Source organism: Thamnophis sirtalis, unplaced genomic scaffold, assembly GCF_051295495.1.
Source record: "Thamnophis sirtalis isolate CommonGarterSnake01/CBP01778 unplaced genomic scaffold, rThaSir2_p1.2 scaffold_1, whole genome shotgun sequence".
In the NCBI taxonomy this organism is placed as follows: domain Eukaryota; kingdom Metazoa; phylum Chordata; class Lepidosauria; order Squamata; family Natricidae; genus Thamnophis; species Thamnophis sirtalis.
Window position 1 is genome coordinate 31,998,034 of NW_028261381.1, and position 144,179 is coordinate 32,142,212.

The 144,179-nt window shown below is 40.5% G+C and overlaps 3 protein-coding genes across 7 annotated transcripts; all 3 read left to right on the forward strand.

Annotated features, from left to right (window-relative positions):
- The first annotated feature begins 13,126 nt into the window (after window positions 1-13,126).
- Window positions 13,127-69,332, forward strand: ACVR1C (activin A receptor type 1C). Of its 5 annotated transcripts, none has more exons than XM_087710309.1 (9): window positions 13,127-13,365; window positions 26,619-26,849; window positions 43,967-44,212; window positions 51,331-51,561; window positions 55,719-55,886; window positions 58,833-58,989; window positions 60,133-60,257; window positions 62,488-62,618; window positions 67,807-69,332. In XM_087710309.1, exons 1-9 carry the CDS (start codon window positions 13,290-13,292, stop codon window positions 67,867-67,869), a joined length of 1,428 nt encoding a protein of 475 aa, XP_087566435.1. In that variant the 5' UTR covers window positions 13,127-13,289; the 3' UTR covers window positions 67,870-69,332. The 5 variants fall into 5 exon arrangements, with proteins under 5 accessions (XP_087566435.1, XP_087566445.1, XP_087566431.1 ...); XM_087710319.1 differs by lacking the exon at window positions 67,807-69,332 and adding an exon at window positions 64,488-64,592; XM_087710305.1 differs by lacking the exon at window positions 67,807-69,332 and adding an exon at window positions 64,696-67,006 and having other exon boundaries at window positions 13,129-13,365.
- Window positions 69,333-88,222: 18,890 nt separating this feature from the next.
- On the forward strand, window positions 88,223-106,186 carry CYTIP (cytohesin 1 interacting protein). The gene is made up of 8 exons (XM_014072153.2): window positions 88,223-88,451; window positions 96,791-96,840; window positions 97,968-98,022; window positions 100,440-100,527; window positions 100,645-100,738; window positions 101,818-101,887; window positions 104,025-104,091; window positions 105,537-106,186. The coding sequence occupies exons 1-8, from the start codon at window positions 88,281-88,283 to the stop codon at window positions 106,010-106,012; spliced, it is 1,071 nt and encodes a 356-aa protein (XP_013927628.2). The 5' UTR covers window positions 88,223-88,280; the 3' UTR covers window positions 106,013-106,186.
- Window positions 106,187-129,485: 23,299 nt separating this feature from the next.
- ERMN (ermin) lies at window positions 129,486-141,585 on the forward strand. Its single transcript, XM_014076236.2, has 3 exons — window positions 129,486-129,910; window positions 130,453-130,533; window positions 139,351-141,585. The coding sequence occupies exons 1-3, from the start codon at window positions 129,676-129,678 to the stop codon at window positions 139,812-139,814; spliced, it is 780 nt and encodes a 259-aa protein (XP_013931711.2). The 5' UTR covers window positions 129,486-129,675; the 3' UTR covers window positions 139,815-141,585.
- The last annotated feature ends 2,594 nt before the right edge of the window (window positions 141,586-144,179 follow it).

Here is a 144,179-nt window from a genome sequence, read left to right on the forward strand (position 1 = left end):
TTGCTGCAGAAATAATGGGTTTGAATTCATATATCTGGAATGAAGATATACAATACATTTCAAATTTGAAACATTTTAAGGTAGAAATACCCACATAGTATTTTTCCAGATTTCTTTGCAGAAGGAAAACATGCTTGGGGAGAATTAAGTAGTTGCCCAAAACTTTCCAAAGCAAATAGATTGGTGTGTCTCTCACCAGGGGAAATTAATATGTCATTATTTTCAAGACTCCAAGCAAGCATGTCATTCTAGGCACCAAAGTCCAAAGTTTATTCCCTAAGCAGGCTGGAGCAGATACGTGTGGCTCTAAATCTTAGAAGAGATTCATGGAAAACTTGCAAACAATACAAATACAGCATTTTAAGAACCCTGTCTAACATATACAGAGAAGGAGTGACTTCTAGGTCTTGGGTTGATTGCCCTAGCAGAGTTATATACAGTAAGTGATGCAATGCAAGTTAATTTGAGAATTCTGGTTTCCATTTCACAATTACAGTTCTTAAAAAATTAAAAGTTATTTTTGCCACGGATATAAGTTCTGCTTAGGGCAGGAGGGTGGATTAGAAGATCTCTGAGGCCCCTTCAAGCTCTATGATTCTATTCAATTAGTTAATTAATTAATTAATTAAATTAATCAAGCAATGAAGAATGACTGGCATAACGGTGCTATACTTTTCGGGGAAATACACAAAGTTGCATTTCCCATGCAATATGGCTTGCTTTACAGCAACCTGGTGCTGTTCTGCTGCCTTGAACCACCTTTCATTTATTTATTTATTAATCAAATTTATACAGGCACCCATCTTATAGAAAGCCTATAGTGATTCTGGCTGGCATACAACAATAAATACAAAGCAATTATTACTTAAAACAATTATTTAAAAACTATAAAAACAGAACTAAAGAATAAGTTAATAATAATAGCAATAGCACTTAGGCATATACTGCTTCACAGCCTTCTTTAAGTGGTTTACAGAATCAGCCTATTGACACCCCCTCCCCCCAAAAAAATTGGCTCCTCATTTTATCCACCTCGGAAGGATGGAAGGCTGAGTCAACCCTGAGCCTGGTGAGATTTGAGCTGCCAAATTGCAGGCAGCAGAAGTAGCCTGCAGTACTGCACTCTAACCATTGCGCCACCATGGCTCATCAGTAATAGTCCCTTCACAAATTCACTCATCCCCTGGGGTCTTCAGGTCTGCTAGCATAACCAGGTCTTGGGGGAACTTCAGAAGTGATGACACTGTCCTCATCTCTGTTAGCAGAGAAGATTCTGCTATGAGCTCCATAGCAGAAAAGGCCTGCTACTTAAGGCCCACCAGATCAGATGATCTAACTTCCTCATCTAAATTTCACACCCTTTTTTTCACATTGTTGAAGAATGATGGGGTTGTAGCACAACATATTTAGAAACCCACAGAAAGGTTCATTTGATCTATGGGAGGCATCCCTGATTTATCCTGTACCAGAATTAGATGATAAGCAAAGCCATTTCTGTTTCATTGAATTTCTAGAGCAAAAGAAGTACTGTTATGCCAAGGAAAACATTTGATATTCCAAGGATCACTTTAAAATGATGATTATTAGTAGAAAAACACAAATCATGTATATCTAGTAAAGTAACAGCGGTGCATTACACAGGATGCAGTGGCTCAGTGGCTAAGGCACTGAGCTTGTCGATCAGAAAGGTCGTCAGTTTGATGGTTCAAATCTCTAGCACCGCATAACGGAGTGAGCTCCCGTTACTTGTCCCAGCTTCTACCAACCTAGCAGTTCGAAAGCATGTAAAAATGCAAGTAGAAAAAAAGGAACCACCTTTGGTGGGAAGGTAACAGCGTTCCATGCGCCTTCGGCATTTAGTCATGTTGGCCACATGACCATGGAGACGTCTTTGGACAGAGCTGGTTCTTCAGCTTTGAAACAGAGATGAGCCGAAAACAATTAGCATGCATGTGCAGGGGAACCTTTACCTTTAACACAGAGCTGGAAATTTTATTTATTAACTACTTATTTATTGGCTGTTCACAGCCTTGTCTCAGCCCTTTGCCCCACTGGAGCCAGTCTGAATTGCCATGTTCTACCCTGTGGTTTCCTTACCTGTGTATAGATTTTGCATAAGGACAATGAGATGTTTTTGTATTTCCATTTCTCCAAGGACATTCTACAACTTGTCATTGTCACAAACTCCTCCTATAATCAATGAAACACATACTGACTTTTGTTTGGTGTTATTTGGCTTGCATAATTATTGAACATGCCTTAGTGATGATGTCTCAGGTTTCTTAGCATTTTGCATACTCAGTTTCCATGTAGGGTTCTCCCACGTGTATTTTGCTGGCATGTGGAATTAAGGGTATCATACAAATTTGCACATCTATTTAAGTCTCTTTTTTTGCAATTGGTGTTTCAATCTGTTGGCCACTGTATCAGTCTTCAGATATGCTGGCATAGTTTGATTAGAACTTCTACTACATCCTTGATTTACAACTATTCATTTAGTGACAATTCAAAGTTACAACAGCACTGAAAAAAAAGCGACTTACGACTTTTTCACACCTTACTCATGTGATCAAAATTCAGATGCTTGCCACCTGACTCATGTTTATGACAGTTGCAGAGTCCCAGGGTCATGGAATCACCTTTTGTGATCTTCTGACAAGCAAAGCAATGGGGAAGCCAAATTCATTTAACAACCATGTTACTAACTTAACAACTGCAGTGATCCACTTAAAAATTGTTAAGTGAAGGAAGGTCGTAAAATGGGATAAAAGTCACTTAACAATTGTCTCACTTAGCAACAGAAATGTTGGCCTCAATTGTGGTCATAAGTCAAAGATTACCTGTATTCTTTGAAGTTTAAAGTTCCTTTGGAAGACTTTCCTTGGGTTTTTTCTGTATATTTCTGTCTTTGAAATATTTACAGATGCCACTTCTTAATATGTTGTTTCTTCCTTTTCTATTTTTCTTTAACCTTTTCCTTTTCTTCCACTTTTTGCTTTCCTTTTCTTTTCTTTCTCTTTTTTTCTTCCTTAATTTGTATTCGGTTATATTTTCTTTAGGGGATGTGGTGGCTCAGTGACTAAGATGCTGAGCCGGTCAATCAGAAAGGTCAGCAGTTTGGCGGTTTGAATCCCTAGCACCATATAATGGAGTGAGCTCCTGTTACTTGTCCCAGCTTCTGCCAACCTAGCAGTTCAAAACCATGTAAAAATGCAAGTAGAAAAATAGGGACCACTTTGGAGAGAAGGTAACAGCATTCTGTGCACCTTCACCATTTAGTCATTCTGGCGACATGACCATGGAGACGTCTTTGGACAATGCTGGCTGTTTGGCTTTGAAACAGAGATGATCACCGCCCCCTAGAGTCCGTAACCACTAGCACATATTTGCAAGAGGAACCTTTACCTCTACTTTTACCTTTTATGCTTTCTTTTTTGAAGTTTAATTTTATACATACATTGTCACATACATACATACCAACATACATACATACTCTGGTCAACATTCAAGCTCTCAACCATCTAGGTTACTACTAGCTTGCAATGGCGCCAAAGAGTTCATTCAGATATTGATTTTTCCCCACTACTTTGGTCTGCTAACTTGCTTTGAGTAATTGATGTTACAAGCCAACACAGGGACACTCAGACAGATTTAACACTTCATGAGAGCACCAACATCTTATTTCCAGTCACAAGATCAGAATTTTTAAAAGCAGGAACATATTGCTCTTCTCTGATGGAAGCTGATGAACATCCAGAGATGGATAATGGAGTTGATGAACTGTGCCGTCAAAGCTAATTCTCCAGATAGCCATTCCCACTGTCCACTTCAGTCCATAAGCAGCCACAAGGGACAGTCTTACAACAGCATGCAAAGCAAAAACAAAAAAGGGTAACGGGAAAGAGAAATGAACGGCAACACATTTTAATTGTGCTGTCCTGGCAATTCTTCATATTTTCATGGCGCACAGATAAACACGAGGATTGTTCTAAAACCCATGGTAAGGGTCAATTTCAATTTTGACATATACCCCACTCTACCCAAAAATTCACTTCTATGGTGATTTGATAGAGTTTTAAGTTTTTATCTTGCTAAGGAAAGGTCATATTGTCAGTAATTCTAGCCAAAGACCACTATTACAGCTGTCCATAAATGTCAATAGCTTAGCATCTGTGTTTACTGTGTCCTGATTGCTTGACAAGAGATGTGTAGTTTTAGAGGAAAATTTCAAGCTAAATAATAAGTTGCAACTTTTAAGTCTCGTGTAGCCTTCAGGCTTGCTTTCTTTGGCTCCAGAAATCCTGGAAATGGTATTGTCAACTTCGGTGGGGAATTACTTAAACATAAACAGATGCAGTTTGAAAATGTAAACATAGTCCTTGTTTAGTGACTGCCTCATTTAGCAACAGTTTGCAGACACAACGGAGATGAAAAAGCAAGTTTACAACCAATCTTCACATTTATAGCACAGGTAAATTACTTTCTCAATTGAGCACAAAAGTTCTGTTGCTAACAAGACATTTGTTAAGTTAAGTGAGTGAGCCCCATTTTACGATTTTTTTTTGTCGAAGTTGCAAAGTGAATCAATGCAGTTGGTAAGCGAATCATGTATCTGGCTTCCCACATTGACTTTGCTTGTTGGAACCCAGCTGGAAAGGTTAGAAATGGGGATCACATGACCCCCCCCCCCAGGATAGGGGAACTGTCATAAATGCATGCCAGTTGCCAAGCAGCCGAATGCCATGGGGATGCTGCGATGGTTGTAAGTGTGAAAAATGGTCATGAGCCACTTTTTTTCCGTGTCATAACTTTGAACGGTCACTAAACAAATGGTTGTAAGCTGAGAAGTACATGAATTCACATATCTGTTAATTAAAGGAAAGCTAAAATCAGGATTTCATTTAGAGAGTGCTTCACTTAATGACTTCGTTGCCTAGTCATAGTAGCTAAACAAGGACTAGCTGTGGTCCCATATCTTCTTAATTTAATGATATTACATAGTCCTTATCTACAAAAGGAAAGGAAAGTACAGCCTCTTGATATTGTTGCTAATGTTGCTAATCTCTGAGTTAAACGTATCTCCAACATCTAAGATGATATAATATTTCTGCCTAAAAGACCAATTGGTTATAGACAAAAGTAGACAAACTCATAATTAAGCATAATTTAAGACAGAATAATTTTGCTGCTATGAATTACAATAAACTTGCAATAAAATAATTACAATAAACTTCTTGCAATTCCAGAAACATTACTTTTTTTAAAACCTGTATAGCTATATAATTTCTTATAACAGAACTGATTAATTTTGAAGTACACTAATGCTTCCATACTTGTTAGCCTGAACATTGTTGTATTAAATGTTGGCAATCTCTCCCAAGAAAAATTATCAGATGTTATATTGAGGACTATATGGAGAGAACTGAGATCAGTAGGGAAAAATAAATCTGGTCTATCCTGATCCCTTGTCCTTTACATCTATTTCTGTCAAATGCAATTGAAAGGTAAATTCTGAATTAAAAAGTAAATTACATGCAACCATCTTAGTAACCTGGGAGACAAATACACTTACTACTAACAGCTGTAATATTAAGTAGTTCTCTCTCTATGTATATGTGTTTGTGGGCGTGAGAATGTATACATACATGGACTTAATTCTTGTTTTGAAGCTTTTAAGTGAAAGATTTTAAAATTAAGTTTACCCATATAAGCAGGATTCTTTTGATTAAAAAATGCCTACTTTTTGATAGCATGAAGGTGGCACCTGAGTCAGGAATAGCTGGTTACTATTTAATCCATCTTTTTAACATATGATGGTGTTTAGGTATGATTGTTACTTTAATACATGTCCATTTATTATTATTCCATTTTTCTACATTTCTACCTTGTGATATATTTTGTTGTCTGTTCCCCAGAAGATGAATTAAACACACAAGCAGCTTCAGTGTAAGTATTGCGTAGAGGGATTAAACCAAAATTGGGCACATGTTCAGATTCATATCTAATGATTATGTGCATTATTCTAAAGAACAGATATTTTATTACCTCACCTCCAATAAAGTTTTATGAAACATGATAATAATGAAGTACATCACATTACAATGTTTCAGATCATTATAAAAAAAGGAAGCAAAGGGAAAACTCATATGCCCTTCATCATAGCCATAATATTCCTCCCCACTCCACCCCCCCACCCCCCCAAATGTACTTTGCAAAAACGTCTCTGGAGAATTGAGAGAGTTTTGCGAAATCTAAAAGGTGACTGAGGGTTATCCTGGACAGAGGGAACATTGCCTAAAATTCAATGGAAGTGTGCCTGATTTGAAATTGTTTCCTCCATCCTATGTAACTCCTATGACTTATTTCAAATTGTTTCAAGCACACTTCATCTTATGTAGGATCTTTAATACGAAAACAGAAGGAAAGGTAGCATAAATTTACCATCAACCATTTAGCTTAGTAAAATTAGCCATTGCATATAATTGTGCATTTGTAGTCAGAACTACAACAAACTGCAACACTCACATCTTCACAGTGTGGTGGTATATTAAAGCCAAATAAACAACATTATGATATAATGCAATGTGGAATCTCAGTTACCATACTAGGACAATTTAATAGATTTGTCTATTGGAATTATTAATTAGATGCTATGAAATCATCTTAATTTATTTCAGTAGACAGTGTTTTTCATAGTTTTGAATAGCTAATAGAAAATACGCTGTGTACATTTATTGGTGACTTTAAAATTTTTATGGACTTTTCATGCTAAAATGAAAAAAAAAAAGAACTTGTGATTTATGGCTTTGATGATTAGGCAGAATAGATTATAGAAATAATATTATGATGTAACTTTAGAAAGGGAAATTAAAATATAATTACTTGTAATTCCTGTGAAGAACATCAGAAACCACTTCTTAGTATTTTTTTTCTTTCCTTTTTTCTTTTCTTATACTTTTTTCTTTTTTGTCTTAGCTTGGATTAGTTTTAATCTTTTTTTAAAAAAATTGAATAAAAATTATATGAAAAAGGAGGCATAAAAGGGTTTCCATGTGTTTTATTGGAAAGTAATGTCCTGAAGAAATTATAGTATAAATTCAAAAGCTACTCGTCAGGGCAAGCCAAAGGCATTGGACCAAAAATTGTCTTATATTCAATACATAATAATTTTAGTGAGCTGAGCATATCTCTCAAATCATTTGACTTCCTCAAAACCACTAGTGTAAAGGGCTACTGGATGTCCATCAATCTTTGAGACATTATATACAACTGGCTGGGGGAAATCTAAATACAGGCTAGTGATAATATTCCAGATACTTTGTAATTTCCTTAATTGACATCAAAAACAGTGTTGCAATGCTCTGACAGAAATATTTCGTGGTTTTAATCTTAATGTCCAAAATGTTTGTGCTTTGATACAATGACAAAAATCAAGACTATTCTGGGATTGTTATGTAGCAATTTGTGCAGAAATTGTGGGTGCTCTATCACTGAGTTTTTTAAATAGAGTTTTGGACAGCCATTTATCTGAAATGGTATAGACCCCATATAGGGTCTCCTGCTCAAGCACAGGGTTGGACTAGAAGGCCTCCAGGATCCCTCCCAATGCTGATATTCTGTATTCTGAAGTTATAGAGTGAATACAATTGTGGACACTTAGTTGTCAAACAAATGCAGAACAAATGGACAGGCATGGGGGACTAAGTAAATCAGAACTATTAGGAAATAGAGCAAGCTTGAGCTATTCAGTAAGAACATAAAACAAACTATAGTAGTAGTATTATTATAATAAGCACACAGTGAAATAAAATAGTTTTTGGCAGTGTAGTTCTTAACTATTTGAACACTGAGTTGACAACAACTGTTTACTGGGATCCTTTCACTCATGTTATATAGCTTATTCAACACTGCAAAATAATATAAGATAAACCATAAAATCAGGCTTCTTTGGGATTCAAGCCTGACATTTACTGATTTGAGTGTATTTTTTTTTAAGCATGTAGTTTAGTTTTTTTGAAGCTATAAAAGATACACCGAATTCAAATAGCATCTCTGAATTTATACGATATGCAGAATTGTTGAACAGAATTTGTTTACATTTCAAAAACTGTGAAATGTTGAGACTTGGACACAATGACTTCCAAGTCAAGGTTTAGTCCTGTTAATTCCATAGCCATATAGTTTTCTTGGCAACAGTATGGAAATAGTGTGTGTCAATCCCCACAATGGAAGAATGGATGGAAAAAGGGATGAATTGTGATGAAAGATAATGACCATTTATTCTGTTTTGTTTTCACTTAGAAACCACTTCTGGATTTCATGCTCAAAACAGAAAAAAAGAAAATTTGATTTTAGCTCTGATGACTAGATTAACTCTGTTATTTGTAACTGGCTTGATTCTATCAGAAATGTAAAGCAAAATGTGGAGGGTGTGTTTTGCATTTTACCGCACCAAAAAGAGTTGGAAGTCACTATTTTTTATTTCCTTTCACTTTTTACCGTACAATTCTTTCCGCTCTCCCCTTTAATCTTTATTTCCATTTGTATTTTATATTATGCTAACCTAATTTTTTTAAGGAAGTGGTTTGCCACAACTTTGTTGTGCCCTGCGATTTCCTGCAAATCTCCCATCCAGTTACTAACTAGAACTGGCTATGCTTAATACTTAAGATGCTGCCACCTGCTGGGAACTTGAATTAGATCAACAAGCAGCCATGCTATTTTAATTTTACCTTGAAGCCTTCCTATCCTTGAACTGGAATATGATTTTATAAAGTGCCCTCTTATACTCTCCTCTGTATGCTGTGCTTTAAAGGCATATTATAAAGTTTTTTTAGGTAAAGGTAAAGGCTCCCATGCACATGCGTGCTAGTTGCTCCCAACTCTAGAGGCAGTGCTCTTCTCCGTTTCAAAGCCGAAGAACCAGAGCTGTCCGAAGATGTCTCTGTGGACATGTGACCGGCATGACTAAATGGCGAAGGCGCACGGAACGCTGTTACCTTCCCACCAAAGGTGGTTCCTATTTTTCTACTTGCATTTTTTACATGCTTTCGAACTGCTAGGTTGGCAGAACCTGGGACAAGTAACGGGAGCTCACTCCATTACGCGGGGCTAGGGATTCAAACCACCGAACTGCCGACCTTTCTGATCGACAAGCTCAGCATCTTAGCCACTGAGCCACTGCGTACATGAGTTTTTTAGACGAATGTAATTTTTAAAGTATATCAGGTGTCTCTATATAATAGCTATTTGAAAAACTATTAATCCAACTCAGAACTCCTTGCAAAATGTATATTGACAGGAATCAATGGGCTTATTGAGCACTGTATGAATGACTGATTTTTATGTCCATGTTCAATGTTCAAGATATTTACAATCCTGAAAAGCCTTAGTCAACAAGAAAAACTAGCTTCAAATGATTATACAGAGAAGTTTAAGAAAAGTTATACTATTCTTAATCATCTTAATAGTATATTATAATAATAATTAAATATCAAACAGCTTTTTTGTGTCAATAAGTGAAATAACCTATTTTCATTATCCAATAATTGTCTTATATCCTGAAATCAGCTTTCCTGCAAAAACAGCTTGGAGCTGGTTCCCCTGTGTTATATAGAACAGGGTGGGATCTCAAATAAGTTTTTCAACGCTGCTGTAATAAAATGGAAAAGCTTTCACTAAAGCCATAGGCCTTGGAGGGCAAAAAAAAAATGCCCCTTACCATCTCAGCTAGTAAACAGGAAATGCTTGCGATATTCATATAGGGATAGTCTTCAACTTACAACAGTCCATTTAGAGACTGTTCAAAATTACGTCATGGAAAATAAGTGACTTCACATCAGTGGTGGGTTGCAGGCAGTATGCCCCGGTACGAGCATATCGGAGCCTGCCTGGAGCACCGGGTACCATTCTGGTATGGGGCTCCGGAGGGCCCACCTGCCCGCCCGCGCTCCTTACCTGTCTTTAAACCTTTCGGCGCTTCCGCGCAAGCGCATAGCGTATATAGCGCCTGCGCGATGCTCTGCCCAGCAGCTGGAATGTTGCAGAGGCTTGTGGAGGTGTCGCTCAATGGTAAGACGCATGCGAGCGCTGAGTGCATGCATGTGCTACACACGTTCAGGTGGAAGATGCCAGGCCCCGTTGCAACCGTACCAGTTGCAGTGGGATCCGGAACCCACCACTGCTTCACATGATCAAAATTCAGACAGTTAGAAATTGACTCATATTTATGACAGTTGTCCCAGTGTCCCAGAAGGCGTGATCACCTTCTGATGAACAAAGTCAATGGGGAAGCTAGATTTACTTAACAACCATGTTACTAACTTAACAACTACAGTGATTCACTTAACAACAGTGGAAAGAAAAGTCGTAAAATGCAAAACTCACTTAATAAATGTCTCGCTTAGCAACTCATGGATTTTCTATGGCGGGAGGCCACATAGGAAACTGGGACTGTTGTGGAGGCCCGAACCAATAGGGCTGTGAACGTGCATACACAAGCATATGTATAAATTGAAAAAAAAAATAGCACGTTCAGAATAAAAGCAATGTGGTTGTATTACATACATGGCATACACTTATTTACATTTGATTTGTAATTTCCAATTGACTTTACATGATCCCTGTCCCTTGGATGGATAGGGACAGCCAGAAGGCTGGCTGTGGCCTGGAGGGCTGTATAATGCCCAGGTCTCTTTTATGGCAAATATTTTTCTTACAAAAACTCTTAATTCCAAGCGCCCAAAAATGGGGTATTCTCAAAAAGATAAATAATAAGTAAAATATGAGGGGGATTCCTGCATGATCCATTCCAAAAAATTAATTTATGGGGCACATCTTACATGAAACTTTCTTAAGTCCATCACATAAATTAATTTAAGAAACAAATATGTAAGCATATAAAATAAAGTTATATTATAAACAGCCATGTATATCAGTGGTGGGATTCAATTTTTTTTTACTACCGGTTCTGTGGGTGTGGCTTGGCTTGGTGGGTGTGGCAGGGGAAGGATACTGTAAAATCTCCATTCCCACCCCACTCCAGGGAAAGAAGACTGCAAAATCCCCATTCCCTCCCGATCAGCTGGGACTTGGGAGGCAGAGAATAGATGGGGGTGGGGCCAGTCAGAGGTGGTAATTACGGTTCTCCAAACTACTCAAAATTTCCACTACTGATTCTCCATAACTGGTCATAACTGTTGAATACCTCCTTTGATGTATATCTTCCCAATATATTTCCACGTTGACTATATTTTCTTGGAAAAACTAAGGGACTAACCTAAAAAGGGGATAAATGTGAAATAAGTCGGTAAGACTTTTAAAAAATGTTTATGTTTATAACTTTGCTTTACAAAGGAAAATTCAAGAGCAAAACAATAAAAAAGAAAGGAAACTAAATTTAACGGAGAGCTGTCCTTTATAATAAGAAGTCTGCCCTTTATAATAAAAAGGTATATGTACGTATGTGTAGAGATATAGAAATAAATATAGACATAGATAGATATAATTATATAGAAATAGAAACAGATATATTAGATATAAATATAGATATATAGATATCCAGCCCCTACATGAAAGTGGGGGAAGGCAAGAAACACTGCCAAGAAACACTGTTAAATAACTATCTCACATTTAATTTCAGATACTTGGTGAAGCAGCAACACTTCGGGTTTATATGAAGTGGAGAATGACATGCAGATTTTAGAGCTAAACACCCTGGCTGGCACGAAAGCCAGTGGGCCATTCATTCATTCTTTTTCAGCCCAACCCCACCTCACGGGGCTGTTGTCGGGAAAACAGGAGGACGGAGTATTAGGTACATTCGCCAACTTGAATTATTTGTAAAAACTAACGAAGGCAGGATAGAAATAAATAAATAGAATTAGTCCCACTATTGTGGCCACCGCCATGCATACACATAGTCCTCAACTTACAACAGTTCCTTTAGTGACCATTCGAAGTTACGATGACACTGAGAAAAATGACTTACGACCATTTTTCGCACATATGACCGTTGCAGCATCCCCAGGGTCAGGCGATCAAAATTCCACTGTTCAGCAACTGACTCGCACTTATGACAGTGGCTGTGTCGCAGGGTCATGCGATCCTTCCAATAAGGAAAGTCAGTGGGGGAAGCCAGATTCACCTAACAACCTGTGTTATGGATTGAACAATTGTCAGGATTCACTTAAGTAATGTGGCAAGGAAAACCGTCAAATGGGGGGAAACCAGTGGTGGGATTCAGCCAGTTCGCACCACTTTGAAAGAACCGGTTGTTAACTTTCTGAGCCATTTGGTGAATTGGTCGTTGGAAGAAATGATTAGGGCAGAGAACCGGTTGTTAAATTATTTGAATCCCACCACTGGGCAAAACTCACTCAAAAGGCCTCATTGAGCCACGTAAACGTTGGGCTCTATTGCAGTAGTAAGCCTACCTGTATATCAGGAGTGAAATTCAGCAGATTCTGACAGGTTCCAGAGAACCGGTAGTAGAAATTTTGAGTAGTTCAGAGAACTGGCAAATACTACCTCTGGCTGGCCCGAATTTTGCAATATCCTTCCGGCAGGAGTATGGTGGGAATGGAGATTTTGCAGTATCCTTTCCCTGCCAGCCCACCAAGCCACGCCCACAGAACTGGTAGTTTAAAAAATTTGAATTTCACCACTGCTGTATATCCTTTATGCTTTTATGTAAAAAAACCAAACCAACCAGACTCCAGAATAAGAAGTGCGCTCGAGAGAGGGGGGGGGGGCAACCGAGGGATTGACAGGGCACTGATTTTGGCGCGCTCTTGCCACCTCGCTTAGAACTACCCGCCAGAAACGAAGCAGTCCAGCGGCCACTTTGCTCGCGGGGTGCAACAGGCCACCTTTCGACTCGCTGTTTCCTTCCAGGTGGCTGGAGAGCCGCTTGTGACGAGGCACGCCGCCTCGAGCTACCTGCAGCGGCGCTTCCCTCCCTCTGCGCCCCGCCTGCCTGCCTGCTGGCACAGACCCTCCAGGCGTCTTCTTCACAGGGCAAGCCCTCCGCAGGGCAAGGGGGTGTGACCGGGCAAGGCGGAGTCGGGAAGGGGGGGGGCAGACAAACTGCATGCCCGCCTCTTTCTTCCAGCAGCGCCGAGAGTCGCTGGTGGCAAAGAGCTCGGCTTCGTCGCCCGGCTGGAGGGGAGGGCGTGGGGTGCGGGAGACCAGCCTCCGGGAAGCTCGCCTCTCCGGACGGCCCTGTAAGCCCCACACCCCCCCTCCGGCTCCCTCCTTCCCATCTGCCAGAACTTCTCCCATGTGCCGTCATGAGGCGAGCGCTCCGCTCCGGACTGGGCGCTGCTGCGGCGCTTGTCCTGACAGCCTGCGCCTCTCTCTGCACAGGTAAAAGGGAGCGCCAGGAGCCTGCTTGGGCCGGCGGGTCGGAGGTTATGCTCGGCGGTGCTTGCTTCCCCCTAACCCTTCCCCTTGGGTCTTGGGAACGGCGAACGGGGCAGCGGAGTGTTCTCTCGGATTGCAATCGTCTTTTTGGCCCGGTTGAAAATTATTTGCTGTCCGTCTCAAAGCCTTACAAAGTTTATCCAAATAGTGCTTTCTGGGTCCACTCGGGCCGACGGGTTTCCTGAGCTTTTTTAGCCCCGTTTGTGCCCGAGGTAAACAAAACCTCAACGTGGGCTTAAAACGTGCTTTCCAAGTTCGAGGGACTCCGTTTGCTTATAAATAACCTGGTAAGTTAAGCTTCACGCAGTCATGCAGCGATCCCGCTTTGGGACAGTTAGATAAATAACACACACAGAGAAAGTAAGTTAAAGTGCCTCTTTTTTAAAAAAAAAAATGCTGTAGGAGACAACAGAAGAGCCGCGCTTATTTTAATCCTGGCGAATTTGTTATAATAAAATCTCAGTTGGACGGTGTGGCTGCCGAGGGCAAAGGACAGCTAAACGCCTCCCGTGTCTTTAAAGGGCAAGTCCTTCGTTTCAAAACGCGTCTCCCTTGGCAGAAGGGACGTTTATTTACCCGATCCAAGTCTCTCTTTTTTTGGCTCTCTGACATGGTTTGCAGGTATGTCAAAACAATACCCGTATAGAGACGCTGCACCTTCTTAGAGATACGGATCATCTGGTTACCTCCCGACTATTCCAAGGCTTAATCTTAAATTAAAAAAAAATATGTTTACATGTTATAGGCTACCGACTTAAATGACAGCTGTGGGTCCTCTTAATTTTATTCCAATTTGGGCAGAGGAGAGAGAATGAGGAGGGGTGTTTTATTGGAAAGGGATTAGGATTTACAAAAAGCCACACATGGAGTGGCACTCCGTAACTCGCTCACCTGTGAGAGCAAACCCAAAATAAATCTCTCGACCTGTTTCTGAGCACAAATATGCGAGCTGTAAACCCCCTATTCAATGTTGGGTTATTTAATCCAAGAGTGCAGTCCTAGAATGTCTACTCAGATACAAAATGATTTTTGGGAGGACTCCCAAATTGCAGCCAAACTGGGAGTGGGGGGGGGGCTTGTTTCTAATCATTTTAAAATAGACTTGATTCCAGTTAAATGCCCCTTTCAACCTGACTTTTTCTATTCAGTCAGCTATCTCACTAGAATGATTAGCATTCTAATTTCATCATTGTACCCATATTTTTATTGGGGTCCAGTTTTATTATTGCTTTCAAAATACTTGGGGGGGGGGGGAATTAAAGCCTAACAAAGTTGAGACATCCATTTCACTGACAAGAAAGTTAGTGCTGCGCACCAAGTGAGTAGATAGTGTAAAAAGGTAGAAGTGTTTCTTTTTGGTTAGGGCTTGATTTCAAACACTTTAGAGATGTATCATACCATTTTCGAGATCACCTGGGGCAGCGGGATGCTACATATCTAGCTTCTGAACAAAGAAACACAATGGCATAATTATATGTAAGAAATCATGCAGTTGGGATGTTGGCAGAAAATGCCTGAAAAGATGTTTCTGGGTTTTTTTCCCCACCAAGGAAGAAATAGATTTGGAATGGAATGATAAGTAGTATGTGTATTGATGTGGGGACATGGAATGTTAGATGTAATGAAATGACCAGCATTTTTGGGGGATTTTTTTTAGGATTGGAGGAGATGGTGGTGATTTTGAAACTAAGGCTATGCACTTCATAATGTTCTGGAGAGGAATTCTATAGTGTAAAGAGAAGATGCTGGAATAGGTTGAAGTTTGGGGGAAGGGAAGGGAAGAAAGACTGAGATTATTTGAGTTTGAGATATAATCCCTGTGGAAACAATCTGAATCCTTTGGAATACTGTATGCGTCAGTAGGAATCCTGCGTTGGGATCAGCCAACACATTTTCCCCAGAAAACGCAAATTAAGTCTTTAAAAAGTCTGTGATAGGAAAGGAAAGAGTTAAACTTCTGTTCCTGACAGTTCTAGGATTGCTCAGGTTGTCCCTTGGCTACTGTTTACTTAACCAAAAAACAGTTCCTAATTGCTTTGCTGCAATTCTAATCACATTTGGCCTTTAAGCTATTTTGCCAACCTAAGCAAATTATTTTGACCCTTGTTTCGCATCTTGTTCCGAGGGCTAACTATGCCCTCATCAAATGTTTTTTCTTTACAGATTGATAGCAGAAAGAATATTCAGTCCTAATTCATGGAATAAATGTAATCAAGTATTATTTTCAGAAAGTCTGCAAAAAGAATGGGTTGGTTGGTGGATGCATCCACTTCTTTTTCTAATGTCATGTTCTCCAGTAAGTTTGGGATTATTCTTAGCTTTAGTTTTTGTTAGATTTCCTGGTTCTTCTGAACCATTATAAATTCTATAGCTCTAGCCATCAATTTTTAATGAGTTTTTGAATTGGATCAGCCCAGTGTGCATGGTGTATGTACATATATTTAATAATGGTAATAACATTATAAATCAAGGCTGCATATTTTCTCCAAAATATAATTGTAATTAAAAGCTTATGGCAAGGTAACATATATTATGTGCTGGAGGAAATTGATTCCTATAGTTTATACTAGGGGTGTCAAGCTTGATTTCATTGAGGGCCTCATCAGGGTTGTATTTTAACTCGAGGGGTCGGGGTGGGTGTGGCCAGAGTGGGCATAGCCAGCTTGACGTCACACATGTCAGAGGTGCCTGTGGTGCCCTGAGGGCTCTGCCAGTGAAAATGGGCTCCCGAGCTCAGTTTTCGGCCGTGAAGGCCTCCTGCAGCCCTCTGCAAAACTGCAGAGAGCTGCAGGAGGCTGTTGTGACTGAAAATGGAGTCTGGGGGGGCTGTGCGTGGCCTCCCGAGCTCCTTTTTGTCTGGCAGAGGCACTGAGGACCAGTTATTCACTGTTTCTAGGGCGGCCCTGCGGCCCAGATCTAAGCACCCCACAAGCCAAATCCGGCCCATGGGCCTTGACTTTGACACCCCTGGTCTATACAAACAGCAAGGTAAATATAGTACTGAAACATTTTTTAGGATTGGAGGAGATGGTGAACATCTTTGATCAGATTTTGTTTGAAAGGAGACAAATGACACAGATCAGAGATTTCTTAAATGTTTGGTGTTTTGCACATCCTGAACCCTGATTAACACCATAAGGTTCTGCTTGCAAATTCTTTCCAATGTATGGGACTATAACCTTTCAGAATTCACAGCTCCCATGATTTCAGGTTTTATCATGATAATAAGTATGGGATGTAACTAATGTTCCTTTAATCAAACTTGTGAATGCATGTCACATACTGTACACAGTGAATGAGTATAAATTGATTGATTGATTGATTTGATTGATTGATTGATTGATTGCATTTCTATGCCACCCTATTCCCAGAGAGACTCAGGGCGGCTCACAAACCAAAGTAAGGGGGGGGGAATGCAAACAGGAGGAAAAACAGCGGACAAACAACTACAACAATTTAAAAAACACTCAACAACCACACAATTCGAGCGGGGGCGGGGAACTCGTCAGCCCCAGGCCTGTCGGAACAACAGGTTTTAAGGGCTTTGTGGAAAGCCTGAAGGGTGGTGAGAGTCCGAATCTCCATGGGTAGCTTATTCCAGAGGGCCGGAGCAGCCACAGAGAAGGGGTTCCACCACAAATGCGCGCACAACAAAAGCGTGCCTGACTAAACCGTGGTGTCTAAAGCGCGGTGACAAAACCGCACAACGAATGAGCGACTAATTAGCCCTAAAGCGCGCCGACAAAATCGCGCCGACAGAAGCACGCTGTAATGTAACCCTAAACCTAATCCTAAACCTAACCCTAAACCTAACCCTAAACCTAACCCTAAACCTAACCCTAAACCTAACCCTAAACCTAACTGTAAATCTTACCTTAAATTAAATCACGCTTCTGTCGGCACGCTGTTGTCGGCACGCTTTTGACATTGCGGTTTTAGCGCTGCGGTGTTGTCAGCACGCTTATGACGTTCGCGCTTTTGACGGGTCACGCAGAGAAGGCCCTCCTCCGGGTGGTAGCCAATCGGCATTGGCCAGTAGATGGAATTCGGAGGAGGCCTAATCTGTGGGATCTAATAGGTCTGTTGGAGGTAATTGGTAATTGTACACAACATCCACAGTGAGGAATCTGAGACGGACAATTCCTGACTTCTTTGGGAGGAGTATGTTTGCAGATATTTAATTTGATATGTGTTTGGGTGAGGGGTGGAAAGCTCAAAATAGACTGAGGTGTGTAAAGTCCCTGCCCTGGTAGTAAACTATCCTTTGGGGATATTACTTGGTCTCTGTTCTTAATATTAAGTTTCTATTTTTTTTTAATGACAGTAGTTATATAAAGGCTAGAAAACAAGCTTGCTTCTAAATGGGTATGACTCACAAGTCTATATTCCAGAAATATAGGACCAGAGGTTCAATAATTGGTAATTAGACAGTTCTTCTTCTAAATGTTTGTCTGTAGCTATTGTGGAAGATACAATCCACATTATTCCCATCTTATTTTTGTCAGTATTAATTGTTTTGTAATATTAACTGTTACTTATGGTTGGCATAACTTCATTGCTGTTGCCCACAGTTGTTGAGATGCTTTAGTATATTTGGTTAATATATTAAATATACTGTGAGCAACAGCAATGAAGATATACCAACTACAAGCAACAGTTAATATTAGATGGGCAATATGTATGGTATGTACATATACATAGACATAGGGAGAACTAAGTCAACTAGATTCTATAACAAATAATCTTTCAACTTCTGATATGTTTAATAAATGAACTGCTATATAAAAGTGATGCAATTTATACAAAACATGTGTCTGTTTGACTGAATTATGCAGAATACAAATAAGAATTTTTTTTTAAAATCTGGAAATTAACTATGTTTATTACCATGAAGTGTGCATGGTTAGAAATAACTTTTGTTAATAAAAAGTTGGTTTAAAGGTTAATTAATAGCTGATAAATATTGGTAATCCAATTTTTAGTATCTTGGTACACAAGAGTATTTCCAGGAACACATCTTTTGGCAATCATCCAAGCATTTACTCTTTAATTTATTCCCTAGAGGATCTGTTCTTCAACTTTCCTGCTCTTAGCCATTGCCAAGTCTTGTTGTTATCTTCTTTGCCTGCAAGTGGTTTTTTTTAATGTACTGGCCCTGTAATACTTGGCCTTGCCATATTTTTTTCCTATTCTTTATTTAGTTTTTCTTATAGATCAACTTGGTCTTTTGGGGGTTTCACTAAGTCTTCATGGTATACTACTTCCAGTGCATCCTCTTCATTGTCTTTCAGATATTCTTCCAATGCCCTTTTTTTCTATTCAACTGCTTGGTGTACTTGTAACATTTGATTTGATGCCCTCTTATACTCTTTGGTAATAGTGTCTATCGACATTGCTGGGTGGATGAAGGCATGATTCCTTGTTGCTATTTTTCTTGTCTTCCTATTCAGATCTTCTGCTTCAGCCTGAGTCCAGTCCACTTTGGTGTTGTTGACAGAGGAATCAATGCAATGAAAAGCAGTAGTGGTGACAGTAAATTTCTTTGAATGATTCATCTCTTGATATTAATTTCTCACCATTGACCAGCAACTATGTCTTCTATTGTGCCATTAATCTTTGTACAAAGCTTCTGATTCCTGTTATTTATAAACACTTGATTTTCTAGTCACGTGCCAGCAAGTTGAATGCCTTCTTGTAATCAATTCTAGCTATTTCAGTTTGAACTTTTCTCACAATTTTCCACAATAATGTTGTCAATTAGGAGCTGATCTTTTGTTCTTCTGCTGTTTGGGTGGTTTCCTTTTTATTCAGATGGAGAGAACATGCTTTCAACTAGTTCCTTTTGGATTACATCAGCTACAATGCCAGTTAGCAATTTGAAAGTTGTTGATAAGCAGATAATTGACTTGTAATTCCTGGTGCTGCCCCTTTTTTTGGATCTTTCATTATCAGGTATGTTTTCCCAGATGTTAACCAATCTTCAATTTCACCTCCATGCAGTATGTTGTGAAATTGCTTGACAGCAATAGCTAGATGAGTCAGATGTTTCAACCAAAAACCATGAAATGCACTTGATACTGACCAATTCTTGATCTTCATTACCCTTTTCTCCACCATTTATAGTTATTACAAGTACTTACAATTCAGCTTCTTTCCCCCACTCTTCTCTACTTTCTTTTCTCCAAGCTACATTCATGTTGTAATTATTGGGTTGTGCCACAGCCGTGCCCAGAATTGTACTGTTTCTTCCTTGCCAGGTATTGACTAATACATTGCGCACTCTCTCTTGATGGATTGGTTGAAATATTTCTGATTCAACAGAAATGGAGATTCTATGTGCAGTTTGAGCTTTATATCTACTAATATTCTTGGCTATGGCTGTTATTTGCTGCTTTATTATTTCTAGTTCTTCCTTAATCTTCCTTGTCTCTAGGTAATATTTCGTGATCATATATGCTTTCAACTTCTTGTTCTTCAGCTTCATTTCTTCTAGCTTGTTTGCATCTGATATTAGCATGCTGATCTTATTCTCCAACCTGGTCTTCCATTTTGGTAGTGTTTGGCTTTTTCCCCTGTTTGTTGATCAAGAAGTTGCATCAACAAGTTGTGCTGCACATCACTTGGTTCGTTTCTTGCAATGAGCTGGTGCTTACATTTGATATTACAGTACAGTAATCTTTCAATATTTCTTCCAGCTATTTCTTCAGAACAAGCTTCAATTTAGACACCCTTATTCAGTTGCGTTTGAGCTGTTCCTTATGCCATTCTTTGTTTCGATTATTCTTGTTTTTTTTGTTTTGTTTTGGGGTTATTGTTGTTGTTTGGTTAGAGAGCTTTATTCTTTCTCAGGAGAAGGCAGAGGAGAGGATGCCTGGTTTAGGAATGAAAATAATGCAACAGTTTATGCTGGCTTCCTCTACTGCTGCCTCCCCTTGGTTTTGCCCCTAAAGTCTGAGCTACTTCTGTTAAGCCTTTAATTTCTTTTCCCTAGTTTCAATTAGGTTCTATAATAAAGATGGACATTTTTGGTGATTTATCACTTTACATATTCCTAACATTGAATTCAGTTGTTAATCTGGGTTTTATGTTGATTTTTTGTAGCATGATAGGAATATGGGATGGTAGAAATACTCTACTGGGTGAAACTACAGGAGATTTTGTTCCACTTCCATTCTGTGATCAGAGGTGAATGAGGAAACTCCCAAGTAGGTCATGAGGAACATGGCCATCTCTTTCCCACACCGCTGCATAATCAGCCAACTAGCAATTCATATTCTGAACCTCTCATATCGCATATGCAAAACGTTAACTAAATAGAGTAGGAATGTACTGAACTTTTCCATCATTGTCATATAACCTTGTCATATGGCAAAACTGCTCTTTTAATTGCTAAAAGGAAAACATATTTCTAGGGCAAAAGAGCAAACTCATCTTTAGATACTACCGTATGCTAAAATAAATATTGGTTAGTAACACTTATGTCTTGTTTCACAGTTAGTTTCAGGCAGAATGAAAGTCTGTGATTTCAAAAATCCACCAAGGGGATGGGCATTATTAAATGTGGTTGTGCTAAATATTTTATATATGTTTCAAATCAGGACTTTTGTCTGTAGTTCTGTAACAATTTGTTTCTTTTCTGATAAATATTACTAAGTGTTTAATAAAAAGGAGGAAGATTCAGGTTCTTAGCCTGTATGAAACTTGGAACAGAGGTGGGTTGTTGCCAGTTCAGCCCGGTTCGTGGTAGTGGAATTCAGGCCTTGGTCACAGAACCAGCAGCAACCCAGGCCTGCCACGCCCCTGAACCAATTCCCTCTCTGCTGCTTGGCTGCCACCATTTTGGATTTCAGTGACTGTAACAGTCACTGAAACACATGCGCACAGAACAATTTACATTGAAGAGTGCATGCGTGCACAGCACACATCTGGCATACATGCACATTGCATGCGGGTTGCGAACCAGCAATAACACCAGCAGCAACTCACCCCTGACTTGGATGCTGCTGGCTGGATGACTTTTGGCCAATCCTTTGCTTTTAGCGCCAGACAGATAATTGAAAAATACTTTCTAGTAACCCACACTAAACTAGTGTAGTAGTTTATAGTCTTAAATTAAAGCAACTTCATCCTTCAGCGGATTGATTCAGGTTGAGATAGATAGACAAACAGTTAGATAGATTGATGAAAGAAGTACAGTAGGATAATTTGAAGGCTCTCTTGGCCTCACTGATAAATTTCTATGCAAAGCATATTTTTGTAAAGTCCAGCTGGGAAAGGAAATAGAAGAAAAGAGATTCAGAAAAAGACAAACAAAATGGTAGTCCTACCCCCATTCCTCATTGCTCAAACAGACCACCTGTGAGAAATATAGGCTTTAAAAGTAAACAAAGCTTAATCATCATTCATCCATTTTTTTCATCATCGCTAGAAAAGCTCAATTGAGTTGAATTGATTCCTGCATGAATATGCCATGCAATTGTCAATCAACATTACTTTAGTCTTCTTTTGAGACTTTTTTTCAACCAGTCTACAATCTTGGGATTTCTTAGTCATATCCCAAGCAAATACCAACCAACTATGACTATTCTTAGCTTTTTGAGATCGGCTAAGGTTGGCTAGGGGCCACTACTTTGGGATTACTTGGATACAAAAAAAGGAAAATAAGGAAGTAATTTTAACAGTAATTTTAACAGATAGTTGTAGGATTTGTCGAGCTTTACAACCTAGCAACTTGCAAACCAATTGTAGAAACCATATAAATTTGTAACTAGGAGAACACAGTGTTCCATTCAATTTATGATAAAGAGCATCACAATATTTTCAAGGAATGTAGAATTTGAAGTAATTTGTGGAATCATGTTTTTGTAATTCAATTGACCTTTTAGGCATAGGATAGAAATTATGCTGAAGGGATATTGAATAGCAAATGATATGGGAACAAGCATGAGTCACTTCTTCATGGAAAAAAGTTAAGTGACTATAAATGTTTTCCAAGCAGTAAAATATACTATAGAAATATTCAGTAAACAAGTACGTGCTCATAGTTGAGTTATGTTGAAATGTTGTTTCAAAGTCCATTAAGCTTATCAGCAAGCTTTCTGGGCAAAAGCAGAAAGATTTTTTTAAAATTAAGATCACTTTATAGTTTAAGAATTGCTACAATTCTGTCTGTTATGATGCATCTATATTATGTTATTTTTGGAATGGAACATAGTTCTGCTTATCTGTAAATGCTAGCACAAATTTCATTGCTGGACTGTGGCTTGTTTCAAGAAGCAAGAAATCCTAGCTTCACACATGCTAAAACGCATTTGGGAATATTTTCTCATTAGCATGTGGTCAAACCAAGTCCCTACTTCTTAGTTTAATATCAAACACAAAACAGGGAACTTTGCCTTCATGTCAACCAGGGCACCAATTCACTCTTGCAAATGAGAAAGGTCCTTGAGGTGACCAATTGTTGGCTTGCTTTCTCTCTTAGCTACTCCTGCATTCCAGTTCTGTGACCTGGTCAAAGACAGGGTCAGAGTTTACGTATCACATTAAACCTATTGGCAGAAGTGATTTCATATAATGCTTTACTATCCCAAACATATAATGGATAACTCATATTCTTTATACCACGTGGCTTAGCACAGTTGGTAAGTCTAGTTTTTTTCCCCAGTGCAAAGTACACAACAATTTCAATATTCTCTAGTCCTACTAAAGTCTTGTGATTTTATTTATGTGAGGTAGGCAGGGTGACCAAACTGTAGCTTGGGGATCACCAGTCAGTGGCTCTTAGACAATTCATGCACAGTTTCTGAGCTACGAAGCACCCACACTGTTTTGCAATCTTCTCATTCCTGAAAGATGCTAACAGATTATAACCTCAGTGGACAATGGGGAAGTGTGTAACTGGCAGGAGAGAAAAGCAGAAGTTGCTTTGTAGTTGTAATCTACTTGAGAAGGAGATAGGAGATGGCTACTCCTTAAATGACATAGACTAGAGATAGAAACAACATAGCCCCAAAGGAGTAATCACAAGACAGTAGAAGAAGACAAAAAATAAGTTAACAATGCCTGGAAAAGAGCAATAGTCATTTAACACTGCATTTTCCAGGGAATCATTGTTTTGTCAGGCTACCAAGAATTAGGCATATTGAAGAGAAGGAGCTCTGAGCTACAAAAGAGTTCAAACATTTGCATCAAATAGCATTGCACTGAGGTATTGAATTAGATATTTACATCAAGTTTGTTGCTTTCTACTACAACCGGAATGAAGATAATTACAGAATGTATTCATTAAAAAAAACATAAACACTTATGGTATTTTAAGTCAGATAGACCTTCGGTTTGTGGTGAAATAAATAACGTGCAGGATCTGAATTGTGCCCAAGCTTCTTCCTCATTAGTGCTTGGAGCAAAATTATGACTTCCATGATTACAATCCAAAGATTGTACAGGCAAAAGTTCAATTAAGATGTCTATGAAAGTTATCTCCCAACATATTATAAAGTATCAGCAAAGGACATGATACTGGCAGGAATTCTGGAAAGAATCACTTGGGCCTTGGTGCAATTTGTAGTCAATCCTATTTATGATAAATGCAATGTCTTCATGTTCTAAAGCTTTCTCTAGCTGTTTACAAGACTATAAGTAATTTTATTTATTAATCATGACTAACTGAGAAAAAATTATCTCTGTAGCACTGCATAAGTAATAGTTTCAGAGAGCTTTTGACACAAGAAATACCTAAACTTTGTGGTACTAAATAACTGCAATAAATTATATGCTTTTAGGAAAATGGGTCTGTCCATTAAAAATGGTTTTTAAATATAAACAGCACATACAGCAATAGGCAATATATTGAAAATGACTGAGCTTGAAATAGTCCAATTAAAAAAGAGAGATCAAATAATTTTGTTCTTTTTCCCAAAGCCCTTTTGAATCTGTTTGCTGACAAAATAAACACGTTTTCAGTAGGTAGAAGTAGTATCTTCAGAGGTGCATATGTAGGTATGATTGTTTTGGTAAAATTTAAGAGATGTATCCTGTATTTTAATACAACTACTACACAATGCAAAATGTAATTCTACGAATATAGCATTTGGCAGAAATACAGAGAAATGTTCACACATCACCTCTGCTTCTTTTCTCTTTTTCTTTCTTGTGCTTTTTTCTTCCTTTTCTATTTTTCTTTCCGTATTTGTAAAAAAATAATAATCTGTATAATAGACCAGGGCAAATATTAGGAAGTCTCTCAACATATATCATTCAGTAATGGAGTTTTTATCAGCTGGTTAACCAGCCACAAATATGGAATTAGATAGTGTATAAATCTTCAATGAACAAATAGATAAAACAAGTTGGGTGAGTTATTTCTAAGGCTTCAATTTAAGATGACTTGTAGTTCAGTGATGCTTGCATTTTACTGCAGTGCTTTTAATTGTATTTCATAGAATGATACTACTGGTGTGCTATATTTTGTTAAAGGGAAATCCTCAAAAATATTTCAAAAATGTATGTATCCATGGGCAGGCTGAATGCTACTTTAGCACACCAGACTGATCTTTCTGCAATTTATAGACATACTGTAGATCATTTTCTCAACAATGATTGTTGAGAGCCAGATTGGGAAATTGCAGCAGGTAGTGGGTTAAATGTCTATGGAGATTCTCAATCATCCAGAACATAGTTATCCCAAAGATGCTTTTCAAAGACAACTGGACTTTCTTGTCCCGTTTCCACCCCCCCCCCCCAAGTGTTTTGCTTAGCTTCTCATCCAGGAAGCTTCTTCAGTACTAAAGAAACATTTTCAAGGAAAAGTCCAAGAAAGTCCAGTTGCTTTTTGAAAAGCACCTTTGGGGTAAGGGATTAAAGTTCCTTCCTTTTCCCATGTTAAGACTATGGATAGGATCTTCAGTGCTGATTGGAATATGTGTATGGAGGCTTATTGCCATAATTGCCTGCTAAATTTTTATAATAATATTTATTTTGGCTTCCATCAGCTCTCTAAAGTCCTTTGTATAAGAACAAACCAGAGGATTGGGAGCAGATCCGATGCAAATGGGCCTTCAAACTCTTTGAGAGAGTTTGCTTAATTGTATATTGTCTCTTAAAATCAATGTAACTTTTATCATCGTCTACATCTTTTGGTTTAAATCAGGCATGTCCAGCCCAGGGGCCGCATATGTCTTTGGACAGCTAGTACTGTAATGAGGCCCCCAAGATTGTAAACTTTTAACATTATTGTGTGATTTATATATGCTAACTATACTACATATTTTATGTGAGGCCCAAGACAATTCCCCTCTGCTCAATGTGGCCCAGGCAAGCCAAAAGGTTGGATACCCATGGCCTAGATGAAATCTTGCTTTGGATTCATGGCAGGGGTGAAATTCAGCAGGTTCTGACCAGTTCTGGAGAACTGGTAGCAGAAATTTTGAGAGAGAATTTTGGGAGAACCGGCAAATGCAACTTCTGGCTGGCCCCAGAGTGGGGTGGGAATGGAGATTTTGCAATATCCTTCCCCCAGACGTGGGGAGGGAATGGGGATTTTGCAGTATCCTTCCCCTGCCACACCCACCAAGCCACGCCCACAGAACAGGTAGTAAAAAAAAATGATCCATGGCTTTAATTTAGGATTTTTGATGGTATGGTAAATTATATCTCCCTCAAAGGCACTGTATAAAAACATGTTATTTAAAATATAGGTAGTCCTTGACTTATGACTACAATTTCTGTTGTTAAGTGAGACATTTGTTAAGTGAGTTTTGCCCTATTTTACATCCTTTGTTGCCTTGGACGTTAAGCGAACTGGCTTCCCCATTGACTTTGGTTGTCAGAAGGTGATCATGTAACCTTGGGACACAGCAACAATCATAATTAGGAACCAGTTGCCAAGCATCTGAATTTTGATCAAGCGATCATAAGGATGCTGCACTGCAAAGGTCATAAAATGGTGTGAAAACTGATTATAAGTCACTTTTTTCAGTGCCATTATAACTTTGAATGATTACTAAACGAACTGTTGTAAGTCAAGGACTACCTGTATATTAGATCTGTTTAAAAATCTAAACAATTTCACCCTGATCTTTCTTTTTCAGACAAATCTCTCCAAGTGCCATGTAGCCTAAAGTAATATGGTCTAGGTTGGGATTATTCTGTGCATTGTTTGGCATTGTTGTCTACCAAAGACTTAATTATCATTTCAGGCTTAACATGTGTGTGCCAATTGTGTGAAAAAACAAACTTCACTTGTGAAACGGAGGGAGCATGTTGGACTTCTGTCATGCTATCGAATGGCCGGCAAGAAGTAATAAAGGCATGTGTTTCCCTACCGCAGCTGAAGGCACAGATCTTTTGCCATGGTTCTAAGAATGTAACCAGGAGAGAATGCTGCTTCACAGATTTCTGCAACAATGTCACCATTTACCTGCCTACAGGTAAGTCCTTCTTGTTGGTACAAGAAAATCTACAGTGAAGACAGTCTGAATAAAGAGTTGCATGTTAAAGCTAAAACAAGTTTTTTTTGTTTTTGTTTATTAATGAAATGATATCATTTCATTAAAATTATATATATATAAACTACGAGAAATGCCATACTTTTACTACAGATATTTCTTAAAAATATTTGAAACAAGATTTTGATTTTTTCCCCACTCTTGTATAGACATAGCTGGCTTGAGTTTTGAATTGAGATGGTGCACATATAGTGATGATCAATCAATCAATCAATCAATCAATCAATCAATCAATCAATGTTCATAAGTTACACAGATGTAGTATTTTATACCCCACTTGTCAAGATAAATCTTGTAAATCAGTCTTACAATATGAACATCATATCATTCCCCATGTTTGATATAAAGGTTTATTATTATACAGGTGTAATAATAAACTTACAACCATTTGTTTAATGACTGTCTGAAATTGAAAAGAAGCATTGAAAAAAAGTGACTTATGATCATTTTTTGCACTTAATGACCATTGTAAAACTCCTGTGGTCAGGTGATCAAAATTTGGATACTTTGCAACTGGCATGTATTTATGTCGGTTGCAGTGTCCCAGGGTCATGTGATCATGTTTCTGATAAGCAAAGTCAATGGAGAAACCAGAAACCGTGTTATTTACTTAATAACTGCAATGATTCATTAACAAGTATGGCAAGAAAAGTCATAAAATGGGGCAAAATTCACTTAACAATTGTTTTATTCAGCAATGGAAATTTTAGACTCAATTGTGGTTGTAAGTTGGGGACTACTGTAATTTAGTTCACTTCAAGTTTTCATTTAATGAATTTCTGTATAGTTCACATTTCAGTTCAATGAGAAGATTTAAATAGGAGGAACAGAGGCCTACAACTTGACTCTGCAATCAGATCTGCAGTCTGCCAGTCACAGTCTGTCCCACTTACTCCTGCCCTATAAACTTTGTTCTGAGTTCGAGGAGTCAGTTGTAAGACTTGCTTTGATCACATGTGAGCTCAGTATAGACATGGTCTTAAGAGATACCAGGAAACCATAGGCATATATTCCATCCCGTGACCCGTCAAAACCGCGCTCGACTAAATCGCACCCGATTAAACTGCGTCACTGACGTCATCAACAGGGCGACAACAGCCAGAGCGGAGAAAGAAGGGCACTTTAAATAGCGCTTTGAAAGCAAGCCGATTCAACTTAAGGTAAGGGTTAGGTTAAGGGTTAGGTTTAGGGGGGTTTGGTTTAGGTTTAGGGGTTAATTTTATGTTTAGGGTTTACAGTGTGCTTCTGTCTCCGCGCTGTTGTCGCCCTGTTGATGACGTCAGCGGCGCAGTTTAGTCGGACGCGGTTTAGTCGAGCGCGGTTTTGTGGTGGAACCATTCCATCCAATTCCTAGTTCTGAAGTATAAATAGTAAATGCTATGGTCAGTGTGTCAGGATTCCAAGTAACATACCCAATTCAATCAAAACTCTGAGGCCCGGGGTTTCCTCAAGGCACAAATTTATTAGGCATGTCATATTGGCACAGCTGGGGAAAATCCAACTCTGAAAGACCCGAGGTTTTACCCACCCAGATCAAACCCCCAAAATTCTTCCCCCCATCCTCACATCTGTCACATGGTCCAATCAAGTCACCATCCCAACTCCAGTTGGCTTCAGTCCACACCTCCCCAGCACCTGGTGGGAATGACCTTGGTTCACAGGAGAAATAATTTTATTTTGATTACAAGTCCCCAGATATCTCTATGCCCCCCTCCCTTTACCACAGCGCCAACCGGCCTCACTGGGGCAGCCCTGAAGATGCTCCAATATGGCTTCAGGGCTGACACTGTGTCTGAAGCAATAGCCATAGCATTTAGACTTACCGTGCTTCCCCAAAATTATGACATATCCTGATAATAAGACCTTGCCATATTTTTCCTGTGGGCAAAAATATATGCCCTCCCCCAATAATAAGCTCTCTGGACAACCTCCCCTCCAGCCAGGCAGAGTGCCACTCACCAACCTAGTGATATCCCAAAGGCGCAAAGCCGCAGGAGCTGGGGGGGAGGGGGCAAAGGTACTCACATTGCTTGACGCCTTTGGGATACTGCTAGGTTGGTGGGTGGCACTGTGCCCAGCTGGAGCAGGGGGTTGCTGGGCAGCTGCTCTCATGAGCAGCCACCCTGCAACACCCCTTACCAGCCGGGCAGAGCACCACTCAACTGACCCAGTAATATCCGAAAGGTGCTAAGCCACGTGGTGCTCTGCCCGGCTGGAAAGAGAAGTACCAGAGTCTTCCAACAGCCAGACCCCCACCATAGTAGTCCCAGAGCAGCCGCTGCTGGAAGACTTGGCAGCGGATCTCCAGAGTTTGGAAGCCGGTTATGCTCGGAGCATGGCGGTGGCAGCAGCGGGGTGCCGGCAGCGGGATGCCAGCACCAGCAGTGCCCTGGGCCAGCCCTGCAGGGAGATTGGTATGGTGAGGCAGGGAGGCACACGAGCTGGAGGCAGAGTAAGTGCTCGCGCAACCTCTCTTTCTAGCCGGGCAGAGCGCCATGCGGCTTAGCGCCTTTGGGATATTACTGGGTCGGTGAGTGGTGCTCTGCCTGGCTGGAAAGGGGCATTGCCAGGCAGCTGCTCATGAACATGGTCACCTCATGGCGGCTTTGTTGTGCTGCTGCAATAGCGCAACACAGCTGTTTGCCCCTGAGGCTGTGCCCGGCTCTTCGGGCAGCTGCTCGCAAGAGAGCAGCACCCGGCAACCCCAAACCAATAAGCCCTCCCGATAATAAGGCCCAAGCAAAATTTGGGGGGGTTTCAAAAGAAAATAAGACCCTGTCTTATTTTCAGGGAAACACGGTATATACTGCTTCACAGTGCTTTACAGCCTTCTCTAAGCAGTTTACAGAGTCAGCATATTGCCCCCAACAATCTGGGTCCTCATTTTACTGACCTCGGAAAGATGGAAAGCTGAGTCAGCCTTGAGCCTGGTGAGATTCTAACTGCCAAATTGCAGGCAGCCGACGGACAGCAGAAGTAGTCTGCAGTACTGCATTCTAACCACTGCACCACTTACTTACTCTTGCTTGTAATTACTTTGATTCTGATTCAGAACAAATGTTTGCCCTCTGAAAAATTATGTAACCGTGTTCCAATATTGTCAAGGTGAATTGTTAGAATTGTAGGTCATGTGTTTATATGATGTGAGAGAACATTATACTTTTTCATTATCTTTCTCCACATAACTACTGCATAGTAAGATCTTAAGAACAAAATTATGTGCACAAGATTCATCTGTGTATTTTTACTTAGGGCTAAATTCTCTTACATTAAGTGGAACTTATTCTAATGAGCATATACATTGGAGTGCAGCCAAAACCTTATCAAATATGTAAGCACCAACACTGTCCTGTTAGAGGGATTTTTGTTCAACTTTCAAAAACCTTTGCAAGGGCAGCTTTGAGGCACTGTTGTACAATAGAAGGTCTGATAAAACATTTCCTTATCCATTTTGTATTGCTTAAACATCTGAAGTTTTATTTTCATGCTGTATTTATTTTGTGGTTAATGTTTAATAATTTTTTACTTCTTGCTTTAGTTTTACATGTTGCTTGTCGACAATAGTTCTTAAAATGTTTATTTTGGTAGCTCAAGAATGTATTTCTAAAATTCAGTCTACATCAATCTTTTAAACACCAGAATGAAGCATGATATACAAGCTTATAATAATTAAAGGTTAGCTGTTTCTTAAAGGAAGTTAATGAATTGAATTTTGTTTCTGCTGTATAGCTATTACCTAATTCTGTTTAATCAGGGAGGATTAATGTTGTGCCACATTTCCATAAATTGCCTAAATATGTAAATATGGGACGCAGTGGCTCAGTGGCTAAGATGCTGAGCTTGTCGATCAGAAAGGTCGGCAGTTTGCAGTTCGAATTCCTAGCGCTGCATAACGGAGTGAGCTCCCGTTACTTGTCCCAGCTTCTGCCAACCTAGCAGTTCGAAAGCATGTAAAAAATGCAAGTAGAAAAATAGGGACCACCTTTGGTGGGAAGGTAACAGCGTTCCGTGAACCTTCAGTGTTAGTCATGCCAGCCACATGAACACGGAGACGTCTTCGGACAGTGCTGGCTCTTCGGCTTTGAAATGGAGATGAGCACTTCCCCCTACATATGTGCGAGGGTAACCTTTACCTTTACCTTACATTCATATTTGCATAGGAAAAATAGGAATATTGAAATAAACATTCCTGCTGATCCTTATATTTTGCCAGTGAAAAGATGTATACACAACCACTAAGTGATATTTTTACCTAACTTAAATACTTTTCTCCTTACTCAGTGGCAATTGAGATCAAATCTTGTAAAGGAAGACATGTTCACTCACCTGAACATTCTTTGCTGGACTGTTTTATGGTTTTAATATAGCTTACTGTTTTGAGTCCAAAATTGTAAGCATTATTTTAGGGACATGACAACTATTGGAATTAAATTGAGTTAATCTCCCCAGTTAGTTAGCCTAAATCTCTTGCATGCTGAACATAGGGTATCAAAGTTGATAAATAGCCTTGACATGGGATAACAAAAATAATATAGTAAGAAGATATGTGGTAAATGCTAGGGCCAGTGACTGTAGTTACTTTAATTTTGATTCAGAACATGTATTCTTAGCAACTATTCAAAGTTATGACAGACTCCCCAAAAGCTACTTACTGCCCAGTTTCAAAGTTATGACAGCTGAAGTAGCTCTGCAGTCATTCGCCCATATGCCCAACCAAAAGGATACTGCAGTACTCCACCCCCTCATTCCACACCCCTGGGTTCCTGAAGGAAATCCACCAAAGGGAGATCAGGAGGAGGGATATAGTATGTGCCAATCAGGCAGAGTTTAACAACCCTGGATTTGTTTAACAACTGCCTCAGGGAGAGCAGGGGGCGGAGTCATAAAGTAAGACCATTTTGCTTGTTGGCCATGATGATATGCAACCATAATAGGCACAGTCCATTACAGTGATAGCTCCAGGAATATCTATATATATTTAAAAGCTTGTATCAGAGAAATGTTTATGTCAAATAATAAAAACAGGGCATATTTGTATTTGAAATAAAGGGTTTATTTTTTGGCAATTTACATTAACAATCACATAAATTAGAGAAGCTGTATATACATTTACCATGTGATATAACGTGTAAATGGTTATTAAATTTCCTATATTGCTGTTTAAATAAAAATTACCAGATTGGAACTTCTCTACTAATAACACATGGACTGAAATGGTACAAGTAGTCTCAATTTACGACTGGTCATTTTATAACCATTCAGAGTTATAGTGACTTTCATGGTCTCTAAAACACTTCTGGCTATCGTAAAACGTACCACCCCACAGGTCACATGACAGCATTATGAGCGCTTGACAGTTGACTGACTTTTGGAACTAGTTGCAGCATTCCATGTCACATGAACATGATTTGCAATGGATTTTGCTGGTTTCCATGTAATTTAACTTAATGACCACATTATTCACTTAACAACTTTGTGATTCACTTAACAACAGTGATTCACTTAATGATCACCACAACATATTTAAGTCCCCTTAGTTTTTCCAAATGAGAGAGTGTATATTTTCCCTGTTGTTGGGATCCCTTGGGCTATATCGAACAATATTCAATATGCATTATGCACATATATTATTGCAATATGTGAACTGTATAACAGGCTATAACGTTAAAACACATTTTTGTTTTATCCCTGGATACATCCATTTTCTGAAGAAGACTATCATTGTTTTTAAAATCCTGTCACGTCTGAACCAGTGACGTGCAGTCAGGGGAGGCAGGGGAGGCAGAGCCTCACCACTGTCATCATGAAAAGAAAAAAAAACGTAAAAGGAAAAAGGCTGAGCTAGTTGCTGCCAGAGTCACAGTGGATGACTCTGCTTAGTGCTTAACTGTTTAAAAAAGCCTCTAAAAAGTGCCCTCTACAGCAGGAGGCAGGAGAACCACGTGCCTCATTTAGTCTGACTTTATGATCACTCGAGCAGAGTTAAGCAAGGGTTAAAAGCCGAAAAAATTCCTTATGTAGATGAGGCACATGGTTCTCTTGCCTCCTCCTGTAAAGGGCATTTTTTTAGAGGCTTTTTTAAACAGTTAAGCAGAGTCATCCATTGGGGACTCTGGCAGCAGCTAATCCAGCCTGACCTCAGCAGCTGTTGCCTTTTTCCTTTTACATTTTTACATTTTCACGATGGCAGGCAAGAGCAGAGTTGAAATCTGTGAAACAGCTGGAAAAGGTATGTGGGTCGGAGGGAGGGGGAGGAATTCAAAATTAATGTAATATGTAAGTAATTGTAAGTAATTTGTGTGTGTGTGTGTGTGTATGTATGTGTGTGTGTTTGTTTCTTCACTCAAACTCTCTCTCAATTTGAGAGAGAGTTTGTTTGAGAGTGAAGCGAGGGAAGGGGGTAGGAGACGCAGGGATGGCAGCCCGCCAGCTTTCTTTCTTTGTGTGCGGGCAGCCCGCCAGCAGAGGCGGGTCTTTTGCCTGCCTCTGCTGGCAGGCTGCCACTTTCTTTCTTTTGCCCAGAGGTGGGCAGCTCAGGGGGGCAGCTCTTTCACCCGCCTGTCAGAGCTCAGGTGGGCAAAAGAAAGAAAGAAAGCACTTTAGACAGTGGGTTGTCGGGGCCTGGGGGAGAGGACTGCCTCACCAGCCATAAACCTCACCGCACGTCACTGGTCTGAACAATAGTAAACCATGAATATGTACTAATATCTCCATTATTCCATAACAGTATTATAGCTTATTGTTCTGGCCCAGGCTTAACAGAATGATGAAACAGTCTCCTTGTCCCAAAAAAACCCCTTTTTATTTGGTTAATGTGAATTCCTGGCATTCACATCCAGAAAAATCCCGGCAATAAGCCTTTCAAGGGTGAATTGCAACAACACACCTTATCAGTCCTTGGATAGTTGCCAGGCTGAGAGCTTCTAGTCGCAACGCTGTAAAATGAAATACCTGGCAAGGAGTCTCTGTGAGGCATGGACTCAGATAAGCAAATCTTCACAATAATAAGCGAACTAATTGTCTCCTGCAAACACCAGTCCCCTTTTGCTCTTCTTTATTCCCTAGGAGAGGGGCCATTCAGCATCCACTTGTGCCTTTACTTCCGAGTTGACCCCAGTTCCTTAGTTGTTCCCTTCTCCTGACAGCTCTGCGCATGCGCACATCTGGAACAGGCTCCAGCTGTTCTTCTTCCCCACATCTTGGACTCTGAAGGCAGCTGATAAATGTCAGAGGTTCCTGGTCCTATCTCTGCCTCCGACACAGACCACTCATCAGAGCCTTCCCCAGACTCCAGGAATGGCCCAAGTTCCTCCCTATCCTCCTCACTATCTGGTCTGCCGCCAGCTCTGCTGGCAGCTGTCTAATCACAACAATTACTGGATGAATTGTTTTGCAGAAGTGGGGAGATAATATATAAATGAAAGCAGAGACAATCTTTATCTAAAGTTAGGTCGAGAATCCCCTTCTGATAAACTTTGGGACATAGGCCATGGCCTTTGTTCAAGCATTGTTAGCCTTCTGGGGAATAATCTCATGACAGACATTAGGAGGTAGGGCTGCATGCTTAGCATTTGTAGACAGTTTGTATTAAAATTAAATCAGACCAATGATCCACCTTGCCCAGTACTCTTTAGCCAGACTGGTAACATCTCCTGACGTGTTTCTCAGATGACTTTCAAAGATCCTAACGCAAGTTGTTTGAAACATATTGGTTGCAGCCATAGACCAAAGTTCTAGAAGTAAATACTGTAGGGGTGAACTGGGAATGGGAGAGCATATTTTCATGAAATTATAATTTGCTGGGAACTTTTAAAATCATCTCTCTCCACCTATAGTCTCATCTCTCTCCATCTATAAATTATGACCCCTACACAGCATATTTTCTTAGTATCATCTGAGACAGTTTTTTAAACTACTGTTTGCAAGATACTAAGGCTTTATTGTCAACAGTGTAAAAAGGGAAGGGAAAATAAAGCCTGTCCTTCACATTTATTGGCATCCTGGCAAAAATATTTACCATCACGTTTTAATATGTTTTTTAAAGGAAATAAATCTGAAGGTTGTTAGCGAGACTAGTATTATATAAATACTTTCTCACCCAGCAATTTGGCCAGGAGAATGCCCCAAACTACACTTTAGACCATCAGTTTCTCCAGGGGAGGAAAAATACTAAAAGGATTGTTTTGGTGAGACAATATTTTCTTGAATCTGTTTTCTTCTGCCTCTGTTGCTCGGCTTAAATTATAATTTGATTAACTTCAAGTTAACATTACTACTGATCTTTGTCCCATGGGTCCTTTCTGATGTCTGCTTTCAATTCAGAGCTAATTATATTTACACACAAGATTTACTGTATAATTTCCTGAATGGTAAAAACAAAAATAAATTGTGGGTGTTTTTTTAATGTATAGTTGCGATGAAGCTGTCTAACACAAGATAGACCAAGGATGGCAAATAGCTCCTTATGCTACACCAACCAAAGAAGAACTACTTGTGTTCTAATTATAGAAAAACGTGCATGCACCTATTGTAAGCTGCCCTGAGTCCCCTCAGGGAAAAGGGCGGCCTATAAGTGTTCAATAAAACTAAAACTAAACTAAACCTGTGTGTTTTGCTTTGTTTTATGTAACAGGGCAAATAGGAACTGCTCATGTGGGATGCAATAAGTGAAAGTAAGTGGGAATGGAAAAGAGAGGCTAGCTATTTTCTTACAACATTCAAAGAAAGTAAGAAGTAGAAAAGAACATGATTGGTTCTACCCCATGTCAGTCATCCTTGCTTCCTTGTACATGTGAAGGAAAACTATGAGAAATCCTTACACACACACACACACACACACACACACACAGAGAGAGGGAGAGGGAGAGAGAGAGAGAGAGAGAGAGAGAGAGAGAGAGAGAGAGAGAGAGAGAGAGAGAGAGAGAGAGAAACTTCTTATACAAAAGTTTCAACTGCGCAGGTCAAAGTTTTTAGGTATTATGTTTAATAACCAATCACTATTATTTTACTATTAATTCAGTGGTGGGTTTCAAAAATTGTTCGAACCTACTCTGTGGGTGTGGCCTCCTTTGTGGGAGTGGCTTGCCGCCCATGTGACCGGATGGGAGTGGCTTGCCGCCCATGTGAAGATGCCGACGACACTTGTCAGAACCACCTTAAATTACCTCACACACAGCACTGGCATGCATAAGAATATGATGTAAACTTGTTTTTTAAAATGCATCTTTGGTTTGCGTTAAAACAACTTCAACACAGGCAATGTCCTGATTGCACCACAAATGCAGTAGTCATCCTTACCTTTCACAGAGGCACTGAGTTTTATAAATATGAGCATGATAGTGTAGAATAATCATATCCAAGGACCAGTGGTGGGTTTCAAAAATTTTTGGAACCTCTTCTGTAGGTGTGGCCTGCTTTCCGGGTCTACTGGTGGAACCTCTTCTAACCGGTTTGGTAGATTTGACGAACCGGTTCTACCGAACTGGTGCGGACTGGTAGGAACCCACCTCTGTATTAATTGTGTTTATATATTGCTCTTCTGACTAAACAGCTCAGATCATTATTCATAAAATTGACCTATTAGCAGTTTTATTCACACATTGTACTCTTTGACTTGTACAGTTCCTTGGGAGAAAAATGTAAAACTTGTTTAGATGCTAACAGATGGATATCAAGTAGCTAGTGTGGATTTCTTGAGATGTATGCCAAAATAAACCCCATGTTGATCACTGATGTAATTAATATCTTCTTGCTTGACTTGAAGCAGAATGTGGAGTTGACTGGAAAAGCGTATGATGTAAAAAAAAAATTTTTTTTAAGCTTGGTGAAGAGATGGATGTTCAAAATATATTATCAAGGCTGCAAAATGAAATAATAATATGGAGCAAGCCAAACAGAATATGTAGGTTTACGTTGTTGGTTCAGTGTTATAAATCTCAGGTCTGTTTTAACATATGCTTGTTAAAAAAATAATGTCCTAAGATGTTTTTTTTTCTGCTGCTAATTAAAATTGGCTTACTGTTGCTCTGCATTGATTTTATTGAGCCTATTTTCAACTGCTTAGTAAAGTAATACTCCTCCTGTTGCCTGACAATGACTTTTATTAACCAACCACGGTCACTATTTAAAGAAGTCTTCTAAAGCCATCAAGCTGTTGTCAGATTATGTAGTAAAACTAATTGATAAACAGCTTCTGGGTTTGAATCATGAACTGATAGGTAGGATTCAAAAAGGCAAAACTTGATTCCACCCCCACCCCCCAACCCTCTACCCCCCCACTGGTATCTAGCAGTGGGTTCAGTTAATAAGTGGGAAATTAAGACCTGGATTATATTGTTGCCTTGTTGTGAGCTTGTTCTTTTCTTCTGCTCGAGCCTTTGATGGCCTGCCTCTGGCTGTCATGGTGTAGAGTTAAAAATAGATTTGGTATTTAATGGATAGAATGTACTGCTTTCCAGGAGTTCCTTGTGGTTGTTGTTTTTGTCTCCAGACACAGACATTCATCTCTTGATCAAACTCTCAGGAGATTCAAAGGCTGAAATCTCAAGCGTGCTTTCTTGGTAATAAGTTCAGTTAAAATGAATGGCAGAAGCAAGTGTGCTGAGTGAGAGGAAAAAAGCAAAAAGTGAAACATGGAGCAGCCACTAGTCCAACCTGTGAGGATAAAACAGTTATTCTACTTGTTATATTAAATCTATCATGGCACTGATGACTGAACTGGTTTGTGTTAAATGAGAAGTATAACCAGAGCCATTAATTAAAATAGTGATTAGTGACAGTTAAAATCCTGTTCAAAATATGAGTTTTTGAAGCTATCTTTAAAAAATTAAATACCGTAGGAGAATAGGCTTCTCAGTTCAACAGGCAGTACTTAGTTCTGTACCAATTGAAGTTTCTAGAACAGACACAATTGCAGCCTTATATAACTAGCCTTCGATTTACAAGTATTTGTCCAGTGACTGTTGAGTTACAACAGCACTGAAAAAAGTGCCTTATAGTCAATGGGGAAACCAGATTCATTTAACAACTGGGCTACTAACCGCACAACCGCAGTGATTCACTTAACAACTGTGGCAAACAAGGTCGAAAAATGTTGCAAAACTCACTTAACAATTGTCTCACTTGTCAACATAACTTTTGGGCTAAATTGAGGTTGTAAATTGAGGACTTGTATTACTATGCATGCATTGCCTCCCGAGTCCCAGCTGATTGGAAGAAAATGGGGATTTTGCAGTAACCTTCCTGGAGTGGGGAGGGAATGGAGATTTTGCAGTATCTTTCCCCTGCCACGCCCACCAAGCCACAGAACCGGTAGTAAAAAAAATGGAACCCCACCACTGGTTTCAATCTATGATTCTAATTTATTACCAACAGCAGGCAGGTATTGAGGAGAGTCACATCATTTCTGCAATGTACCACAGAAAAATAATTTTGGATTATTATATTGTGGTTCTATAATAACATGATTTGTGGATTAAGTTATTCTAAGTAAAAATAAGACTATCTTGCTTAGTAACTTGTTCCTACATTGGTCTAAAAATGCTACTAAAGATATAAAAATATTATTTTTGCCTCATGATTCCCTAGCAAAATTTAGTTAGGTTGCAACCATGTTTAAATATGTAGCTGACAGGTCTTAATATCTTTTGACAAATCTGTTAATGTGTTTAATTTCCTTTGAGATAATATGAATGCCCATTACTTTATCTTGTAGCAGCAAAATCTAACAATTTGTACATTATTACATCATCTTTAGCAAAATAAATAAATAAATAAACAAATTGCCTTATTGAACTTCAAAGCATTTATAGACAAAAGGTTTAAATAAAGTTTCACGGGAACGTTACACATTTTCAGTAAGATTAATGGTTCTTTGAATCATATGTTTGTACTGTGTCCTATAATTGTTCTTTCTGGGAATGACATTGCTAGACATATGAACTTTGTGACAAGATTTAACATGCTCAAATATTCTTGTGAATTATATTTCTGTCACGTCATAATTAACAACAGGACAAAAAAGAGGATTTTCCATGCCCTACTTATAACTAAAAAAAAAACCTGGTCCATGAGCTTTGGAAATATAAATATATGGTCTCAACTAGGCAGTAGACAGCAGTGGTTTCCAGTATTGCAATACTTATTACTTATACATATGTAATATGTATCTGTGAATACAACAGAATTACAGAATTGAAAGGGACCTTGGAGGTCTTCTAGTCAAAGCCGTTGCTCAAGCAGGAGACCCTATTGAGACAAATAGTTGTCCAGTCTTTCTTAAAAGCCCCAAGTGATGGAACAGTATGTTTTTGTTTCCTGTTTTTTTAGTTTTCTTGTTTTTCATTTTTTTCCATAGCCCCATATATTACTTATTTTTCTTCTCTTTGTTTTTTTTATTAATAAAAGCAAAATAAGCAAGTAAACAAAACATTTTGATTGTCAACTCCAGAATAAAGGAAAAAGAAGAGAGGGAATAAAAGGAAAATAAGAATTTGTTGTTTGTTTGGATGTAGATGTGCCCCGATCAGAGGTGGGTTGCTCCCAGTTCAGCCCGGTTCACAACTGGCAGTGACCCAGACCTGCCACACTCCCGAACTGCCGCCCTGGGCTGCCGCCATTTTGGTTTTTAGTGACTGTGCATGTGCAGTTCACTGTAAATTGTTCTGTGTATGTGCAAAGAACAATTTACATTGACAGTGCACAAGAGCAAAGTGCGTGCGGTGGAGATTGTGTGTGGGTTGCGAACCAGTAGTAAAACTGGCAGCAACCCACCCATGGCCCAGATGTATATGTATCATAATGTATGCTATGTAGGAGAATATTATTATCTTAATGATATACAGTATATATAAATTAAGTAATTAAAATAGAGAGTTCACCCATTGAGATCGTGCATGCCCAGAAAGCTAGTCTCCAAGGATGAAAAATACTCCCTGGATTAGACTTTGATTTCTGGGATGCTAAATAATCATTGCTCGTATAGTTTGTGAGGCATTCTGAAGATCTTATCTATATTTACATATGTACTTTCAACATCACATAGATGAAAATTAAATACATATATACCACATTTATATTTACACCAATAGTGAATATCACATCTAATTACTGCTGTTTGCTAATGGATATTTTCTGCCATCTGAATGTTTTATTCATTTAATTTACATTAGACTGTTATGCATTAACTCCTGCAGTAATGTGTGTTAATGAATTAGCTGCAGTACTTTCCATTATACATGAAAAATAATGCCTAACCTTATAATGTACTTGTATTTAATATGGAGTAACTGCCATTCAAATATAGACAGAGCAAATAATTATCAGAATATGTGGTTTAAATAAAAGCATATAATAATACAATACAATACAATAGCAGAGTTGGAAGGGACCCTGGAGGTCTTTTAGCCCAACCCCCTGCCTAGGCAGGAAATCCTATACCATTTCAGACAAATGGCTACCCAACATCTTCTTAAAGACTTCCAGTGTTGGGGCATTTACAACTTCTGGAGGCAAGCTGTTCCACTGATTAATTGTTCTGTCAGGAAATTTCTCCTCAGTTCTAAGTTGCTTCTCTCCTTGATTAGTTTCTACCCATTCATTCTTGTCCTATCCTCAGGTGCCTTGGAGAATAGTTTGACTCCCTCTTCTTTGTGGCAACCCCTGAGATATTGGAACACTGCTATCAGGTCTCTCCTAGTCCTTCTTTTCATTAAACTAGACATACCCAGTTCCTGCAACCGTTCTTCATATGTTTTAGCGTCCAGTCCGGTAATCATCTTTGTTGCTCTTCTCTGCATTTTTCTAGAGTCTCCACATCTTTTCTACATCGTGGTGACCAAAACTGAATGCGGTATTCCAAGTGTGGCCTTACCAAGGCCTTATAAAGTGGTATTAATACTTTACATGATCTTGATTCTATCCCTCTGTTTATGTAGCCTAGAACTGTGTTGGCTTTTTTGGCAGCTGCTGCACACTGCTGGCTCATATTTAAATGGTTGTCCACTAGAACTCCAAGATCCCTCTCACAGTTACTACTATTAAGCAAGGTACCACCTATACCGTACCTGTGCATTTCGTTTTTCTTGCCTAAATGTAGAACCTTACTCTTTTCACCATTGAATTTCATTTTATTAGATAGTGCCCAATGTTCGAGTTTGTCAAGATCCTTCTGTACCTTAAGCCTGTCTTCTGGAGGTTGGCTATTCCTGCTAGCTTGGTGTCATCTGCAAATTTGATGAGTTCCCCATTTATTCCCTCATCCAAATCATTGATGAAGATGTTGAAGAGTACTGGGCCTAAAACAGAGTCTTGGGTACTCCACTGCATACTTCCCTCCATGTAGATGCAGTTCCATTGAGGACTACACTTTGAGTGTGGTTGGTCAGCCAGTTTCAAATCGATCTGGTGATGATGCTGTCCAACCCACATTTTTCTACTTTGTCTAATAATAGGTTATTGTCCACTTTATCAAATACCTTACTGAAGTCCAAGTAAACTATATCAATGGCATTCCTCTGGTCCACTAATTTCTCAGAATTGGGGGGGGGAGGGGGGAGATGGAGAGGACCAAAGAGCTACTTTTAATCCAACCAGCTCTGTTTATCTCATAAGGGAAACCTACATAATCTAGTCCAACTCTTCTAGAGCAGATGAGCCTATGCATACATCCTGCAAAATCTTTTTATTAGGACTTGACCACTTGATCTAGTATAACATTATGGACAGCATCTTTATTATTATAGTAACTGTTTTGTGTTACTCTGACATAACAGTAGTGCCAAAACCTGATGCTACTTGACCTGAATCTCCAAGTTATCCTGATAAGCAGAAGAGTCAAATGTTTAGGGGTTGCAAAAGGTTGAACCAATCTGGCTTATGAAACATCCCATTTCAATTACAAAGCTGGGCCTTCAGACACAAAGTTTTGAGCATTATGGAAATCTTTAAACTTGAACAGATTTGAAAAGTAAAATAGGGAATTTTTGTTTTGTTGGAGTTTTGCACACCCCAACAAAGTTAGGAAATACTCTGGCCAAAGGCCAAGTTTTAAATAACCCAGGACAGTATTTTCAGGTTAGTTAACTTGGTTTGAAAATTGTGAACCATAATAAAAAATTTAACAATTGGAACTTGCCAACCTTTATGCAAAGATACAAAATTTTGAAATTGTCAACTGTGTGCAGATGCGTTTTTGACATTTGTATTTATAAAAGATGTTCTTGGTAGATCTAAATGAAACTATGACGATGCCAAAACGAACACATCTACAGAATAACCACCATATTGCACAAAAATACTATAATAAGTACTATGGTATTTAAGCCCTGACATCTGATCAAATAATATATGTTGCTACATTTGCATCACCTTTCATTATTTGCTGCCCAATGTATGCCCCTAGAGGTTCTGTAAAAAACATCTTTTTCATATAAATATCCCATGTGGCCTTCATGTTTTAATATATCTCTTAAGTCCGTTTTGTAATTAATTTGGCATACTAACACTAACAGAAAATGAACCAATAAGTCTAATGTAGGTGGAAACGGTGGTCATAAGTGGGGCTCCACAAATTTATTGTTTGTCTTTGTGATTCCTGGTTATCTATGAAGATGTTCCGTATGTCATGCCTGAGCTTTTGTAGTTATGTTCTCTCTTTATATTGTCTCCCTTTTGTGGAAGGGCATTCTCAATGAGCTGGCAGACAGTGGTGTCTGTTTTGCATGGGCTCACTTCCTCCACAGCCACCCTCAACACTTAGGGCCTCCTTTAGTGGAATAATGTGCGAAGAGGCTTAGTATATCAGTAGCAGGTCCACAATCCTGGTTTTGGTGATAAGCTTATCTGTGATGACATTCCACCCACACAAGATTTATTTACAGAAGCGGGAGAGCTTGGCTGCATGTGACTAAGTAATTAGTTAAATTTAGGGCAGTGTTATTTACCATTGTGTATTCTACAGGGTGGCCTATGCCCTGTATTTATTCTTACTTTATTGTAAGACAAGCTCTCCTAATCTTAATTGTAATTTTATATTCTAAAAAAGGCTGTGTTCTTACATGAGGGATTATGCATTATGGAGAAAAATAAAAATGAGCATGTTTCATCAATCCGGATATTAGCGAGTTATGTACTGTTGCCCAAATATTTTACCAGTAGCCTGAACCTATTGAATCTTTCCTTCTTTCCTTCCTTGTAAGGCTGATTTTTCACTTAAAATCTACTTCACTTTATATTTTTCACTTTATATCTACTTCACACTTTTTCTTTCTTTCTTTTTTTGTGACAGTAACCTATCATCACATGGTTTCTTGTGCTCTTGAGGGGGTATTGGAGGAGCCTTGTTATGGGTCTTCTCTACCCACAATTACCCCTTTGAACTTGGAGTTAATTCAGTATATGGAAATAGACTCTACACTTTTGGAATATGTCAGGTTATACCAGCAATCAAGGAAAGAACCCGAGAAGAGGTAGATAACTATAGAACTGTAGAGCTAAAAAAGCCATTTAATGCACAGTGTCTAACCCTGTGTAGTACAGAAATCATAATTAAGCAATGCATTATCTATGGCTGTCCAGCTTTTTCTTGAACATGTCCTATGAAGGGAATCCACCTCCTCAGTGGGTAACTGTTCTTATTCTTGATGTTTTTCTTGCTCTTGCAGACATGGGTGCATATTATTGTAAAGCTGAATGAAAGCTTCAAACTCAAATAAATAAAGCTTCATTTATCCACTCCACTCTAGCTAGCATCCTTTCACATATACTTATTTGGAAGCTAAATATATCCTGTACCTAACACTAGAGGTCTACTTGGCCAACAGCCTGAGAAACAGCGAATGAATAAAATATTCCATCTCATTTTAGTTTCATTTGCTTTATCTTATAATTTTTCTGTCTTATTTAAGCTCCATTAAGTGGAGCCAAGATCAGGTTTTTTTTAACAGCAAAATATAATGTAAATCCTTCCAAAATATGCACTGAAATCTTTTCTGAAGGTTAAAAATTGCAATTCTGATTTTATTTCTGTGTGTGTTTTCAAGGTCAAGAACCTTCAAACAAATCAAAACTAGGACCTGTGGAGCTGACTGTAGTTATAACCATACCGGTGTGTGTGTTGTCCATTATTTTACTGCTGGCAGCCTACACATGCCAAGGACACCTCTGCAGACACAGAAAGAAAAGAAGGCCAAACATTGAAGAACCTCTCTCTGAGTGTAATCTAGTGAACCCAGGAAAATCTCTCAAAGATCTAATTTTTGACATGACAACATCGGGTTCTGGATCTGGTATGTTTTCTTAGGTGTATAGTTTTCTCTCTCTCTTTAAGGTGGAAATTGCTCTGATACATTTGTGATACATTTGTGCATGAGGTTACTATATAAGAGTAACTATCAAAGTCAAGGCCTTGGGCTGGATCCAGCCCTTGGGGTGTTTAGATTTGCCCCTTGGGGATACCTTGGGAACAGCAAAGGACTGGCCCACAGTACCTTTTCCAGGGAAAATTGAGCTTGGGAGGGCCACATGCTGCCTTCCCGAACTCCGTTTTCACTGGCAGAGGGTTGCAGGAGGCCATTGCAGTGGAAGTGGAGCTCGGGTGTCTGTTTTCGCTGGCAGAGTGCTTGGGCCACCACAGGCGCCCCTGACATGAGTGATGTTGAGTTGGCCACACCCACCCTGGCCACGGCCACTCTGGCTCCCTGACGTCAAACACAACCCTAATGCAGCCCACAATGAAATCAAGTTTGACACCCCTGTTATACCGTTTCCCTGAAAATAAGACCTCCCCAGATAATAAGCCCAATCGGGCTTTTGAGTATATGGGCTAAAATAAGACCTCCCCTGGAAATAAGCCCTCCCCAAAAATATTGCAACACAGCAGCAGCCATGAAGTGACCACGCTCGCCTGCCTCCTGCACCTCAAAAATAATAAGACCTCCCTGAAAATATGGCCAAGCACTTATTTCGACGGTCAAAAGAAAATAAGATTCTGTCTTATTTTCAGGGAAACACTGTATCATATTACAACCTAGGAGTTCATTCTCTTTGTGTCAGAAAGAAGTACCCCAAGATCACACATAGGTTCAAAGGATTATTGAAACGATCACATTCCACAACCTTGCGCCACATCCTAGGGAAATAGGGCAAAATAGAATGGATATCTGTTCATAGAGGATACATGTATTTCAGTATCCAGTAGATGAAAAATAACTTCATCATGGATTTACATATTCAGCTACAAAGGAGTTGGAAACAGAACGAATATTACCCACAAACAAAATTAGACTAGCATTGTTTCTCTCTCTCTCCCCCCCCCACTCCAAATCTATCAGGGGATTAATTTCCTTTTTCAAAATGTAGGTGATGGCTGAGAGATTCTACTCTAACTTTCTTTAAGAACTTTATTTTGATAGAGAAGCTGCTTCTTTTCTTTAATTCTTCCTGGACTGACCCTACAACTCTTTTAAATAAAGAGAGCCCTCAGTCATTTCATAGTTTGTTTGTTTTTTTAAATTCAATCCCCATCTACTTCTATAGGAAAGGGCAATTTTGAATAAATACTAAAATGGGGGGGGGGGACGCAGACAGGTAGTATAGAAAGCACTTCTCTGATGTACTATTATGCATAAGGATTGAAAGATCAAACTTCACACCGAACCTTTAGTGAATATTTGCCTAGTGCAAAATTATGCCTAAATTAATTGTTGAGCTCCAGAAAAAAACACAGCAAGAGGGTTCTAAAATCTTTAAGCTTTCTGCCCCTTCCAAGAAACAGTTGTATGTACCTTGCTGTATAATAGTCCAGTGAGAATGTCTCTAGAGCACAGATTCCTTCTTAAGGGCCTTTACTTTGCCAGAGCTGAGTGGGAGAATTTTCATTGCACCAGCTGCTATGGTAACTAAGAATAAGCCCTTATTTGTGATGCATCTTATAAGATGTTGCCAAAGTTGCCCTTTATGAAGAACTATGCTTTTTTTTATCTTTCAAAACTGCCCGTAAATGCCAAGTCTCGGAACTGAGGCAGTACGTTAAAATCTTACTTTTTTATTAGTAGGAAAATGCTTGTCTTGGGGTGAACTTTTGGCCCTACAGAGAGTAAGCTGCACAGATTCTCATGCATATTGCATGACTCTTGCATATGGCCTGGACTTTTGTAGTGAAGCAAATCTCTTGTTGGTTGGATGAGGCACATCTATTTCTCAAGAGGTATATGAAATGCAGGGTACAAGTATCAATATAAAATAGGCATGCACAACACAGGGAGTATGGTCTGAAGAGCACCTCTGCTGAAGGGTGGTCTTCAATATGATATAAAGGGCAAAGTGTTAAATACATATTTACTTAAACTGTATCTAGTTGCTATCACTGAATTGCACCTTAACACCATTTGTTTCAATCTGTTCTGCTGTTGTCCTGTCCCTTCCCACAGTTTTAAATTTCATGTGTTCCCTGCATTTGGGAATATACTTTAAAGTATTCTGACAGCATCTTTTCTGGATGGTGTAAATCTAAATCTATGTTAAGCAACCAACTTATTATTTATTATTATCTGCCCAGAGTGATAGGAGGTGTAGCAGCATACAAGTTTAATTTATTATTATTATTATGGTTGGTAACCCGATCAGCCTGATATTTAAACTGGATTTGGCATTTTTATTCACCAATTGAGTTTTCCAAAATCATCTTGTCAGGTAGGAATTGTTTGTTTTTTTTAAAAAAAATTCTCTATTGTTTGGGCAGTTTCTTTTTGGCTCAGGTGGAAAAAGGTTATTTTCAATGCTGCTGGACTGCATCAGACACAATGGCAATCTGAAAGTTGTTGGTAAGCGAGTAATTGGCCTGATGTTGCCTGATGCTGTCCCAGATAGGTTTTGCCAGATGTTAGCCTATCTTCAATTTAACCTCTTTGCAGTATGATGTTAAACTGCTTGGCAATGAGTGGATGTAGACCAGTCAGATATTTCCGCCAAAACCTATGTCAATCAGAGGTGGTATTCAACAGGTTCTGACCAGTTCTGGGGAACTGGTAGCGGAAAATTTGAGTTGTTTGTAGAACCGGTAAATACCACCTTTGACTGGCCCCACCCCCATCTATTCTCTGCCTCCCAAGTCCCAGCTGATTGGGAGGAAATGGGGATTTTGCAGTAACATTCTCCTGGAGTGGGGAGGGAACTGAGATTTTACAGCATCCTTCCCATGCCACACCCATCAAGCCATGTCCACCAAGCCACACCACACCCACCAAGCCACGTCCACCAAGCCATGTCACGTCCACCAAGCCACATCCACAGAACCAGTGGTAAAATGTTTTGAATCCCACCACTGATGTCAATTCAACACCTGCTGCTGACCAATTCTTGATCTTCCTTACCCCTTTCTCCACCATGTGTGCTGGTATTACAAGATTTTTCATTTCAGCTTCTTTTCCCCGTTATCTACTTCCTTTGTCCAAGTTGCATTCTTGTTGTATTTCTTTGGGTTGTCCCATAGCTGCACCCAGAACTTCACTGTTTTTCTTGGTCAGATGTTGGCTGCTTCCTTGCACTCTTCCATTGAAGGATTTGTAAAACATGTTTCTGATTTGGCTGAAATTGGAGAGCCTGCCCATAGTGCAATTCCAGCTTCAAACCCACTGAGCTACTTGGATATGGCTGTTACTTGCTACTTTGTTACTTCCAGTGCTTCTTTGATCTTCCTCGTTTCTAAATTAATATTTCTTGATCAAGTATTTTTTTTGGTTTTCTTGTTTGTCAGCTTTTATTTGTTCTGGCTTGCTTGGGTTTAATTTTAGCATGCTAATCTGATCTTTCCAATCTGATCTCCCATTTTGGTGGTACACTGACCTTTTTCCTTGTTTGCTGATTTTGCTTCCAAGATCTTCAGTTATGACTGCAGCTATTTTGTACATCGGTTTTGTGAGCTGGTGTTTATATTTGAGATTACAGTATTGGCATGCTTTAATACTTGTGCTAACTGTTTTTTGGAACAAATTTCAACAGACAACTTTATGTTTGTGTGTTGTTCTAGATACTCAGCTATTTTTTTCTTTTATTTCAGCTATTTTTGTTTTTGGTTAGAGGGCTTTGTTTTTTCTGAGGAGAAGGCAGAGGAGAGGGTGCCTGATGTGCGAATGAAAACTATTCAACAGCCTATGCTGGCTTCCTCTACTGTCTTCCCCCCACTTCTCCAGCTGAGTTACTTTGATTTTTTTTTTTTTTTGCCCTGGGTAGACTTTTGCAGTTCTTTGAGTTCTGCTTCTGTTAATATTTTCTTTTGTATTATAATTGACACTGATCTGCTAGCTTTGTTCATTTAACTCTGATTTTGGATGTTGTACTTTCTAAAACTGGTGCATTCTTTCTGATCTGCTCTTCTCATTGGATTTGATTTGTAGTAGCAGGCCATTTTATTTGTTTTCAATCTTCACACATTATTATTGCGGAACAATAGAAATTTTCCGTGGTAAAATTTCTGACAGTGCCCCAATTTCTGTCTGTCCTATCATCCTGCCTGTCTATCCTGTTATCTGTCACAGGGGTCCCCAACCCCCACCCGTGGCCTGTTAGGAACTGGGCCTCACAAGTGAGCAAAGCATCATCTGTTCATGCACAAGATCTAGATAGCATGCTAAACCACGCACCCTGGTCCATGGAAAACATTTTTTTCACGCAGCCAGTCCCTGGTGCCCAAAAGTTGGGGGCTGCTGATCTATCATACCTGTCTCTGTCCTATCATCTAGCAAAGCCACTAGTTGGATTAGAAATTTTAGCTGCCTTCTGAATATTCTGCATATACAGTATCTGTAGAAAGAAGAGAAATTTGCCAGGGGGAAATCATTTTTGACATTCCAAGTAACATCTGACCATGAGCCAAGTGTGGAATGGGTTCTTCATTATCAATCTACAATAATGGATATTTCTGCAGTGCTTCCAGACATGTTTTGGCCTCAAAAGTCAGACACATGATGACAGTTCCTGGATATTTTGTGCCAGTAACTTTTGTTCTGAAATAAGTATAGATTTAGATGGAGCTCTTGCTTAAAACTGTGCTTTATGTGAATTGACGTCAGTGACTGAACTCTCATTTCTTCTAAGCGGCATCATCTAAGCACTGCCTTGAAAAACAGCTACTCTATTGAAGATAGCTTAATGAAGGTTGTGCCACTCTTAGTTGGTATCATTAGGCAGCACACGGAACATGCTTCAGACAGTCATTGGCTATAATACCTTTGAGGTGAGGGCATCACCTTTGACCCCTAACAGCCTATTTTGATCACTGGGACAAAGGGCCAGAGTTGGATTAGGTACTTCTCATGCTATCCCTGTATCTAAATCTCATTTGGCCTATTGTTAGTCAAACAAACCTTTATGTTACCTGTCTATCTTTCTGTCTGCCTCTGCCATGTTTCCATTTCTGAAAGATGCAGTTTAGGTAAAAATGAGACCTTCCTTTGTTCATGTACCGTGTTTCCCTGAAAATAAGTCAGGGTCTTATTTTCTTTTGACCCCCGAAATAAGCGCTTGGCTTTATTTTGGGGGAGATATCACCTCATGGCTGCTGCTGTGTTGCAATATTTTTGGTGATTTTGGGGGGAGGGCTTGTTTTAGCGCATGCACTCAAAAGCCCGATTGGGCTTATTATCCAGGGAGGTCTTATTTTCAGGGAACCAGGGTATCTGTTAGCATTCACTGATAGCTGGGCTAAATGCTCTGGATAGCAAGATGAGCAGCATACAAGAACTGGTTCGCTCTTCAGTACAAAAGGTTTTACAGATGGCATCTGTCACCATCAAGGTTAGCTAAAATTTCAACAAATACCTCCCCAAAATGCTGGAAATGTGAATCAATACTACCATTTATGGTACTATATATTACCTACATATTACCATTTATGGGGGACTTGTGAGGAGGCAAAAACATTTTGGAAAAGGATCAAAAATTGGCTGGAGGCAATAACAGGGGTTAGAATGGAAACCTGAAGTTTTTTTATTAGGAATTATGTTGGTGAAATACAAAAAAGAAATCCAGTATTTAATACTACATATACTTACAGCAGCAAGGATTGCCTTTGCCCAGAAATGGAAAAACAAATTAATCCCAAATGAAGAAGAAATAATAAGAAAGATTATGGACTGTGCCGAAATGGATAAACTAACTAAAGAAATACAGGGAAAGGAAGAATCAGAATTCTACCAGATATGGGATAAATGGTATAGGTGGATGGAGGAAAGAAACAAAAATCAATGAAAGAATATAACAACACTCAAAAATAATAGTTATGAGTAAAATAAGAGGGTTAAGAATGGTGAAATCTAAATGAAATACAATAGAAGGGGAAATAATATAAGGTGAGTGATATCGATTGATGATTGCTAATATAAAAAACAGGAAGTTCCTGTTCACACTGTATTGTATAAATGTGGTGTACGTCTAATTTTTGTGTGTGTGTATTTTACATGTTTGTTAATATATATCTTTTTAAAAAAAGAACTGGTTCGCTCTCGGCTTGCAGTCAGAGCTACCGGTTTTGCCGAATGGTCTGAAGCAGTAGGAGCCATAGTGAAATTAAATTTTTTTACTACCAGTTCTGTGGGCATGGCTTCATGGGCGTGGTGTGGCTTGGTGGGAGTGGCAGGGGAAGGATACTGCAAAATCTCCATTTCTACCCCATTCCCAGTCAGAGGTGGCATTTGCCGGTTCTCTGAACTACTCAAAATTTCCGCTCCTGGTTCTCCAGAACCTGTCAGAACCTACTGGATTTCACCCATGGTAGGAACCCACCACTGCTGCACTGTCCAGTATGCTTCTATCCCAAATGGAAAACAAAGGTTTAAAAAGCCATCTCCTGATTCCATTTTCCAGTCTGATGAGCAGTTAGTTTATCCCTGTGCTGACTGTAGTTGCTGAGCATTGTAACTCAGCAACAACTATAGGATCACAGATTTCCACGGCTGCTGTAGAAAGCCAAAATAGATTTGTTGCTGGGCAAGACACAACAGCAGCCGACTATGTCATTATTAGGTATGAAATGAGGGGGGGGGGGTTGGAAAATATTTAATGTGGGTTGTTCTTCAGGAATACAGAGGAGTCCTATTTGGACATTGAGATTTACTTACGTTGCAGTGATGGTGAGTTCATATAGCGGCATGATTACAATGTATGGGAAAAAGCACCCCTCCTGAGAGTCACACTCTGGGTATGTAATTGCACCTTGAATTGTCCATGCTGGAAAAGCCTCCTGCTTTTGAGTTTGTTTAAGGGCTTGTGATAGAAAAACACTCAGTCTTGTTGCTGATTTGAATGAGATGAGATTGTGTTAGAATAATATTAAGGCTTTTAAAGAAGAATGGTTTGTGTTTTAAAAAAAAAATAATTAAAAATTTTAATTGTATATTTTTCTCATTAGGTTTACCACTCCTTGTCCAAAGGACAATTGCAAGGACTATTGTTCTTCAACAAATCGTTGGAAAAGGACGATTTGGCGAAGTCTGGCGTGGAAAATGGTGCGGAGAGGATGTTGCTGTAAAGATCTTTTCCTCCAGAGATGAAAGGTCTTGGTTTCGTGAAGCAGAAATCTACCAGACAATCATGCTGAGACATGAAAATGTCTTGGGTTTTATCGCTGCTGATAACAAGGGTATCGTACTTCCAAATAATTTTACAATATTTGTCTTGCGTTGGATTAGACTAGTGGAATTCTTTTTCTATTCTTTTTTTAAAAAAAGGTTTGTGGAAAGAGGGGAAAAACAGAGTCTTCTGTTTTGAAAAGCTTAGCGGTGGCAAACTTTAGAGAATTCTCGTCTGTTGTCTCTGTAGCCTCTGAAAACTGTGAAAACATGTCCCATTCTTGTGCAATCTTTTCTGGAGGCTGCACAAAAGCACACACCCCAGCCTTCTGCAAATCACACAAGAATGAGGCTTGCTATCGGGAATAGTTGTTGGGTGCTGGTGAACACTGGCGTGTCACCCAAAGTGCTGGGTCATGTCACCTTTGATATGTGGGTCTTGGGTTCACCATCACTGGCTTAGTTTATCATGCTTTGGATCTGGAAAATAGAGGAAAGATATATTCTGTAGCTGTGCTGTGAGTAAGCACTACTCCCATATCCACTCCCCATGGACAGCAAAGATGATCAGTGGCCTTTGGGAAGCACATGCACATATATATGAAATATATACAGTATATACTGTGTGTATACCAGTGTGTGTATGTGCATATGATGTTTGTGTGTGTTTGTGTTACAGCCTCTGAGTATCCTATTCCTTTTCATTCCCTTAGATTTCTAAGGAGTTAATGAAACAGGTAGGACAACCTCTGAAACTGATTAAACAAAGATTAAGACCTGTCTGAAGTTTAACTCACAACAGTAGAGACAACAAATAATTGCTCTAATGCTGTTGTGTCCACATAGAAGTGGTCACTGCTTTTTTTCTCATGCTGTGAGACATTTCCTTTGTCAAGATGACAGAGAAGGAGAGTTAGAATAGTCAGTGGCTAGCTAGGAGTACTTTGAATAAATATTTGCAGATAAAATCATTTGTATCGTGACCTGGACTTTAGTTTTGGGGAAGGCCATAAGAATGACATTTAATTGGGCCTCTTATTTTGAACTCTTCCAGCTTGTAGATATTAAAGGATAAGGACAATATAAATATTAAGTTAGAACAATTAATCAATGGAACAACTTGCTTCCAGAAGTTGTCAATGCTCCAACACTGGAAGTTTTAAAGAAGATGTTGGATAACCATTTGTCTGAAATGTTGTAGGGTTTCCTGCCTAGGCAGGGGGTTGGACTAGAAGATCTCCAAGGTCCCTTCCAACTCTGTTATTCTATTGTATTCTAAGTACTTCCCTGGTAGCAGGATGGATTTCACTCTGCCTAAAAGGGAAACTTTGGCTTCTGTTGAAGAAGCTCTCTTCCCCCATCTCTCTGGACAGTTATAACAAATCACAAACATTCTATTTCTGAAAAACAAACTGAGAAACCATGATACTTATGACCTGGACCTATTTCAATTACATTTCTGGCCATTGATGAATGGCATACTAGAACCTGGCTGCAAGAAATGGGTAGGTACTGTATTACAGCTTTCCTCTTTCTCCTCAATGATATTTTCTCTGAATTCTTTGCCAAGGTTGGACCTTAGGGGGCGCTGTTTCACAATAGTTGTAGTCCTTCTGTCAGGTTTTGTCCAAAAGTGGTGCTAGGAAACTACTGTTTGCCATTGATCTTCAATATCTACCAGTTTTTCATTTTGATTTATGTGCTGTTCAATTCCCCCATCAATCCTAATGAAATTGATGGGGGAAATCATTCTGAGTTTTAGAGTAAGGCGTCATTATTAAGCTGATGATATCAAGCTCTGTTGTTCCTGATCATGCAGCTTCAGGGAAGCTGTTGCTAGAAATCTTTGACTGTTGTATAAGCTTGGTGATAGATTGAAGCGAGGTGAGGGAGCTGAAATTAAATTTAGGCAAGGCAAAGATGCAATTATAAAACTGAATCCCAGTTTTTGTACAGGGTTACACCCCAGTGGTGGGTTCCTAACAGGGTTGGTACCGGTTCGCTTCAAGCATGCTTCACTGGTACTGGTTTGCTGCGCACATGTGCAGTTCACTGCGCATGCACAAAGAATGTGAAAAACTACTAAAAAACATGCCAACAATGGCAGCAGCGACCAGGGAACCAGTTCGGGGCCGTGGCCAGCCTGGGTCGCTGCCAGTTCTGAGACCAAGGCCAAATTACCACTACAAACCGATGCGGTTCACCCAAACCGATGCAAACTGGTAGAAACCCACCTTTATTACACTCTCTTTCAAAGGCTAGATTCACAAACTGAAATTATTCCTCAGCTGGAATGTCCCAAGGTTTGTAAGTGGCAGTCACGACAAGAAATACGTTGGCTGGTTTCAGCAACTCTTCTTGAATTGGTTGGATTTGGTGACAGTTATCCATGTCTTGGTTGCAGCCTGATGCAATGATTGGGGTGGAAGGGTATTATATTATTTTATTATATTTTATTATGTGATTATTCTCTTTTATTAGTTTTATTGTTTTATATATGAGGTATTTATATTCCTGCAAGCTGCCATGCGTCGCCATGTGCAAATAGGTGGCAATATAAATTTCATAAAATAAAATAAGATAGCTGGGCTGCTGACTAATGCAAGGTGTCATATGGTACACATACATAGTTTGCTGTCAAGTTCTCTGCTCTTTGGTTGAAGGTACTAATATTTGGGTGTTCATCTCCCAAAGCTAGGGAGAACCCAACAGCAAGCTTTGTACTACAATCTGGCCTATCCCTCCCCCCCAAGGAAATTCCTATGATGCACATACCAGAATAATTTGTCTTTCATCATGCTTTTAATTCTTAATTAACAGCAGGATTAATTTTTATTTATCTTTGTACCATCTGTACTCTGGTGTTTCATTTTATTAGCTATCTCCATATCTATGTCAACAGAAAAAACAAAAAGGAAAGATAAAGTATGATTCCTGCCAGAAAGGAGGGGTATATATATTAAATGAATCAAATAAAAAAATATATAAATTGTATTTGATGCCAATAATAACAGAAAATAATATACAATTTTAATAAATGAACATACAAACAAATATGGGGATATAGCCTAGCATAGCTTTGGCTTCTATAGACCTAAGTTTCTGCACTCAACACGAAACGTTATAAACAAACTGAAATAAAAATGACAAGGAGAAATTGGCCGTCTGCAAGGGGGAAACCCGATCTGTGCAAAACCCAACTCAAAAGTTCCACGGCCCCAATCTCATGACAGGCAGGGGGTATTCATTCCTTTTCCAGGAATCAGAGATGCTATCAATGTAGCTTTGGGAATATTTTAAGTCCTCACTCAATAGCAGCTTTTGCATATCTTTATTTAAATTCTTTCCTGTGCTTGACATTATTCTGTTCACTTTTAATCTGCTCAAGAGAATTATTGCTACTGGGGGGGGTGGGGGGGGGGTTAAACCCATAAATCGGTTAAGAATAAAATGTGTGAAAGGGTATATGGACCTGCTGGAACAAGGATCGAAAGATAGGGAGAAGTATAATGAATAGTGTAGTAAATGGTAAACAGAGCTGTGTTTCTTTTTCTTATCGCTCACCTTTAATGTCTTCGGATGACTGCTTCTTAGTCTTTTTTCTGCATGCTGCATAGTGTTGCCTAGTCAAAGAAATAGTGTGAAGGGAATGTAGATATGTGCAGAAGTTAGTGGAGCCATAACTTATGTAGAAAATAGAAGTATGGCAAATGTTCCAGTGGGCGGATAGTGAAGGACATTGCTTATTGGTTCAGGAAAGAGGCGAAGAATTTAATCAAGGTCAAAGTACCCATTCTCAGTTAAATTTAAATAAAGTTGGACCTGGTTGCATGTCAAAGACTACTTGTTATCTTATATTTGTTTTGTGGTGTTTTTTTTTTTACACAAATGCCATAATTTGAGGACTATAAAGTGCTCTTAAGATATAGTCCTATGGTAGGATGAATTCCAGAGGTTTCTTTAAATAAATCACCTCCTGTGGTTTATTTATTTTGACCTAGGAGCAAATATCCTCTGGCCTGTGTATTTGGAAACCAGCCTCTGCATTCAGGGAGACTTACTCAGCAGCATTGAGGATTGACGCTTTAATACGTGAAACTCCATTCTAGTATGTTTTATACAGCCAAATCTTTCCTACCAAAAATCAACAGGTTTTGCAAATCTCCTGAATCTTGGAATGATTAAACCTATATGCTTTTTAAAAATTGTTTATAATCTCTCTCCGTAGACAATGGGACCTGGACTCAACTGTGGCTTGTAACTGAATATTATGAGCAAGGCTCTTTGTTTGACTACTTAAACAGCAACACTGTGACAGCTAATGAAATGATTAAGCTGACCTTTTCAATTGCCAGTGGCCTAGCACATCTGCACATGGAAATCGTTGGAACCCAAGGTATAACCCTTCTCAGTGCAGTTTTCTTTGTGTTGAAGTCATAAGATTTAGGAATAACTTGAAGAGAAGTTAGAGGGATATGTTTAATGGGGCAGCCAAGCTTAACTCAACTTAATTGACATCCACATATCAGTTGAACCAGGAATAATAATTGTCCTCCTCTCCCAGCAGTGCTGTAATACCTGGCAACTTTAGGAGAAGCAAGAACTTGCCTTCTCCATTAGATTGAGTATCATTTGCTCCTCCTCTCTCTGTCTTAAAATCTGGGATTGGCATGTGACTAATTATTAAAACTCCATGTAATCATGAGGAAGTCCTTTATCTTAAGAGCTGCATGGTATTCAGCAAGAGGTGGTATTCAGCAGGTTCTGACCAGTTCTGGAGAACCGCTAGCGGAAATTTTGAGTAGTTCGGAGAACCGGTAAATACCACCTCTGACTGGCCCCACCCTCATCTATTCTGTGCCTCCCAGGTCCCAGCTGAACGAGAGGAAATGAGGATTTTGCAATAACCTTTCCCTGGAGTGGGGAGGGAATGGAGATGTTACAATATCCTTCCCCTGCCATGCCCACCAAACCACACCCACCAAGCCATGCCAAATCCCCCAAGCCACACCCACAGAACTGATAGTAAAAAAAATTGAATCCCACCACTAGGTGGCACAGAGATTAAAATGCAGTACTGCAGGGTGCTTCTGCTGATCACGAGCTGCCAGCAGTTTGGCAGTTCGGGTCTCAACAGCTCAAGGTTGACTCAGCCTTTGGAGGTCGATAAAATGAGGACCTAGATTGTTGGGTAAAATATGCTGACTCTGTAAACGACTTAGAGAGAGCTGTAAAGCACTGTGAAGTGGTATATAAGTCTAAGTGCTATTGCTATCTTGCTTTTTCCATATCCCATTTTCCTTTTGCACTACTTGAATTAACACTTGGATATATTTATAAGTGTTGCATAAACAATTCTGAGAGTAAAGTCTCTTTCACCTTGAACTTGGTTCTTGGGGAAATCATGGATATTTCCATTGAGAGATTATCTGTTTCCAGGATAGAAGACTTTTGCTTTCCCCCTCTAAAGTCCACTGGTTTCCTGTCATCTTTTATTAAAACAGTGACTAGTCCCAACCCTACAACACTTAGCTTTCTGAGATGCCAGTGAAATCTAGATGCAGACAATAATGTGTGGCTTTTTTTCACAGAATCCCATGGAGTAGATCAGTGGTGGGTTTCAAAAATTTTTCGAACCTCTTCTGTAGGTGTGGCCTGCTTTGTGGGAGTGGCTTGCCAGCCATGTGACTGAGTGGGAGTGGCTTGGAAGTCATGTGACTGGGTGGGCGTGGCTAACTTGTAAAATGTGGTGAAACTCACTTAACAATGCTCTTGCTTAGCAACCAAAATGTTGGCTCAGAAACTATGGCATTTGAAGCACGCAAGTCTTAAAACTGTCAAGTTACAAGACCCTTGCACCCCTAACCCTTTAGAAAAAGAACCCCAGGGATGTTCAAACTTGACAGCTTTAAGGCTTTATGGTTTAGATAGGACTCTTAGAGATGGTCGGGGCGATTGGTGAGCCAGCCAATCAGTGAGCAGTGGGCAGGGCAAGCATGGTGCGGACGGGCGGAGGGAAGGAGCTGGAACCGGTTCTAAACAGCACGGTAGAACTTCTATAGAAGAGGTTAGAACTGGCAGGAACCCACCCCTGGAGTATATGTAATTGAGAGGACAGGCCTCTCCACCTGCTGTACCATTTCTGCCCAACTGCACGAAGTCTGTGCATTTTAACATCTGAGCCAGCAATTTTCCTGACATTTTGGCTGAAGCCAGAGCAGAGTTAGAATTGGTCTCCCCCACCCACCCCATTATTATTGTAATACTTGGATTTGTGGTCTGTTCACTTGCTGTATCACATCTTCCAGCATCAAACGGCATATGTTGCATCCACTGATAGCTGACCACTCACCCTATTTTGGGTAACTCGGATCCAAGGGTGGGTTCTGCCCGGCTTTACTGCTGGTTCACTTGTGCGTGCGCATGTGCAGTTCAATTAAAATTGTTCTGTGCATGTGCAGAACTAAAAAACAAGATGCCGGTGGTGATGGCGGCAACAAGGGAACTGGTTTGGGGTGTGTGGCAGGTCCCCAGCGACCCAGACCGCCATACTACTACTGGTTCGGCCCAACCATCACTGCTCAGATCCTCTTAGGAGTAAGTAATTCTGGGGTCTAGGGTCACTGCCAGACATGTTGAGCATCTGGTGGGTAAAATTGCTCAGATTCGTTCTACACTTAACTCCAACTTTGATGCAGATCCAATAGAAGTTACGGGGTCTGAGTTTTGCATGGTTATCTGGGAGGAGTTTGAACCCCTGAGGAAGTGAACAGGGTTCTTGTAACTGTTAGTTTGGCCATAGTTAGATCCATGTCCCTCCTGGCTGCTCAAGGCTGCCCAAGAGAAGATGTGTGAGTGGGTCTGCATTCATCGTTGTTCTTCTTGACCTTGATGTAGTGTGTAATCTGGGCTTCTCTTGGAATAATGACTCCTGCTCGAGAATCACTTTTAAGCAGCACTTAAAAGAAAAAACCAGCTTTTTCTGCTCTTTTCACCTCTCCTAGTTGCTCTTGTGAGCAAAATGTTGTTACTGTGCTTGAAGAATCCATTCTGGGCCTGAATATGCTAATTTCGCTGCAAGGGTCCTAACCATTTCAGGATAAGCAGCAAAGACTGCTGAGATTTCTCTCTGTTTTCACTTGAACATAAATAGAAGTAGCCACTCAGTCAGGAATCTTGCTTTCTCAAGTAGAAATAATATTTTGTTTCATTCCTCTTATTAGTGTTGACATATTGTATTTATCCTAAGACCTGAATGCTAATGTAATATGTATTTTATGTGCTATAAACCAATTGTACCTAACATTTGAACTTGTTACAATGTACATTTTGTGCTTCAAAGGAAAGCCAGCTATTTCACACAGAGACTTGAAATCTAAAAATATTCTAGTCAAAAGGAACGAAAGCTGTGCTATTGCTGACTTGGGGCTAGCTGTGAAGCATGACTCGGTATTAAACACAATTGACATACCACAGAATCCTAGAGTGGGAACCAAGAGGTAAGTCAGTCAAAAAAGTAATGTTTTTATAAAATTGTGATATGAGCACAAAACTGAAACAGTGTTGGACAAATGATCTCTTGCAAACTCTCCCCCTTCATTTTAGTGATAAATCCCCAGATTTGTGAAGTCTTGTAAATCAGTGGTCTTCAACCTTGGCAACTTTAAGACTTGTGGACTTCAACTCCCAGAATTCCTCAGTTAGATTTGCTTTGCTGGCTGAGGAACAGCTCAGAAGGCTGAGGAACAGGTGAGCCAGATTTGCTGGCTGGGGAACTCTGGGAGTTGAAGTCCACAATTCTTAAAGTTGCCAAGGTTGGAGACCCCTGTTGTAAATCATTCTCTAATTTTGCTTTTCAACTTTGTTGTTGAGTATTTTTAATTATCACATGATCTGTAGCCCTATATGTCTGGGCAAGAAAGAATCAAAATACTGATAACTTCCCCTTGTGATCCTTCAGAAACTATTTTTGTATGACTCAGCCTAATTGTTTTGCCTTGGTAAACTCTATAACCTTTTGAAATCAAATAAGGCATTTCTTTAAATAAAAGTCATGATTGTGAGGAGTTCTGTAGGGTTTATTTTTCCCCAGATCTCAGGAGCAAAAACAGAACAATAATTTATTATAGAAAGAACATTATTGTTCATTGTTGGGTATATCCTATCAAAGCAAATTGTAGCTTCAGAGAGACAAATAAGTGAATGAATCATTCTTCCTATGTCCATTTGAAAGTAATTGAACTTATTGAAACTGTTTTATGTAGACAATCAAGTAAATTGAACATGTCTCAAGTTGATCTGCACCTGTGGGAGTGCATATTTTGTTTTGCATTATGGTAAATTGATGATCAATGTTGCTTTTGGGAACTATTTGTTCCTTTCCTATGTGCGTGATTCAAATTGATTATAAGGAAACTGCTAAAGAGGGATTTGGGGGAAAATATGAATAATACTCTGAATTTTTCCTCTCAAATACGTTTGCTTACTTAAAAATATCACTTGTATTGTCCATTTGAATTATGTTTCATTTAATCATGCTGCTGTATATTGGAAATACTAATTATATTCTCATTAGCTGTGATTGCTTACAATTTCCCTTTCATCAACAAATCTCTGAATTTCACTGTCTCTGTGTTTGAAAGGTACATGGCTCCAGAAATACTTGATGACACAATGAACATAAATAACTTTGAATCTTTCAAGCGTGCAGATATTTACTCTCTTGGGCTGGTGTATTGGGAGATATCCAGAAGATGTTTTGATGGAGGTATGAACCTTGTCCCTTATTAAGGCAACTTACACTGAACCAAAGCTTTTGCTTCTTACTGAATTTTGATTCACTTTGGACTTGATGTACTACATTTAATTATACAAAAATATATTATCTGTTTTAAAGAGCTTTTAAAATAAAAAGAGTTATATACATGTTTTTAAAAATCTATCATTGATATATTAACCAAATCAAAAAGCGTAAACAGGATAAATGCCAAAATGAACATTCAATTAACTGAGATAGAAATAGAATCAAAAACTTATTTCAAGGTAAATGTTTTCAATTTTCAGAAGCACGTGGAATGAAAGCAAGGCAACTCCTATTCATAACAGTTCCAGGTGATTTCAAATAACAGAGAAGTAAATTCTGGCAACATTGATTTGAATACTAAAGGGAAATAATATTTTATATTGCTATTACTTCTCTGAATTTGGACAATAGGGTGGACACTTGAAACTTATGATCTTTTGTCTATGGAGATTCTCAATCATCCAGGCCATGGTTGTCCTAATGGTGCTTTTCCAACTGGACTTTCTTGGAGTTTTTTTTTTCTTTGAAAATGTTTTGTTTCACATTCAAGAAGCTTCTTTTTAGAACTAAAGAAACTTCTTGGATAAGAAGTGAAACCTTTTTTCAAAGGAAAAACCAAAAAGTCCAGTCGCCTTTGGGAAAAGCACCTTTAGGACATAATCTTTGAAGTAGTGGTTAAATGCAGCACTGCAGGCTACTGCTAGATCAGCAGGTCAGCGGTTCAAATCTCACCGGCTCAGGGTTGACTCAGCCTTCCATCCTTCCGAGGTGGGTAAAATGAGGACCCAGATTGTTGGGGGCAATATGCTGACTCTCTGTAAACCACATAGAGAGGCCTGAAAGGCCTATGAAGCGGTATATAAGTCTACTGCTATTGCTATTGCTATTGCTATATAGCTACATACACACAAGAATACAGTGTGTATGTAGCTATATAAATAGCTTTTCTCTGTATATTTGAACATTATCAAGCTTTTAATAAGAAATGCTTATTAAAATTGTACACTGCAAAAAAAAAACAACAACAACCCAAACCCCTAGCTGTGTTATCTTGGGCCAATCATTTTTTTCTCAGAAAAAAGTAATAACAAACCACTTCCAAAAATCTTGCTGAGAAAATTGCAGGGGCTAGTCTAGGTGATTGCAGGAATCGTTACTGACAAAAAGAAACAAAATGAACTGGATTACATTTAGAAACACCATTCTAAAATGTACATGTATAAAATTCTGGTGTGTTTTTTTTTTGTTCTTAAAATATTTCTACCATCAAAGTCAAAGTGAGAATCTTTTTCTGTCACCCAAACATTACATTATAACATTGTAGGGTTAGATATAGAGTCCTGTAAAAGATTTGCCATCTCATGTTATATAAGTATAGTCTGTTATTACTGTTGTATTTAAATGCACCACATCCTTCTTTTCTCAGCCCGTATCAAACTTTGATTAATCATCAGCTCTTTTTTTTTTTACATAAGAAGGATTGGTAGAGAAAATATCTGTTAAATTCAGGACCTTGTCAATGCTACAGATTTAAACGAAGATGGTACCCAATTATTTTTAATTTGAGCCTAATAGCTCTAAAGATTCTGTTTTATAAACGTTTGTAGTGATTCTCAGTCATCATAGGTCATCATGGGTATCCCAAAAGTGCTTTTTCAGGAGGCAACTGGACTTTCTTGTTTTTTCTTTTGAAAACGTTTCACTTTTCATCCAAGAAGCTTCTTCAGCTGTGACAGGTGGGTGGAGAATGGAAGGATTCCCCTAAAGAAGCTTCTTGGATGAGAAGCGAAACGTCTTCAAAAGAAAAAAAAACAAGAAAGTCCAGTTGCAGCCTGAAAAAGCACCTTTGGGACATTCTGTTTTATAGCTTACATCGTATTTATCTCTACAAAAAAGTTAGTATTTTGGTACTGAATAATGTTTTGAAAGAAAAACAGATGTTGATAGAGAAATCATTCTCTCCCAAGCAACTGTCTCCAGATGTGTTCAGCAATATTTCTGAATTCTCTGACGAATTCAGGAAGTTCTACTCCCACCATATTTGGACACACCAAGTTAGGACAAGTCTGCAACAGAAAGTTGTGTTAGGAAGTTGGTGACTATTACAGTTATAAAATTTCTAAAACCTGTTTCCTACAACATTTGAAGTGATACTAACATGTAAAAATCTATTTGTACCTCATTATTTTCTTAGGAATTGTGGAGGAGTACCAGTTACCTTATTACGATGCTGTATCTTCTGATCCTTCAATAGAAGAAATGAGAAAGGCAGTCTGTGAACAAAAGCTGAGACCAAATATTCCAAATCAGTGGCAAAGCTGTGAGGTAACTTCATCACCTTCATATAAAAAGATGTACATTTTCAATATTTGCTAATGGCACAAAAGAGACATAGTGTAAAGCAAGGTTTAAATTTGGGTGCCTTATTCCTAAATTTGGGGGCTCACATTTCTAAATTTCACCCTGGGATAAGAAAGTGCTAATCTATCTAGAGGAGGGCTGTCAAACTCATGGCCTGCAGGTCAGATGCGTCATGTGCTGGCCACGCCCATGTCCAGCTTAGTGAAGGAGGGAAAGTCATGATATGCCACATGATAATGCCGTGATGATGCGCATTTAACACCACTGTTCTAGAGGCACCAGGCAGCTGAACAGGCAATTGATGGACACGGACAATTGGAAAGAAGGACAAATAGAGGAGATAGGAGGACACACTATCTTTTTAACTTTCCTTAACAAAATAAAATTGAAAAACTTAAAAAAAAAAAAAAAGCACTTATGGCTACATGTATATGAATTTTTTTCCCCAACATCAGAAAGGCTGGTGTTTCAAGGAAGACAGAATGCTAGTGTGGTTAGGCAGTGTGTAACTGATTACGGTCTTGCCAATTTGAGGCAGCTGTGAAAGGAGAGTATTAATTAACCAATTAAGGTTACAATTAAGGTCAGCAGAATTTATTAACTTGTTGGTAGCACTTATTAGGGAAGTGCTGCATTGCAGAGAGAAGGTGATCCAGAAGATACATCTTGATAAGATACTCAAAAAGCTGGACAATATTTGAATTTAAGATAGATGGAGGACAGAAGGATAAAAAGAGCCAGACAGAGGACATGAGGACAAAAAGGAGGACATACCTTCCTTTTGCCAGACTGGTAACCTCATTTCTGCATTACCCATATTTCTGGGAATATTGGCTGAGGGAAACCTTCAGGCAGCCCTTTTGATGTTCTGTATGGAACGTATGCACAAATATAAGGACAGCCGTACTGGATCAGATTGAAGTCTCGATTCAGCATTTGTTCCCACACAGTTGTAGAAAATAGGGGTGAGCAATCTGTAGAACTCCAGATGTGGCTAAACAACACCTCTCAGCACTTGGGACTTCTCTAGGAGAGTGCTGCTGGCAAAGATGGAGTACCACCAATTGCCTGCAAGCAGGAGATGATGGCCATAATCCTTTTCTGTTCATGTCCTTCAGCAACTGATATTACAAAGCCAATTAGAGATATGGTTAGTACGTGCTTGAGTAAAAAAGAATTAAAAATTGTATCAACACATACACCGTAACCAGTGTTTTCCATGAATTTGTCCTTTTAAAACAGTGATTCTCAACCTTCCCTATGCTGCGACCTTTTAATACAGTTCCTCATGTTGTGGTGATCCCCAACCATAAAATTGATGTCTCGGTTGCTAAGACCATTGAAAATATGTGTTTTCTGATGGTCTTAGGTGATCCTTGTGAAAGGGTCATTTGACCCCCAAAGGGGTCCCGACCCAGAAGTTGAGAACCACTGTTTTAAAGCCAGCCAAGTAGATGACCATCACTATATCATTTAATCGTCAGCTTATCTACTTGCGAAGCTACTATTTATTTTTTAGTGTATGAATCTTGACATGGATACAAAGATATAGATGGAGGAATGAAAGTTACATTCATTTGAACAAATATTTTTTTCTTATTTTTCATTGGTTTTCTTCCTTTATCGGGAAGACTTTTTTGCATGTTGTTCTAGAGCACAGGTGTCAAACTCGTGGGCCCATGGGCTGGATGCATCAATCACGCACTGGCCATGCCCACCCCCATTTTAGTGAAGGGGGGAGTCACTATATGTCACGTGACAACAATGTGACGCTGTGAGTTTGGCTAGAGTATATCCCAGCTCTCACCAGAATAATTTTTTTTGCATACACAGGAGGTTGCTGAGGGAAGGATGAGACTAGTATGGCCATTCCATCAGCAGAATGAAAATTAGGCTTTAAGCCAGAATATGTGAATAATAAATATACATTGATCAATATTTTTGAATTGTTTTCTTGAGCCCTGGCAATATTTATAGCATACCAAAAACATTGCAGTGGGAATATGTTTCTTTTTAAATTCTTGGTTTGTCCTTTCTTAAGGCGCTCAGACTTATGGGCCGAATCATGCGTGAGTGCTGGTTCACCAATGGGGCAGCTCGACTGACAGCACTTCGTATTAAGAAGACAATTTCCCAACACTGTGGACAAAATTCCAAAGCTTAAATTTACACGCCTTGTAAAAATGGAACAGGAAAATGTATTTACTGTATGTCTTTGGTTTTTGTATTGTTTTTGATTTTGCTCTACCTCACATGATACTCAGAATAGTACTGCAAAGCCCAAATCCCAGAATACTGCAATGTAGCTTCATTGGTTCTTCACATTTCATCAGAATTAATTTTTGGTTGCTGGGTGATGTGTGTCTTGTTTTGGCTCGTAAAGGAAAATGATTTATTTATTTTATGGGCATAATAATCCATGAACATGCTCCACAGTGTTGACATAATACTTCCTGCCATGGCAGCAGAAGCTCCTGAATTACATATGAGAAGTGAACATCAGCAAAAGTTTATCACCATGGCAGAGCCCTGTTCTTGTTTGTGTTGGTGGTATACATGAATTTCATAAACTAGACCAAAAGTGGGCAACTTGTGAGCTGATTTTATCACACCTTCTGTCTCGCTTCACTCTTATATAAAAACAGCTTCCTTTTTGGTAAACACTGTCTCTTCATCCCCCTGGTTTTTTAAAAAAGGAGAAAGGTTGAAAATAGATTTCTTGATCTATTTCTGGTGGAGCCCACTGCATTCCGGAAAGTTATCTCTGAAAGGGTGCAGCTGGTAAACACAAGGTTATTTACTCTCCGAAGTAAACTCTGAGGATACTAAATGTATTGAATCTTTGTAAAAATATATTGACCGCTGGCTTATTTAAAAAAATATTTGAAATGACCGGCTTTTCAATTCATTTCAAGAACTGAGAAGTGAGCCATAAGAACTCTTTAGGGGTTGAGCCTGGACATCTCTGGAAGATATGGTTGACTACAGGGGTGGGCTTCAAAATGTTTAGCAAGGGGTTCTTTGCCTGGTTGATGAGTGGGCGTGGCTATGGTGGACGTGGCCTAGTTGGCCTCCTGCACCATGGGGGCGGGGTTTGCCCTCCCTGGGCTCTAGAGGCTTTCTTTGAGCCTCTGGGAGGGCGAAAACGGCCTCCCCAGGCTCCGGAGGCCCCCTGGAGGCCAAAAATGTGCTCGTTTCCGGCCTTCCCAAACTTCTCGTAGGCCCGTTTTTCACCCTCCTCGAGCCTCCATGTGTGCCCTGCACTTATCTACATCCAAAACAGGCTGCATGGGGACTCCTGGGAGGGGAGGGGTGGGCAGGGCCAGCCAGGGGTGGGATTTGGGGGTTCTCCAAACTGCACAGAATTTTAGCTAGACTAGAGGTTCTCCTGAACCCCTTTGAACCCCCATCAGCCCATCCCTGGTTGATTGTAGGCTTTGCTCAGAAGATTTCCACAGGCTGTGTCTTCATGTTAATTACTTTCACTTGATACTTTTTTAACTTTTTATTTTCAGCTAGCAACAGTACCTGTCTTACTTTGTAGCAACCTGGAGGAGGGGGGGACACACAGAAAATATCTGGCAGTGTTTCCATTTTTTGTTCAGGAAGCCCCTAGAGAAAAATGAGCTCCCTCCCCACTGGTGGTATTAAAAATCCCCCTTAAAGAAACCATAGTATTTTATGACCCGGGGGGGGGGGAAATGCAAGCACACACCCTTGACATTGCCGATATAAAGAATCAAAAGGAGATACTGCCAGTCAGAGTTGATATGATTGGGCTAAGCCAGCCAGAGGTTTGACTTTTCTGCATTCCTAAGGAAGTAAGCAAGTGAGAAACTGGGACCAAACTATCAAGGCATTTTTCACAGAACTTTGTAGAATAGGCGGTGCAATATGTGTGTGCGCGCACACACACATGTATATATGTGTAATGTGTATTTGTGTGTATATTATATGCACACATGCACATTGATTTTTATTAATCAAATAAGAGTAATTAAATAGAACATGCTTACTGTGAAAGTTGTTCTTCTATTATTAGTCACATTATAGATGATCATTTATTTAAAGCTTTAACCACCACATTATAGTTAAATGTTGGAAATTCTATATGTTACATGTCTTTTGTCTTTAAATTTCAGTCTATGAACGAAATGTTCTAAATCTAAAGTAGTGTAAATGTGACGGGATAAATCTGGAATGTCTGTTTTGTGGTGCCAAAACTTAGAACAAAGTCACAAGGTCCTAATGTAAAATATGTGTAATGCTTACCTGACTTTTCACAAAGTGTGAGACTGTTTGGCTAAAAAGAAATAGCATTTTACACAACTCTGTTTTGATCCATAATTTTGGGGGGAAAAAATCACTAAAAACCCTGAAGAAATGGCAAATAAACACAAGTATCAGTATTAAACTTCTGTAAATTTGAAAAAAATGAATGTATATATATATATATTTTAATATGTTATTCAGTTGTGAAGATGTAGCTTTGATGTTTATTCTACAATCAAGAGTTGAATAGACATGCCTTTTTTGTAAGCTAATTGTGTTAAGATCTTCTCATGCAACCAATGTTTCCCATGTGACCAAAGCCAACCATGTAGAAAGATAACATGGGAACCATAATTCTCATATGTACCTATAGCTCACATGAATCCAATGTGTCACAGGATCGCCAAGTTTAAGGCAGCTCTTGGACGATTATGGTTTGCAAGTGAATGGCCTCAATTATTCCACTTCATAAACTATTTGAAGAGGAAACTAGTAAGACCAAATTGTTGCTCATATCTCTGGTTGTAACTGTCTCTGTGCATGACAGAGAGGGTGAACTGTTTCTAATCAGCCACCCACAATATATTCAATCTGAAATCCCAAAAGTGAATCTCCAAATTTCTAGGGAAAAGAGCTGTAGTGTATATTCTGTATGGAAGAAGTCCCAGATTCTAGGGTGGGGCTAGAAAGAGATTTATTTATCAGGGAACAAAATGCTACCCTGAGGTTGAAAACGGTATCACTTTATTTTATTATTTCTCTGCCTTATAACAGGAATCAAGCCATCCATCTCAGGGGTGTTCATATTAATTTTGGAGTTCTTAAAATGCAAATAAGAATGTTGACTTCTATCTTTCATTTTTTTTTCTAAAATCTTTAGGCATCCCTCAGCCAAGAGTTTAACAATCATGAAAATAGGATTTCTGTTGATGCTGACCCTTAAGATGTGAATGTAACCTGTGCCAATACAATAGTAAATGGAAATTTATAAGTTGCCTATTGTCATCATCACCAGTATGACAATCATGCTTTCATCTTAAAGTAGCTTTTAGCATAATCCTAGCCAACTTGGGCTGAATTCCATAGCTAAGCAAGAGCAGCCCTGGTTAGCACTTGAACTGGAGCCAATGGCAGGCTGTACAAAATCAGAATACATCCCTCCCGAGAGAAATCAATAACAAACTAATACTATAACAATCCCAAGAAAACACTATAGATGTAGGCACTAGTAGCCACTCAGTTCAAGGGCCTTTAATTAATTAAGCATTAATGCTATTTATGCTGATATTAAAACAATTGAATATATCTAAGAAATGTGTGTCACATATTCATGCATAGTGATTAATGATGTTCCTTGTGCTTTAATTTGAATAGTCATCTAAACACCCTGTGATTGATCATCTCTAAATGGTCCATTTATATACACAAGAATCATTTGATGCTACATTTCAAAAGTGATAAACAAGCAGAGAATAGCTTGAACTGATCTTGAGTCACCAGTGATGACTTTTTGAGGCGTAGAAGTAATAATCCTAGATTTTCTGTAGTGTCACCCTTCTATTTGTCATTTTGCCGTTATGCTTACATTTTAAAATTAGAATAACATTCTAACTGCTGAAATTGATATTGTTATGTGAAAATGTGAAAATAACAAGAGTGAGAAATGACTTGCATGTGACAATTGCTGCTCATTTTCTTTGTTCTTTAGGGACTGCTGAAAAAGCCTGAAATCGATAGTGTGCAATTCTCACATGTAGTTGCTTTACACTTAACAGAATGCTGCACAAAGAGGGAGTTTGTGTTTTAAAATATTTTGTTATAGATAAGCTTGTGCTTTTCTTACTTGTATGAAGTAATTCATAAGATTCAAGCACTTTCCACTTTCTACAGACACCACAATTGTATGGCTTAGGCGGAAAATAAGTATTAAATGAATAAAATAGGTAGTAACTCTGAAATGTGATGAAAGTGCAATACATTAAATCTGAAGAAAATATGTGTAACCTAGTTGTGCAAATTTATATAGGAATAAATAAGTTCAAATGATGGTTGATGGTGGAGCAGAGCTCCATTCTAGAAGGGGATGATGTAAATTTTCAATTGCAAATGCCTATAAAGAATATGTGTTAAGAATAGATTTCTCTTAAGCTGTTTTTAAATAAAATTATGGAACTGAATGAGGATTTTTGTACTATAACTTGCTTTAACCTAAGTGTATACTATCACAATAAATATTTATTTTTTAAACAAATAGCTTTTACTATTGCTGCTACTGCCTCTAGTTGTAAATAATATGTCTGTTGTATTTTTGTATACTACTTTTTGCCTCTCAAAGCATATTTTTAAAAGGGACAATGTCAATTTTACAATTTTAATTTTTCTTTGCTGTTTTTGTGAATTTCTTATAAACAATAAAAATTGAATGTCTGAGAAATGTTATCTGGTTTGCTACTGACACACTCAAGCACAACTAATCAAAATACAAGGAGCCATTCCAGCCAAGAATTCAGACTTTCCCTCCCACTAAAACAAAAGTCATATTTTATCACTTTTTAATTAATAAAAAGAAAATACAAAAATAATGATAATATATCCATTTATCTTTCCAAAGCTACAAGAGCAGCCTTTTTCTAGTAGTAAGGACACAAAGAATCCATTTAAGTTATCAGATTGTCAAATTCCACAGACTGGGTTTAAAATAATATTGTCCTCTGAATATCATAGCTTTTGTTGCACAATCATATTTATATAATCCACTACTTTCTCCCAAAAATTCCTAAGTATAACACATTGTAGAAACATTTTAAAGAAGCGTCTCCAACAAAATGCTGGTTTTGACAGTCCTTTTCTACACAAACATAATGAAGTCCAGTGAATTCTGAATATTTTTTGTTCTCTAAGTCGTAATTGGAAGTCCATTGACATGTTTATTATAGAAATTAAGACATTGTCTAGCCAATATAGGACCCTCTAATTCTTTATTCTACTCTCGTTTCTTAACATCTGCATATCTAATAGATTTACTGATAACAAATATCTAAAAACTAAAACTTTTTTTAATTTTAAAGGATTAACAAGTTGTTTTAACATCTCAGGTGTCTCAGAAGTTGAAAATGCTGTTGGTTCAGTGCTGTTAACAAATGTAACTGTAACTATTGCCACTGGGTTACCTCTGATAGATGATATTTAACTCTTAGTGCAGAGTATGTTGAAAATTGGATGTCATCGTCTAACAGTTGGCCCAAAGTCAATATCCCTGCTTTCACCCAGTTTTTCTATATCACCATTTTTTAGTCATATCAGATTGACTTTATGGGGAAACCTAAACTTAAAAACCGAGACAAAGGAGAACATTTATTTGTTTGTCTGTTCTTGGGGTTTTGTCTCGAAGTAAAACCCATAGGAGCACTCGGGGCTGTGACTCCTAGGTTTAGGAACAACATCAGAGCTCTCTGTTCAGAAGAGGATAATGCTAGGAGTGAAGAAAATACACACCAGAGAAGGTTTCCCCCCCACAAACACAGTATATGTGCAACCATAGAAAAAAATCTCCCACAAAATACCCTCAAACCAAGCCAAAGATATCTCAGGTATCATGTCCTATGTATCTAAGATATACTCAAAATTGCATGGTCCTTTCAGATGTTCATTTGTTGGGTTAAGCCTGATGCTTTATGATGCTTGCATACTTTATGATGCCTGCATACTTTATGGCTACTTTCTATGAATTATATGAATGAACTAGCAGGATACCCGTGCTTGTGAAACTATGTGATCGGGCAATGCAGGAGAAATTTGGTTCACTCCAGTTCAATCTGTTGGCTCAGTGGCAGTTGGTGATTGAAACACATAGGGAATATCGCTCCTACCGCCTTGAGCCCGGAAGCAGTTCTATAGGTGGAAGGCATAGACATTGTGGTGAAGTACTGATATTTAGTACTGTAAGAAGCCCCAGACTGCTCCTGAGTGAAGGAGTGGAACATCTGCCAGTTTGAAGTAAGGTAACGAATGTGAGGCAACTGACAGTTGGAACAGAGTTCTTTTCAGGTGGGGAGAGGGAGTAGAACTCCTTAGCATCAGAGTGTGTTAATTACTAATGAAATACTAATGATCTGATGGTGTTTTCAAAAAATCCTTTCTTAGCAAGCACCTAGAAGCCAAGAGGAACATACATGCCAAATTTCAAGTTTGTAGGCTTTACGGTTCTGGGGATTTTGTGATGAGTGAGTGGTATTTGGCTTTTATGTATATAGGTTACATGGTGGTGGGGAGGGAAAAAAAACTTCCTCATTCCCTGAATCCATTAATGGACTATTATATTTCTCTAAAGGAATATGGGTGCATAGACCAACTCTTAAAACAATATAATAGCTGTTAAAATTAAAATATAAATAAAAGCAAAACTGTAGAAAAAAGAGCATCCATCATCAAAAACCTTTGCCTTGGCTGACAAGCAGGTTGCTTGTCTTCATATAATGGAACATTTTAAAAAAGAATGACAAGCACTTCTTGAGAACCAATCGTTAATAAGAATGAAAATTGTGAAACCTTGAGAATACGAACAGGAAGCTGGGGGTAGGTGAGATTGCTTTAATGAAATAGCAGAAGTGCTACGTTTACCATGACATCCAAAGCACTGTTTTGAAAAGGATTTCTAAGTATGCACAGCCATTATTATCCTGAAAAACACAATAGCATATTATTCAAGTAAAGTATTAGTAATACTTTCAAGTAAAGTATTAGTAATCCCTCCCTATAAGCTATTAATTCCATTCTGTTTAATTACAAATAATTCAAAAACGTATGTAGGAAATGCACACTAAGTATCATAACACTTGGAATAAGTTGCATCTTTTACTTAGTAGAGTATGAAGGTTTCTCCTTCAATGTAAACTTTCTCCTTCAAAGTAAGCCTTTTAAAGGTAATACCCCTGCATTGGACTATAACCCAGAAAGCTGTGGTAGAATATATGTGTTATTGTTTAAAGTGTCTGCCACCAGACTCAAATATGGGTCATGTGGCTCAATAAATTATGGTTTGTTTACTGTTTGCTGATTGGATTTATGAGATACGCAAAACCATAAGCTCAGCTTTTAAACAAAAAAAATATTGAGTCCAGATAACACGTTATGGCAAATTTTTAAAAAAACCATATTTTGTGGTTTGTTGAATGAAGTGTATCTGGTTTTGCTAGACCAGACCAACATAGCTATTTTTCTGGAAAAAGTGTACATTGATTCTGATCTGAACTCCGTAGTATCAACACGGAAACTCTTCTGCTGAAGGGCCATCCAAAGGCTGCTGCGTTTCTACTTTCAGCCATAAAGGAGGCAGAAGAATTGGATGATGGTCTTCCACTTTGAGCAGAACCAACTCCCTCTGTTGACGTTTCATAGAGTGGAGACTTCACGGTATTCTTCTTTGAAAATGTTCATGCTACCTTGGACTTTGGCTAAATATTGGTTGATCAAATCACAATGTGCTAAAGAAGAAACTAGCCTTCCAAGCAGAGGTAGGTTTCTACTGGTTTGGTACTTTTTGGCCGAGTAGGTAGTAACTTGGTCTGCCACACCCCTGAACTGGTTCTCTCGGCGGTGCCATAGGCAACGCCATCTTGTTTTTTGCTTCTACGCATGCTCAGAAGCATTTTTTTTCAGATTGCGCATGCGCGCACACAGCATATCCCTGAGCGAAATAGCAGTTGCAGCAGCCGGAACCCACCCCCTGCTTCTCAGGCCACATATTGAGTTGGACCAATGCTCCCTTTAGTCTTAAATGGTCTCTTCTAAGTTCAGTGATTGCCTTTATAACTGGCCAGGCCAGGTATCACAACCAGAGTTGCCTCCTGCATGTACAGGCAGAGTTATAATCCCTTCCTCAAACGAAAATGTGATCGATTTTCACATCCTTGTTTGAATGACTGACAGCTAAGCTAATGGAAGACACTTATGGTCCATGAAGTTTCTGATTAATGGATCATAAGCTTTATTAAACAAGATGTGATATTCCTCCGTGGATAAGCGAATCTAGATGAGTTGGCTGAAGGAATAGCTTTTTTCCCAATGTTCTTTGGATTATCACGCTACCATTCCCCCCAATCACTAATCACTCACACTCCGGCTGATCCATTCCTGCTCTATTTCTTCATGGCCTCCTCCCTCCCCCTCCAACAGCTTATCCTGCATTGAACTTGCACTGCCTTGTCACTCTGGCGCTGAGTCAGGAGAGTTCCAGATGTACGTCAGTTTACTGTCGCTTGTCCGTAGACTTTCAAGCGAAAAAAGCCCAAGTATTGAGAAATGGTTGCAGGCTTTGAGTCACAAGTTTTGTTTTTAAAAGACCAAGTTGAAGTAACCCCAAGGCACCAGGCTGATGCAAGATGTTTCTTTGAATAGAAATTGATCCCATGGTAAGTTTTTAGATGAGAGAGAAGACTCCTCCCGATTGAGACATTTGGTTAAAAGTAATTTTCTAAAGCATTTGTTTGTTTCTCAGAAGGAGGAAGGCATTTCACAGCCTGTCCCGAAACCATAATGTAATATATTGATATTGCATATTATACTTAATGGGTGAAAAGTAGTAAATCTGGTGTTAACACAGTGAATATCTAAACACGCTAGCTATTTTGCTGTTTGGTAGTTTTAAATGGTTGGTGCGAGGAGCCTTATGAATTCTGGATTTTATTCATTATCCTCTGCTGGTATCCTGATTGAGACCAACACAATCTACCCTCTGTAGGTTAGTTTGTGAGAAAAAATTTTTTCTCCTCCCACAGCACTGCCAAACTTCCATTTCCTTGCTTTTATTTTTTAAAAGACATCTTTAAGTTGCGATGTACAGACTTTACTATTTTGTTTCTATGAAGCTGCAAGATCAATTAGTCCTAGCCTCAAAGTTTCCACAGAGATAACAGAGGAAAGTAGGATTGAAAGACCTGTTCCTTCTTGTTTTGACAAGGAAGGAAGGAAAGAGGGAACAGGAAGGAAGGAAGGGTCTGCATTTATGTCAAAAGACATGAGGTGGGAAGGGGAGTAAATACATCCAGATGTGCAAGTATCAGAAAGCACTGGAAAGCCACTGGGACTAGTGAGGAGGAAACAGTCCCTACAGGAAAAAGGCAGGCCATAGAGTGGTCCATAAAACAGCCAGCCAGGGGAGTTCACAGTTCCTCCAGTGTGTCTGTACTAAGCACCAGCTTGGCTGCTTGCCAACTCACTGAAATCTGGTTTGGAATTTCTGAAGTTGGCTTGCGGAACAGCTTGGGATGTGAACAAAGCAAGGCTTCTGGAATTATTGTTCCTCAAAGTTAGAATCCAGGAAGAAAATTTATTTATTTGTTTCTTTGTTTGACTTATTATGACTGCCCATCTCAAATAAATGATGTTGGGTGGCTAACAATGCTAAGAGTAAATAAAAACAAATCTATTTAGGAAAAAAAAATAAAGCAGATAGCAACGAAGACAAAGAAAATGCAAACAGCTATTAGGCCAACACACATCAGGGGATGAGATTTGAGCACAAAACTAGGTCTTTAAGGGGATATGAAAGGCCAGCAGGGTTGAGGCCAACATTATCCAAAGGGATAATGTTCCAGAGAGTGGGTGTCATAGCAGAAAAGGCTCTCCTCTTTGGCCCTGCCAGCCAACATTTTTTCTTAGCCAATGATATTTGGAGCATGCCTCTTCTACTGAATTTCTTAGGATGTGTAGACATACCTGGGAAAGATAATTCCATTAGTAATCCAGCCCCAAGCCGTGAAGGGCATTAAAGGTGATTACTAGCTCCTGGAAATATACTGGAACCCAATGAGCACTTATAGCACCACTGGAAGAGAATTGTTAGGCATCTTTTCTTTTGGTCTTTGGCCTGCCATACTTTCTATTCTTCTACTATGCATTTTCTACTGTAGGAAAATGGGAAGGGATTGTAAGGAGTTAGATGCTATGTAGCCATAACAAAATTCTTTCTAGAAAGCCAAGGTCATCCTTTGTCTTTGCACCTCTGCACCTGACTGGAACTGGATGTGTGGAACTGCCAGCATGACAATGGAAGATTGGACCATGTGATGTACTTGTGGGTGTGGGGGCAAGATCTTGAACTTTCAACTGGGTGGGGAAAACCGGGAAGCTTTCAGATTCGGGTTTCCCCAGATGTGCCAACATGGCTCTCTTAATAAATTGGAATTTTGAGGAATGCTTTGCCTTGGACTCTGATTTAATTTTAGATGCTATTTGGAACCCTGACAATAATATTTAGAACACAGAGGATAGAGTTTACAGTTCAAGGTTGAACTATGGGTTCCTTGGTTCTCTCCGAACTTGACTGTTTTCTTGCAGATATTTCATTACCCAACTAGGGTACTCATGATGTTATCTAGTTGGATAATGAAGCATCTTCAAGAAAACAATCAAACTTGGAGAATGCCAAGGACCGCAAAATTCTGCTAGCATGTGATCTATCTAGCAACATAATTTACCTTAATTAGTTTATACATCTCAGGTTAGCAGAGAAACACACACTACATTAGAAACAACTCCAGAAGTCCTACTCTGCAGGATTTCCCTGGTGCGCTTTTAAGTCAGAATTGGTCTAACTGTGATTTCTCATGGCTTTGTATTCCAGTTTTTGCCTTTACTGTTCTTCCCCCCGTTCCCCCCCCCCCAATTTCTCAGCCTTGATAGTTTATCTTCTTCTTCTTTGGAGTAAGTGTTCTCGTAATTGTTCCAAAAAATGTCCACAAAGGAGGGTGACCCATCTAAAGGTCTATATACTTTATACTCCAATATTATCCTTGCTCCAAGCAATACTTGTTATCTTTTTTAAATAGTCAGATGACTGCATTATCAGTATTTATAGATCTTTCTAAGGAGAGTTATGGGCTGATAATAAAGCTGGTGGAAGTTCTTTTCTTTTTTTCCAGTATCTGAAAAGAGAAAATAAGAATCATTATCATCTTTTAATGACCCTATAATCCTTTGCAGGGTGGAATCTGGAGCTAGCAGAGTGTTTAATGGCTGGATGCCCTTCCTGTCGCCAATGTGGAGTTTTGTTCAGTAGATATATTCAAAAGAAAAAATAAGAATGCCTTATAATATTTAAGAGACAGAAATGGGCACTGGTTGTTTTCTGCAATAGACAACAAAACAATGCAAGAAGAAGAGGAAGCACATTTAAACCAGTGGGTGTCAATACGTTAGTCACTCGAGCAAGAGAAGTGACGATATCCTCCCTGGAGCAACTATCTAGTTTATATTTTGCAAAAAAAAAAAAAAAAAGCCAGGAGGAAGGTGATTTAATTTTAACTCAGAAAACCAGCTGTGGTTTTTCTTCTCACACTTTGAATTTCAACACCCCACCCCAAAGCAAAAGGCAATCAGAATTTAAGAACTGGGTGGGAATCTTTGGTTTGGCTTGGCTCACAGACCACCTGACTAGCCTATTCAAAATATTGGGGTTTGCCTTGAGCTGGATTTTCTTTTGTCTCAAAAGATGCCTTTATGGTGAAACTGGATTGGATCGAGTTGACCCATATTTATCAGTGGACTGGCTTGCCTCCAAGAAGCTGTGGGTGCTCCAATACTGGAGGTTTTTAAGAAGGGATTGGACATCCATTTATCTGAAACGGTATAGGACCGTGCTGGAGAACCAATGGCACATGGAGCTTTATTTGTCAGCACTGCAGCCCTCTGCTCCAGCACACATGCTGATTTTTAGCCTTCTGGAGGGCTGGGAGAGGCCGTTTTTGCCCTCCCCAAGCTTCAGGAAAGCCTCCTGAGCCTGGGAAGGGAGGAAAACAGGCCCAACCAGAAGTTCGTTCCTGAAATTACGTTTGGGCCACTGGGCCATTTTTCGCCCTCCTCAGGCTCTGGAGGTCTTCCTGAAGCCTGGGGAGAGTGAAAAACGGCCCAACAGGCAAACCGGAAGTTTGGGAATGAACTTCCGGTTGACTTGTTGGGCCTGTTTTTCACCTTCCCCAGGCTCCGGAGGCTTTCCTGAAACCTGGGGAGGATGAAAAACTGGAGAGGGCAAACGCTCGGCCCACATGGGGTGGTGGTGGTTATGTGCGCAGATACGCAGGGGAGGGTCATGCACACATGCGCATCTGGGTGGGCATGCACGCGCTATAGCATGCACGGACAATTTTGGCACACCTTTGGAAAAAGGTTAGCCATCACTGGTATAGGCTCTTCTGCTTGAGCAAAGGGGTTGGACTAGAAGACCTCCAAGGTCCCTTCCAACTTCGGTATTCCGTCTGTTATCTCTGCCTTTTTTCTGTGAAGCTTCTCCATATTGTCTGCACTGCCCAGAATCTGCTGGCTGCCAAAGGATAGTTTGCTGTCTGCCTGTTCTCTCCGTCCCTTGATTTTTGCTTTGTTAGGGCTGGCAGCAGGGCTGATTATAACAAGGATTGATCTGCCAGGATGCAAGACAGGCCTTTAGCCGGAGCTATAAATAAAACCACAGGATGAAAGGAAAGTAAATGGAATCGCACAAGGTGAGGAAAGGGAAGAAAAAGGAACAAATGAGAGAAATGGATGGAGAGCAGGCAGATGATGAGGGTGATAAGGGAAATAGATACACCAGGAACACGGGGTTTGCCTGCTCTGTTAGGTCAAAGCTGGGGTGGACACTGCTGCTGGATAACAACAATGAAGAAAGCAAAGGCAATACCAGTAGCAATAGCCACCTTGGGTGCAATCCCAAAACAACAGGAGCATCCCTTGAACATCATCAGCACGGACAAAACCACCACCATCGGCATTCATCAAATTTACCAATTCATCGAACTGAGCAGTCAACTGCAAAAGCTTTTACTAAGAACAGCTTATATCCGGTGATATCTGCAACACCCTAAAAACATCCACATCTGCCTATCCCAGGTCCTTGTGAAGGACTCAGTGGGCAGACAAAAATGCCAAATACAGTCTGAACATCTGGATCACTGTGTGGCAAAGCATAACAACATAAATGAATCCAACAATTAAAACATCAGGAGACCAAAGGCAACTAGCAAATACAAAGCTGAACACCATAACATTGTACAAAACATTACAGCCTCAATGGCTGTCTCTGCTATTCAGCCTGCCCCACCTAACCAAGAGAGCTGAGGACCAAACAGCTATATGTCACCTTCAGCTGCTTTTTAGTTTTCCTTCCTTCTTTGATCCCCAAAAGTAGGAAAACCACTTCCTATCAACCTCTGTTTTGCTTGCTGCGCTTGCTTGCTATCGGCTGCCATAGGAACGGGAGGGGGGACGGGACAGTGCATAGAATTAGGGAAGGGAATTATATTGTACTAGAGGAGTCTTGTTCTCACCATCTTCTGCGCATGCTGGTGACTGATGTTTGCACTTGGTCAAGGCCAACAGTTCCGCATACCAACTTGATGAGGCTGTTTGAAGATGCACCCCACATGGCAACTTAGGGAGTTACAGATTGGACACTGGGTTGGGGAATTGGGGGGAGGGTGCTGGGTAAATGTTTGATATGTATATGTTCCCGCCTTTCTGGCTCAGATCTTGCTTTCCTTTAGCTGTTTTCACTTCATATCTAGTAAAAGTACTTTATCTCTATTAAAATGGAATTGAGATTTTCCTTTCTTGGATATTGAAGGAGGCATGCTTGACACTTTCTGCTACTTAGGTAACACAGGGGCAGGCCATGTGGGGAGGCTTAGATGGAGAACCTATGGCATGCATGTCAAAGGTGGCATGCAGCACCCTCTCTGTGGGCACGCGAGCCGTCACCCAGATTGAGCTCTGCCACACATGCGCATGTGCCTCTCACTGGCCAGGTGCTCTTCGAGTGTCTGTTGTGCATGCGGGAGGAAGCATGCAAGGGGCCAAGGCGCATGTGTGTGGGGTGCACATGCATGCATGGGGTAGGGCATATGCAGGGGCAGACAGACATACGTGGGGGGCAGGGCACATACAGGGGGCCCCACATACATTGCATTTGGGGGGGTTCGGGCACACACACGCATTCACACACACACATGCGCGCTTTGAGCACTCAGTCTGGAAAAGGTTAGCCATCACTGGCCTAGACTTTCAAGGCATGCTACAATCCCCAAAAGCCCAAACTGACTTCAAAGGTTGGATTGGATTGGATTGGATTTATTACATTTATATGCCGCCCTTTTCCCCGAAGGGGACTCAGGGCGGCTCACAATTCAGTCAGGGAAAGGGGTACAGACAGGGGATAAAAAGACGAACATAACAGTACACAATTTAAAACACACAACAACCATACCATTCGAGGAGGGGGGGCAGAAGCTCTTTAGCCCCAGGCCTGTCGGAATAGCCAGGTTTTAAGGGCTTTGCGGAAGGCCTGGAGGGTGGTGAGGGTTCGAATCTCCACGGGGAGTTCGTTCCAGAGGGTCGGAGCAGCCACAGAGAAGGCTCTCCTCCGGGTAGTCACCAGTCGGCATAGGCCAGCAGATGGAATTCGGAGGAGGCCTAATCTGTGGGATCTATTGGAGGTAAAAAAGGTAATTTTAGAATCCCTGTGTTTCTGGTGGAAACTGAACAGGGATCCAGGAAGCAGTTTAGAAGGCTGAGAAGAGGATTGGGATGAAAAGCCAAGTTCTGCCAGAATCAATGTACCCTTGAATCGTCCAGGATGTCAAATAGCCTAATATGAATTTTAAAAATCCATGTTTTATAGACATTGAAAATTCCCTGCATTGTCCCAGAGCCCTGCAACTTTCTTTTGCAACTTTTTTTTTTGCAACTTTCTGACAAGCAAAGTCAGTGGGGAAGCCAGATTCATTTAACAACCGTGTTACTAACTGAACAACAGCGGTGGTTCACTTAACAAACGTGGCAAGAAAAATCGTAAAATGGGGCAAAACCCACTTTAAAAAATTCTCACTTAGCAGCATAAATGTTGGGCTCAATTGTGCTCAGAAGCTGAGGACATCAGCTCTATCCTCCAACCTCCATTTTTTTTTGAAAAGGTGGAACTTTGAGAAGCTCTATCTGTGGATAGTTGAAACTTAGTAGGATATCCTAAGCATCTATCAAATATCACGTAGGAGATATTTGATAAAATATCTAAAAGAAATTTGCCTAAAGATGGCTTGTGCAGTTAAGACAGAGGAGCATTTTGAAAGCTGACTAACCACAGTCAGCCCAGGCATACATATTACAGGAAACCAAAGAGCAAACGAAGCAGGTTTTTCAAGCACAAAGGTAGATACAGGAAATCAAAGCATTTGGGGGAACAGGAAATTTTAGAAAATACCACTGCTGATTAAAAAAAAATATTCTGAAGAAATTAAGCTAAAAGAGTGAAGCCCAATTTTTCAATATTTTGTGGGCTTTTCCCTGTGATGGCTGTTGAATCAACGCTGTGCTTTTTTTGTTTTGTTTTACCTGTATTCTCACAACCATGCAAAGGTGGGTTTTGTGCTACAAGGATCTTTCTTTCTTTCTTTCCCTGTCTGCGGTTCCGATTGCAGTAGTCCTTTGCTTCGGATTAAAGCACCGTTTCTCATTCCTTGCAAAACTGGGGAAACGGCAGGGCCGCCAACCTCCCCCCTTTCCTTGCAGCACCATCGGTTGCAAAATGTTCCCCTGATTTGGTTTATAAGTTCGCAGCAACACGATCCAACAAATAGGAAAGTTTTAATAAGATCTTATGACTTTATTTGGTCTCTGCTGCCCCCCACCCCCAACCCCGTTAGCCCTTGGGTTTTGTCCCCTCCCAAGGAGAGAGTGGGAAGGAGAGGAAGGAAGGAGGGAGGGGGGAAGGAAAAGAAGAAGGGAGAGGGGAAGAAGATGGAAGGAGAAAAGATGGAAGGAAGGAGAAAGAATGAAAGGAAGAAGGAGAAAGGAGAAGGAGGAAGATGGAAGAAGAAAGGAAGGAAGAAAAAGAGGAAAGGAGGGAGAAAAGAATGAAGGTGGTAGGAAGAGAAGGGGAAAGAGCAGAAAGACAAAGAGGATGAAGTTGATAGGCAAGAGGAAGGAGGAAGGAAGGAAGAAAGAAAAAGGGAGGAAGGGAGGAAAGAAGAAATGATGGAACTAGAAAGGAAAGAAGGGAGGGATGGAAGAAAGAAAGGGGAAGACAGGGAAAGAGCAGAAAGACAGAGAAGGTGAAGGTAGATAGGCAGAAGGAAGGAAGAAATAGGAAGGAGGGAAGGTGAAAGGATGGAAGGAGGAAGGAATAGACGCAAAGGGGAAGAGAGAGATGGAAAGAGCAGAAAGACAGAGAAGGTAGATAGGCAAAAGGAAGGAAGCTGAAAGAATGGAAGGAGGAAGGAAGAGAAAAGGAGGAAGGGAGTGAGTGAGGAAAGAAGAAAGGATGGAAGGAGAAAGGAAAGAAGAGAGGGAAAGAGCAAAAGACAGATAAGATAAAGGTAGATAAGTAAGAGGAATGAAGGAAGGAAAAAGAAAGGATGGAAGAAGGAAAAAGAAGGGAGGGAGGGAGGAAAGAAGAAAATAATGGAAGAAGAAAGGAAGAGAAGGGGAAGAACAGAAAAATAAAAAGAAAGGGAGGAAGGAGGGAAGGTGAAAGGATGGAAGGAGGAAGGGAAGAGGAAGAGAGATCAAAAGAGCAGAAAGACAGAAGCTAGATAGGCAAGAGGAAGGAAGGAAAGAGAAAGAATGGAAAGGGAAGAGGGCTAGAAGGAAGAAAGAGGGAGGGAAGGAAGGAAGGAAGGTGAAAGGAGGAAGGAAGGAAGGGGTACTTCCACTTGTAGGCCTGGGACTGAATGCAGGAGGAGTCTCTCCATAGGATCAGCTGCTCCTCTGATCATGGTCTATGAAAATGTTACTGCCTGCCTGATGCAAATTTAGACAGACGGTGCTTTGGTCTGCCCCTCAAATCCTTCCCTTTACTCCTTCCCCTGTAGAATTTAGCCCCTTGAGTTTTGCCTTTGAGGGGCATCTAAATTAAGGTGACCAGACGTCCTGCTTTTGGTGGGCCAGTTCCGCTTTTGAACAATTTGTCCCACGTACCGCGGCGTTTTTAAAAAGTCCCGATTTTTTAAAAATTTTTTAATTAAGAACCCCTCCCCGGTCAATGGTGTCCCTCTTTACCAATGTTAAAATCTGGTCACCTTACTGTTGATGCATCATTTCATGTGGGAAATGCCAATGTGTTCTTCAAAGTTTCTCTCACGAGGCATCCCATATCCCTGATGCTCGAGCAGAAATACTTGACCATAAGAGAATGTGACTGTGGCTGATGACCTCTGAAGTCACTGACATCTACAGATTTGTATTCCTAGAAATCTCCAGGAATCTCCAGAGATGCCATTTCTACCCATTCCGACTTGCTGATCTTCTCTGCAGCCTTTTGAAAGTCAGAAAGTTGAAATAGAGGAAATACGAGGTACACATTACTTATTTATCAATTTTATATACGCAGCTGCCTATCTCATGAAGGCGACTCTGGCTAAAATCACAACAAACTGATTAGAAACGCATGTAAAAATAACAACATAGAACACATCAAAATCACTTAAAAAATTAAATATTATTTTTTAAAAAACGGAGATATAAACCCAAAGTGAAGAGAGAATAAGAATAACTGGCTCAGCAATGGAGTCATTTGTAATGTGATGTTGTAATGTTTATTACACTTGTATGCCGCCCTATTCCCGAGGGACTCAGGGCGGCTAACAAACAAGGTGGGGAGGGGGGAAATACAAAATTTAAGTAAGTCTCTAATTTTCTGGGAGCCCAAAACCCAATAACATAAACTAGGCTTTTGAGGGCCTTCAAGATTGTCAAAAGGGGTGGAGCTAATCCAGGGGTGGGCTTCAAAAATTTCAGCAGTGGGTTCTCTGCCCAGTTGCTGGGTGGACATGGCCATGGTAGGTGTGGCCTAGTCGGCCTCCCGGGGGGGGGGGGTTTCCTCGAGCCTCTGGGGAGGGGGCAAAAACTAGGCCTTCCAGAACTTCCAGGAGGCCATTTCCCCCCTCCCCAAGCCTCCGCACGGGCTCTGCACTTACCTCGCATCTAAAATGGGCTGCGTGGAGACTCCTGGGAGAGGTGGGGATGGAAGGCAGGATGGAGTGGGAGGGGGTGTGTGGGGGCAGCCAGTAGTCGGATTTGGAGGTTCTCCTAACTGGCCATAACAGGCCATTCTCCCAAACCCGGGCAAACCTGTAGCAGCCCACCCCTGAGCATCACAGTGGAGAAGGCATGTCTCTTGAGACCCACTTAAAAACAGTTGTACTATTGAAGATTAATATCCAACTGCTTCCTCTGGCTCTGCTGTGCATCATAAAAATATCATGAATTACAGTGGTAGTTTCGGAACAAGTACATCTTATTCTGTGTCATGCTTGTTGCTGATATTCTATGATAAGCATGATATCAGCATCAAAGTTATAATACAATATACTACTGATGTTTTTGATATATTTTGTGATATTTATACTCTTTCATTTGGACACCAGTTTCCTGAAAAGAATCATATGTAAAACATTTTCATTCCATCAAAATATACACACAACTCTCTGAGGTTTCCATAATAGCTGGGCTATTATGGGCTATGGGTATTCTTGGATTGCATTTTTGTAAATTCTTCAAGAGAAAAAAAGCCACATACCTATGGAGTTTCAATCCTTGGCATTCAGAAAGTTCTGAGGTCCATTTGTATCTGAGGACACGACGCTGCCTTCTAATTGGCCAGGTCATTTTATCTGATTAGGCTCAGCCTTGCACACTGTAAATCTTTGGTCTGTCCTGAGTTCAAAACGAAGATTCTCAATTACAAAAGCCCTTTCCAAATTAAAGTCAAAACAAAATATTTTTCTCTAAGACGACAAATTGGGTTGCTAAGGGATTTTTTGTTCCTTATCTGGAAATTGTTGGGTGGAGGACAGAGGAAGTAACTCTATTTATAGTGGAACCCACATACGTATTCATTGTGTCCACTATGTTCCTGCAACCATGGAAATGGCTACTATGCAGTGCCCCTTTGTACCAAAGGATGTTTGGTAGGTGGTTTGAAGTGTGAATTCTAGTAATGGGTGAACTCCTGAAAGCCCCATTCCAAACAGTTTAGTAGTTGAGTAGTTTTCACAATGAAGATCCCAAGGGGAAAAAAATACACTTATACTACTTCTTTCCCCGGGAGTATCATACATTTTTATATTACTTAGTGAGAATTGTTATTACTAGCCCAATCCATAATGGAAGGACCCTTTGGAATTTACTCTAACTTGTTAAAATAACCACATGTGAGAACATAAAGGTTTGAATGGGGGCAGCAACCACAACAAGTATTTGGAAGTAGCAAAAGGATATCCTTACCAAATAAAAGGTTGTTTGATTATGATTCATAGCACTCATCAAGACTTTTAACGAAAGCAGTGGTTTAATACCATGTTTTCCTGAAAATAAAACAAGGTCTTATTTTCTTTTGACCCCCCAAATAAGCACTTGGCCTTATTTTCGGGGAGGTCTTATTATTTTTGAGGTGCAGGAGGCGGCGAGCGTGGTCACCTCATGGCTGCTGCTGTGTTGCAATATTTTTTGGGGAGGGCTTATTTTTTGGGAGGGCTTATTTTAGCGCATGCACTCAAAAGCCCGATTGGGCTTATTATCCAGGGAGGTCTTATTTTCAGGGAAACAGGGTGTGTTTTAAAATGTCTCTCTCATTACAAAAGAGAAAGATAAATATTTCATGTACTGCAATCACACATATTCCAGAAAAGACTATTTAAGAATCTTTAGGCATATATTTAGCCTATTAAAACCTTGCACACACAAAAGAGTGGTTTCCCTATTTGTACTTATCCAACATTGCTAATATGACACTATACTTGTGTCTGTCGTTTGTTATCAGGTGCCTCATTTAAGAAGACCAAGTTCCTGACTGAACATTATCTGAAGGCTACTGTGAGGACTATTCAAGGCAGAATTGTGTGACCATGGTTTGATTGTTCGGAATCATTTCCAACAAAGTGTATTTTAATATATCTTGTTGATTGATATCTGTTGCTTTTAATTTTGCACAGCCCTGAGTCATATGTTGAAAAGATGCCCATACACTTTGAAAAACAGGGTGGGGGAAATGAAGAAAATGACATCAAACCTGTATCTTGAATTGCACCTGGGATCAACTAGCAGCCAACACAGCTCCTATAGTAGTGATGTTAAGTGATAAAGGGATGACAAGGGAACAAATTATCATCATTATGTTACTGACCTGTGTACTATCGTTTTTTTTTCTTACACCCAAAGAAAAGAATATAATAGAAGAAGCATTGTTGTAAAGATTTCAACATACTTTAATAGTGTTAGAATGTGAACCACAGCTGAACTGAAATGTTTTTTCCATTCATTCTTGAGTCCAGACAAAATAGCATCAGCCTTGTGTTCTCCATTGCTAATTGCCATCCCACTTCTGTTAAGCCGACCAACTTCCTTCCAAGATAATGGATGACAAAAGTATTTTCTGCATGACTTGCTAACTGCCATAATCATATTGAAAGGATGTGTGTGGACCTCAAGACCCTCAGCTCACACTTTTTTGAATAGAGGCCATATTTAATATGCTTTCCTGCAATGATGAATTGAGGAATGTGCAGCAAATCCTGGGAACATAGTGTTGTGGCCAGCCAGGGGCCAGCAGAGCTGGCAGCAGATTTGGACAGTGAGAAGGTTGGGAAGGAACATGGGCCAGTCCTGGAGTCTGGGGAAGGCTCTGATGAGGGCTCTGTGTCAGAGGCAGAGAGGGGGCCAAAGCCATATGCCAGTGATCAGCTGCCTTCAGAGTCAGACATCATTGAGGCAGACGAACAGCTGGAGCCTGTTCCCAGTGTGCACATGCGCATAGTTGCCAGACGAAGGGAACAGCTAAGGACCAAGGGTCGACTTGGGAGCAAAGCCACAGGTGGATGGTGAATGGCCCCTCCCATAGGGAATAAAAGAAGAGCAAAAGAGGAGGGGTATTTGCAGGAGAGAATTAGTTCATTCCTGCATTCTTGCCAAGTATTGTGGCATTTGAAAGATATCAGCCTGGCCACTCTCCAAGCCTGATAAAGGTCGGTAATTGTGAACTGTCTTGAAAGATTGGGAGAGGGAAGACTTTGCTGGAGAGGAATTCACTGTAAAAGGGGTTTATCGGGACGAGGAGTTGGCTTCGTGCTGCTGGGGAAGCTAGGTCAGAACACATAGTAGAGAAAGAGGGACATGGCAAAAGAGACACAGGAGGGGAGAAAACTCCAGAAGGAGAGTTTTCTTATACCAGGTGTGACCAAATTCTGCAGAAATGACTTTGGCAGGCTTTCAAGATTTTGCATGATGCCTCCTAGAAATAAAGACCTTTCCAGAAACCCAAGGGGGTTCTTATTTCTTGAGTCAATCTGCCTGGAAGGGGTTGATACCCGATGTGCTTCAAAAATGGGGCTTTCTGACTTGCACAAGAGCCCGGTGTGTGGTTTTGCTACCATTCATTCTCTTCATGTGTTTCTGACACTTCCTGTACTTTGTGATGCAGATCTTGGGCATGTTGTGGATTTTTCTTTTCTTTATATCTAATAAGCAGTTCTCTGAAGCCCTAGTTACCCATTCGGACCCTTCAACAGGTGTTCCAAGGTGGAAGGCAAACAATGAGTGGTCAGAGAGGACCAGTCACTCCTCCTCCCATTTCCAAGGCTGGACTGATGAAATAGGAGACTATTTTTGTTTCACTGACTATACTGCATTTATTTATTTATTTATTTATTTATTTATTTATTTATTTATTTATTTATTTACTTACTTACTTACTTACTTACTTACTTACTTACTTACTTACTTACTTACTTAACATATATCCTGCTTTTATTATTTTTACAAATAGCTCAAGGCGGTGAACATGGCTAACACACCTCTTTCTATTTTCCCCAATAACAACCACCCTGTGAGTTGGACTGAGAAAGTGTGATTGGCTCCAAGCTCACCCCTCTGTCTTTCATGGCTAAAGTGGGACTAGAATTCACAGTCTCCCATATTCTAGCCTGGTGCCTTAACCACTATACCAATCTGGCTCTCACATGAGTGAAATTGACATGGATTTGGCTAATTTTCCCTAGTATCCCAACTATGAAATGGTGGTGTTTCCTTTCCCTGCACAACAGCCTATTAGGTGATATACCACCCAGATAAGTGTTGGGTATGAGGGAAGAATCAATGAGGGGGGGGGGAGCTCATACTAAAGATCTCTCAATGGAGACCTCATGTCAACAAAATCCATCCTTGGAATGGAAAGTTATTGGCACTTGTATGCCTAGCATAGGTGGGAGGGATTTAGAAACATGATTTCACCAATTAGGAGACTTCGTTACCAAAAACCCTATAGTCCCAAAGGTCCTTTTTCAGGAGGCCACTGGATTTTCTTATTTTTTCTTGGAAGATGTTTTGTTTCTCATCCAAGAAGCTTCTTCAGCTCTGACGGGATGGTGGAAAATGAAAGGATTTATATTCCTTGCAGACAGCTGGTCATTTCCATCTTTTTAGAGAGTCTAATTTAGAGAGAGAAAATTGTATCATGGTAGACAAAAAAAGTTACTGGGGACATGTTTGGCTAGGTGCAACCTGGAAAAGTCTGTATAGAGCATTGAAAATAAAACAGGATTTCCAACTTTTCATCCCTACTTTGCCACAATCAGACAAGGAGAGTCCTGTCTATTTCAGAAATGAATGATAGTCCCCTATTGATATATTCAAAGACTCTTGCTTTACTTTTAAGTAACAGTTTTAATCTCTCTCCCCCCCTCTCTCCCCCTCTCTCTCCCCCTCTCCCTCTCCCCCTCTTTCCCCCTTCCTCTCTCCTCTTCCCCCCTCTCTCTCCCTCCCTCTCGCCTTCTCTCCCCTGTCCCTCTCTCCTTCCCTTCCCCTATTCTCCTCCCGCCTTCCCCCACTCCCTCTCTCCCCTTCTTTCCCCCTCTCCCTCTTTCCTCCCTCTCTTCCCCTCCCTCCCTCTCTCCCTCCCCCTCTCTTCCCCACCTCTCCCTCTCTCCCCCTCCCCCTCCTTCTCTCTCTCCCTCTCAATTTCTGCCATGCTGTTGAAAATGGTGAGTTCCTTAATAAAAATTTAAAGACATTTATAAAAGGCACAAAATCGTCAGATCTGGAGAGATTGACAGATGGTGTTTTGGACACAGATTATCAAGGGGCAGAAAAATAGCATGTTAAGAGTCCCTTCTATTTGCCACTAGCTGAAAGAGGCGGGGGAAACACTGAGTGATCTGAGAAACAGATTTATGTAACCTGCACCCTAAACCACAAGTCACATGGGTTTCCCATATGCTTTTTTTTGGTATACTTTGGGCTAGAGTAGTTATGCTATTAGCTGGCTTCCTCACTCATGCAATACTCTTCAGTGCTGAATGAGCTCAGCTTGAATGCAAGATGTCCTTGAAGAGGCTGATTCAACAGAGAGGCAATGCCAACTGTGGGGGCTACTGTCTCAGCTCAAATTACAGCCCATCTTTGAAGGCAACTGATAGTCCACCTTTGGACAACCAGAGAAGCCAAATGTTCTCAGACCCGATTGGGAGATTGTCCAAGGACTGCAAACAGGTACTGCTCACTTTGGAACTTTGCAGGATTTGGTTTGTGCTGCCTATAAAAGACATATTGTATTTCTTTCCTTCTTGGCTAACCAGAAATAGATTTGCCAGAAGATTTACTGGGAACTCAAAAGATTCAAGCCTAAACTAGTTTAAGAAAAAGTTTTGTACCAGGAACATTGCTTGAATTACAGAAATTTAGTAGGGATTTAGCTGGTGATTATTTTTTTGTCTTCTCCTTTCTTTCATATTGCTCTCTGGTTTATATATAGAAAAATGGTTTACTATCCTATATACATATGTATTTATGAACATTCCTTTCTTCCTCCCTCCCTCTTCTGGGATATTGTTTATTTTACATGGCTAAATAATTCATAGCAATTTCAGCATTACCAAAGTTGCTGGAGCGCATGGCGCCCTTTGCTCTTCTCTGTCAGACAGAAAAAATGTTTGGGGCAATCTCTAGGTAGTGGAGTGGTGTTGATAAAGGGATTGTAATCCCAACTGATTTGAGTGTAAGCTGAAGGCAGAGGCCAGATGTAGCTTGTTCCCACAACAGCAGCCTCCTTGGTCAGCTTGATTAAAGTCAGTTCTGGGAATTGCAGCTGTGATGCAATGAAAGGGTGCCAGCAGGTCCATCTTAATAGCATTATGGCCCCCCGGGCAAAGCAGTGTACGGGGGCCCCTATGATAACTACCCACAGGAATAAAAATGTAAACAGTTGATAAAATTAAACATATATTTACATGTCATTGTTAATTTTAAAAATTCAGTAAAATGTAATAAATATGCTGCTGTATTTATCTGATATAAGGTGCATTGAAGGGTTAACATACACAGATTAGTATGGGCCCCTATGCTCGTGGGGCCCCCAGGCAAGTGCCCATCAGGCCCATGCATTAAGACAGCCCTGGGTGCCAAGATAGAGAAGGTGCTTTAAAACAGCCAGTCAACTTAAGGTCAGGCCATAGTCCAAGCCACCTTTGACACAAAATCCTGTTGCTTTTTCTTAATTCTCTACTTGAGCCAAATGGGGAGTTTGCAGCATTGAAGAATACGTTGAGGAGGTCGGATGATGGTAGTTAAAATAGCTCTTACTGTCTATTTTAAAGAGATGAGTTTTGGTCTCACAGATGTAATCATTAATTTCAGACCATACAGTGGTGATGTTTAATTTTTAGATTACTTGAATAAATGTTTGCCTGATTATATAGCTTGACATTCAACTTTTCAGTTTCTAAAAAGGTTTGTATGGGAGGAAAAAAGAAAGTGACAATGAAAAATAACAAGCTAACATCCTCCCTTTTTCCAGAACATGCATTATTTTATTTCTATATTGGAACTAGCATCAAACATGCATTCTCTTATTTCCATATTACAATTGCCATACATCTCCTCTATGTTTGATTTAATGCTTTAATTTGGGAAAACCTACTTTTATCACATGTGTGTACCTGATAGGCAGAGGACAGGGATATTGTCTGAAGGAGATAGCCCTGAATGACAGGTGTATGATGACTATCAGTTTACTTTGACTTATGAATGATAGCTTTGGGTTGGTTAGAGGAGAAGCAAGGATTGATTACTGAGTTCATATATAGAAAATCTCAGAAATCTCAATTTAAAACAAAACAAAAAAAAAATCAGAAGAAAGCAATAGAAAACCACATCTGTATCATTGTCAGGAAAACTACAGCAACGTGTAAATCAGCCATCGAGAATGTGTTTCAATATTATGTTCAAAAGTCAGTCGATATTATTGTTTGACTACATTTACAACTCAAGGCAACCATATTAAGTGCTTTTAACTATTTTATATTTTCCCTAGTTTATATGCCATCCAGAGACCACTGGAGGTGGCTGGCTAATACATACATACATGCATACATACAAACAAATAAATGGACCCAACTCATACAGTGTTCTGCCTCATTGGGCCTTCTACTTTTCCAGTGAAAAAGGGCTACAGCATTTTCTTGATTTATGAACATCATGCGCATGACTAAAGATGCTTGAGCCAAGTCCTCCTATAGTTTTTTAAGTAGTAAATATGAGCCAAAAATTCTGAACAACTAGAATGGACCCTAGTAATAGAATCAAAATCTGCAAAAAATAGTGTCCTGCTATGGTGGTTTTTGTATCTTGGAGCGAAGGGAAGGACGCGACAAGAGTTAAGAGGAAAGTGACTTTATTCAGCTCATAGTAAACTGCGATTCGACGTGGCGTGTTTCGCGCCCTACATTTATACCCCCGAGTTTGAACGAGGAGCCAATGGGGCGTCGAGTAGCTCGGCCAATCAGGGCGAGGATTGAACCGGCTCCGCCCGGGAACCAATCAGGAAGGAGTCCTTTGTTCGCGCGCTAGTTTTCCCGCGCTAGTATTCAACACCCCTCCCCCCCCAGTCAAAGAGTTCTTTTGGGAAGGGCAAACATAGTCTTGTAGGTAGGCGGGGCGGTGGCGTTCTCGCCCTGACCTTCGTGGCTCCCCGGCGGTCGTTGACAGGGGGGAAACCGCTGGCGGAGGCATGTCCGTGGTGGGGCGGTGAACCTGTGGTTCGGGCCCGCGGGAGAGAGCTGGCCCCGGGTCCCCTGTCCAATGTCCAACTGTCTGGGGTGGCGTTTCCGTGGCCACCGGAGTGTCCGGTTGCGGTCCCGTGCAGTCTGGTTGGGGTGTAGGTTCAGAGTCTCGATAAGGGCTTCGAGGAAAAGAGTAGCCGGTTGAGGCGTGCCTGTCCGGAAAGTTCGCATCGGCTTGCCTCTCGTTCCCCAGGTGGAAACGGTCCGATGGGGAAAAGATCAACGATGTTGGCTCCTGGTGTGAGCGGGTGTGCGCAGGGCTCGGGCCGTCTGTTTCCGCGGGAAGGCGACGCCTTAATTGGTCCACGTGGCGCCTCCATTGTGCTCCGTCGGCCAGGCCGACCCTGAAGGAACAGGGGCCGGTCAGAGCTGTGATGGTTGCGGGAACCCACCGTGGATCCCCGGAAAAGGAGCGGGCCCATACCGGATCCCCTAACTTAAACGCGTGGGAAGGGAGGGCCCCCAGGTTGCTCGGCAGATCCCCTGCGTAGAGTGGATGGAGCCTGTCTAGGGAGGTTCGCAATCTCCTACCCATCAAGAGCTCTGCGGGACTTTTATTCGTCGTTGGGCAGGGTATGGAGTGCTGGCTCAAGAGGTAAGCCGCCACTCTTTCTTGCCAGTCGCCCTGGCCCATGCGGCCCAAGGCTTCTTTCGCTGAGCGAACTGCGCGCTCCGCCCGGCCATTACTAGCTGGGTGATAGGGGGCTGTGGCCGCGTGTCTGATTCCTTGCTCGGCCAGGAATTCTTGGAACGTGGTGGAGGTAAACTGGGGCCCATTATCGGAAACTATCACATCCGGTAACCCATGGGTAGCGAACATCTTACGGAGGGCCCTCACTGTACTCTCCGCTGTGGTGGAGGTCATGATTACCAGCTCCACCCACTTAGAGTAAGCATCTACCACTATCATAAAGTTTCGGCCGTGGAAGGGACCGGCGAAATCAATATGTAAACGGGACCATGGGCTTCTAGGGATTTCCCACTCGCGAGGGGCGGCTGTGGGGGGATTCGGCCTGGAATTTTGGCATATTCTACATCGGCCTACATGATCTGCGATCTCGGAATCTAACAAGGGCCACCACACATAGCTACGGGCTAACGCTTTCATTCGTGCTATGCCTGGGTGGTTTTTATGGAGTGCAGGCAGGATTCGTGCCCGCAGGGCTGTGGGGATCACTACCCTATCCCCCCAGACAAGACACCCCCCATGAAGGGCGAGTTCGGCTTGTCGCATTTTGAATGGACGGAATTCTTCCGCTACCTTTTCCGTGGGCCACCCCCTCAAAACCCATGAAGCAACCTGAGATAGGACGGGGTCAGCCTTTGTGCAGGCTGCGACGTCCGCGGCCGAGACAGGGAGGTCGGATTCGGCGATGGACAGAACAGAGAGCGCGGGCACGTGGGCTGTGTCCGTCTCTGGCAGAGGGCAACGGCTTAGAGCGTCTGCGTGCCCTAGCTGTTTGCCCGGACGGTATAACAGCGTATATGAATACGCTGTTAGAAACTCCGTCCATCTAGTCATGCGGGGGGACAGAATGGGGGGAGTTGGCTTGTCGCCCGCCAGTAGCCCCAAGAGGGGCTTGTGATCCGTGACCAGGGTGAATTTCCTACCGTAGAGGTAGTCATGGAACCGCTTAATGCCGGAGACTGCAGCCAGGGCCTCTTTATCGATTTGGCTGTAGTTCCGCTCCGTGGAGGAGAGTGTCCGGGAATAGAAAGCTATGGGGGCTTCTGAGCCGTTCGGGAGGACGTGGCTCAGGACCGCCCCAACGCCATAGGGGGAGGCGTCGCAAGTCAGAATTAGAGGCATCCTATCGCTGTACTGGATTAGGACTGCCGATGAAGTTAAAATATCTTTTATAGCCGCGAATGCGTGCGCCTCACGGCTACCCCATTTCCAGGCCGCTGACCGGTCAAGTAGTCGGTGTAGCGGCTCAGCTAGTGACGCCTTGTGGGGGATAAAAGGGGCATAGAAATTTAGAAGCCCCAGGAACGCCTGTAATTCCGCCCTAGAGGTGGGTGCGGGTGCGTTTTTGATGGCGGCAACTTTGGAAGGAGTGGGGTGGATGCCTTGGGCATCAATGAGGAACCCCAAGAACTCAACTTTGGGAACAGCAATTTCGCATTTGCTGCGCTTTAATTTCAGTCCAGCCTCCCTAAAACGTGTGAGGACCTCCCGCAGTGTTTTCAGGAGTTCCGAGTGGCTGGGGGCTGCGACCAGGACGTCGTCGAAGTAGGGAACGACGCCTGGGAGCCCATGGAGCAACCGCTCCATGAGGCTCTGGAAAATCCCAGGGGCAACCGAGACGCCGAATTGTAGGCGGCGGCAACGGAAGGCCCCACGGTGGGTGACGATGGTCTGGGCTGTAGCCGCATCGTCGTCTACGGGAAGCTGCTGGTAGGCCTGTGCCATGTCTAGCTTGGCGAAAATGCGGCCCTGTCCTAAGGAGTGGAGTAGGTGCTGTACTACGGGGACCGGATATGGGTTTGCCTGCAGGGCCAAATTGATGGTCGACTTGTAGTCGGCACATATTCTCACCGATCCGTCGGGTTTGACCGGGAGGACTATGGGGGTTTCCCAACGGGCGTGATCTACGGGCTCGAGTACCCCTTGCTCAATAAGTTTGTCCAGTTCTGCGTCTACCTTTGCTCGCAATGCGAAGGGAACCCTGCGTGCCTTTAGTCTAACGGGAGCGACCTGGGGATCGAGGCAGAGGGAAATGGGGGTGCCCTTATAACAGCCCAATCTCCCATCAAATACGTCTGAGAACTCGTCTAGGACGCTATCTACGGCGAGGGGAACTACCCTGTGTACCCCTTCTATGGTGAGGCCCAAAGCGGAGAACCATTCCAACCCCAGGAGAGCGGGCAGGTTGTTTCTAACGACTAAAACTGGGAGTTTCCCTTTAAAATTCCCGTATTCCACCCGGATGTGGTATATCCCGGCTGTGGGAATCCCATTTCCCTGGTAGTCTAGGAGGGAGACCCGGGCGGGGCGCAGCTTTCTCTGGGGAACCCCGGGGCAAAGGCGGGAGAACAAAGCCCAAGATAGGAGAGAACGGGATGAACCGGAGTCCACCTCCATTTGGCAAAGCTGACCTTCGAGCCGGACGGCGGTGCTTATTTTCCGGTGGCCGGCAGGAACGTGGGATGCCTGGTAGACCACGCAGTCAGCGCTGGAGGGCTGGTAGGTTGAGTAGCAGTCCTCAGTGCGCTTCGCGGGACGTGGTTGCTGGCGGCGTTGCGGCGCCGGGCGCTGGTTGCTGGGTTGCATGAACGACGGGGCTGGCAGGGGAGCCCGGCATACTCTGGCGAGGTGCCCTTCTCCTCGGCAGCGGCGGCAAACGGCAGAGCGGTACGGGCAGGCTGCGCGGCTGTGGCGGCCGCCACAACCGCGGCAAGGTGCGTTTGATGCTGGCTGAACGGGCGCCGGCGGTTGCTGGGGTGGCCTCTGCTTCGGCTGCATCCTCATCTGGCCGACGATTTCCTCCTCCTCCTCCTCATCTTCAGCAGGGGAGAGATCGTCGACGAGGTTCGTCTGGGTGGACGGCCCCGCGGCGGGTTGTGCGGGGGGGTTTAGCTGGAGGCGTTCCATGTCGGCCGTGGATTGTTCGGAGAGTTCGGCTGCTCGCGCTATCTCCACGGCCTGCATCAGGGTAATCTTGTGGTTCCGGAGTAATCGGCCGCGTAAATGTGCGTCGCGGACCCCGCACACAAACTGTTCCGCAAGATTCTCTTCCAGGTCTGCGAAATCACACTGGGCGGCCACGGTGCGCAAAGCCTCCAGGAAATGGCTGATGGACTCGTTGGCCCTTTGTACTCGGCGGCGGAAAGCGAAACGGCGTGCAAACAGAGAGGGTGAGGGAGCGTAGTGGTTCCTCAGCCTGGACATCAGCTCGGCCCACCCAAGTTTGTAGGCTGGCCTCGGGGCGGCCAGGGCTCTCGCAGAGGCGAACATGGACGGCTCGCAGCAGGAGAGGAAGAAACTGCACTTCTCCTCGTCGGTCTGAGCCTGGTTTTTCGAGGCGATCAGGTAGCACTCGAACCGCTCCATGAACCCGTCCCATGATTCTCCGGTGGCTCCGCCGAATGGCGCGAAAGGAGGAAGCGATGACGCCATCGTGATGTGGAGCCGGAGAGAGGGAGAGAAGTGACGGAGAAAATTTCGCGTTCGCTGCCGGCGTTCTTGGTCCGAGGGTAGCGTGCTAGCTGGTTCAGACGCGGTGGCAGCTGGCTGTTCTTCTCCGTGGTCGCGGGAATCGGGATCCCACCTTCGTCGCCAGTTTTGTATCTTGGAGCGAAGGGAAGGACGCGACAAGAGTTAAGAGGAAAGTGACTTTATTCAGCTCATAGTAAACTGCGATTCGACGTGGCGTGTTTCGCGCCCTACATTTATACCCCCGAGTTTGAACGAGGAGCCAATGGGGCGTCGAGTAGCTCGGCCAATCAGGGCGAGGATTGAACCGGCTCCGCCCGGGAACCAATCAGGAAGGAGTCCTTTGTTCGCGCGCTAGTTTTCCCGCGCTAGTATTCAACAGTGGTGGTGGTGGTTGTTGCTGCTGCTGTTCTTTTCTGTTGTTCTTTTGCATAGTTCCTTGATATTCTTGAATGAGGAACCTATGTTGATATGGCATTTTGTTCAGGAAGATGGCAGAGACTGCCCTGTAAAAGTTTGGGAAGAATAAATAAACTGGAATTTGCATAGAGTAACAAAAGACTGCATACAAATTCAAACAGAATTAGAAAGGCACATACATATAGCAATAGCATGCAGACTTATATACCATTTCATAGTGCTTTACAGCCCTGTTTAAGCAGTTTACAGAGTCATCTTATTTTACCGACCTTGGAAGGATGGAAGGCAGAGTCAACCTTGAGCCTGGTGAGATTCAATCTGCTAAACTCCTGGCAGCCAGTGATCAGCAGAAGTAGCCTGAAGTACTGCACTCTAACCACTGCGCCACCGTGGTTCTAATATATATTTGAACAATTAACAAATTAGCATGTGGTATATGAAAGTTATTAGTAACAAATTTATGGAAAAACGAAGGAAGATTTCCCTCACCCATTCTAAATTACTAAGATAAGATCTTCATAGATCTGATGAGAGCTTTAGATGACTTTATGAAGAAGAAGCTGTCCATGATAACTGAATGAGATGTCCACATTGCGAAGAAAGGTCTCTCTTGTTCAGGGAGCCTTTTTGACAACCAATTTAGCTGCTAGATATGACTATCAGATGAGTATTCTACTAGCAGTTAAAGATGAAAGACAGCAGTTATGGTTATGGTCTATATGTGGCACAGTGGTTAGGGTGCAGTACTGCAGGCCACTTCAGCTGACTGTTATCTGCATTTCAGCGGTTCTAATCTCATCAGCTCAAGGTTGACTCAGCCTTCCATCCTTCCGAGGTGGGTGAAATGAGAACCCAGACTGTGGGGGTGATATGCTGACTCTGTAAACCGCTTAGAGAGGGCTGAAAGCCCTATGAAGCGGTATATAAGTCTAACTGCTATTGCTATTGCTATTCTACTCTGAAAAAGATGGTTATAAACAAAATTAGGGTCAATTAGAGCAAGATTTCTAATTTAGTTATATTGGTCAGCTTCGCCTGATAAAGTATTTGGAAAGCAGTTGTCTTGTTTATTTCATTATTAAGGATTCTTATCAGTCCACATGAAATGTTTTCATCATGCTACTGGTTTTATTTGATAGAAAAAACACTTCTTTCTGTAATGGACCTAATTTCCTGCTCTCCATTTCTATTTCCAGCTTGCTTTAAATAGAACAAGCTCCATAAGCAAATCTTCTGGCCCGCTCAGGTAATAAAGATATTACTTTGCTCCTATCTTTTATTATTTGTTTACTATCTACCTGCCTGTAAAGCAACAAATGTGTAGGAAGATAGAGGAACATAATGAATGATGAAGATGCAAGCATGAGATTACTGCAGTAAAATATGTGGGTTGTACAGAGGTGAAAAGATTAAATGATTCATAAGGGCAACCTCTCTATGAAGCCGGTTAAGAATACAATTATTATGCCACATTGTGGCAAAATGGCATTAAGAGATTAAGTAGGTATGTATATTAGATTTTTTTAAAAGCCCTTAGAAGACATTGCATGCGAGTTCATATCTATGTTAAAGAAACCACTGATTGATCTGGTAGCAAATGCACAAGGAAGGGACGTAGCATTTTATGTTCTGTTAGGTTCACAATTTGATTTATTCCATCAAATCGGGAAGCCGAGTGTATAACCTGAAAGGATTGGTGCAGAAAACAAATATGCCGAATGGACATACTTTAACTCTGTGCCCGTTGTCCAAAAAAGTATGCCAGGGAGATAAACATGAACATAAATTGCAAGCTGGAGCAGATGTGAGATAATGGCAAAATTGTTACCCACTTTGCTCCACTTTGATTTCTCAGCTGTGCCCTTTGTTAATTTTTTCACATCGTAAACCTATGGCTATATACCCTCCTTAGAGTGATAATCGCCATCTGCCTTTTCTGTCCTCTATCATGACTGAAGCCCATTTTGAACTCAAGTTTTTGAAGAATCAAAAACTCTGAGGTTTAAATTACCTTTACCTTTTTTGAGTTCAAACCTGGAGGTCCTTGCCTTGCCTTGCCTTTTATCTAATTTGTGTCCATGGTTTATTTCACATATTTCCCATTTTCTCCAACATGGTCTCCTCCCATATATTTTGAGATTTTGTGCTACTTGAAAACTGCTGGAGGGCACCAAGCTGGAGACCTATTTGATTTTCCCAATGTAGGAGTTTGCCGTATTACTTTTGTTTTCAGTAAAGTTGAAGATTATCTCATAAGAAAAGCCCATTCAAAAGTTATTATTTTTGTTCACTATATCTTCCAATCACTTACTGGTAGCAACAATGGTAGATGGCATAGCTCAACAACTTCTTCCTCTTTTATTTTTTATGCAGAAAGACATTTAAAATCTTCAAGGAAGACAATGAAACATTTGGATTTGAAATCCAGGTGAGGCTTTAACTTTGTGAATAGGCATTTACGTGACTAATATGTAGGGATGGCAAATAGTAATTCCAGAAGACTGATTTCAGCAAAGGCATTCTTTGATACTCGTAGAGATGTTCCTCACTTATTGATGTTCACCTTGGCTCATTCCACACAATCGGAGGACCTGAATGTTTCCTCTTAAAGTTTGTACAGTGCTCTGCGTCAAGCATTCTGGGCCATTGTGGACAATTGAAACAGTAGCATCTGACTATCTTTGGATCACTGCTTCTATTGACTTCCATCCTGAATGTGGCACAAATGACAAGGAAAACCCATTGGAGTCATTTTGCTTAAGGAACTTACATTTACATGCTGTTGCTGGAACTTGATGGAAGAGACTTCAAAACCAGCCTCATTTATGAAGCTGGTGGAGCAATTTTAGGCCACTTGCTCTTTATCTATTGTATCTTACATTGCACATTTTTAGAGAGAAGCCATAACATTGCACAGGCATATCTATGAAATTGCAAGAGTTAACTCACCGTGAAAAGAAACTGTCCTTTTGTTGTGGCCCGTTGGCTGCTGGCCCCTCCAGTAGCTGAATCAGAGAAGGAGGAGGCGCAGGAGTCAGGGTCAGCAGCAAGGCAGCCTGAGAGCTCCCGAGTGGGAAGAGGAAATAGGAGAGAGAGAGAGACAGACAGACAGACAGACAGACAGACAGAGAAAGAGAGCCTTGGCCATTAGTCAGCCCTCAGATGGAGAGTCAATAGCCCCCAAGTCTGGAGGTGACTGATGAAGAAGAGGAGGAACAGCTGGGACTAGTGTCCAATGTCTGGATGCGCAGAATATAGAGAAGAGGAGAGCAGTGGAAATCTGTGGTCCGATCCTTGGGACGGAAAAGCCACCGCTGCTAGTGAAGCAGGGGTGATATGTTCTTCATAGGGCCAGCCCTACCAGGGGTTAAAATGAGTCATTTACCCGCTTTATCAGATTCCAGGAGGTATATCTACATTGTGCTTTGGAGACTTAAATGTCATTTGTAGTAGTTTGGAGAGCCGCCAAATGCCACCTCTGGCTGGCCTCAGAGTGGGGAAGGAATGGAGATTTTGCAGTATCCTTCCCCCTGCCAGGCCCACCAAGCCTTGCCCACCAAGCCACACCATGCTTACCAAGCCACACCCACAGAACTGGTAGTTTAAAAATTTGAATTTCACCACTGGTTTGGGTCTGTCTCCTGGTCCTTGCTCCCTCCCTTTCAGGGGGTTCTGTGAAGGGCATTGGGGAGGGGGGTTCAAACAAACTCAAGAGTTCAGTCACAAATTGGCGCAATGCACATTTTTAAAAGAGGGGTTTCCATGGTATGATTGTGCTGCCCTCTTGATTTTTCAACCCTCCCCTTTTTCCTTTTCTTCCCTTTACGGCATGTTCTAAAAGCTGACATCTCACACTGGGCAACAGTGCAGAGAATCTTCCGTGGCACAATGGCCCAGCTTCCTCCTAATCATATTGGTGCAGCTTGGTAATCAGTCACATGTGATGAGAGAACAGGACAGCCCAGTTGTTGGGTGGGAAGCCTATTTTTTCCTCTGATTGTTCCTGTTATTTTTCTTTAAAGGATAAAAAGAGGAAATGTTTATTTTTGCACTTGACAAGTGAAGCTTTCCATGGGCGTAGGCAGTTTGGTAGAGTTGTAAGACAACTCACCTTCCTGTACCATGTTGGACGCTCGCTGCCCAGAAGAAATGCACCACCAAAAAATGAAGACAAAACAAGACATCATTTTATATATTTAAATTTTAAATAAAATACACTAGCCCTGAAGATATAGGGGTCTGTAGGAGCTATCTGCTTGCCATTGTTGTTGCCCAATTTCCAACTATAATGAGTAACTTCAAAGGCTTGGATTGGACCAGTGGTGAAATTCAATTTTTTTTTACTACCGGTTCTGTGGGTGTGGCTTGGTGGGCATGGTGTGGCTTGGTGGGCGTGGCTTGGTGGGCATGGCAGGGGAAGGATACTGCAAAATCTCCATTCCCATCCCACTCTGGGGCCAGTCAGAGGTGGTATTTGCCAGTTTTCCGAACTACTCAAAACTTCCACTACCGGTTCTCCAGAACCTGTCAGAAGCTGCTGGATTTCACCCCTGGATTGGATCCTATCAATGGAGGACCCTTTCTAGCAGACTTAATTCACCTGACATGCTTATCCCTGATTGATTTGTGTGATAAACCAGTCAACTGACCACCATTCAGGCTAAAATGTAGTCGGCTTCTCAATGAGTCATGTGAACCCAACTAACATAACAGGCTATACTTTGAAAAGGTGGGCACTCTAATGGTAGCTAGGCATTGGGGCCAAAAGTTGCAAGATAGAGTTTCTCTTCTAATAGAATTTTTTGTTTCATTTTTTGCTTTAATCCTTTAATTCTTCCATTTTAGTGCCAAAGTAATCATTTCATGGAAAGTTGCACTTATATTTGCAACGTGAAAGAAGGAAGCCCAGCTTCTCTTACCGGACTCCAACACGGTAACTAATCTTTCTGAGAATTCTCATGGTTTAAGGGATCACATTTCTGATAATGCAGAAGGGTTGATGAAGATCAAAATACATATTCTCACATATTTCATTTTGCAATTGTCACAGGTTACATCCTGGTCAGCATCAATGGGGTGAGCATTAAAGGACTAAGTCACAAAGAACAGGTGGACATGATTAAATCATCTAGGAATCTTTTAAGGTAACCAAGAAATCTTGGGCTGGTGTCTGAGCTTATTTTTGTAATATTATGTATTTGTTATTGATTGGGGTGGGCATTGCATTAGTTTTTCACATGGGTAAGGAAAGGATATGATTGCTCTCCTTAGATCAGAAATCCACTACAAATGGGAACAAACACATCTCTGTATTGTAAAGGGTGGAGAGATGGCCAAGATGACCTTCTGATGGATGAACGAAATACATCATAACAAAAAGGACAAGGATTAAATTGTAGCACTCTGCCACTCAAAGTTACAGTTTCCCCAAAAATCAGAAATAGTGGACAGTCCGACAGCTGTTCTTGTCTCTCATGGTTTTCATGAGATCCAACAACTACATGAACCACTTTTCTCATTGTGTTTCCCTTTGACTAATTGAAGACATGATTAAGTAGCATTCTTTTGCAACTATTGTCATTTCTTAACTATTGGCACTTTTAACTAAAAGTTAAAAGAACTAAAAGTTTAACTTTTAATAAATTATCTTCCAGTTCAGATAGGGGGGACTAGCATCCATTTTTTCCATCTCTCCCTCTTCCTCTCTCCCCCTCTTTCTCCCTCTCCCACTCTCTCTCACTCTCTCCCTCTTTCCCTCCTCCCCTCTCCTCCTCCCTCCCTCTCTCCCTCCCCTCCCTCTCCTGTCTCCCTCTCCCCATCCCTCCTCTTGCTCTTTCTCTCGCCCTCCCTCCCTCTCTCTCTCTCCCTCTTCCTCTCCTTCTACCTCTCCATACCCCTCTCCTCCCCTTCCTTCATCCCTCCCCCCTCTCCTCCCCTTCCTTCATCCCTCCCTCCTCCTTTCTCTCCTTAAACTACACTGTTATCATTATTAGAGTGATGAGAAAGTCACAGAGTCACAAAGTGAAAAACATTTGCCAACTTCTTGGCTCCTTAAATGATATTTCTTTCTGCAGGCTACCTTTCTGAAATAGATTGATCTTACAATCCTAGGGTTGTATTGCCAGTATAAAATTATATTAAGATGCTGCTGCTGCTGCTGCTGCTGATAGTAATTCACTTATTGGTTAGACACTGATGATGATATTGTTAATTCAATTTCTAGGTTAGATACAGTGAATGAAGCCCTGATTATGAAAAGAATGGAACTGGAAACCAAGTTGCATTGCATGAAGGTATGATTTATGTGTAAAATGGAAAGCAAGGCCTTGTGTTGGCTTCAGCCAGATTCTAAGGAGAAGGGACCCCCTTGGGATGCTCAGTGAGGCAAAGCTGGATCCCCCAAAAGCAGCCCCACTGAATCAGGATTATTGTGAAGTTTTGTGAGCAACTCAGTGAACAGAGAAACAAACAGCCTACAAACAAATTCCATATCAAGGTTAATTCTTCCATAAATGAAAACACTTGATGTCAAAGTCAATCCCTCCACTTCTCTATTTGGCATTTTTGCCAGGATCTGCCTCCCTGCTTTATAGCTATGGATATAAACTCAACCTATTAACAAATAAATTCACGCCTGATTATTATTATTATTATTATTTGCTTAGAGTGCATTATTCAGTGAAGCTACCTTAAAACTTTGCTGTCTTCTATACAATTGGACAACCTTCTTGCCAAAAAGAACCATTTGGGCTTGGAAACTTTCCCAGAGTTTGCCCTCCAATAAAGGGAGGATTCAAATGTGTTGTGGTGACTGAGATAATGTGATCAAGACCAGGGAGATCCAGATTCCAATCCACTGCCCATTATCAAAACTCAATGAGATGATGTTGGACATATCATTCTCTCTCAATCCAATGTACCTTACAGGGTTTTTGTTGTGGAAAAAAAATAAGGAAGAAAGTTTAAGCCCTTGCCCTTTTCTCCTGGGGGGTTAAAAACCAGGCTATAAATCCAATAAATAAAAGTTAAACAAGGTTGTCCACTTCTAGCCCTCAAAGTTAAAGAAAAAGTTAGGGGAACAAAAGGGCCAAAATAGATAAATTATCCATTATCAGCTGCACCATATTACTGGAAATCCAAGTCAGCTCTTTTGTAATTCCTTAGATCCTACCCACTTAATGTTTTGGCTCACTAGAATAGAGGGACCAGGTATAAATTACATATAAGTCACAAAGGTTCCGGAACTGAATTGTTCCAACATTTTAAAGAAAATCCCACTCTATGGAAGTAGCGCATGGGATCTGTTCCTACCCTTGCTATCACTCTATGTGGGATGGCCAGTCCGAATGAGATGTCAGGTGCTCCTAACACCCACCCGACCTTCAGTTCCACAATGCAGATCTAAATCTCGCGATGAACTTCATCCCGGTGTATGTTTTGATGGTTTGTCTGCTGCTGTTGGCTTTCCTAGTCTGAAAATTGCCACCAAATAGTCACCTTTATTAAGACCAAAGATGCAATTTAGTATTTAATCAGAACCTTTCCAATTTTTGGAGGTCAGCAATTCAAAGCCCACCACTCAAAGGGTAGCTGTGGCCATGAGTCTCCCAAAAATGGTGCATCTAAATAATGCTTGAAATACAATCCATACTGTGACTTTCTCAATACAGATAGTCTTCCACATATTCCACAGTGGTGGAATTCAGCCAATTCGCACCATTTCGGGAGAACCAGTTGTGAACTTTCTGAGCAGTTTGGTTGTTGGAAGAAATCATTAGGGCAGAAAACTGATTGTTAAATTATTTGAAGTTATAATTTGGGACCTATCTGTACATTAAATTACTTACTGTTATGATAGAAAACTATCAGGCTCCACTAAAGTAATTTAGAACTGGACTTACAACAAAAGAAAAATACATATGCAGGTAGTCCTCGAGTTACGACCCCAATTGAGCCACACATTTATGTTGCTAAGTGAAACATTTGTTAAGTTTTGCCCCGTTTTACGGCTTTTCTTGTCACAAATATTAAGTGAATCATTGCATTTCTTAAGTTAGTAATAAGGTTGTTAAGTGAATCTAGCTTCCCTATTGACTTTGCTTGTCAGAAGGTGGCAAAAGTTGATCCCATGACCCCAGGACGCTGCAACGGTCATAAATATGAACCACTCACTAAGCACCTGAATTTTAATCATGCAATGGTCGTAAGTGTGAAAAACAGACATAAGTCACTTTTTTCAGGGCTGTTGTAACTTTGAAAGGTCACTAAACGAACTGTTATAAGTCAAGGACTACCTGTATTTTTGTATGCAGTCTTGAGATATCCTCAGGTCAGATTTGTCACGATGAACAATAACTGAAGCATGGAGTTGCTGACTGATAAAAGACACGTTAGTTTCCAAATGACAAAGTGCTGTTTTCCCTTTGACAGAAAACTTTGCATGATAAGTTGGCCGAGATCCAGGCCCTGTGCTTACGAGAAAAGGAACTTGCTCGCGGTAAGTCTGAATGTCCTGTTGCAGAAGTGAGAAACGGTCACACCCAATTTCTGTACGGACGTATGCAAACTCAGTTCATGGTTACGAAGTTGCCGAGTTTCAGTTTTGTTTGCGTAGTTTGAAGGAAGTTCTGAAGAGGAGTAAGAGCCATAAGCTGCTTTTATGAAAAGTACATTTGCGATAGTCTATGTTGTAGACAGTAAACAGTAACAGAGTTGGAAGAGACCTTGGAGGTCATCTGGTCCAACCCCCTGCACACGCAGGAGATTCAAACTGCTGAACTGCCAACCTTTCTGATAGTCTTAGCCACTTAGCCACTTAGCCTAGTCATGGATGTGCCACATCAAGGAAGTTGTAAAATTAGATATTAAAGTACTATTTTTTTAACGGCATTCTGATGGTTATTGATGGTTATCAATTGCTTAGTTTTATTACAGATCATTGTCAGTTCCCCAATAAACTTTTATGTAGGCTCACATATAGCTACAGCACATACATTAAGTAAACCGGCACTAATTTTTCTGTCTGACTCATATCATCTTTTCTGGCTGATTTGGAACATTTAAAAAAAATATCAATATTTTTCATATCAAGGTGCATGCAGTGCTCTTGAAATTTCAAAACTAATTTTGGTTTGTCTTTGTTAGTTTTTTTTCCCTTTTGGACTCTGCCGAGTTCTGATTGACACTTACATTTTTCAAAGGGTGTGTGATTTTTTTAAATTTCTTTATTTGTCTGTTTATTAAATGCATATGCTGCCTCTATAAGATGACTCTGGACTTTATTTGTTTAGCTTGCTCAAGCTCATGGAAGGGGGATGGTGGCAGAAAAAAAGGTGGAATCTGGACTTTCTAAACTATACCTTAGCATCCAGAGTCTGAAAATAATTCAAACTACAGTTCTCCATTGACTTTGCTGGCTCTGTATCATAGCAATTTATTGTCTTGAGTCAACCAAGCATTGTTTAAGCCAATGTTTCACAACTTTGGGCACTTGAAGATGTGTGAACTTCAACTCCCAGAATTCCCCAGTCAGGATCCACACATCTTCAAGTGGTCAAGGTTGAGAAATACTGATTTAGGCCACAATGACACCAATGAGAACAGGCCTTATTGCTTCAACAAAGCCCTTTTGAAGCAATAAGGCCTGTTCTCATTGGTGTCATTTTGGAGTGATACTAGGAAAACTTTACCAGTGATTACCAAGGAAACAGCCTTAAAGGTCGCTAGAGATTGTAACTCAGTAATATGAGGAGGCGTTCAGGTCACCCTCATGTCTGTTCAACTCTCACACTCATACAGAATAAGTCTGGAAACTAACCTTTTGCTCCACATGTAAAGGCTTCCAGTGTCTTCACAGTAATCAAATGGCACTTTTGGTATTCTTCTGGTACAAACAAACATTTCTGAGAATATAATGCTTGTTTTCTTTCCTTTGCTCTTTAGGAGAAGTCTGCTCACTACCAGATTCTGCAGGATTAGAAGGACCTAATATCTTTGGTGATCATGCTGGATTAGAATCCTCATTGGGCAGTAAGCCCCGATTTTCCAGTGAAAGCAGCTGCTTAAGCCGCCTTAGCTCAATGACTGTGGATAGTGAGGACAGTTTTTACCAATCCAGTGTTTTCGAAGACGCCGCTAAAGAGACTTTTAGCCGACAGTCAAGCACAGAAGATGACTGCTTTCTTCCCATTGGCAGTAATCAAGTGAAGAAGACATCACTGAGAAGGCATCGGAGTATCAGTGTATCTAGCAATGTCTGCAGATCTCCTTCAAAGAATGGAGATAACTTCTCAAAGATCTTTGGGACTCTCCCACGGAAAAGCAGAAAGGGAAGTCTTCAAAGGAAGCTGTTGACTTTCATTCCTGGTCTTCACCGAGCTGTGGAAGAGGATGAAACTCGCATGGGACAACAAGTTTAGAAGGACATGGAAATCTTGGACTGCAATTTGCATTTTTGAAATCAGATCAGGCCTGCATTTCATATTCTCAATCAGTAAATGAATGGAAGTAAAATAAATAGCTGGGATCGATAGCTTTGGTTTTTTTTTTCCTGATACAGTTTCAAGACAATTGGATTGATAACTTACATTGGGGTGTTATTTGTGGATTTTTGGCGGGAAGCAGGAAAGATGGTGACTAGAGTCGTTGCCTAGTAACACTACAAGATAGGCCTGAAACCATGAGAAGGCAGCAATTTGTAGTAGCTTCACATAATCTATAAGTGTTCAATTGCTAGCAAGACAAGTTAAATGCATTTTTTAAATAATATATATATATATATATATATATATATATATATATATATATATATATATATATATATATATATATATATATATATATATATATATATATATATATATATATATATATATATATATATATATATTGTTTTGGTTACCCAACATCTGACTTGCACCTTGTAAATCTGGGTGATGACTAAGCCAACATGATTCCCCTAGTTTATGTCACTCTAATGTTTGAGGTACATAAGTGAAGCATTAGAGGTCTTTGCCCAAGAACCCATACTGGCAAAATGCAGAGAGTCCTTGACCTACCACCACAATTGAGTCCAAAATTTCTGTTGTTAAGTGAAACATTTTTAGGTGATTTTTGCCCCATTTTACGACCTTTCTTGCCACAGTCATTCCGTGAATAACTGACGTTGATAAGTTAGTAACCTGGTTGTAAAGTGTATCTGGCTTCCCCATTGACTTTGCTTGTCAAAGGTTTGCAAAAGCTGACCACATAGCCTTAGTACACAGCAACGGTCATAATTATGAATCAGTTGCCAAGCATCTGAATTTTTATCACATGATCATGGAGATGCTTCTAAGGTCGTAACTGAAAAAGGGTCATAAGTCACTTTTTTCAGTGGCGTTGTAACTTTGAACGGTCACTAAATAAACTGTTGTACAGGACTACCTGTTGTATAGGACTACCTGTAGGTACCAGTTGGGATTTGAACCCAGTCTCCCAGAAGGTGGCTTTCTAACTACTATCTAGTCATGTGACAGCAACATTAGGAAAAAGGATTATGAGAAGCTGGAGAAATGCCAGGGCCTGTAGGAGGAGCTAGAGAGGATGTGGAAAGTAGAGGCCAAATTGATCCAAGTAGTGATATGAGCACTGGGGGCTTTGACTCCTAAGTAGGGAGAGAGGTTCAACAACAGCCTCAGAACTCCCTGTCCAGAAGAGGGCAGTGCTAAGAATAGCCAAGATCTCTCAAATTCCCAGGCCCCCGACAGACCCAAGACTGAGGAAGACACAATCTACTCATAGGGGTGAGAAGGATTTTTTTTTAAAAAAAATATTGTAATCAACAGATATATTTGAAATTATGATCACATGGAAGAAGCTATATGTGAACATGTTAAGTGAGTTTCACCACATTTTACAAGTTGGCCATGCCCACCCAGTCACATGGCTGGCAAGCCACTCCTACCCGTTTACATGGCCGGCAAGCCATTCCCACCCAGTCACATGGCCGGCAAGCCACTCCCACAAAGCAGGCCACACCTACAGAAGAGGTTCTAAAAATTTTTGAAACCCACCACTGGTCCACACCTTACTTTTTGCAGAGGAACTGAAGCTGGAGTAGGCCTAAAGGAAATGTTGTTAGCATACTGAATTACAATAATAGCTATTGCTTTTAGAGTTTTATATACTGATATTTCCTGTTCTGTGAACTCCCTGGCTTGCTAAGGAAGAACTCTGTGTTGAAAGAGGAAGTGCTTTAGTACAAAGGTTCTACCTCCTCTTCCTCCTCTCCCTCCTCTCCCTCCTCCTCCTCCTCCTCCTCCTCCTCCTCCTCCTCCTCCTCCTCCTCCTCCTCCTCCTCCTCCTCCTCCTCCTCCTCCTCCTCCTCCTCCTCCTCCTCCTCCTCCTCTTCTTCTTCTTCTTCTTCTTCTTCTTCTTCTTCTTCTTCTTCTTCTTCTCTTTGTAAATATAGTCTGAATAATAATTTAACCCATGGGGTAAGAATATTGGTCTTTTAAACATTCAAACTTTGCATTTATTGCCCCCTGCTTTGTGTTTGAATTGCTTGAGAACTGGTATTGCCAGTATGGGTGCTGAAATTCCAATGAACTCTTCAAAAATGGAAATACCGGAGATTTGTCATCCAAGACTGAAACACACACACACACACACACACACACACAAAAGAACAGGTGAAGCAAACAAAATATGTAACATTTGGATTTGTATTGTTTCCATCTTTGAAGTGAAATGGTTGAACTGGAAAACTTCCTAAGAGTCCAGTGTCTGGCGAGTGGATGTTTTGGAAGGAGACTAATCATTTTTAACTTCCAGGCAAAATGTCCCCTTTCATAAATCAACAAAATAAACACTGCTTTGATAATGCCACTTAGCAAATTTCTCCCGGTTCCTGTGCCCTTATTGGGCATCACCTTGGGTCCTGTTAGTGGACTGATTCTGAACAGACATGCAGTACTGTTTGCATTTCCAACACAGTATCTGAAGCAAACTTTAATGAAGCTTCTCGACTGATATAAATGCAAACAAATCAATCAGCTAAGATAATTCTCTAACACAACCTCCAGAGGAACCTTGTGGGGCAGCTGCAGCATTGCAGCCAGTGCCTGCGGTTTCAGCTTATATTATTACCTTGAGAGCAGCTGGGACTTTCATTTCTCTTTCCAGTGAAAATGCTCCACACTTGAATTTTTCTGCAGTGCAGCCTGCTTGATTCCTGTGTGTAAACTGTCTGGAAAGGAAGCCAGCTTATGAAACCTCTGCCTGGTTTTGGAGTTCAGCACCTTTCTCTACTTTGGTCCCAGTGCTGGCCCTTTATTCTCTTTGGCCAATGGCTACTTAGTCCTCTAACAAATGGATCTTCCTGTTTCTTTACCCTTCCCATCCTGGCCATGAAACAAGCTATAATCACTTTCCTTTCTTTGAGCAGGTCAGAAAGAATGAGAAAGAAGGAAAGAAAGAAAGAAAAGAGGGAGGAATGAAGGAAGGAAGGCCACCATACCTTTCTTCCATTCACTTAGACTAGAAGATGAAATGTGTGTGTGTGTGTGTGTGTGTGTGTTTATGTGTGTATGTTTGTGTATGTGTATTTTAAATCCAAAGGGAAGAAGAACTGCTGGGAGCCCAGGACAACGTGATCAGAGAGGACAATAAACCCCAGAGTGAAACGTTCCTGACACCCTGCAAGTACCCAGTTGAGAAGGAGGTGTCTATCTGTAATGAAATGAAAAATAATAGGCAAACTGGAAAGTCAGAAAACATGATGGTATTATTGGAAATAAAACTATGTTAAAGATAAGAATGCCACTTTTCCATTTCCAAAACATTAGATCCAGAGAGGAGTGTGTTAAATGTTGAAATCAAGTAGGGCAGAAATGATAGTAGGTGAGCCCTTTAACACCCTGTATTGGAGATCCGCCTCCCTTCTCCTCAATAGCATTTAAAAACAAAGCTAGCTAAAATCACTATAGTAATATAATCAAACATCTGAGATAATCACTACAACCATAAGTAGTATTTCAGTAACAGTATAAATAGCACTGAAGTATGATCAGGGCCAATCAGTTATCCCAAAGGTGCTTTTTAAAAGAGGCAACCGGATTTTTGTTTTTCTTTGAAAATATTTTGCTTCTCATCCAAAAAGCTTCTTCTGCTCTGGCAGGATAGTGGGGAATGGAAGGATTTATGTTCCTTGCAGACAGCTAGTCATTTGCATTCTTTTAGAGAGTATTTGAGGGCATGGAGGTTTCTCTGTGTCCTTAGAGTCACCTAAGTAATGCAAATGGGTGCAGGAACTTCTTGGAACTGCTGAAAGGACTCTGCTGTAGACAGGAGATAGATGATGTCATATCCCTCCCCGTCTGTTGAGAGACGGCTGTTCAGTTTTGACATTGATGGCCTCTTTGACTGTCTCTTTCAAACCAGCAGTCCTCTCTGTTCCAAAATGTGGAGTTTGCTGTCTTCCAAATAGTGGACTTTATCTTTTAAATGCAGATGGATTACAGATGGACTGCTAAATCTTGTCTTGATGGGTTTGTTCTCCTAGTTTGTGCCATGAGAAAAAAAAAACACATCAGGACAAGATTCAGCAATCCATCTGCAATCCATCTGCATTTAAAAGACAAAGACCACAGGTGAGCCTGAGGTCATAGTCAAACCTCCAAGTGGCCTCAATGACTCTCTTATTTGTTTGTTTGTTTGTTTGTTTGTTTGTTTATTTATTTATTTATTTATTATCTATCTATTTATTTATTTATTTATTTATTTATTTATTTATTATTTATTTATTTTAGGGTTTGTATAATACATTAAAAATTCCACAACATTCATAGCTTAGGAGGGGGTTGGATAAATCAACAGCCCCAGGCCTGCCAGAACAGCCAGGTCTTGGTTGCTTTGCGGAAGGCCGGAAGGGTAGTAAGGGTCCGGATCTCAACGGGGAGATCGTTCCATAGGTCCGGAGCAGCTACAGAGAAGGCCCTCCTCCGGGGAGTCACCAGCTGACATTGACCGGCAGATGGAATCCGGAGGAGGCCTAGTCTGTGCGATCTTATAGGTCTCTGGGAGGTAAACGGCAGGAGGCGGTCTCTCAGGTAGCCAGGTCCGATACCATGTAGGGCTTTAAAAGTAATGACTAGCACCTTGAAGCGTGTCCGGAGACCAATGGGAAGCCAGTGCAGCTCGCGGAGGATAGGTGTAACGTGGGTGTACCTAGGTACACCCACTATCACTCGCGCGGCTGCATTCTGGACTAACTGAAGTCTTCGAACACTCTTCAGGGGCAGCCCCATGTAGAGCGCATTCTCTAAAAGAATGCAAATGGCTAGCTGTTTGCAAGGAATATGAATCCTTCCATTCCACACTATCCAGTCAGAGCTGAAGAAGTTGGATGAGAACCTAAACATCTTCAAAGAAAAACCAGAAAGTCCAGTTACCTCTTGAAAAAGCACTTTTGGGCAACCATGACCTAGATGACTGAGAATTTCCATAGGCATTTAGACCAATTGGTTACAGGTAAGTTTTAAAAAGCATTCAGCTTTTATTCGTGGATGTGGACAGGAGGCCTCCATAACAGGCTCTTCCAGATGTACTTATGCCAAGAAGCTGAGTGAATATATGACTTATTCTTTACCAAACACTTTCCAGATTCGAGTTAGACAATGGCATGTGAAAAGGAGACAGAATTACTGGCAAAGAAAAGCAAAGAGACTTAAGATGCCTAATAGCTGAGGGAAAGAAAGACATTTCATTTGTACTTAAATAAGAGGGAAGGCAACAGGCAAACCTCCATAAGAAGCACATTTTAGAGATGGTTCATATAAGAGCGTGTGAAGAGATGGTGGGAAACTTGCCAAGAAGAGGACAAGAGTGTGTTAGGGAGTGGTTCTCTCTCTTTTTGGGTCTTCGTGATGACAATGAGTTCAGAGCTCTGGGAGATAATAATATTTTTATCCTGCAGTTGAGACATGTGAAACTGTTCTCAAGCACGGTCCACCCTCGCAACATGAAGCGGAAGCTGATCTGCAGGCCTTGCTTGTTTACAATGCTAATATTACTCAGGTGGATATATTGCCTGTTTCTCTGCAGAGCAGAGGAGAGAGGAAGTGGTTTTCTATAATGTTGTTATACAACAGCCATTGCCACAGTAACTTTGGCTTTGCAGTCTTCACACTGATGACGCCAATACTTTCAACTGCCAGGTGTTCTTTCTGGAAAAAAGTCCTTGAATAAATAAATGGGCTTCCATCCCATCAGAGATACAGGTTGAAGAAGGGCAGTATGACCACCCTTATGTATCCTGATATATTTTCTCTGAGTAATGGGGGAGGTGGGGAAGGAAGATGAGACTTCAGAGCCCGATGGGCTTACAAGCAATGGCAATTACATAATACTAAAATGCAAGATCATAAGCTTTGGCTGGACCTAGGAAGAGAGAAACCAGGAAGGAAAACAATCCTCGATAATTCTCCAGCTGATGCCCCTACAAGCCCGAGAGAGGTGGGGGCTCTTCCTACTCCTAGTTGAATATATCAGCTACAATATCACACTGCAGTGGTGGATTTCAAAATTTTTTAGAACCTCTTCTGTAGGTTCTGCTTTGTGGGAGTGGCTTTCTGGCCATGTGATCAGATGGGAGTGGCTTGCCCGCCATGTGACTGGGTGGGGGTGGCTTGCTGGCCACGTCACCGGGTGGGGATGGCTTGCTGGCCATGTGACCGGGTGGGGGTGGCTTGCTGGCCATGTGACTGGGTGGGCATGGCCAATTTGTAAAATGTGGTGAAACTCATTTAATAACGCTCTTGCTTAGCAACCAAAATGTTGGCTGAGAAACTCTGGCATTTGAAGCACGCAAGTCTTAAAGCTGTCAAGTTACAAGACCCTTGCACCCCTAATCCTTTAGAAAAAATACCCCAGGGGTGTTCAAACTTGACAGCTTTAAGACTTGTGGACTTCAACTCCCAGAATTCCTCCTCCAGTCATGTTGGCTCAGGAACTCTGGCATTGAACTGTGCAAGTCTTAAAGCTGTCATGTTAGAAGACCCTTGCACCCCTAACCCTTTAGGAAAAAAAACCCAGGGGTGTTCAAACTTGACAGCTTTAAGACTTGTGGACTTCAACTCCCAGAATTCCTCCTCTCACTCTTCATCTTGATGATGTGCAGATGGGTGGTTGCTTTTTTTGTCCTACCCTGTCAGCTGCCCAAAGTCACAATAAATTGGAGCATGGTAAAAATTCCCTAAATACATATTCAAGAGCCATGATAGAGCAATGGTTAGAATGCGGGGTGGGGGGAGGGAGCTGGAACCGGTTCTAAACGGTACTGTAGATTTGTGGAACCTCTTCTATAGAAGAGGTTAGAACTGGCAGGAATCCACCCCTGCCACACTGGCTCTCAAAGCTTAAGTATTGCCACAAACCAAACCGTGTGGTTATTTGTTATGTATTAGCAGCATGCTTGGCTTCTGGTGGCTTTCTGAATACGTTCATGGAGGGTTTTTTTTAGCAAAAGCTCTGCCTTATTCTGGGATGTTATTTGACTTCTTAGTTTATAGCTATAGACTGAAATACTAACAGGCCCAACCTTATTTAGCTTTATAGCCCTGACATTGGCCTCGGTAGCCTTAGTTGCTGGCCATCAACTCCTTTTGAAAGTGAAGGATGATTAGTAATCTCTGACCTTGGTTGTTTTCTTGCAGATGTTTCATTACCCAAACTAGGTAACCTCATCGGTATAAGTCACTAGCACCCTGAGCTATAAATATTTATTGGTACCTTTTAGAACTCTTTGTAACCTCAGAAATAATTGACTATGGTAAACTTCTGAACAATATGCAACATAATAATTTCATTCCTTTTTAAGTAGAAGTTCCAGTTTTCTGTACTGGACATGGGGGCATGGTAGTTACTCCTTTGTGGTTTCTGCAAAGCCCCCCCCCTCCACTGCTGCTTATGATTTGCCTGAAGCCACTACAGAGGTCATCTGTTGGCTTGGGACACGCTATCTTCACCAACAATAATGGCTAGCCCAGGCACAAGTGGAGATGTCATCAAAATTTTGGCTGAGTTTAGAGTGGTTGATGGGCCCCTTGTACGGTGGTTTGGCCTAGTCAACCAAAGTTGTTGAACATTTTTTGTCTTTTTAAGAATTTTGTGGTTGCTTTTTTTGTCCTACCCTGTCAGCTGCCCAAAGTCACAATAAATTGGAGCATGGTAAAAATTCCCTAAATACATATTCAAGAGCCATGATAGAGCAATGGTTAGAATGCCGTTTTGCAGGCAAACTCGGCTCACAGCCAGGAGTTTCATCCTGGCTGGGTCAAGGTTGACTCAGCCTTCCATCCTTCTGAAGTAGGTAAAATGAGGACCCAGATGGTTGGGGGCAAAAGGCTGACTGTGAACCTCTTAGAGAGGGCTGTAAAGCACTGTGAAGTGGTATATAAGTAAGTGCTACCGCTACTCAAGAGTTTACCTCCTAAAAGTACTTCTTTTCATATTCCATGTCTATCATTTAGGCTGAGTGGTGGATTGAGAGCTGCAGAGTGGTATATAAGTCTAAGTGCTATTGCTATTCTATTTTAGCAAATGTTTTGTTATTTCATACTCCTATTTGTAAACAGATTCAGCAATGTCTTTGCCTTTTTCTTCTAACTTCATTTGCCTCTGTTAGAGCCTTTCTATGATTATTTTGAGAAGGGATATGCAAATATTCTGTACATAAAGCAATGTGAGACATTACAAAGTTGGCTTAGCGTCAAACCTCTTCTGATTGGGAGGATTTATTGCAGAAAAGCACCAAATTGCCACATCCCCAAATGATTATTTATTTATTTATTTATTTATTTATTTATTCCTATTTCTAAATTGCCCATCTCCCTCAGATACAGTTTGGGAACAAATTTGACATGACCTGGAGAGAAATGGAACATTCTGGAGATCTCTGGAACATTCCATTCCTGGATTGATGAATTTTGCACATTCCATTTCTTAAATATGCCTACTTAATGATCCAGTAATTTCTCTGATCTTCTTAAAAACATCACCCATTTCTTTTTCTTATTCATAGACTTTATTGGTTAATACTCTTGACTGAGATCTTTTTTCCTGAGTTTCCTTGCTTGGAAAAAAAATCTGAGTTTAATTACTGATTGGATATCTTTGTTATTGTTCTTTTCTTTTGGCATAAGTTTTATCTCCATGTTTCTCTGACTATCATATTAACTTATTCTGAAAACCTCTTGAATATATTTCCTTTGAAATTTTAGAAGCATATTTTTTCTGTTTTAGTTTTCACAATGCCTTTGATCTGTAATCTGTCCCTGGCATTGATCTTACATTATGACTGTATATTCTCAATTGCACACAATTCTCCTCAATTTTCTCTCTTTAAACTCTGAGTTTTTCACAATGTGCACCTGGAACTATCTTGGCTAAGTAGTGCTGCAATTTTGGTGGGTTTATTTTAATACAGAATTTTTTAAAAAGAAAGACAAAAAGAAAAGAAACAGACAAAACTTCAGAAATTTAAAAAAAGAAATAGAAAGAAGCCACTTCTAATTTCCTTTGCAGCAAATATAAGCATGATTACAAAGTTCTGTCTTATGCCAGGGCTATAAAAACAGCTTGTTTTATCAATTCCCCCTTCCCCCCTAATCATCCATCCACAAGTTATAAGCGCATTTTTTTTTGTTTCATGCAAAAAGTCTGTAAGAGATTTCCAGTCAGCCACAAATGTAGATATTATCTTTTCTCTAATCAAGGAAGTCAGTTTAGCCATCTGCAAATTGTTCACCAACCATTTTTCTGTGGTTGGTAGTGTCGAATCTTTCCACTTACTAGAGCATCTAGTAATCTGCCTGCAGTTGTCAAATGTATAAAATATGGATTTTTTCCCTAGCTATCACTCCATTAATCCCAAACGAAAAGTCTCTGGTTTCAATTTTACATTCGTCTTTAAAATGTTCTGAAATGGTGTATTAATCTGTAGGCATTTCCCTCCACTTTTTTTTATTTATCTACCACACATGATAAATTATCCTTCATGTTGTTAGATGACAGTGTTTCAAGCACTGGACCTGCTATATGTTTAATCTGCCCAATCTTGCAGGTTGGAAAAACAAAAGTTCTTTCTTAGATAACCAGACTCTGTGCTATTATAGGAAGTTGGCACCCACCTCTCTCCTAGAAAAATAAAATATTTTAGGAAATATTAAAAAGGCAGAATATTATATTTCCCTGAATGAGAAATGGAGAAACATGTTTTTAGGCAGGAAACAGACTCACTCTTAATACTCCCCACCCTCCTCAATAGCCCACAGTAGATGTCCCACTTAAGAGATACAGAGATAGCTAGGTCTATTCATAGGCAAATGCCCTCACCCAAAATCCAACAAAGGTAGGATTAGCCCTCTACCCATCTCACCACATGGCACCAGGGAAGATTACACCACCCAGCAAGGCTCAACCAAGCCTGGGACTCAGGACAGCCTACAGAGTTGCCCCTGCACGGCCCCATGGGAGTCTCTCAACCAATCAGAATACAAGCTCCAATTCAAAAGCCCAGATAGAGTATAAAATGCAGGCACTCTCAGCATCTCTGCCCCTTTTTTCTTCACCCAACATCTTCAAGGCATGTGATCCTGTCCACCCTTAAAACCATCTTTCCAAATAGCCACCATGTCTCCAGTGTTTTTCTCCCCACTTGGAACTGAACTCAGAAGGACATTTCTTCCAACACTATATACTGTTTTAATTACATTTTATTTCTCTTTTTAACTATATTGACAAAGTAATTCCTGCCTGACTTACCTACCTCTATCTCAACAAATATTTTTTTTTTTAAATAGAAAGATTGAATATGGATATTTAGAATTTTGTATTTCTCCTTATGTTTACACATGTACTAATGCTTACTCCAAAGTTTTTGTTTTTAAAAATATTTGCGGTTGTGTAATTTCTGTTTTTGTTTGATTTTTTTTTTAAATTTCAGGTTGTTGTTTTTTGCTTTTCCAAGTTTTGTTCCTCTTTTTTAAAAAAAAATACATGAAAAAGCAAACAAAGAAGCATAGGGATTGTATATTTTATGTGTTTGAAAAGTAAATGCCAAATTTAGGACAATGCACATACTGAAAAAGACATTTTAACTTCATTTAATACAAAGTTCACAGTGGAAAAAAAAAGGAAAGAACAAAATAAATGATGTTTAGCTTGATCTGTCAGTCTATTCCTGTCCAGAATATATGTTCTGCATCAAACAGAGTTAGTGTTGGCAAGGAAATTAGATTTCATTCTTCTCACATCATAGCATGACTTATAAATCAAGATATTCAGAGCTTTCTGACGTTCTCAATAGCACAAACAGGAAGTGGCGACTGTAGTGAACATGAGGGGCTGCTCACATGAAATCAAGTTTAACCACAATATGAAGGTTATCTACAAATTTTCTCAGGACAGTGGTGAATATTTGGGTACCCTCCCTGACCCATGTTACATTTTATGATATGCATGTTTGCACATATTTGGGAGACATTCATCTCACTTAAGCTTTGTTGAATGGGATTTTCAGTCTTTTGTGGTGCTAAAGAAAGATGCAAAAATTGGGCTAACAGGAGAACCTTCTTCAAAACTGAGTGTGTATTGTAAGCAGCAGTGCCTCTTTGATGCCGTTCTCTGCTTTTTATAAAATATCTTCCCCTTTCTGTCCCCTTGCCCGTAATAGTTTTTATCAGGGGATTTATTTCTGAATAGACACAAATAGGATTTTAGTAAATTTGGAAAGACTTTTTTTTTTATTCCTAAGAGCTTTTTATTCCTAAGTGTTTTCAGAATGGCTTCTCCATCCTTTCTTTGCACCTATAAGCTATTTTGTCCACAAGGAGAAATGGGGACAGATAAGGAGAAGGCTTTTCCCATACTGCCCTGTGTCTGTTTTTCACATGATCTAATTGTTAGTCAGAGGAAACTCTATGTTTAAAAAGAAAAATAGAATTCTGTAGATGCATATCTCTTCAAGATAGAAGTGAGGTCCTTGTAGCGTCATGTATTTCCTAGTAAATCCCCTTTTTACGTCAAGTGCCACGGATATCCATTTAGCAATTCCCAATAGCTAAGCACGCACTTTGCCTCCAGGACAGTTTGACCACGAGCACTTCACATTTGCAATGGGATGCCTTGGGACCAAGGCAAGTTACTTTATGTACTTTTCATGCTCTGCTTATGTTCAGAAGGACATCATCTGAACCTGGGTACTTGAGAGACCGCCTGCTGCCAATTACCTCCACCAGACCGATTAGATCCCACAGACTAGGCCTCCTCCGAATTCCATCTGCTGGCCAGTGTCGACTGGCGACTACCCGGAGGAGAGCCTTCTCTGTGGCTGCTCCGACCCTCTGGAACGAACTCCCCGTGGAGATTCGCACCCTCACCACCCTCCAGGCCTTCCACAAAGCCCTTAAAACCTGGCTGTTCCAACAGGCCTGGGGCTAAAGAACCGTGCCCCTATCTCGAATGGTATGATTGTTGCGCTTTTAAATTATGTATTGCTTTGTGTTGTTGTCAAATTGTTTGTATCCCCCCTTCCCTTGTTTTGAGTTGTGAGCCGCCCTGAGTCCCCCTCGGGGGGAAAGGGCGGCATACAAATGAAACAAACAAACAAACAAACAAACAAACAAACAAACAAATCTAACAAGACTCCTGCTGAATTCAAATGCCCAATATGTCCCCAGTCATTATGGCTGTGAGAACCGGTGGTGATAGCAGCGGGGAGGAGATGGTGTCAGGCCCGCAGCCATGTTCCTTTTGGATCTTTGGCCTATCACACTTATATTCTATTCTACTATGCTGTTTCATTCGTGGGAATTGGGAGGGGGGATAGCAAGGAGTAGAATGTTACGTAGCCAAAATAAAATTCCTTTCTGGATTGCCAAGGTCATCCTTTGTCTTGGCATCTTTGCACCTGACCGGAACTGGATGGGTGGAACTGCCAGCATGGCAGTGGAAGATTGGACCATGTGATGGACTTGTGGGTGTGGAGCAAGATCATGAACTTTAACTTGGGGGGTGGGGAGGAAGAAGCTCCAGATTTGGGTTTCCCCCCAGATGTGCCAGCATGGCTCTCGTAATAAATTGGAACTTTGAGCAGCATGTTGCCTTGGACTCTAATTTAATTTTGGATGCTATCTGGAACGCTGACAGATGGTTTGGCTTGTATACCTGCCGCTTGCACAAATGGAGCTTTGCACACTTGTCCACCACTTGTGCGGCCCAGCTCTCAATGGACCGGTACAATCTATGGACCAGGAGTTGGGAACCTCTGCAATAAGACCTTTCAGTGTTACATAACCTGTGAGCATAATTGGGACCAGAATTTCTATTGCTAAGCATGGCAATAGTTAAGTGAGTTGCACTTGATATTTTTTTTGCCATTGTTGTTAAGTGAATCATGTGGTTGTTTAGTGAATCATGTGGTTGTTAAGTGAATCTGGCTTTCCCCATGGACTGCTTGTCAGAAATTGGCTGGGAAGGTTGCAAAAGGATCGGTTTTAAGTCACTTTTTTCAGTGCCATTGTTAACTTTGTTCTCTAAATGAATGGTTGAAGTCAAGGACTATTACATAAGTTAATGCAGGTGGCTTTTTCTTCATAGAAGAGGATGTTACAATAATGTTCTCAAGCTCATTGCTAGACATGTTGTCGGTCTGCAGTGAAGATATGGGAAGTAGTCTGCCATGAGAAATGAGTGGTTTAATGAACACAAGAGGTCTTAAGAGGAAATTATTAAATTCCGTGGCCCGTTGGACTTAGTTTTGCCAGACATTGGCTTGTGTGAGCTTAGGAAGGAAGGAAGAAGTGGATGAAGTGGCCAATGGAAGGACATCCTTCTCTATTCAAATGCTAGACAAAGTGGGAAGTTAGGGATCAATAATAAAAGCAGTGGAAGATGGGAACTGTTGAAAGAAGACTTCAGTGCTTTTTTCCTGTTGGAAATACCCCCTCCCTGATTTATGACTAACAAAATTGAACAGAACCAGTTTGTATTTTAGGAGTTAGATCAAAGCAATTGTAACATTTGACACAGGGATGGGTTCTGGCTGTTGCTACTGCCGGTTTGCTTAGGGACGCGCTGAGCACATACATGCGCTTGATGCGTACTTTGCACGCATACACAGTACTAAAAAATGCTTGCACAAAAGCAAAAAACAAGATGGTGGTGCCTATGGCGCCGCCGAGAGAACCAGTTTGGAAGCGTGGCAGGCCGAGTTACCACCTACTCATCCGAACTGGTCCAAACTGCAAGGAACCCACCTCTGATTTGGCAGATATTTATCTAAAATTGGAATAGATGGGTTAGGTCACATCTGGGATATGGAAGAAATGACTGGCAAGGTCTTCAGGTCTGTTTGGCATTATGATATGAAAGAGCTTCTCTGCTGCCTTCCTGGAATAAATCTGATTTTTAATTTATTTATTCAGATAAAATTCCTTCCCTGAAATCGGTCCTCGGCGTGAAACTTTGCAAATGGCTGACTTTCTGAAGCTTTGGGGATTAAGCGGAATTTGAGATCGGATCAAATCTACTATTCTGGCCTGTAGATGGCAATATTGAGCCAAGGGCCAGCCTTGCTCCATTGGAAAGTTCACACACAAGATGACTGTACTTTTAGACAATTCCTGTGTGATTCTCAGAGATGATCCAGTTCTAGTCATAGGAAGTCAGAGAGATGGGGAACTCCCATCCTCATCCTGATTTGGCTTTATAAATTGTCCTGGGATTCTTTGTTAAAGAGTGACTTAATTTATTTGTATGGGATGGTGACAATTTACTCTGTCTTGGAGCTGACCTTGAGGACCAAAGAGGAATGACTGCTGGTGCAAGTACCCAGGTACTTGCAGGACACTTCCAATATTGCCATGTGACGACATTGTTGTTATGGGAGTTGCATTGACTGCTTTTTTGTTTCTCAGGCAAATGTGGTTCAAGGCTTAAAAACCATCTCCAATGCTTAGAGAGCATCCCAAATGCTGAAGCTACCATATGTTGAGAAGGTGCATAAAGACAGGCATTCTTGGGGGGTGCTCCTGTCAGTTGCCACCTTGTGCTTGCTTATGCTTTGCTGCAATGCAGTGACAGACTGCCATGAACTGGAGAGAAGGGGAACGAAGGGGGTGGTGAATGCTTGGGGAAACGAAAGTAAGTGCTGTATCCCCTCGAGACACTGCCTCAAGGTCACTGAGCTGGAAGAAGCTGAAAAACCAAATTACACTTGGACTGACCATTATGAAAATATATTGCCTGAACCTGATTGGTTACATGCAGATGGGCAATGAGAGACAGCTAAGGAAGGGAAAAGTTGAACTTAGTGATTTTGGCACGCGATTCTCAGTTCTGGGTTTGCATTACTGCAATACACTTGACTTCTAATAAAACTATACCTTTCTCAACTGATGGAGCCAAGGGTTGTTTCTATTTAGAGGTTTAAGTTGTAGCAGGTCTAATATCTCCCTTCCTCCGAAACAACAGGAATGGTTTCCTCTCATCCAGAAGTCCCAACTTTTCTGGAAAGCATTTAGAGATCAATACAGGAATTGAAGTTGCATCACCACAGTTTGTTCCTGTCTTGTATCTAATGGTATTGTTATTTTCTCGTGACTTTATTGCTTTGAGGCTTTGGAATGGCGCAGTCATTATGGACCAATACATTATTTTGCAATAATTAAGTGTATAAACTTAGTTCTTTGTCTGCTTTTCCTATTAAAGTGTTAGCTGCTTCGGTAGCTTAGTCATTCTTCCTTATAGTATGGAGCATTGACTCGTTTTCCTGCTATTTATCAATTAGGATCACATTCTGTAGCATCATCCTCCATCCTCATTTGGATAAGGTATTGACTTTCCCCTCTCCTAATTAATTAACTAATTAAGATAAATATACTTCTGAAATTGCTAGTATCACAATTATGCATTATTGGGGGGCGTCATTCTTTTCCCCCTATTGCTCACTGAAACAGATTTCTACCAGTTTGCACACCTGGGCTATAAAAATAGGGTATGGACAACTAAAGTTAGATAAGAGCAAAGTGACACAGAGGACTCTTTGCTGCCATATACTGGTCATCAAACATTTTGCAAGCCAAACATGATTAACACACATCTGTACATGCACACATGCATACACGCTAGTTGCAATTCTGGAATATAACTAACATCAAAGCCATTTTTATTCACCTGGAGCTTATCTGAGAAGAAAGATAGCATGGTAGAGTGAAATGAAATAATTCTAATTGTTGGGTCATTTATTAGGCAAATAATTTCTTACTTAGGAAAGACCCATCTTCTCTTTCATAGGTTTCATTCTTCATGGGGTTCATTTGTTCATTATATTCATAAGGTTTCACTCTTTGAGAAAGAAGCAAGACTGAAAGTAATTATGCATATAATGGGAAAATTAGAGAAAATCAAAGGGGAATCACAAATGAACAGCAATTTAAATTTCTTTGTATAAAGAAACACAGAGAAGCGTATGAAATCTAATTATATTTGTTTACTGCCCATCTCACTCACTATTTTCCTATATCACTAACTTCACTTCCTTGCTGAGGATTTCAGCGATTGCTTTCTGCTATTTAATTTGCCTTAATTTGACCTGATGCCAAACATTGTTTACAACATAAATCAAACCAACATAAATTAAAACATAAAAGATTTTTTTCATCATAAAACATCTCCCAGGATCTAACATATGGAAAGTGAAGCGACTTGAAGCCAAAGATCCATGGATTGATAGGCTGAAATTCTGCTGAGGTTCAATTTCTAACACTGAATAGAAACATATTCACAGAAAACAAATGTTTAATTCGTACATTTGTAATTGATAACTGTTCTGTCCCCCCTTCTCCGCTCGTTAACAAATGGCAGGTAAACAAACTTAAAAGGAACTTTCTTTATCAGTTCTCGGCTCAGACTGGCTTTGAGCCCAAAAATAACATAAATACAGTCTCTGACCAGATAACAGAATACAAAACAAATCTCTCTTACGGCAACACAAGTTGAACAAAACGAAAGCAAAGCACTTCTTCCAAAGTCTCTACGAGAACCCTGGGAATCAGGGTTACAGAAATCAAAGCACTTCTCCAAGTGTATCTTCTTGAAACAGGGTTACAGAAAACAAAGCACTTTTCCAAGTATATCTTACATAAATCACGATTGATGATCAATCAATGTTGAACGATCCAAGGAACGTTGACTTCTGCAACTAGGGCATGGCACCATCTGTCCTTTTATCCCCAAAACCCCACTAACGAGCCCCAGCTGCATCGTTAATCTTGCATTCCGAAAAGACTCACAGAAGACTGCTGCTGAGTCACAACAGATAACCATATTTATTAGGTAACTATCTCACCTTTCCACCATAAAGCCATGGTGGCACAGTGGTTAGAGTACAGTTTTGCAGGCTAATTCTGCTGACTGCCAGCTGTCAGCAGTTTGAGTCTCACTGGCTCAACATTGACTCAGCCTTCCATCCTTCCGAGGTGGGTAAAATGAGGACCCAGATTGTTGGGGCAATATGTTGACTCTGTAAACCCCTTAGAAACGGCCGTAAAGCACTATGAAGTGGTATATAAATCTAAGTGCTCTTGCTATAAAGAGCACTCAACAACCTCAACAACACAGCACAAATGCATATTCATAATAAAAAGCACAATAAAACCACAGCAAAAATAGAACACGAAACATTTATACAAACTAAAAACTGTCCCCAAATCTACTTCAAAACGCAAATGAAAAAGATGCTTCTTGATACCCTTCCTAAAATCAAAGAGGGGGACCAGATAACAGTGAACTGCACTTCAGCAACAGCACAGTTGTTGAGTGGAAACCACAAGCCTTTGGCTCCACTGCTGACCAACAAGAGCTTTATGACACATCCATGTGTTTTCTTTGTTGCAGGAAGCAGATTGATGGGGAATAAGTGGTGTTGAAAGCACAGGATCTGACTGAGTAAGACATCACTGAAGGCAATATATACATAAACATTAATTTTAAGCGGAGATGCATCCTTCTAGCATGTGGCACACTGGTTACCACATGATAAGAAGCCATTTGCTGAACTGCATGATTAATTGGTAGACAAGCTGAACAGGGTATTTATGTACATTTCCATATGGCACACTGCAATCAATCAATGGCATGCCACAGGATTTGGAGAATGGATCACAGCCTAGTTCACTTCAGTCTGCCTCCCCCCCCCCCAAAAAAACCCCACCTCTTTCCAAGCAGCATATCAAAGAGATATAAATTGGGACAGGAAAGGGAGGATATTCTGAAGAATTGAAAAGAAGAAAGCCCTGTTTTAGTTCAAGGTAGTTTTAATTATCTTCAGTATTAGACAACTGTGGCTGGGCAGTGTTTAGAATTGCAGACTGATTCTACTCACTGCCAGCAGTTTGACCCTGATCAGCTCAAGGTTGACTCAGCTTTCAATTCTTCCGAGGTGGGTAAAATAGGACCCAGATTGTTAGGGGCAATATGCTGACTCTGTAAACAGCTCAGAGAGGGCTGTAAAGCACCATGAAACAGTCTATTTCCAGCTGTTCTGTGGTGTTGCATGCACAATTATTAATGATAAAATAACCAAAGGCCATTGTATATCTCTAAGTTAGGGTTCCAATGCATTCTTTTTGAAGGAAATAGGAGGTGAGGAAACAGAACAGTTTCTTTCAAATTCTTTAACCTATAAGTTGTCGTCCCAGATGCTTGCTCTCCAGTGGTGCTCCGAAGAAACCCCAAATCCATAAGGATGCTAGATGAAGAAAAAACAACTGCTCTATTCATTTTGTCATCTTTCACAAGGAAGCTGACCTTTCCTCTGAGTCTAGGTTTTCTTGATGCCCTGGAAAGCAGGATGTTTTTCTTCTCCTGTTTGATCGTGGGATAAGGAAGAAAGCTGTAGGAATTGGCTGCTGTTGATAGGCATTTATTTGAGCACGGCCTGAGAGTTGTTGCAAAGGTGCTTTGATCAATCATTAACATTCAATAATTTGCTTTGTATGTCTTATTAATCAGCAATGAAAGCTGGGTCTTAATGGATTATCCTAGAGTGGCAGGTACATCAGAATATTCAATATAGACATGCTTTGTTGATTTGCCTTTGTTTAGAAGGCAACTCCGGCCTTCTATTTTGTTTTTTCCAAATAAAATCTCACTTGAGTTAAACTTTTCAAGTGAATCCATGGATATGTCCTTTTTTTAAAAAAAAAGTTTTTATTGAACACAAATTAAACATTGGACACAGTGTAACCATCCTGGCAAAGTCTTTGCCATACATATTAAGATATAAAGGTATACATTATAACCACCATGCTTATTTACAATTGGTCTATTCAGCATTTACAAATATAAAGATATCGTATTGCCAACCATGTTGCTTTGTTTTTATCTTATACATTTTCACTGTTATAGTTTCATACATAATTCTAATCTCCATTCTATAAATCTTAGTCATTGCTTATTTTGGGTCTTTCCTATTTTGTTCCAACCATTGATAAAATTTATCCCAGATCTTATAATATTCTGATTTGTCTTTATTCTTCAATTCCCATGACAATTTATCCATTTTGGCACAAATCAGAATTTTCTCATTAGTTCCTCTTCTTGTGGAATTTCCCTTTTTTCCCCAGTTTTGGGCAAGGACCATTCTTGTTGCCATAATAATGTGTATTGTTAAGTACCCCCTTGTTATGTTTATCGTTTATGATTCCCAAAAGAAATAGTTCTGGTTTGAATTCTATTTCCTCTTTGGTTATCTCTATCATCCACCTTTGAATTTTCCGCCAATATTCTTTTGTTTTTTGGCACAACCACTACATATGATAATATGTGCCTGATAATTTCCCACAATTTGGTGCTAAATTTCTAAACATTTTGGCTATTCTCGTGGGTGGAAGATGCCACCAATGAAACATTTTATATAAGTTTTCTTTATACGGTATAGACAATGTTATTTTCCTATTCCTTTCCCATAGTTCTTGCCATTTTTCCAGATGGATATGTCCTAATAGCTTTCTTGGCCACAGTATGGACTCTGGTTGACAGTGCTTTCTTCCTACTTTGGTGGTGACTTCCCTGCCTAACCTACAGCCCTGGGATTTCCCATCAAGTCTAACTCTGATTAGCTTTTTGATATCAGCTAACATCAGCTAAGTGCTGCCATCTGCTGCATCACTGGGAAAAAATGTGCATTGTTTTCCCTAGCAGGTGCTGCTGCTAACAGCAGAGCTATCTAGAAAAGAAATCAGACTGTCGGAGAAGAACAGCATTTAATGCCTAACAGACATATTTCTTTAGCTTCCATAATACCATTTTAATTTTAGATCTTTGAAACAAAAAACAAATAGAGCAGTTATGTTACAACACAGTTCTAGAAAAGCTAGAAATGCTTATTTTTTAAAATTAAAATATTTATTATTCCTTAATTTCTTATCCCTCTGTATTTGCAGCTCAAATAAATATGCTGGTTCTTTCTTAACGTGTTTCTACAAGGATATGTTCCTCCTAAAAGCACTTGTTTTCATACTTCATGTAGGAGAGGCCATCGTTTTGGCTGAGTGGTAGATTGAGGACCACAAATAGATGCCTGATCTGTAGCCTCAAGAAGCTGCTTTGATAATGTCCTAAGCTTGGATCCAATGGGAATTGATCAGATATTTAATATACTATATAATACTCCAGGGGAAAAATGGTATGAAAAAATAGTAAAAGTAAAGTCCTCTCTGGATTAAACTAAGTTTCCGGTAACATACAGTTTTCTTAGAAACTAAGAGACCTTGAATTTTAGTCTTGCCTTCCTTGTTGATTTTCAGCAGATCATTCAATTAAAAAAAAAGTCTATAGCAAACTACTCCTGGAAAACTACATAGATTTGTCCCTGTGATCAACAGGAATCAAGGTAGACTTAATGGGCCATTACGTATACTTAACTAATTCACTCTAGTGTCTAGACCAGTGTTTCTCAACCTTAGCAACTTGAAGATATCTGGACTTCAACTCCCAGAATTCCCCAGCCAGCGAATGCTGGTGAATGCTGGCTGGGGAATTCTGGGAGTTGAAGTCCGGACATCTTCAAGTTGCCAAGGTTGAGAAACACTGGTCTAGACTAAAAAAATTATCCACTTACCGTGTATTTATGTATACACTGATTTCCCTGCTAACAAGTCTTGTACCTCTTTCAGCATCAAAGAAAGAACATGGCTTGAAGATGGGGAATGCTGTGCTGTTAGGCAGAGTAAGGCAATCATTTTGAGCAGCAGGTGCTGAAGACTCCCAAATGGTCCTCTTGAACATTGTTGTGCTGACCTGTGCATTACATCTATGTTTTACCCATATGTTTAATTGTACACTGCCCAGAGTCATTCTGTGAGTGAGATGGATGGCCTTCAAAGTCAGTATATAAATAAATGATCAGTTTGTCCCATGACTCTAAGTCAGGGGTGTCATACTTGCATCATCATCATGTGACATAGCGTGACCTTTCCCCCCTTCACTAAACCAGGGGTGGGCATGGCCAGCGCATGATGCATCCAGCTCGCAGACCACGAGTTTGATATACCTGTTGTAAGATAACCTGTTATCTCAAATCCAGAGGAGGATAACATCCCATCATCCAGTTTGAAATAAGGTTCATCTGCAGTCTAGTTCTGTACAGTGGCTGAAAACGAAGCACAATCTAGTCTTTCATCCAAAATAGCAAAGTAAATAGAAAAGAAGGTAGGCTTTAATAAGAAGAGGCTTGGGTTGCAGGTACTAAGGATGCCAGATATAGAAAACGTCCTCTTTCTTGGAAGTTGGATTTATTGGGATCAAGATCCCTCTAAACAGACAAGTATCGGAGACTAATGGATCTGTGACAGCCAAAATCTTACATTTGGTCATCGCCATTTGAGTCTGATGCAATAGTGTCTGATATAATATCTTGAGCTTTGTATAAACCCAGTGGTGGTATTGATAAATCATGGCTCACTATGTGTGAATCCCAACTGTGGTTTTACTTAGCAAATCTTGGCCAATAAACACAACATGGAAACCTTTTCACAGATTGCAATCTGAGCATGGGCTTGTAAGGAGAAGACAATTATTTGGGGAAGTGACTTTTAGGCAATGCCATTTCCCTACAACAGGAAAAGAGATCTCCTTCAGGAATGTTATCATGTGCAAGATCTATCGCTTAATGACACAATTTATTTGCACACAGAGCTGTAGCATTCATTAACCATCTCTACTTTGTTTCTCAGTGATGATTGACCATCAGAGATCAGATATTCGGCTACTAGCAGAATCTCGGTGATCATTTAAAGCAGGGGTGTCAAACTTGTGGCCCGTGGCCTGGATGTGTCACATGCTGGCCACGCCCACCCCCATTTTAGCGAAGGGGGAAAAGTCACAATATGTCATGTGATGACAATATGACACTGTGAGTTTGATTTAGAGCTTCTGGGCTTTTCTTCCATTTCTCAGTATTGGAACTGAGCCTAGCAGTTTGACTGTGGAAGAAAAAAAATGGAGAAAAATACAACACATCTTAAATGGGGACATCATTCAGCTTAAATTGTTTTTCTGCAGAAGTAAATCAGTGTTTCCCTTGGCTGAATTTTATAAACTATATACTTATAACATTCCATCCTGTTTATTCTGTCACTCATGGACTTCATGGCAGAAATGGGAATATTCCACTTTTGATGGGAAGAAAATGAGAAAAAAAAAGATAGGTATAGGCTGTTGTTCTGGGCTGGGGCAAGATGATGATGTTGGATGCTCACATCCTTGACAAATGGGTAGCACCTAATCACCTCTTCGCATCTGGGCAGGACAAAAAGGCAAGCAATTGTAATGCCTTGGAGATACATAATAATATCCACCAGAAGAGAGTTTTATAGCACATCACTGGACCTTATCTGGAGAACCGCCACTTGCAAATGTTACAGGTTGTTGTATAAGATACCTATACCAAATAGTCTTTGGAATCTGGATGGAAAAAGGTAGCGTGTTAAAAGATCGATTTGAGGTTTTGTGCTGCAGCAATGCTGTAAATCAATCTTTTGATATTATCCACTGGGAAGGACACTTTGGTGGCCTTCTTGACCTGTAATGTTCAAACAACTCACTGAAACATTTAAGAGCATGGAGAAATTGAATTGAAGACAGAAGTTCAAAACCTACCCGACAGTTGTGTCACTAAATGGTAATCTCCCTTTTGCTGCCTTGACTCAACAATTGTAAAATGTCTCCTTTACATCATCAACAACAGAACTTTACTTTGTGGCTACTTTTTTTAATACATTCATTTAAAAAAAGTATTATTACCATATGTAAGACGTTATTTTAATTTTTTAAATACCAGGCTGAAAATGGGGGAGAGGGCATGAGAGACATGTACAGTGTACCCGGATTAACACATCTTGAAAAAAGTGATGCAATCACATGCAAGATTACCCAGTGCCCGCTTTTATTCTTTCACAAATGTCAAATGAATTCTTTGTCTGACCCAGGAGGATATCAAGGTTTAACCAGAACCTATTGGGGAATGTTAATCTGTTTATACTGCAGTACTGTGTCTCAAGGTGGTCACTTGGTGTAGATTAAAAGGTTGGTACAATCACACTCTTGTTTCAAGGCAAGCGGACAAAGAAGCTTTATGGTAGATGGACAAAAATCTCTGCTTATTTCAATGGGGCTGATAGGCGGAAAGCTCAGCTTTGCATACCAGCACAAAAAGCTTTGTTGCTTGTAGATTGTTTGTTTATGTAAATTGAAAATAGTGCATTTATTATGCAACAGAAAGGCTAAGTGACAGGAGAGCTACTGATTGGCTAGCTTTTTTGTGAGGAGAGCTCGGACAAACCCAAGACAAATCTATTCTCTATTTTGGTTACAACAACTTGAAGGGAAGGGAAGCTGGTTGATTCTTCAACAATTCTTTATTCCACACACACACAAACCTACACAGAACAATTGGTTTGAATATTGCAATAATTATAGGATTTTTTTTATTGTCACTGGATACAAATCTGTAAGGAAGCAACTGGACTTTACTTTAATCATGACAGAAGATATCCAAGCTCCGACCAGTATTAATCGGAACATGTCTTCTGAGAAACCTCAGCTCCAAGTCATTGATATTATTGATCAACTAGCTAATTCTTCTGAGATACGTCCATATGAAATTACAGAGATTAATCCCGGCTCTCCCTTTATAGAAGAAAATCAAGAAGGTGCTAAACATTTGGCAGAGAATTCAGCACACCAAATTTCGGATGCTACAAAAGAACTTCAAGGTAAAATGACATTGGCACAATTGTTCTTTCCAGTAGCTTTAGAAAAAAAAAGATAATGGATTTGCATTTTGTTTTATTGCATCATATTTCAGTAGCATTTTAAAAAGAATGCTACATTTTTTAAAGAATAAAAAATAGTAACCCAAGGTTGCAAAGGGCATCCCCCCCCCAATTTTTCTGAGCTTTTAAAAAGAAAGTAAACAAACAAATATTCCTTATTTTAGGTAAGGTCTCAATAAAACTAGCTACTTTTAATTCCTGCTTATTTCAAATTGAAGAAATGTAATCATGTGTACTACATGTTCTTGTTAAAAGTAGCCTGATTTAAAAGAGTTGTAGTTTGGCTGAATTTTGCCTCAGGCTGATAATTTTAATTGACTTTATTTATAAGTCCTCAGTCTTAAAAAAAACCAAACAGTTTAATTGCAAATTCAGTTCACTTAGAGTCCCAGCTGAATTGTACGGTGAAGGGATTAATAACTGCAAGTTATAATCATTTGTTTTTAGGGAAATATCACTGTTATACTTTATATCTTTTCAAGGAAAGCCAGAAGGAAAAAGTGAAGAAAAAAATTGTCTCATTTACCAGGAATCAAGAGTCAGTGAAGAAGAATCCAGAGACGGTGAGAAATATATTTAGTTTTTAGAAGTAAAGAAACATCATGGATATTGTGAATTGCGTCATGATCTAACTTGAGTTATAGACAGTGGGTTCAAGTTTATTTTCATAGGTTACTTAACATGTTTACTGCTTCAGGTTAAATTAATTATAGCTGTTCTCCATCAAGTATGAGGACTTCACTATAGCCTAATTTTGCTATCTAACAGCATCTCTCAAGCCAATATTATTTCAAGGGCTCTTTGTAATAGCCAAGAAGAGATGGGGTTAGTAATTCAACAGATTTGAATGGAACCAGGTTGAGAAAGGCTTCTTACAGGAATACATTAGTAGTCTACTCCCCCCCCCTCTCAGTTATAGGCCAGACCTGGCCTTAGTGGAAATAGATGCCATAAATGTGTGTGAGAGAGTGGCAGAATCAAAACAGTCTTGGGAACAGTTAAGCCTTGCCTATTGTTGCAGTTTTGGTTAAGGTGATCTGCAAAAGCCATGATTAACCTTAAAAGGAATATTTCTCCAGGCTCCAGCCCTTGTGGGAATCTTTATCGTGGGGACAAAGCAGCCTCTGGGATGGGAAAATGCTTATGAAGAGAGTGTTGGAGAAGAAATAGTTAACCATTGGACGATTGACCTCTTGTCTTTTGAAGCATATGCCCATTGCTTTCCCGAATTTAAGGAGTGTATAGTTTGGTTCATTTGCACAGAAATGAATATATGGAAGAAGAGGAAACAGGAGATCTCCATTTGTTTTATCAACTTCTATCCAGCCCCAAATGAACCAATAAATGTTGGCTGGAAAATTCTAGCTAGCTTATGACAGCATTTTTCAGCTGACTCACCGTAAGGCAGCAATGACAAGAAGCAGTATATCTAGTCCACATTTAAGGCAGGCACATTTGTAATTTTTAAAACACATTATAGGTATTCTCACAAAATGGATGTTAAGGAAAAGGGCTTGCTTATTCACAAAATGTCTCCCATGATCATTCATAAAAGGACACTTTCTCCAGGACCCCACAATTCTCTTTCCTGCCCATCTTATCTCTGACTTCCTTTCAAGCATCTGGATATACAGCACTTTTGCACGAAGTGATGAGTTTTTTAAAAATTTTCTGGGACTGCCTGAGAGATACATGTTCCTTGCCAGAAACTGGTGGCATTCTATCATATAGAAGCAGATGTTTTGTTTTGCATGTTTCCTATTGATATCTAATAGGGAATAAACAACAATGTGTATTAAACTCGTGGATGAATGAAGAGGGAAAAATAATCTTCACTATATTTGTGACTTCCCTAGATCCTAGATCTGTTCTTTCAATATTGTTATTTTGACATATAGTCTATGATGTTTTAATCAATAGATCAATTACTAGCCATTATTCCACCAGCCAAGGATCAGAAGAAGTAAAACTTGCTTAAGGGTTAAGGCTATTATATCTCTTGGAGGCAAGGAGGGTCATTGTTCCATGAGGTAGGCACTACAACTGAGAAGGCATGGCTTCTAAGTCCCACCAGATGATATTTCCTAATAGAAGGAACATAAAGAATGCCAGTTCTTCAGATTCTGGTGGATAAAGCATAATGGGCAGAGACAAATGGTCTCGTGAGTGTTCCATGTCATGTAGGACTTTATAGGGGACAACCAGCATTTTCAATTGTGCCTGAAATCCCATTGAGAGCCAGTGAAACTCACAGAGATAACTGTCCAAAATGCCCATTGTCAATCCTGAAGCTGATCTGGCCGAAGCTAGTCTGGTTGAGTCGCAGGCCGGCAGGCATATCCATTTTCTGAACCAGCTGCAGCTTCTGAATGTTCTTCAAGGCCAGTCCCACATAAAGCACATTGTAATAACCCAGCTGAGAGATGAGTAAGGCATGACTTACCATGAGTTGGGCCTCTTGGACTGGCAACAGGAACAATTGCACATAAGATACATCATTATAAAGGCCTTCTAAACTAGAAGCCGTGTGCTCAGAAAGACATTCCCCCCCCCCAATTGTTCACCAACTCTGTTTGGAGGAATGTTATGTCATTCAGAGATAAAGATTAAAAAAAACACCTCACTGGATTGGATGTGGTACCAAAACCCATAGCTACCTGATCCTATTAAGATTAAGGGGGAGTTTGTTCTTCTCCATCTAGACCCCCACATCTTCCAGACACTTGGACAGAACTCTGCCAGTGTTCATTTAGTTGACCTATAGCAGAAACATATGGGTATCATCAGCATATTATAACTTGGCCAGTTTCAATGAATGATCTCCCACAGAATCTCTGTTGGAGTTTATCCATTCATAGGAATTAAAAAGAAGCTTCTTATAGGAATTAAAAAGAAGTGGAGATGTAGACCAGACTTGGGCATTTAGCAGCCCATGAGCCACATCTGGCTTACAGACTGTTTCAGTCAAGGCCACTGTCATTGGCGGGATGGAGCATCACTGTTGTTGGGATGTGGGGTGATGCCATTGTTGGGGGTATGGCATCAGTAGCAGGGAGTAGAGCATCAGTGATGGTGGGCCTCCATAACAAGCCCAGTTTCTCATATGGCCCCTTGGGAAAATTAATTGCTCACCTCTGTAGTAGAACCTGGAGGAATCCCACAAAGCAGGGGCCTTGAACTTGATCGCTTCCCACTGACCAATACTGGCTGGAATCAGCCCCAGAGGAAGGAGGATAGTAGCACCATGCCTTCCAATCGCAACCCCCTGAGCTTCTCCAGAAGAACACCATGAGAGATGGTATCAAAAACCACTGAAAGGTCAGAGAGGATGGATTCACAACATCTATTTTGTGCCAAAAGGCATAAACAAGTGCAATCAGTGTTGCCTCAGTGCTACAACTACAGTAGGTCTGAAACTTGACTGAAATGGTTTGGAATACTTTGAGGGGACTCTAGAGCTGCAGGCTGACTATCTTCACTACTTTTTGTAAAAGACAAAGATTGGACAAAAATTGTCCAATTTTGCTGGGTCAAGCAGTGGCTTTTTGGGCAAAGCTTCCTCCCTTTTCAAATCAGGCAGCACCAACGCTTCTACAGAAAAGCATTAACCACTCCATAGACCAGCCATATCACACCTCCGGGAAAGCCTTCACCAACCAAGAAGGATATGAATTCATATCTAAAATGGCTGCACACAAAGCCCCTGTCTACTTCCTCAATTCTAAGTGGGTCACATTTTCCCCAGATAATCTGTAAATAATCATCTGCATTTCGATAGGACCTGTACAATTCTAGTCCAACTCCAAATGTCTCCAGCCAAGGAACATAGAATAATGCCCTGCAAGTATTCCTTAAATTCCTCTTTGCTCAGAAGAGATTCATCTAAACAGGATCACTGACCAGCTCTCTAGATGCATGAAGAGGATGGAAAATTAAGTGTCAGCCATTGAGGTAGACAGTTAGGAAACTGAAGTCATGCAGGTTAATACTATTTTTTATTATAAGATTATAGAATCTTGCATACCTAAAGGTACTTTCTCCCTCTTTTCCTTTGTTTTCATGAGAATTAGGGAAGGTCTTGTCTGAGATGCTTTCTCAGATTACAGTTCTCACCCAGACTCAGGTTTCTTTTATCTAACTGTTGTCTTGATAATAACTCTTCCTTCGGTTCCTCAAGATTATTCCTTCCATCCATCACAATAATTACATTTTCCCACCCTTATCATCATGGCATAATGCCTAAGGAAGGCTCTTACCTGGGCTCAGTTAAGTTCATTTTTTGTCTTTATCCAACAGTGCTGTAGGCATCTCTTATGAATTCCTCTAAAAAACCAGGGAGCTGTCTGGTATCCGTGCTCATAGTAGCTCCACATTATTGTGATCCAACCCATAGCCCACTCCTTATCAGCTGAGCCACTGCTTCTTATGGTAGATCAGAGCATATACAAAAGGGAAACTCTACTTTAGCTTTTAAAGTTATTTTGTTACAACTTTACTACAGTTAATTGCAATTACTGCAGCTGAGTTTTAACAATGCCATGTCTTGAGAGCTCTGCAGATTGGTACATTTTCCCAATTTATGCTATTTATCTCTATGCATTTTTATTTGGCATAAAGTAAAGATCAAGTCCCTCAGATGAAGGCACAATCTAGGAAATAAAAATCATGCAGACTTTGACAATACATTTTAATGCAAGAATTATGAGTTGAGAGTATAGAATCTTGGAAATTGTGACAGGAGTCTCCAGCTCTCATGGATTCATATGAGATCAAAAAGACAGAATCATTTTGAAAGTTTAACTGTTGGATTTTCCCCCTTACGAGAGAGAGAGAGAGAGAGAGAGAGAGAGAGAGAGAGAGAGAGAGAGAGACAGACAGACAGACAGACAGACAGACAGACAGACAGAGACAGACAGAGACAGACAGAGAGAGAGACAGAGAGAGACAGACAGAGACAGACAGAGAGAGACAGACAGAGAGAGAGAGACAGAGAGACAGAGACAGAGAGACAGAGAGAGAGAGACAGAGAGAGAGAGAGACAGAGAGACAGAGAGACAGAGACAGAAACACACACACAGAGAGACAGAGACAGAGAGACAGAGAGACAGAGAGACAGAGAGACAGAGAGACAGAGAGACAGAGAGACAGAGAGACAGAGAGACAGAGACAGAGACAGAGAGACAGAGACAGAGAGAGAGATTCCACTAACCAACTCTGCCATCTATTGATTGTTTATGTCTAGAGGTAGTCCTGGTTTATTTTCAGGCTCTTTACAATCTCTCCATTAAGGGAAGATAGGATTATCACAACAAACAAAGCTGAAACTAGCAGGATATTGGCATTAAGTATCTTCACTGTTCTGTTTATCCCAAAGTGATTGCAGTTCTTTCTAAACATAAGAGTTTTTCAAAATTATCAAGTGTATGGTACATCCTGGCATATCTCCTACTGAATGAACATGTTTAATGCTACTTCTTCCCCATGGACTATAAAACACAAGGCTAGTGTAAATCCCATTTTGCAAATCAAGTTGAATTAACTTTGTCTAGTGAAGGCTTTTGCTTGCACAGGGCTTGCTAAGTGTCTGATTTCACAGCCTTCACACTGCATTAGTGCCCATGATTCACATTTCACATGACTAAGCTTGGTAAATCATTCCAATCATTTAGAGCCACTTTAACTACATGTCAGAAACCATACTTATCCAGTGACCCAAAAGGGCACAAGAAGACGCAAATTTCTGTCTGTCCTGCAGTGCTGACATACATACACTGAACCTTTACGAAGTGACTTTGGGTAAATGCCCCCAGAAAAAGCTTCAACTTATTTATATTCAAACTTATATTTTTGTGAGAATCACGCCTAGCCCTAGATGCAGGAGTGAAATGCTACCAATTCGGATCGGTTCGCCTGAACCGGTAGTAAAAAAAGTGCTACCGGTTCAGGCGAACCGGAATTTCCGACAATCAGCTGTGACACGTGATTTAAATTAGCTAGAATCGTCGGATTTCCTGCTTTCTAGCTAATCTAAATCACGTGGCACAGCGGATTCCACCCCTCCCCTTGCTGTTCTATTTACCTTTTCAGACTCGGAAGGCTTCAAAATGTTCCTTTTTTAGCACTGCACGGGTGCGCCTCAGGCATGCATGCATGCAAAGCGCACATGCACGCTCACTCACTGAACCGATAGCAGACTTCAGAGGATTTCTCTGCTGCCTAGATGTTAGTCTTTTCTGGTTTGATAATCAGGGAGTAAAATACGAAACTTTTTTCTGGTTCCTGAGAAAATCTCCTATTGATTCCCTTCCTCTCCACTTATAAAGAATCAAACAAAAAAGGAATGAGAAAGTGGAGACAAAAAGCTTTGGGTGAATTACTATATTGTCAGGCTAAGAAGATATAGATATTTATGTAACATTTCATATTGATTGACCAATTATATATACAAGCTACCAACCAACCTGCCCCTCCCCCCCAAATAATGAGGCCCGCTTTTGAATACACACATATGACTACAGTGTTAAAGATTTTCGATATTGCTTGGTAAATTTGTCAGGGTGGCTGAGAAAATGAAATCAATTTACTTTACTGATAAGGTACCTATTATACCATAGTAGATGTCCTTAATTGCTTCTGAGAAATCATTGTCCTTATTATGGCCCATTTGGTTTTTTAGAAATGTTTGTTAATATTTCTTTGGTGTTAAAAGTTCCCTTCCTAAGAGTCTTTGAGAACTAACATTTCTGAATAGATTGATGGCAATGATGGCTGCTGGTTATCTCTAGATCACGGGTGTCAAACTCGGATCGTCATGGCGACGTCATATGACGTATTCGGAACTTTCACCCTCCTTCGCTAAACCGGGTATGGGCGTGGCCAAGGCATGACACATCTGGCCCGTGGGCTGGGAGTTTGACAGCCCTGCTCTAGATTATACACACAGATGACCCCAAAGGCATAGTGCAGGACATTGGCTGCTATTTTAGAGATCCACGCTTACAACTATGGAGTTTGTCATTCCTAACATGGTTTGAAGCTAACCAGGTTCAACTTGGAGACCTTCAGAAGTATTAGATTTAAGTACTCATCCTCACTGACATGAATACTAATTATATTTGTTAGAAATAAAGTAAGTTGAGTTCAGGACATCTGGGGGATGTCAGGTTGAGGAAAGGCGGCCAATCCACCATGTATTACAATGTGACTATTTTAAAATAATAAGAGGAAGATTTAGAATATGCTGCCTTCGTGATAGCGTAAGGCAGACAGAGGCAGATGAGCACAATGCAGTAAAGCATTAGGTAGAAAAGAGGTTGTCACAATATATCCAAAGCAGTGGTGGGTTTCAAAAATTTTTAGAACCTTTTCTGTAGGTGTAGCCTGCTTTGTGGGAGTGGCTTGCCAGCCATGTGAGTGGGTGGGAGTGGCTTGCCAGCCATGTGACTGGGTGGGCATGGCCAACTTGTGATGAAACTCACTTAACAACGCTCTTGCTTAGCAACCCAAATGTTGGCTCAGAAACTCTGGCATTTGACGCACGCAAGTTTTAAAGCTGTCAAGTTACAAGACCCTTGCACCCCTAACCCTTTAGAAAAAAACCCCAGGGGTGTTCAAACTTAACAGCTTTAAGACATGTGGACTTCAACTCCTAGAATTCCTCCTCCAGTCATGTTGGCTCAGGAACTCTGACATTGAAGTGTGCAAGTCTTAAAGCTGTCAAGTTACAAGACCCTTGCACCTCTAACCCTTTAGAAAAAAACCCAGGGGTGTTCAAACCTGACAGCTTTAAGATTTGTGGACTTCAACTCCCAGAATTCCTCTTCTCACTCTTCATCTTAATGATGTGTAGACGGGTAGGGGGAAGGAACTGGAACTGGTTCCAAACGGCACTGTAGATTTGTGGAACCTCTTCTATAGAGAAACCCACTCCTGGTCCAAAGGGCAGAGGCAAATAGTTTGAGAAAGAAGTATGTCTCTAATTCAGAGATACCATCATTAATAAAGGAAAGGAATCCCTGAATGGGCTGTGGGATATAAACTCTAATGCAGGTAGTCCTCGACTTAATTGAGGCCCACATTTATGCTGTTAAGTGAGAATAGGTTAAGTGAGTGTTGTCTCATTCTATGACCTTTCTTGCCACAGTTCTTAAGTGAATCACTGCCCTTGTTAAATTAGTAACCTGATTGTTAAGTGAATCTGACTTCCCCATTGATTTTGCTTGACAAAAGACTACAAAAAGTAATCACATGACCCTGGAACGCTGCAACAGTCATAAGTATGAACCAGTTGCCAAGCATCTGAATTTTGACGACGTGGCCACGGGGATGCTGCAACAGCCGTAACTCTGAAAAATGATCATGTCACTTTTTTCAGTGCCGTTGTAACTTTGAACGGTCACTAAATGAACTGTTGTACATTGAGGACTACCTGTATAGACTCCATAGATAATGACTAACCTAAAAGACAAAACTTTAGTGGAGATGTGAGACGTAAAACTAATCAAGGATGTGATTCTCTCCAACAGACATGGGAAACATAAGGCTAGTCCAGCAATTCAGTAGTCCAGTATAGTAGAGCCAAGTTTGATGTGGTGATTAAGATGCTGGATTAAGAATGGAGAAACCACGTTCTAGTTCAGCCTTAGGTATGAAGGTCAGATGGGTGATCTTGGGCCAATCATTCTTTCTCAGCCATAGGAAGAAGACAAGGCTGAACCCAGGGGTGGGCTGCTACGGGTTTGCCCGGGTTTGGGAGAACCCGTAGCTAACAATATGGCCGGTTCGGAGAACCTCCAAATCCTACCCCGGCTGGCCCCACCTGCCCTGCCTCTTCCACCCCACCCTGCCCCACCCAGGAGTCTCCATGCGGCCCAGTTTGGATGTGAGGTAAGTGCAGGGCCCACATGGAGGCTCAGGGAGGGGGGAAAACGGGCCTCCCAGAAGTTCCAGAAAGGCCAGAAATGGGCCCATTTCCGGCATCTGGAGAGCCTCCAGAGCCTGCAGGAAGCAGTTTTTGCCCTTCCAGAGGCTCGAGGAAAGCCTCTGGAGCCTGGTGAAGGCGAAACACCACCACCACCAACCCCGTTGTGGTGCAGGAGGCCAACTAGGCCATGCCCACCATAGCCACGCCCACCCCTGGGTGAACCCCTTCTGCTGCCTAGATAACCACATGGACTTGTCCGGACAGTTGCCAGAAGTCAAGGCCGACTGAAGTGGTTTTTTGTTTTTAAAAAAAGCTACACCAAAAGTTAATAATATGAGTAAATGATGATCCTGAAGTCCCTTACTAGGAGGGAGCCTTAATGAACTTATGGGTTGAGACAGACAAGCTTGAACTGTCTGCTTGTCAGCATATTGCTATATTGTGTTATTTGTTACAGGGCTCCATGAGAAGGCTGCTACTTTAAGTACTAAAGAATGTCACGGGGAAGAAAATGTCTCATCCAAATTTCGGGATGAAAGCACCGATGTCCCTACAGAAGCAGAGGAGGAGCAAAGAAAGGTACAGTTGAACGAGACCAGCGACCAAATTAAAGAAGAAACACTCTTAAAAGACAGCGAGAGCCTAACAGAAGACTGGGAAGGTGAAGATGATGAATTTCAAGAGGAAACCAGCACGGCTTTTCATAAAAAAGGGCAAGAAAACCATAATACCCAAGGCCTTCCTACCAGTCCCAGCTGTGCCTCTCAGACTGAGAAATATGATGACCAGCCAGGGGCCCTGAAAAAAAATGATATCTCTCGGCACAGTTATTCTCGTTATAACACAATATCCTATCGGAAGATCCGGAGGGGAAACACTAAACAGAGAATCGATGAATTTGAGTCCATGATGCATTCATAAACTGAGGCAGAGAATCAAATAGGCTTGCTAGGACCCTTCCATCTCTCTCCACTCTAGATGTTCCTCCATCTACAATATCAAGTTATTGTAAAGTCTTTGGTGGCTTCAATCCAACTAAATGTAGTAGTCCTGACTAATGGTGTAACAAGAGGCTCCCTTGCCACTTGGGAGTTAGCCACATTGACCACATGAAGGTTTACTTCTAAACATATACATAAGATCAGAATGCATGATTGCAATCCTATACACACTTAACTGGAAGAAGTCCCCCTCAATGTAATGTAACTTACAATGGCAAGTACCTATCTACATATCCTGCAACAAGCTTACGTTCTGACTTCAGGCCTACTGATTTCAGTGGACTTAGATGCAACTGATGGTAGCTGGATCGGGGCCCAGTATGTATTGTTTGATTATAGGCTTAAACAGTGTAACTACTTCTATTTTAAAATGACAGTTTTAGAGTTTGTCGATAGTGTGATCAATTTACCCTAATTAGATTTTAAAGATACATTTCAAACAAAAAGTTTCTGTCCATTTTTGGTACATCATTGACGCTTTGTTCTGTTTTAACAAGATTGGGAGGTTTTTTGCCGGTTTTTCTGTAGCGCTACCTTGCATAAATTCACTCTAGCATTTCATGTCAGAATAAATTACTAATTCAGCCTAGGAGCATCTTTGTAAGTGAACGATCCACATCACTCTTATTTGGCAGCCAGAGTATTGAAAAACGGGCTGCTTTGAAAATAGGACTCATCGGAGTTCTATCAACTCCAGATCTATACACACGTACCATCAAGTACAATGGTTTTGAGGGCAGGACAAGAAGCAATGGATGGGGACTAATCAAGGAAGGAAACAACCATGAATTATCTTTGGAGAACTCGGGGCACCTTATATGGTTTCCCCAAAAATACAGATGACCACGAAATGGCTTTTCTAAGATAACCAAGCAAGTAGACAGTTTTATGTCTCTATTCCAACCATCTGAGAAATGAAGGGAAATTATGAATGCTAGTTTTCATGTCTATCTTCTGAAGGTATTCAACAGATTGACTAAGTTAACTGATCATAAGACACCATACGGTTAGTTTTTGATTTAGCAAAACGGATGTATCTCTCATTCAATACCCCAGGATTAAAATATCATGATTTAATGTGATCTGTGAACTGATTTCTTAACATTTGCAGTCATGGTGGGAGGAATGGGGAAGGGATTGCGTAGTTATTTTGTTGATTGTTTTATAAAGTTTTTGACAGGACATGTTACTTTAGTGACTCTTGTTATAAATTGGTGGATGAAATTGTGGAAGCAATCAGGGGAAGCAATCATTTACCTTCCCTACCAATTCTCAAATGTGAGCATACATGTGCATGTGCACGCACACACACATGCTTGCTTCACTCGCGCACCCCCCCATTCACTTTCTTTGCACCCATTGTCTGCAATGTCTCTGATTGTCTGAGTTGTGGCTTCTGTTTTGATGCTGTGGAGGGCACCGCTGCTCAGCAGCTGCCCCTGCCCAGTGGGGTCCTTATCATTTTTATTAAATTTCTTTTGCACTTGACTTAACTGAACATCAAGGGTAATAAAAATAAACCAACAAAAGCGAAATGGTGCGGGGATGGAGCCGTTACAGCGCCACTGAAGTTTAGAAATGAAATAATGCTTTGGGTTTATTTTTCACGTTTTGGAATTTATTTTTGTTCATCATATAAATCACTTCTTCATTGTTTAAATGAATAAAATGACAGCATTGTACAAACTAAACACTAGCCTCATTGTACCAAGGCAAGTTGTTTATTCGCCCCATTAGTCTGTATGACCCCAGAGGATAGATTTGCAAATAGGCGGCTTCTGTTTATGATCCTTGTCTCCAGACAAATGCTAAGAATTCAATCAACATTTCATCTTCATTCTGAGAACACACACTTATTACTTTGTGTGAAATAAAAATGTTCATGCGCGTTCACAGATTTATTGAAATTAATATTTGGGAAGAAGTAAACTGAACGAAGAGTCTACTTTGCTCTCCAAACTAGTGAATTAAACATCTTCCTCTTTATATCCCAACTATATTCAGCAGGTATACTTTCTATTTGTTGCCTAATGAAATAGCTGAATATATATATATGCAGTAATATACACACAACCCCCATTCGCACATACATAGATATAGCAGTAGCACATAGCAAGATTCTTAAAATCTGAATTTTGTTGAAGAGAGTTTCCTTCCAAGAAAGAATACCTTTCAAAATGGTCAAGATTGGTACAAATACTTTTTCTCCTGAAGTCTGGCAAGTTGTCCCCATCCTCCATGCCTGCAATCAAATTCTAATAAATTAAGCTTAGAGTAGCAGTCTCCCTGGTTACTTTCCATATATTCTAGTGCAGATATTTCAGTCTCAAATAAGCCTATAGACTTCAGCAGCTTTGGTGTGCTTTGACTTCAATAAATGGCCTTCAGAAATGTCTCATTATCAAGGCACAATTTTTTTTTGGGGGGGGGAGTGTTGTAAATTTGTGTGCAACAAAAACTTAGTTGAATGAATCAATAATCTGGATGACATCACCTCTAAGCTGCTTCAGTAGCTGTCCCTGTGGATTCCACACACAAGGTTGGTAGTGTTACAGAACCAGATCCAAAAGAAGGGTCATTTGCTTTATATACAATTAGTGGTCATTATTTTAATGTGGGTTTTGTATTTCACTAGAGAAGAAAGCAGAAAAGAGACAAGGAACCAAGTGCACAGGTACTGAACAGATAACACCTGGCTCAACAGCAGTAACTGTTTGAGGGATCTAGGAGTCTTATTGGACCCCCACTTAAGTATGAGCCAGCAGTGTTGCTTCAAATAACATGCAAACTATTTTAATTCCTCTTTTGCCCGAAACTTTTAGGGCACCAAACATTGCAAAGGTATATAGCAGAGGTGGGTTGCTAATTCTTTTACTACTGGTTCAAGGGTTCTCCCTTGTGCATTCACGCGATGCTTCTGCACATGTGCAAACTGTACGGGTGAGTGAGCGGAGCATCCCTCGCTGCTATTACCGGTTCGGCCAATCCAGGCCAAACTGGCAGCAACCCACCTCTGATGTATAGTATTCAAGAAACCCTCTTTGACCCAACAGTTTCAAACTCTCTGTCATGCAATCACTGATGAGAAAAATACTACAGTTCAGATGCTGAGTTACAACTGAAAAACAACTAAATATCCATGGTGCTGCAAAATTAACAGATGGGGACACAGTAAGAACTTATTAAAACACAGAAACCATTTTTATATAGCAACAATTTTGGTATTTAATACAAGATTTCAAAATTAAAACTTCATGTCAAACATTATCAACAAACACCATCAAGGAAGGAACGTCTTATATAAATTATATGTGCTCAAATTTGAAAATGTAATCTTTTATAGTTATATATTCCGCACCTATTTCTAGTGGGGGGGGTTAATAAAATTTATTCCAATGTAAGTCATAAGGGACTGCAGATTAAGGCACATCTTGTTAGTTCATATATATAAATCACTGATTGATTTACAAGGATTTACAAATCCTATTTGTAGATTTGAATAAATCTACCTAAGCATGAATAAGAATCAAATCCAGCAATGAAGCTATGATGGGAGGAGCCTGGCTAGCAGAATAGTTGTATCCATCAACACACCATTCAAAACTACTGCAGAGGATGTCTTGAATGGAATTTAAGGCACACCCAGTGATGAAAAGTCCCATTGCACCAGCCATAGTTATGTATACAAATTTGTATCCAAATCATTCCAATAATATATACTTAAATTCACCAAAGAAAAGAAAAGCTCTTCTCTGGAAGCTAATTCAGCTAAAGCAAAACAAAACAGAACAAAACCAGGAACAGTTATTAACTGAAACAATTTTAACACTAGGAGCATAATATACAACGAGAACAAATTATATTTCATACAAAAATAATGACAAGAGTTCATACATTGATCCCATACATTGATCCCTATAGCTTTTTGCTTTTCACACACAGATCTGTTAAACAAAGCACAGAAGTCTGCTAAAAACATGAAGAAGTCACAATTGCTAGGTTCATACAGACATACATTATGAAGATGAAACAAACAATATATTATTCAGATTAGTGTGAGGCATGAAGCCAACATATTAACATTTAAGGCTCCCTGAAATAGTTATTAGGATTCATTTTGAGTTCCTCAGATCAGAAAAAGAGAACAGTTGCATCAGTATCAGCACCTTCATTATCATGAGTAATAAACTTTAACAGAATGGTCCATATTTTCATTAAATGATCTTTTGATCTGAATAATACATTAAAATGCAGTAATGCAACATGCTTTCTTATTACATAGATA

Coding starts and splice junctions, on each gene's coding strand:
- ACVR1C (XM_087710305.1), top strand. CDS start 13,290: ATGAGGCGAGCGCTCCGCTCCGGACTGGGCGCTGCTGCGGCGCTTGTC. Junction 44,213..51,330: donor AACATCGGGTTCTGGATCTG/GTATGTTTTCTT, acceptor TTTTCTCATTAG/GTTTACCACTCCTTGTCCAA. Junction 51,562..55,718: donor TATCGCTGCTGATAACAAGG/GTATCGTACTTC, acceptor CTCTCTCCGTAG/ACAATGGGACCTGGACTCAA.
- CYTIP (XM_014072153.2), top strand. CDS start 88,281: ATGTCCTTGAAGAGGCTGATTCAACAGAGAGGCAATGCCAACTGTGGG. Junction 96,841..97,967: donor AAATCTTCTGGCCCGCTCAG/GTAATAAAGATA, acceptor TTTTTTATGCAG/AAAGACATTTAAAATCTTCA. Junction 98,023..100,439: donor CATTTGGATTTGAAATCCAG/GTGAGGCTTTAA, acceptor CTTCCATTTTAG/TGCCAAAGTAATCATTTCAT.
- ERMN (XM_014076236.2), top strand. CDS start 129,676: ATGACAGAAGATATCCAAGCTCCGACCAGTATTAATCGGAACATGTCT. Junction 129,911..130,452: donor TGCTACAAAAGAACTTCAAG/GTAAAATGACAT, acceptor TATCTTTTCAAG/GAAAGCCAGAAGGAAAAAGT. Junction 130,534..139,350: donor TGAAGAAGAATCCAGAGACG/GTGAGAAATATA, acceptor TATTTGTTACAG/GGCTCCATGAGAAGGCTGCT.